The following is a 144179-nucleotide window of genomic DNA, read 5'->3' as shown; positions in this document are numbered from 1 at the left end:
GTCCACCATGTGCAAAGCGTATGTCCGAGCTACAGCAAGATTTCTATTACTTTTCATTAAAGTAGGGGCCCTGCTTCTGCCTTGATAGCTGCCAGACATCCCTTCAACTATACAGTGAAACTCCGGTCCTGCTTGAAGCTGGAGAAACTCTGGAGGTCATTTCTCAGCACCATGTCTGTGATCCTGCACCTGGATTTGAAGCCCAGTCCCCTGGGGACCACATTTGGGGTGTTGGACTTGCAGGAGATGCAGACGGGAGTGGGGGCAGATGTGTTTGGCTTCCTCATTGATCGCACGCATGCGGGTCCTGTTGGGATGGTCAACTTCTCTGCCCTGCGCCTAAGTGTGGCTGCGGGACTTCACGGAGTTCCTGTGCTTAGAGAAGGTTAAGTTCATTTTGAGGGGGGGGGGGAGGCGAGTGATGGGTTCCACAACCAATGGGGTTTGTTTATATTACACTTTAAAGAGATGGTCACAGGGCAGCACGGTGGCGCAGTGGGTTAGCACTGCGGCCTCACGGCACCGAGGTCCCAGGTTCGATCCCGGCTCTGGGTCACTGTCTGTGTGGAGTTTGCACAATCTCCCAGTGTTTGCGTGGGTTTCGCCCCCACACCCAAAGATGTGTAGGTTAGGTTGATTGGCCATGCTAAATTGCCCCTTAATTGGGGGAGAAAAAAAACAAATTGTGTACTCTAAATTTAAAAAATAATAATAAAAAATAAATTGCCCCTTAATTGGAAAAAAAATGAATTGAGTATTCTAAATTTAAAAATAAATAATGAGTTGGTTTCTGTCAGCTGCTGGGGGGGGCATTTGTTTTGAGTTACTGGGGAGGTGTTTGTGGTTTTATTTTGTTGTGTTGTATATTTAAAATGTTAAAAATTGATTTAAAATATTTTAAAAACACATACAATGAAACCAACGTTCTAAACAGCAATTTCCACTTAAAGTTACTGCAGGCCTTAAATTCTCTTCTTCGATGAGGGGTGTATCTAATCCCTCAGGCTCTAAGCATGCTGAGACCATGCAGATCATCCTGGATGTACAAACGGGCTCAGGTGTGTTCCACACACAGGCACATTTTATATTTGTGCTGGCTGACTTGCACTTGGAAAGAAAGAGGGGGGGGGGGGGGGGGGGGGGGGGGGTTGGAAAATCAATGCCTCTTATTTTGTGTCCCACATCAGTTATAATTTCACGTACTCTCTCCAACAGGGTTTACACTCATTCGTTTTTACATTCCTTCATGTAACGAAAGGGCCAGCAAATACGAGAAGGCACTTCATTCAATTGGGATGCAGCAGCATTTTTTTCCTCTGTTATAATGGTGAATGCTTTGTTAAGTATGGATGAGAGTCCTTGACAAGCACTTCAAACTATTTCAAATAATAATAAGTGGCAGTCAACTGATTAAAAAGAACAAAATGCTTCTGGTATTACCTTAATTCATTTTTAAAGGGCTCAGTGACAGTGATTACCAAACAATAAGATTAAATAACTGGTGTACGTTTCTCTTGTGCTGGGTAAATTGTTTTAGTTAGCACAAAGGCTTTTTCCAAGCCTATTGTGTCCATTGGAAACGTTTTGTATGGACTTCATTCTCTGCTGTCATGGAACGATGTTTAATTTTTTCTATTGTGCTCTAGTCTAGGTGATGGATTTTTTGAATACAGTGAATCCTGTTGGATGAAAGGTTGCATTTATTGAGAAATAATGTACTTGACCGACTTCAGAACAGTTTGGAAATTTGTTTAAATATAACCAAATTAACGATTTTATATCGCATTTATTTCACACACATAATGATCAAAAGATAGGTGAAGTTTGCAAAGTTTGGTTTGCTCAGTCTTTGTGCTCAAAAGTGTGGGTGATGTTAGTGCTGGAGGATGAAATACTTGCCCATTTTGGTCACTCATTATCAGCATCAAGCACGCTCAATTCCGACATAACATGGTTACGAGCAAACGTCCCACTCTAGCAGCATTAGAGCACCCCCTACTGCAACATTGTAGCATTCTCACCCCAACCCAACCTTAAGGCTTCTGAGTGGGATTTAAAATTTGGCACCAGAATGGATCCATAGAATCCCTATGGTGCAGAAGGAGGCCATTTGGCTCATCGAGTCTGCACCAACCCTTTGAAAGAGCACCCTACCTATGCTCACTCCCCCGTCCAATCCCTGTAACCGCACGCATTGATCATGGCCAAACACCTGACCCATACATGTTTGGACTGGGGCGGGGGGGTGGGGGGGGGGGGGGGGGGGGGGCACCTTCAGCACCCGGAGCTAACTCATGCAGACAAGGGGAGGACGTGCAGACTCTGCACAGTCACCCGAGGCTGGAATTGAACCTGGGTCCCTGGTACTGTGACGCAGCAGTGCCAACCATTGTGCCACCGGCTGCTCTAAGGGATGGGGCCTGAAAAGGGGTGAGGTCATTAAAGGGTGGGGGAAACTAGGGGCAGGGCCATGAAAGGGGGCCAATGAGGGACGACATGAAAGGGGGCATATGGGTTGGGGGGGGAGGATTTGGTGATGCCATAACAGGGTGTCTCTCACCTGGAAGGGGGGGGGGGGGGGGGGGGGGGGACTGGTGCTGACTTGACTTGAATGGAGACTTTAAAAAAATAAATTCTAGACAACGCAATTAATTTTTTTTTCAATTAAGGGACAATTTAGCGTGGCCAATCCACCTAACCTGCACGTCTTTGTGTTGCGGGAGTGAAACCCACACAGACACGGGGAGAATGTGCAAACTCCACAAGGACAGTGACCCAGAGCCGGGATTGAACCTGGGACCTCGGCGCCGTGAGGCAGCTGTGCTAACCACTGCGCCACCATGCTGCCCTTGAATGGAGACTTTTATGATAGTGCCATGATGCCCCAATATCAGTGATGGGTTGGCAGTGGGTTGGGGTGGTGGTGGGGGGGGGGAGGGGGGGGGGGGCCTGCACTGTCACTTTGAGATCAGGGCGCCATTTAAAAAGAGTGCACTGATCTCTGTGAGACCTGGCTTGCCGGCATCTTTGGTCCCACACCACTTTCTTGGTGGGTTTCACCCAGTCTCCAAAACAATGACTAACTGTGGAAGAATTGCGATGGGAATCGTGCCGGAACAGGTGGTTTTCCCATTTGAAATGATGCATAGATTGGAATTCTCCATCAGTTTTCTGATGGCGGAATCTCTGGTCCCGCCCCGCCCCTCCCTCACCTGCGGGGTTTCCGGGCGGCGTGGGGTGGTCTCAATGGGAATTCCCATCGACAGCCGGGGACGGCAGAGAATCCCGCCGCAGTGAATGGCCCGACGCCTCCTGTCGCCGAGAAACATGTGGCTGGGAGAATCCCACCTTAGACACCTTTTGGGAGAATTCTGCCCAATGCTTTCTTTCAATTTAAGCCAATGTTACACCCATGTGAGCATCCCCCCCCCCCCCCCCCACAACCCCCCCCCCCCCTCCCCCACCCCGCTGAAATGTATGAAGCAAGTATGGTTTCTTTTATTTGAGATTTTTTAAAAATCCAATGCTGAACTGCAAACCAAACCCAGATATTGAATATTAACTGAGAAAAATTGGGCAGATTGGGTTGTGTGGTCAGCATTGTTAAAGTCTGTTTCCCGACCTCAACCCAACCATTTTCAGTTCATTGAGTCTCACTGCCATGCTGGTTTTGAACGTTAACAACTGCTTCTCCAGTGACCAATCACCCAGCAGCTTCCTTGAAGCAAGGACTTAATTTATTCAGGTGGAAAATGCCTTCACATTTACCTTCTGGAACCTGCTTGGGCAGTCTCCATAATTGGGCCTCCTCCCACCAACCCCGAGACTCCTGATCTCTTCGTCCTGAAAGCTGTTGACCTGCTCCCCCCCCCCCCCCCCCCCCCATCGCACACGCCCTCAAAACCCCAATTCTCTCCAGAATACAGCCTCCCTGGGTTGCTTCCCCCCTCTGATTTGATACCCTCCCACCAAGGTCCCACCTCCCTGTTCCTGGGCGCATTTACTGCGACTCTGGCTGTCATCGAATGGTTTCCCACCAGAGTGAAGGTCCAGGTGTCAATCAAACATGGCAGTGTGGCACAGTATCTAGCACTGCTGCCTCATAGCGCCTGGGACCCTGGTTCAATTCCGGCCTTGGTTGACTGGGTGCAGCTTGTGCGTTCTCCCCGTGTCTGCGCGAGTTTCCTCTGGTTGCTCGAGTTTCCTCCCACAGTCTAAAGATTTGCAGGTTAAGTGGATTGGCCACGCTATATTGCCCCTTAGTGTCCATAGATCAGTAGGTTAGGTGGGGTTACGGGGAAAAGATGTGGGAGTGTGCCTAGGTAGGGTACTCTTTCAGGGAGTTGGAGTAGATTTAATGGGCTGAATGGCCTCCTTCTGCACTGTAGAGATTCTATGGGAAACTGTATCTCAGGGTGGGCAACAGATCCACAAAGGTTCAATTACTCCACATTAAAACTCCACCAGTCAGTGGGGAAGGTTGGGGGGGGGGGGGGGGGGGATGTGTGTGCAGAATCTAATGGTGGATTCCACCCCAAACATTCTGATTCACCCACTCTCAGCGGATCAGGTCAGTGAAAATACTGCTCAATGACTCTGGACATTACCTGGTGTCGATGGAGAGAGAAACACCTTTGAGTCCCGATGCAAGGTCGCTGACCTGAAACATCAACTGATTCCCTCTCCACAGATGCTACCTGACCAGCTGAGCATTTCCAGCATTTTCTGTTGTTCTTTAAGAGATCCGGGATTTGCAGTATTTAGTTGTTGTCCAGATGGGCCGAGGTAGGGTGCACTTCAGAGGGTCAGTGCAGACTCGATGGGCCGAATGGCCTCCTTCTGCACCCTCGGGATTCTATGGTTCTAAAATGTCTCGAATGGTTGATCTGCAGCAGAAAGGGAAAGCCAACCCAAGATTTATGTGTAATCTTTTGTTAGAAGGCAAGATTAGCTAAGAAGTAGGGTTTATAAGATTGACAAGGACAAGTCAGGACATGTAGAGACAAATGGGAAATACAGAATTATAAGGAGGCCAAGAATGCAAAAATTGTAATGAATATTTGCTTAGAGTGGCTGCTAATGAGTTCAACACTCTCCTAACATTTAAAAGAGATTAAAAGAGGCAGTTTTACACTTTATGAAGATCAATTCACGTGATGGCTGGATACACAGATATTTGAAAGGCATTACAAAGATAAAAAGCGCTAAAATGAAAAATGCACATGACAGAGGGCAGGTGCAATCTTGATGGGCTGAATGGCCTCCTTCTGCACTGTCAAGATTCTATAGTTCTGTGGACACCCATCAGCTCAAATTCAGAGGTTTCTAAATTTCTGCTTTTAATGTTTGAATTCAAGGCTGTAAGCTGGTGATGAAGAAGATAGAATACTGTTCTCGAAGGTTTGCACTGATCTTCAGAAGTAGGTTTCATTGTCTTGAAAACTCTTGGAAAAGGAGAAATGCAAATGAGTTTAGTGAATTGCTTTTCAAAGTTAGTGAGAATAAATCAGTGATAAGCTGTGATATTCACAAAAATCTTTTACTAGTAATGCTGTTTTTTATCTTTTAATTTAAATTTTATTCTTAAATGTATATTTTGGCATATGAGACATTATAACAAGTGATGTAATGTCACCGTGGTCCCCTTTGAGGGGAAGGACTGACAAGGAGTGATTTAACCTGAGAATCACCACATCTCAGGCAAGGGGCAAGGTCAAGAATAACCTCAGCCAGTACAGGAATTGAACTCTTTGTCTCACTCTGCATCACAAACCAGCTGTCTAGCCAACTGAGCTAAACAACAAAGTGATGAAGTGTGTGGTGAATGTAGGTGAAACTCACACTGAATGGTGGGTAGCTGAGAGATTACAGGCCAGTCGTCTGTTGTCACAAACCACAAAGGCAACTTCAAATTATTTATAGTTATCTGCTTCTCAGATATCTGGTTACAATATATGAATGCAGAACCTCATGGTTTTATTTTCTTCTGATTGTTTTTTGGTATCAGTAGTGGATGCTTATGGTTGATGACTCAGGACCACATTGATTTTGAGGAAGGGCAACCATGCTGACTAACAAATGTTGTTATCACTGCGTGTCTGCTTTACACAATTTCCAATTGATTAATGGGAAAAAATGGGATATTCAAATCTTAGCAATGTGCCATTTTCTAACAATCTAGAAAAAAAAACATTCAGAGCTTTAAACAAGAATGCAATTGACACGGTGATAATGATATAAAAGTCATTGATGGGTGTCTGTGGACTTTAAACCGCAGACTCAAAATTGAAGGCTAGCAACCACTATCTATGATAATCATTGGCACTGGGAACAAGTTAAGACATAATTCCTGTAATTAACACATAGATGGAAAGTTTGACATCATCTGCATCCTACAGGTATTTATTTCTTATACAAAGACATTAGAGTACATTTTCAAATCAGTCACACTGGATAAGTGCATATAAAGTGGTCAAAACCAATTGAAATCATGCTGATTAAACATTCAGCAGGATTTGCATAGCCTTTCCCAGTGTTTGGATAGGCCCACTAGTTTGAACCGAATATTCTGGAAATACTGAGCATTTCAGGCTGTATCTCTGGTCTTGGAATCATTACTGTGCAGAAGGGGGCCAATCTGCACCGTCGCTCCCTCAAGGAACACCCTACCTAGGCCCATGACCCACTCTATCCCTGTAACCCAATAACACCACCTAACCTTATGAACATTCGGGGGGTAATTTATCATGGCTAATCCACCTGACCTGCACATGTTTGGACTGTGGGAGGAAACCAGAGCACCTGGTGGAAACCCACGCACACACAGGGAGATCGTACAAACCCCACACAGACAGTGAACCAAGGGGGAATTGAACCCGGGTCCCTGGTGCTGTGAGGCAGCAGTGCCAACCACTGTGCCATGTTATGACCAGTACCCCGCCCCCCTGGTGAAATTACCCAATTTGTTTTCATTCTGAATTAGATACTCCCAAATTTTTATGCTCCCGGTTGAGGAGGGTTGAACTGGCTCACCTTCTTTATTCAACCACCTCGCTTTATAGCAACAAGGTTAATTTGAAAAGGATTCCTCCCCTCATGCATACCTTTTCCAGTCCAAATGTACGTATATTTTAAAAGTTGTCCAAAGATGCTGAGCTAAACGCTCAGCACGGTAGCATGCTGGGCTTGGGCAGCACGGTAGCATGGTGGTTAGCATAAATGCTTCACAGCTCCAGGGTCCCAGGTTCGGTTCCCGGCTGGGTCACTGTCTGTGTGGAGTCTGCACGTCCTCCCCGTGTGTGCGTGGGTTTCCTCCGGGTGCTCCGGTTTCCTCCCACAGTCCAAAGATGTGCGGGTTAGGTGGATTGGCCATGCTAAATTGCCCGTAGTGTCCTTAAAAAGTAAGGTTAAGGGGGGGGTTGTTGGGTTACGGGTATAGGGTGGATACGTGGAGTTGAGTAGGGTGATCATTGTTCGGCACAACATCGAGGGCCGAAGGGCCTGTTCTGTGCTGTACTGTTCTATGTTCTAAAGCACTCCCCTTCTTTAGCACCACGCCAGCAATTCTTTTTTTATATATAAATTTAGAGTACCCAATTACTTTTTCTTCCCAATTCAGGGGCAATTTAGTGTGGCCAATCCACCTCACTTACACATCTTTAGATTGTGGGGGTGAAACCCACACAGACATGGGGAGAATGTATAAACTCCACACGGACAGTGACCCAGCGAAGGATTCTGAACTTGGGATGTTAGCAATTCTTAACATTGATTTGGAGCTGACTTCCGGTGACGGCGGGCGGGAGGCAGCCGCACACTGGAGGGGTTTTAACGGCCAGTCCCAGGGGCAACGCATGCTGAAAAAGTTGCAAGAAGGCACAGTGAGGAAAAATGTCCAGGTTTGGGAAAAAAACGGCCGTGAAAAAGAGGGTTAATGAAAGTCCGGCGGTGTGGAAAAGTCGGCACGGGAACTGTAAGGAAAGCGGAGGCTGGGACGCCGGGGGAGGGCGCATTGCTCACGGCAGAAGAAATGACCGAGGTGATGGCCGTGGCACTTGAAAAACAGTTCACAAAGCACATGGAAGCGATGAAAAAGAAGATGGGGGCGGTATTGAAAGTGCTGGTGGAGGAGGCGATTGCCCGGTGAGGGTGGCGGTATCAAGCGCAGCGGCGGAGGTGCGGGAGCAAGGTGAGACGCTGAAGGAAGTGGAAGAGGCATTATCACAGCAGGGTGATCAACTCACCTCGATGGGGAAGGAGCTGCAGTGGGTGATAGAGACTAACCAAGGGTCTGCAACCCAAAATGGAAGACCTGGAAAACAGATCCAGGTGGCAGAGTCTGAGGATTGTGAGTCTGCCCGAAGGGGTGGAAATCCCGAGACCAACGGAGTATTTTGCCACAATGTTGGCGGAGCTATTGGGGGAGGGGGAACGATCTCTCTTGATACAAATTGGATCGGGCTCATCGGTCGTGGAGGCCAAGAGTTGTAACTGTCTGTTTCTGTAGGTACAGCGTGAAGAAGAAGGTCCTGTGCTGGGCAACGCAGAAGCGGGTGGTGCAGTGGGCTGGTGCTGGTATACACACATACCAGTGGGCTGGTGCTGGTATACACACAGACCAGGACTTTACGGTGGAGCTGGCGAGGAGGCTGGGCGGCCTTCAGCCAGGTGAAGAACGTACTGTACAACAGCAAGGTGCAGTGTGGCATAGTCATCCAGCTAAATTGATGACCTCCAAATCCAAGGACTTTTATTTTGGGACTGCGGAAGCGGCGGAGGGGTTTGCGAAGGCAGAAGGACTTTGGCAGAATTGAGAAATGGGACTGAGAGCGGGTCTTGTACCGATTTGGCCTCATGTAACTTTATTTTTTCACTGCGTGTTGGTGTATGTACTAAATTAGTTGACGCTGTATATTTGGACAAGGGAAGAGTTGGGACTTTCATTTGCAATGATGGTTCTTTGGGGTTTGGGCGTGTATGCTGGGGTTGTGTGCTAAAAGGGATTTCTTGGTTTTCCTGGGAGCGGACAAGGGGGAAGGAGACCCAGGTGGGGGCCTCCACGCTGGCCGGTTTAAGCCAGCCAGAGAACGGGAGTGAGGTGAGGGACGGGCTGCGGCCATTGGAGCCTGGTAGAACAGATTTCGGTGAGTCTAGCCGGGGTGAAAGGTTGGGGGAAGGAACCAAGGATGGGGGGAGGGGTTTACAAGAGGAAGTGGAGGGGAGGAGTCTGGGAGGGGGGGGTGGGATCTATAATTCATGGGTGTCATTCACGGTACTCTTTCAGGGATTGGATGGCATTGAATATTAGGGGGCGGTTGGGGGGTGGACTATATGTGTCAATGGTGACAATCGGCAATTCCGAATTCCTTTTTTTTTTCCACCTTGGGAGTTTTAGTTTTATTTGATGCTTATATTGTCCGGTGGGTCGTTGTTTGGGGGTGGCGGGAGGATGGGATCGCTGTTGTTAATAAGGGGATTGACATTGTATTCGTTACCATTTACTGTTTGTCGGTGGGGTGTAAATTTTGAAGAAATTGTGAAAATGGAGAATAAAAATATGAAAAAAAACATTCATTTGGAGCCTTGTCCGTGGGTGGCCATTTTCGGGGTGTCGGACTCGCTGGTGAGTTGCAGACCAGGGTGACGGGGGGGGGGGGGGGGGGGGGGGGATGCTCTCTCTTTTGCCTCGCTGTTAGCCCAAAGGTGAGTTCTGCTGGGATGGGGAGTGTCCACTCCGCCCAGTGCCTCGGCCTGGTTGGGTCACCTTATGGACTTTTATACCTGGAAAAGGTCAAGTACACCGTCAGGTGATTGGTGGAGTAATTCTACCTGAGGTGGCAGCCATTTATCTCTCACTTTAAAAAGTTAATTATCATCAGCTGTTGGGGGGGGGGGGGGGGCGGTTATTGCTGGTGTTGGAGGGGATACAGAGGGGAGGCTTGTGTAATGACTTAGGCCAGGCCTTTGAGATTGGCCAATTAGAATACGAGTTCCAAGATTAGTGGCCCAATCAGGGAACCCTTTTCTCTGTATATTACGGAGTGTCAGATCCTCTGCACTCCCAGAGTAGACAGCAAGCTGAATGGTCTTGGTTGTTCAGCTGTTGGGTTTGTAAATAAAAGAAACTCTGCTGACAGAACTTCTGCCTCCCTGGACCTATTACAGTTTGGATGTAGCTTATGTTGTGTATTTGAGAGAATGTGAGAAAAAGGATATTAAAACACAACACACATTAGGCTGGATTAGAAATGAGAAGAGAATCCAAAAATAAAAGTTAAAAAGATATATGAATCAGTTTTTGACTTGTCCTTGAGGAGTAGATGGTGAAATGTTAAGTTGGGTTATTCCGGTAGCGCTGGCTTCAGCAGTTGAGCAGTTGGTTTGGAGATTCTTGGTTCTGCAAGAGTGCCAACCGCCCCAACAGCCCTGGACACACCCATACCCACTATTACAGCCTCGGAGGTGAGAGCTGCCTTCTTGAAAGTGAATCCGCGGAAAGTGATGGGCCCCGATGGAGTCCCTGGGCGAGCACTCAGAGCCTGCGCAGACCATCTGGTGAGTGTATTCACAGATATCTTCACCACCTCACTCCTCCGCTCTGAAGTCCCCATCTCCTTCAAGAAGACCACCATAATATCAGTACCGAAGAAGAACAAGGTAGCCTGCCTCAAGACTATCGACCAGTGGCCCTAACGTCTGTTATCATGAAATGCTTCGAGAGGCTAGTTATGAGACGGATCACTACCAGCCTCCCAGGCGGTCTCGAACCACTGCAGTTTGCCTATCACCGCAACCGGTTCGCAGCAAATGTTATCTCACTGGCTCTGCAATCAACACTCGAACACCTCGACAACAAGGACACCTATGTAAGACTGCTGTTCATAGGCTACAGCTCCACCTTCAACACCATTATCCCAACAAGACTAATAACCAAACTCCGCAATCTTGGACTTTGCCCCTCCCTGTGCAGATGGATCCTTGACTTCCTCATCAACAGACCGCAATCTGTCTGGATAGACACCTCCTCCACATTAGTCCTCAATACCGGGGCCCCGCAAGGATGTGTGCTCAGTCCTCTACTGTACTTCCTGTGTGGCAAGATTGAACTCCAACTCAATCTATAAGTTTGCGGATGATACGACTGTGGTGAACCACATCTCAAACAACGACGAATCAGACAACAGTAGGGAGATAAATCACTTAGTTGCACGGTGTACCGAAAACAACCTCTCTCTAAATGTCTGGAAGACCAAGGAACTGATCATCGACTTCAGGAAGCGTTGCACGACCCACACTCCCGTCTGCATCAATGGCTCCCAAGTGGAGATGGTCGATAGCTTTATGTTCCTGAGGGTCACCATCACCAACAGTCTGTCCTGGTCCACTCACGTTGATGCAACAGTCAAGAAAGCCCAACAAAGCCTCTAATTCCTACGGAAGCTAAATAAATTTGGCATGTCTGCATCGACTCTCACAAACCTCTACAGATGTGCGATAGAGCATCCTATCCGGCTGCATCACAACTTGGTATGGCAACTGCTCGGTTCAAGATTGCAAGAAACTGCAGAGTGTGGTGAAGTCAGTCCAGCTCATCACGCAAGCTTGCCAGCCTCACATTGATTCTGTCTACATCTCCCGCTGTCTCAGGAAAGCAGACAGCATTATCAGAGACCTCTCCCACTCAGACATTGCCTTCTTCCAGGCCCTTCCATCAGGCAGAAGTCTAAAGACTCACACATCCAGACATAGGAACTTCTTCCCCACAGCTACAAGACTCCTCAATGACTCTCCCTCGGACTGATCTGTTCCCTGTAAGAACACTATTCACGACGCCCTGCGCTGCTCTTGCTCATGTGTTTTCTTTATTTGGCCCCTTGTTCCACTCTGTAACCAATAACTGTTTGTCGATTGTGGTAGTATGGCTAGAGAGATCATATTACCGGAGAACCAGGCTGCCATTGGTACGGCAGCCTCGCTGCCCATTGGCCCAGGCAAGTCATGTGCCTCTCTGCCAATTGGTTGTGACTGGTCATGTGACTCCCCGCCGGTTGGCTGAGAGGTTGGTAGCTCCGCCTACAAGGCGGGGTATAAGAGCTTGTGTTGGTTGGCAGTCGGCCTTTCTCTGTACGACCACTGCCTGGCTCACATCTAGCGTATTAAAGCCTGTTGTTTGGAACTTCACTACGACTCGAGTCCAATTGATGGTGCAGCATCGATGTACCATTTGTCAATGTACTCTGTTGTTTATTCTCTTTGTCTACTATGTACGTACTGTGTACTTCCCTCGGTCGCAGAAAAATACTTTTCACTGTACTTCGGTACATGTGACAATAAATCAAATCAAATCAAATGCATGTTAGCTGAAGGAGTTGCCCTGTTTCCTTTTCAACTGTGGCTTTGCTGAATTGTGACTTGCTTCTAGCAATCAGAGACGCCTTTTGTCTGCAACCACAGAGATGCCTAAGTGGGTGTTCTTCAGCAGTGGCCTTCTCAGCACACACCAACACAGTAGAACTAGAACATCAAACTAACTCTCAGGGACCAGGGTGGCAGTTGGATTTTAACCCCTATTCTTGTATATTCCTGGATGGCGGGGGTCAGGGGGGATGGCACTGAAACTGCTTTCTTTGAACTCACATCACATCCACAACCATTGTCTGTGCTGAGGTGTTAACCGGCTTCCAGTGTTTCCTCAACCGCAGGAGATTAGAGTTTAGTTTTATGCATTTTTTCCCTCCGTTTACCTTTCAATCCCTGTTGGAAGAAGCGCGAGACACTCTCCATTTTCCCTAGAGTAATTGGTTAAGGGTAATCTGCATAGGAATTCCAGCAAATGGTTACTTTACAGTCTTGGCTAGTGTTTGCCTGCATGTCCCTTTTTTAAAAACACATCTCATTTACAAGTTTGATATGCCCTAGGTAATTCAGGACTATGATCTGTTGTCATGATAGTAGAGAGAGAAACAGAAGTAAGATTTCAGATCTATAACCTTACATCTCCAGTGTGATTTCCATTTCTCTTTTTTTTAACCTTGTTCACCTTCATTACCTCCCATTTCCCTTCTTGAGTTTGAGCAAGCGTTAATTAAAACTGGCTTTCATGGCCTTTTATGTTTCACTCTCCACAGCTGTTGCCTGGCCTGCTGAGTATTTCCTGCATTTTCTGTTTTTATTTCAATTTTCCAGGATCCACAGTATTTTGCTTTTGTTTTCTCCCAGTAATTTTAAATTTGTTTCTCTAAAATTGAGCTCCTTTTATTTACTTTGGTTGTCCATTCAATTTTCCAGCATTTACACCAGTACAGATCTCCACCACCTGTCCTCTCATATACAATGGCCATTCAGTACTGTTGGATTTCAAAAGTCCAATTGTAAGATAATAGGAAGGGTGACAAAAGTCATGGCTTGTATTCGTCAGATTAATGGAGATGTGATGGAATTATTACATATTTGTAAATCAACGCTTAGAATATGTTATCTCAGAATCCGTTACGTGCAGAGCTTGCTGCATGTAGATCAGACTAAGTCTTGTTTAATGGACCTATGAGCATTGTTTAATAGTGTTTTTCAAGGGGTGGCAAGGTGGCACAGTGGTTAGCACTGCTGCCTCATGGCACCAAGGACCCAGGTTCAGCCACAGGTCACTGCCTGTGTGGAAGTTTACACATTCTCCCTGTGTCTGCTTGGGTCTCATTCCCACAACCCAAAAATGTGCCGGGTAGGTGGATTGCTCATGCTAAATTTCCCCTTAATTGGGTCACTGCCTGTGCGGAGTCTGCATGTTCTCCCCGTGTCTGCGTGCGTTGTCTCTGGGTGCTCCGGTTTCCTCCCACAAGTCCCGAAAGATGTGCTGTTAGGTGACTTGGACATTCTAAATTCTCCCTCCGCGTACCCGAACAGGCGCTGGAATGTGGCGACTAGGGGCTTTTCACAGTAACCTCATTGCAGTGTTTATTACCTCATTACATAGTAAGCCTACTTGTGACAATAAAGATTATTATTATTATTATAAAAATCAAACTGCATTTTAACTCAAGACAATTATTAAAACGCTTATTCATTTTTCTCCTTTGGTTGGTCTATGCCATTGGAGTCCTAATGACAACCTATTACTAGGTCTCACTATTAGCGCCATTCTGCGGTATCCGGTGGGCGGGCCGTACCGCGCCAAAGTGTGGCGTGAACCCCTCCGGCATTGGGCCGCACACAATGTGCAGAATCCTCCACACCTTCAGTGGCTAGGTCGGCGCTGGAGTGGTTGGCGCCACGCCAACCGGTGCCGAAAGGCCTGTGCCAGCCAGCACGAGTTGGCGCATGCGCAGGAGTGCCAGCGTGTTCCCAGAACCGCCGGTGTGTTTCCTGCGCATGCGCAGGGGGTTTCTTCTCCCCGCCGGACATGGCGGAGCTTTACAGAGGCTGGTGCGGAGGGAAAGAGTGCCCCCCACAGCACAGGCCCGCCCGCAGATCGGTGGGCCCCGATCCAGGGCACCGTCGGGGTCCGCCGGGGACCGGATCCCCCCGCGCCCCACCTGAGGACCCCGCTAACCACCCTCAGAGCCAGGTCCTGCCGGTACGGACCTGGTCTAATCCACGCTGGCGGGACTGGCCGAAAACAGGCGGCCGCTCGGCCCATCGGGGACCAGAGAATCGCCGGGGGAGCCTCTGCCAACAGCCCCCAACCGGCGCGATTCCCGCCAAAAAACCAGTGCTGGAGAATTCGGCAGCCGCCGTCGGAGGGGCGGGGCGGGATTCACGCCGCACCCCCGGTGGGTCGGAGAATCCCGCCCCCATATGTGGCAATGGAATTTCTAAAGACAACCAAAGGATTTCTCTCTGATCTTTCTCCATCCAACGGGACAACATCTAAAGCTTGCATGTTAGCTTCACGACTCAGCATGGCTTAGATTGAGAAGTCAAAGTATCAGAAAATCACAGGAATGGTTCCCTATTCCGCCACCACATGAATACTACACATGTACGACAGTACCACCGTACCACCTTTTACTATATTTGCCCACACAATCGCATAAGGTAATAGGCAACCTGCTCCCCAGTTCCCATCTGCAAATTCAACAGTCCATAAAATCCATTGAATCCCTGCAGTGCAGAAAGAGGTCATTCGGCCCATTGGGTCTGCACCGACTCTCCGAAAGAGCACCCTACTGAGGCCCACTCCCCCGCCCTCTTCCCGTAACCCCGTGCATTGGTCACAGCCAATCGACCTAACTTGATCATTTTGAACACGAAGGGGCAATTTAGCATGACCAATCCACCCAACCTGCACATCTTTGGACTGTGGGAGGAAACCCACGCAGATACGGGGAGAACGTGCAAACTCTACACAGTCAGTCACTCAAGGTGGGATTTGAACCTGGGGTCCCTGGCACTACGGGGCAGCAGTGTTAACCAATCCCTATGTGCATATTTAAAGAGGTTCTGATGGGTAACTCCGACAGGTGCTTTTAAGGGGCAAGCAGGTTTACAATGATTCTTTGTATTATTCTTTCACTAGAGTCATCTTAACAGGATCCCTCTCGATCAGCAAATGTCCTGTTTATCCTATGAAGAAATCAGCTTTATCAGTATCTGTAACGATACCCATTAGCAACGTCATGGTCTGAGAATGCCTCAAAAGTCAAATATTAACACAAGTTTACATCAAGTAAGTTCAAAACTGTCCCAGTGAGTTCTTTTGGAATTGGTTTACCATGCTTTAGTCTGGGATACACTGGGGAAATCAAAGGATTGGAGAGTATTTCAGCTTCAAAAACAATGAAAGAAATTGATCATCAGAATCAAAGACATGTAGTCTTGCTATCTATAATGGAACATTAATGCTATTTACTTCATGTGACACTAAAGGCAAATAATACGTAAATAAACAACCGGGATCTTTCATCTAACTGAGCTAGTCAGACCATGTGATCTAATAATGGGTATCCTGATTCACAGAAAGCATAAAATCAGCCCCTTCAAAAGGACTTGGAACGATCAAGAGCAAAGTTATAAACAGGACTTGAGAAATTAGCTAATAATTATTTATTTTTAAAAATAAATTAGGGTGCCCAATTAATTATTTCCAATAAAGGGGCAATATAGCGTAACCAATCCACCTACCCTACACATCTTTGGGTTGTGGGGGCGAAACCCACGCAAACATATGGAGAATGTGCAAACTCCACACGGACAGTGACCCAGAGCCGGGATCGAACCTAGGACATCGGTGCCGCGAGGCAGCAGTGCTAACCACTGCGCCGCCGTGCTGCCCAATTCTAATTGTTCGAATTGAATTGATTTGAATTGAATTGATCGGGTGGCTTGGTGGCACAGCAATTAGCACTGCTGCCTCACCAGGATCCGGGTTCAATTCCAGCCTCGGGTGACTGTGCGGAGGGAGTCTGCACTTTCTCCCCGTGTCTGCGTGGGTTTCCACCGGGTGCTCCAGTTTCTTCACACAGTCCAAAGATATGCACAGTAGGAAGTGTTACAACACGAGGTTAAAGTCCAACAGGTTTGTTTTGAACACTAGCTTTCAGAGCACAGTGCTCTGAAAGCTAGTGTTTGAAACAAACCTGTTGGACTTTAGCCTTGTGTTGTAACACTTCCTACTGTGCATATCTTTGGACTGTGGGAGGAAACTGGAGCACCCGGTGGAAACCCCAGTCCAACGCTGGCATCTCCACATCAAAGATATGCAGGTTAGGTGTATTGGCCATGCTAAATTGCCCTGTAGTGTCAAAAAGTTTAGGTGGGGTTACTGGGTACGGGAATGAAAATGAAATGAAATGAAAATCCCTTATTGTCACAAGTAGGCTTCAATGAAGTTACTGTGAAAAGCCCCTAGTTGCCACATTCCGGCGCCTGTTCAGGGAGGCTGGTACGGGAATCGAACCGTGCTGCTGGCCTGCTTTAAAAGCCAGTGATTTAGCCCAGTGAGCTAAACCAGCCCCTAAACTGGTGGGGTGATAGGGTGGAGTCGAGGGCTTAGGTAGGGTGCTCTTTCAGAAGGTTGGTGCAGTCCCGATGGGCCGAATGGCCACCTTCTACACTGTATGGATTGTATGATTCTATGATTTGACCAGAACCTATCCTAGGTCTGCCATGTTTTGTGATAATTGATGCTGTTGATAAGCATCTTGTTATTCAAAAGCGAAATACTGCAGATGCCGGCAATCTGAAATAAAAACAGGAAGTGCTGGAAATACTCAGCAGGTCAGGCTCGATTTTTGCAATGTCTAGAAAACTCAGCATACCTTTAAAAATGGTGGATCCCCCCCCCCCCCCCCCCCCCCATTTCCAAAAGAGCCAACAGGAGAAAGGAACATGGTTGTCAATCATTCAGGACAGACATTTGAACTCTGTGGGGGCAATTTGAACTTGGTGCTGAGCTCAAAAAGCCCTATTCTGGCTGTCACAAGTGCCTCGACTGGCAGCATGGAAGTCATAAATTGATAGAGTAGATATAAGCAGTCTTGAAGGATGGATAAGATCTATATAAGTGTAATGATCTGCACCTTTCTTAAATTACCCATTCTTTAAACATGAAAAGAACAGGCTTAAGCTGTCAGTGAGAGTTTTAGTAACCCTCTGCTGGACTGCTTTGATTCACAGTCCACCTGGTGTAGGTTAGAAAAAAAATTATCATCTGGTCATACAGTTTCAATAGAAGTCTTTGTTGCCATTTCCCAAGGCTATTATTATGTCATTATGAATGCTCAATGAAGGTTCACCAAAAGTTACAATTATCTCAGCAGGGTGTTCAAGAGCTCAAATAGGCTATTAAAACATTGGCTGCCTTTCATGTGGGATCTGAATAGAAGTTTTTTTTTAAAGACATTAACCACTTGAGATTTAGAAGCTTTGAATGAGTTTCGAAGAGGGAGTTTTTTATACTATCAATTGTGTATGAGTGAGAGCTTTATTAAATTATTCAAGATTATTTTGTCATCTCCATATAGATCCTGAGGTGTGCCCATAGTGCATATTGGGTTAGTGGCTTTGGGCCATGGGAGGATTAGAGGGCCAAGGTGATGGGAGGGTGGAGGGCATGAGGGGTGAGGGCTAAAAGGGTCTAACAGCATCTAAAGCGTCTGGCAGGAAGCCCTAGAGAAGTGAGGCAGACAGTATAACCAGCCTGCCTTCAGTGAGCCATTTGGCTCATTGATCTATTTTGGTGTCGGATTCTTCCAAGGCCCGGGAATGAATACCCGTGACTTGGCGAATTTGCCATGGCGCCATTTAACACTAGTTCACACAAACATGGACCAGGTATAACAGCACCTGGGAGGGGGTCTCCCATGGCACAGAGGTCCCTGGATGATTGGGCTCTGGGCAGGGTGATACCCTGGCGCTCCCGCTAGCACCTGGGCACTCTGGCACTACCTGGGTGTCAGTGTGGTGAATCACAGTAGCGTAATTCACACTGTATTACTATGTCTCTGTAAGCTCGGCACACAAGCAGTTGTGCTGCTCTGCCACTAGGGGGAGATGCACTGGGAGTGTACAGGAGTTTGTACTGGGCTCCACCCTTGGTTCCACCTACGGCTCCTCCCCCCTAACCGGAAGTATAAAGGTTGATGCTGAGAGCCTGCCTGCCAGTTCATCTGGAGTTCATCGTGTCACAGGCAGGCTCTGTTGTAAGACGATTAAAACCACTGTTCACTTCTAACCACGTGCCGCGTGAATTGATGGTCTCATCAGTCAGATTACCGGTGCCAGGGATCAGGCCTGGGCCCAGGGTGCCCTGCCTTTAAGAGGTGGGGTGAGGGGGTGCTGGAGGACCCTCTAAGAGGTAAATTTGGATGGGGGAGGGGTCTGGAGACCGCGATGGAATGTCCGGGGGGGGGGGGGGGGGGGGGGGTGGGTGGTTGAGAGATTTTAAAATGGCGCCCGAACTCTTCCTACACTGACGAGCAGGAAGTGTTGTAAGTGCGACGTTGCCGGAGCTGCAGGCGTCGAGAAAGTTCCCACTCTAGTGCCCAAAACGGACTCGTTTTTTGTGTGTGACATCGCGCACTATATTTGAATTAACCTGGCAAGGGGCAGAAAGGTGGCGCAGTGGATTAGCCCTGCAGCCTAACCGCGCCGAGGACCCAGGTTCAATCCCGGCTCTGGGTCACTGTCCGTGTGGAGTTTGCACATTCTCCCCGTGTCTGCGTGGGTTTCACCCCCACAACCCAAAGATGTGTAGGCTAGGTGGATTGGCCACGCTAAATTGCCCCTTAATTGGATAAAATAAATTGGATAAAATAAATTGGGTACTCTAAATTTTAAAAAAAAATTAACCTGGCATGTAGCATCAGCAAAGAGTGTGTGCTTGTTTCTCTTCATCTGTATCTTGTTTTTGTCTGCTTATTTGTAAATGTCTCTAGCTTTTTGTGCCTTTACAATTCAACTTGAACGTAAACGTGAAGTGGCTTCAATTTATATTGTTTAACAGTTATAATGTAAATCCAGTCTAAACACAGTTTTTATTTTAAAAAATTACAATTAAGGGGCAATATAGCGTGGCCAATCCACCTAGCCTGCACATCTCTGGGTTGTGGGAGTGAGACCCACGCAAACACGGGGAGAATGTGCAAACTCCACACGGACAGTGATGCGGGGCTGGGATTGAACCCAGGGCCGTCGGCGCCGTGAGGCAGCAGTGCTAACCACTGCACCATGTGCCGCTCTCTGATCACCTCCGAATGAATCCAAGCCCTCGGATACAATACAGAATTCACCACCCTACTCAGGTCACAAGCACTACAACGTTTAATGCTTGAACCATTCTAATCTCTCAGATTTATTTTCTAATTTCTTCTGCTGCTGCTGCTCCCCTTGTGGGCTGCATGGTAGCACAAGTGATTAGCACTGTGGCTTCACAGCGCCAGGGTCCCAGGTTCGATTCCCCGCTGGGTCACTGTGCGGAGTCTGCATGTTCTCCCTGTGTCTGTGTGGGTTTTCTCCGGGTGCTCCGGTTTCATCCCACAGTCCAAAGACGTGCAGGTTAGGTGGATTGACCATTAAATTGCCCTTAGTGGCCAAAAAGGTTAGGAGGGGTTATTGGGTTACTGGGATAGGGTGGAAGTGAGGGCTTAAGTGGGTCGGTGCAGACTCGATGGGCCCTGGTGCTGTGAAGGAACACACATACACACACACACACACACACACACACACACCTGAGTGGATCAATGAAGTAGGCAGAATTTAGTATCAATGTCTTGTAAAATCCCTAAGCCAGAACTTCGCACAGGAAATCCAGCAAATTTAATTTTAATTAAATTAATAAATTTTGATTATAAAGTTTCAGTAATGGTAACCAGGTCAACTATCATCAATTGTTGTAAACCCCATTGGATTTACTGATGTTCTTTGCGGAGGGAAATCTTCCATCCTTACCTGATTTGGCTTACATGCAGAAGCTTGGCTGAGCGGTCTGAGGCGCTGGATTTAGGCTCCAGTCTCTCCGGGGAACTGGGTTTGAATCCCACCATTACCAGAGGTCATTTCAGTTTATTGGCGACATAGTAGCACAGGGGTTAGCATTGTTGCTTCACAGCACCAGAGACCTGGGTTCAATTCCCAGCTTGGGTCATTGTCTGTGCGGAGTCTGCATGTTCTCCCTGTGGGTCTGCATGGGTTTCTGCCGGGTGCTCCAATTTCCTTCCACAAATCCCAAAGGACATTCTGAACTCTCCCTATGTACCTGAACAGGCGCTGGAGTCTGGCGATTAGGGGCTTTTCACAGTAACTTTATTGCAGTATTAATGTAAGCCGATTTGTGACACTAATAAAGATTATTATTGTTGAAAAACAGCTTCTTCCCGCTGTTACCAGACTCCTGAATGACCCTCTTATGGACTTAACTGATCTCTCCACGCATCTTTTGTACTGAGTAGCATTACAATATGCTTCACCCGATGTCAATGTCTATGTATTTACATTGTGTATTTATCGTATGCCCTATGTTTTTCATGTCTGGAATGATCTGCCTATATTGTATGCAGAACAATACTTTTCACTGTACCTTGGTACACGTGACAATGAATCTAAATCTAAAATCTAAAAAAAAAATTATCTTGATGGCTTCTCCTGTATAGATCACCAATTTTGCTAAATGTATTTTTCAAACCAAGGCTGAGCTTTTTCTTGCAAGTACCTGTACGTGTCTTCCCCTACTGTGGTAAGGGATGCTCCCATGTCTACTTCCATCTCTATAGGTTCACCATTAACCAAAAGCACCACTGTGCTGAGGGCTACTTTGCCCACTTTCATGTTGTTCAGTGAATAAACACTCAAATCATTTGTAGGGAAATCTTCCACACTGGGTACTTGTGATGTGTTACTGCCTTTAGCACTGAGCAGTCTGGGCTTGCTCATACACTGGTGCCTCAAGTGACCGTTCCTGTGGCATGAATAGTATTCTGCTTCCTTAAATCTGCAAGCTTCTGGGAGTGATTACCCCCACACCGGTAACACTCTGCTTTGATCCTTGGTATTGCATTCACTCTCCCAAATCTTCTAACTCTGGGCAGCACGGTGGAGTAATGGTTAGCACTGCTGCTTCATGGCGCCGAGGTCCCAGGTTCGATCCAGGCCCCAGGTCACTGTCCATGAGGAGTTTGCGCATTCTCCCCGTGTCTGCCTGGGAATCACATCCACATCCCATAAAGATGTACAGGGTAGATGAATTGGCCATGCCAAAGTGCCCCTTAATTGGGGGGAAAAAAGGATTGGGTACTCTGAATTTATTTTTAAAAATTTTCTAACTCTGCTTGCTGTTATATTTGGCTCCCATTTAAAACTAGCATCTTCACATTTGGTGTCACTGCTGACTGCAGCTTTATGTCCTAACTGATGAACCGCACCATTATTTTGCACGCTCTGTAGTTCCTGTATGCCCTTTTCAGCGCTATCTCCAGCACCTTTTTAAAATTGATATCTGTCCGCTTACAGCTTTCTCTGGATAGCATCATTATTCATTCCACAAACTAGGCAATCTCTCAACATATCATTCCGGGTCACTCCAAAGTCATAGTGCTCTGCGGTTTGCCTTTCCTTTGTAATGTAAGTTGCATTATTCTCTCCTGGGGCTCTCCCCCTGCACAATTTAAACTTAAAACACTACAGGATGACTGAGGGCGTTGGATGATAAGGTGCCTTCACCAAATCCGCTATCTCCATCAATGAACGCGTGTTGGCTGCTTTTGGAGACATAAGGGCCGGGATTCTCCCCTACCCGGTGGGGCGGGGGGTCCCGGCGTAGCGGAGTGCCGCCAACTACTCCGGCGTCGGGCCTCCCCAAAGGTGTGGAATTCTCCGCACCTTTGGGGGCTAGGCCTGCGCCGGAGTGGTTGGCGCCTCGCTGATTGGTGCCAAAACTGGCGGCAACGGCCTTTGATGCCTGCCCCCCGGTGTCGGGGCTGGCCGAAAGGCCTCCGCTGGTTCGCGCATGCGCCGATGCGTCAGCTGGAGCTGACGTCACTACTGGCGCATGCGCGGTACGGGGGTTCTCTTCCGCCTCCTCTGTGGTGGAGGCCGTGGCGGCGGCGGAAGAAAAAGAGTGCCCCCACGGCACTGGGCCGCCCGCCGATCGGTGGGCTCCGATCGCAGGCCTGGCCACCATTGGGGCACCCCCTGGGGTCCGATCACCCCGCGGCCCCCCCCCCCCGGGGGCCCGCTCGCGCCGCCGATCCCGCCGCCACCAGAGGTGGTTCAAACCACGGCGGCGGGAGAGGCTTCTCAGCGGCGGGACATCAGCCCATCGCGGGCCGGAGAATCACCGCAGGGGGCTCACTGATCGGCATGGAGGGCACGCCGGTCGGCGAGGCGTGATTCTCGCCCCCGCCAATTCCCGGCGGAGAATTCCGGCCACGGCGGGGGTGGGATTTTCGCCGGGCCCTGGCGATTCTCTGACCCTGCGGGGGGTCGGAGAATTTCGCTCAAGGCTACAGATTAGACTGTAGGCCTTGGACCGACATGTGCTTGTACAGATTGCCTTCTTCTTCCCCTCCACCTTTATTCCATTGAGCACAAATGTAGATGCTCCATATACTGTGTCCAATCCCCAATGAAGGCATGAAAGGGATTGAATCAACCGAATAGAGGCATTTTTCCTGCAGCATACTTCAGTTTTGTAACCTAACTTTGCCTTCAACGGGTCCTGTGCCCATAGTCGTCGGACCATATGTCCTCGACTTTATTCTTGCCGCCAGTGTGATAACCTTGGCTCACCAGCTAGGTATGAAACAACTCACGTTTATTACAACATACTATCGTACAGAATCTTGCAGCTTCATGGCTGCCAGTCAGAACTGATCTGAGGCAAAAGCCTGTGCTTGCTTGGGTGAACCCCACCCAGGTCACGATTGGTTTTCCGAATCATGTGACCCTATTGGGGCCAGACACACTACTGAGCCAAATCAATGGGCTATCTAAAAAATACTAATCTGACCTCGAACCTGATCTTCCAAAATCTACTGTTTTAGACTTACTGAAACTGCGTGTAAAGTTCTACAATGAAGAGGGGCAATAAAATGCCGCGTGGTAGTACAGTAGTTACCATACTGAACATGCCGAGACCTGGCTTAATGATCCAGAGACACGAGTTAAAATCCCATCACTGCAGCTGGAAAATTTTAATTCAATTATTTAAATAAATCTGGAATTAAGAAGCTAGCATTAATGATGACCATGAAACTATAATTGATTCACCTGGTTCACTAACGCCCTTGAGGGAAATCTGCTGTATTTATCTGGTTTGGTCTACCTGAGAATCTAAACCCATGGCAGGGTGGTTAACACCTAAACTGACCTCAAATGCTCCACCAAAGAATAATCGCTATTGATGCACCATCAATTGGACACGAGGCGCAGATGCGATCCAAACACAAGGCTTTAATACACAAGATGTACAGAGGAAATGGCCTACTGCCGGGGACATGCGTTCGGGGCGGTAGAAGTGCGGTTTGCACTCTGCGCAGATGTGGCATTCCCTAGTGACTGTCCTGACCTCCTCGATGGAGTAGGGCAGGTTGCGGGTCTTAATGAAATGGAAAAAGCGGGTGACCCCCGGGTGGCAGAGGTCCGCGTGGAGGGTTCAGAGACGGTCCACTTGTGCGTTGGCACAGGTGCTGTGGGACAGGGCATCGGGAGGCTCATTTAGCTTCCCAGGACGATACAAGATGTCGGAGTTGTACGTGGACAACTCAATCCTCCACCGCAAGATTTTATCGTTCTTTATCTTGCCCCTCTGTGCATTATTGAACATGAAAGCTACTAACCGCTGGTCTGTAAGGAGGGTAAACCTCCTGCCGGCCAGATAGTGCCTCCAATGTCGCACAGCTTCAACTATGGCCTGTGCTTCCTTCTCGACCGAGGAATGTCGGATTTCGGAAGCGTTGAGGGTCCGGGAGAAGAAGGCCACGGGTCTGCCCGCTTGGTTGAGGGTGGCCGCCAGAGCAACATCCGACGCGTCGCTCTCATCCTGAAAGGGGAGGGACTCGTCGATAGCGTGCATCGTGGCCTTTGCAATGTCTGCTTTGATGCGGCTAAAGGCCTGGCGGGCCTCCATTGACAGGGGGAACGTGGTGGACTAGATGAGGGGACGGGCTTTGTCTGCGTAATTGGGGACCCATTGTGCGTAAAATGAAAAGAAGCCCAAACAGCGTTTGAGGGCTTTGAGGGAGTGGGGGAGGGGAAGCTCCATCAGGGGTCGCATGCGTTCGGGGTCAGGGGGCCTAACACTCCGTTACGCACTACGTAGCTGAGGATGGCTAGACGGTCGGTGCTAAACACGCACTAATCCTTATTGTATGTCAGGTTAAGTAGTTTTGCGGTACGGAGGAATTTGCGGACGTTGGCGTCGTGGTCCTGCTGGTCATGGCCGCAGGTGGTGACATTGTCGAGAGAAGGGAAGGTTGCCCGTAAACCGTGTTGGTCAACCATTCGGTCCATCTCCCTTTGGAAGACCGAGACCCCATTCGTGACACCGAAAGGAACCCTTAAAAAGTGGTAGAGTCGCCCATCCGCTTCGAACGCAGTGTACTTTCGGTCACTCATGCGGATGGGGAGCTGATGGTAGGCGGACTTAAGGTCCACTGTGGAAAAAACCTTGTACTGCGCGATCCTGTTAACCAGGTCGGGGATACGGGGGAGAGGATACGCGTCCACCTGCGTAAATCGGTTGATGGTCTGACTGTAGTCTATGACCATCCGATTTTTCTCCCCGGTCTTAACCACCAGCACTTGTGCTCGCCAGGGGCTGTTGCTGGCCTCGATAAACCCCTCCTTCAGACGCCTTTGGACCTCGGACCTGATGAAGGTCCGGTCCTGGGCACTGTACCGTCTGCTCCTGGTGGCGACGGATTTGAAATCGGGATGAGGTTTGCAAACAAGGATGGGGGATCGACCCTGAGGGACGCGAGGCTGCAGACAGTAAGGGGGGGCATAGGGCCGCCGAATTTGAAAGTTAAACTCTGGAGGTTGCATTGGAAATCTAAACCCAGGAGTGCTGCCGCGCAGAGATGGGGAAGGACGAAGAGCTTATAATTTTTAAACACCCTCCCCTGGACCGTGATGTTCGCTATGCAGCACCCTGTGATCTGGACCGAGTGCGAACCGGAGGCCAGAGCGATTCTTTGTTTAACCGGATAAACGGGAAGTGCGCAGCGTCTTACCATGGCGGGATGGATGAAACTTTCCGTGCTCCCGGAGTCCAACAGGCAGCTTGTCTCGTGACCGTTGAGGAAAATCTTCGTGGTCGCCATGGAACGCGTGCGGGGCCGTGACTGATCCAATGTCACTGAGGCGAGTCGTGGCAGGAACTCCGAGTTGTCGTCCGGCAGCGAGTGGTCACTTGCGGGGTCCTCGGTGCTGATGCAAGATGGCGGCACCCATCGGCCGCACATGGTGGGGGGGGTGGGGGGGATGAACTAAATGGCGGCGCCCTGGGTTTGCACATGGAGTCGGTGGCCCAAAATGGCGGCGCGCGGTGATCAATCGTGGCGGTGGGGGGTGGGGGCAGCGAGGTCCGCGGGCCGCACGGGGCACGTGAGGAGCACGGGGAGGGACCAATGGTCGCTGCTTGGGACTGCAGCGACCGCCTTGGACTGGCAAACAGTCGTGTCGTGGCCCTTTTTGCCGCAGCCTTTACAGGGGGTGCTTGGCCTGGCCACAAAAGTAGCAGCGGGGCCCTGTGGGTTTATCGGGGCGCCCTGCGTCGCAGGCCTGGGGGGGGGGGTCAGAGTCTGCGGAGGTGAGGGGTGTCACATTCCATGCCGCCCAGGGGGCCGCCGCGCGGTCAGGAGCGTACGCGCGGGCGTTGCGGTTGGTGATATCGAGAGAGGAGGCGAGGCCCCGTGCCTCAGCGAGGCTTGAGGTTTCCTTCTCCAAGAGTCTCTGGCGGAACTGGGTAGATTGAATACCCGCCACGAAAGTGTCTCGAATTAAAGGTTTGGTGTGCTCGGCCGCAGAAACTTGTGGACAGGCGCAGTTCCTCCCCAGAGCAAGGAGGGTCTGGGAGAATTCATCTAAGGCAGGGGTGGGCAAACTACGGCCCGCATGTGGCCCGCCAAAGGTCTTTATGCAGCCCACCAAGTCATAAAAAAAAAGTAAAAAATTTTTTTTTTAATTAAAAAAATTTTTTTTTTTTAAGGTTAATGGGGGGGGGGGGGGCTGTTGGGTTACTGGTATAGGGTGGCTACGTTGACTTGAGTAGGGTGATCATTGCTCGGCACAACATCGAGGGCCAAAGGGCCTGTTCTGTGCTGTACTGTTCTATGTTCTATATGAGGCGCCCAGAATCATAACCGGGTGAAGTAATTATTTTACTTAATATACTATGCGGCCCTTTAAAATTGTGAATTTCTGAATGTGGCCCTTGCACGGAAAAGTTTGCCCACCCTTGATCTAAGGACTCACCGGGGAATTGCTGTCTCGTGGCCAGCAAGTGCCGTGCGTAGACCTGGTTCACCGGCCGGATGAAATGTCCTTTTAGTAAGTCCATAGCTGCGTCATAGTCTGTCGTGTCCTCTATGAGCGTGTACACGGCGGTGCCCACGCACGAGTGGAGGATATGAAGTTTTTGTTCCCTCTACGGGCGGTTTTTTCGGCTGTTCTTAAATAACTGTTGAAACACAGCAGCCAGTGTTTAAATGCAGCTGTTGCATTTGTTGCGTGCGGGCTGAGTCGAAGGCTCTCCGGCTTGATACGAAGCTCCATCTTTTTAAACTTGTGCATTAAATTGATGCACCATCAATTGGACACGAGGCGAAGATGCGATCCAAACAAAAGGCTTTCATACACAAGATGTGTGCCCGGCAGCAGATGTACAGAAGAAATGGCTGACTGCTGGGGAACACGGGTTCTTATATCCCACCCTGTAGGCGGAGCTACCTACCTCTCAGCCAATCGGCTGAGAGGCACATGACTTACCTGGGCCAATGGGCAGCGAGTCCTCTGCACCAATGGCAGCTCACCTCTGAAGGTACCATAATCCCCCTAGTCATACTACCACAGCTATCACCTTCTCAAGAGTGATAGGAATGGGCAGTAAGCGCTGGCCTTATTGCCAATGCCCACATCCTGTGAATGGATTATTAAAAAAAGCATTGTTAGAGGCAGCACGGCGGCACAAAGATGTGGAGGTTAGGTGAATTGGCCACACTAAATTGCCCCTTAATTGGGAAAAAATAAGTGGGTACTCTAAATTATAATTTTTTTTAAAAAAGCCTCGGAATTGTAATCCTTTTTTTGAAAATAAAGACGTTATTTTTTTTCCAATTAAGGGGCAATTTAGTGTGACCAATCCACCTAACCTGTACATCTTTGGGTTGTTGGGGTGAGACCCACGCAGACACGGGGAGAATGCGCATACTCCACACAGACAGTGACCGGGGGCTGGGACCTCAGCATTCTAATGCAAACAGAAAAAATTCATATGAGTTGGGATATGGTGAAAATTCAGGTATATCTTTGTTGGTTTAAGAAGGTGCTATGGGAGAGTTTCATTTGTCAGTAACCCCCCCCCCCCCCCCCCCCCCCCCCCCCCCCCCCCCGTCCTCCGACCTTCTCCACCCCACTACCAGCCTAAAAATCTGACTAGTTGGCTGAATCCAACCTGATTTTCTTTGCCCTTCACACAGGTAGAAGCAATGGTTTCACCCGCAACTGTATAAAACTGTACTGGGAGCCCCTAATGAAGGAGAGCAAACACCATTATCCGAAGAGCTTTGTGCAATGATTCAATCAGTGTGGAACAAAACAAAATAGTTTTGGAGTTTGCTGGATTCGTCCCACCAATAGTGCCTCACAATTGATTGATCAAAATGGGGCTTTTCACAGTAACTTCATTGCAGTGTTAATGTAAGTCTACTTGTGACAATAAAAATTATTATGATGATGTTTTGTTCGGGTGTCAGTGCATTCTGGTTAATGTAGTTACAATAGGAACAAGATGAAAACTACAATTCCAATAATGCCTCACCCCTGGAGATGGCACATGAGAGAGGCGCACTCACAATTTGTTCATAGCAGCTGACATCTCCACATCAGGAAGACTGAATGCAATGTCTTTAACTTGAAACCCAGGCTGAGACAAAAGAAGCAGGCAGAAATCTCGAACATTAAATAACCAAGTCTGTTGGTTTATTCAGAATGATTTAATTTCTAAGTAAATGTTATTCCACTTATGCAATGGCTTGAATGAAGCATTGTGAAGTAAATTATTGGAGCGATTCGATCAGTCGGTTTTAAGGAACATGCTGTTTTGTGAACAGTGCCGTTGAAAATAAACAGAGATATTTGATTGCTGGGGTTTTCTTTAGCTACTCATTTCTCTTGGCAGTACTATTTGCTACTTATTAATTCATTAACAGTTAATCAATCGGATATTTGTTTAAACAGATAAATGGTCACTTGTGCTAATCGTCGTTTTATAGCCCCATAAATATGACACTTCAGAGCTCTGGAACTGCGAGATATGGGGGCCAGGGCCAGGCTTCCAGGTTTAATGTTTTTGGAGAGATATCACATAAATGCACACACTGTGAATTTCTTGAAAATTAGTTAAATCACAGAGCTAGGTGTTGCCATTGATTCTGGGAGGCGGTTTATGCACCAGCTGAAGTGTTTGTAATGCACATAAATTGGAGGGAAACAGAAATAAATGCTAGCTTTCAAAAGCCTAACAATGAAGAGGAAGACAGAAACCATATCAAAACTGCAAGGCCTGTCTAAGCTTTGCAAACTTGGGAGTCTTGATTTTCTAATTAGACGATTCTGGACTGTCAGCCTTTGCCATTATCTTCAAAATCTTAATAACCAATAAAGGTTAGTTCAAAGGAAATGTGAAAAGGCATTATTTTAAATGGTTCAATTTGTTTTCTTATAGGTTACTAACAGCATCTCTTGGAGACACCCCAGGGCAGTCCTGGAGTGTGGCAACCCTAAGTGGTGCCAGCACTCTGCAAATTAGCCCAGCAATTTGTTTGCATTTGACCTCACTGCCAAGGTCAGCCATTGGAGGAGCGCAGCATTTGTCATGATATGCAGACATGCAGATAATGATATACAGACAGGCAGCTAATGCCACAGAGAACAGGACATGACCAATGAGCAGGCAGGACACTCAGGGGTGGTATCTCACTATAAAAGGCACGAGGCACTCAGACTCTGCCTCTTTCCACTGATGAACATCTACAGAGTGAATCAGGGTGTATGTACAGTATTACACATCCGGCATGTGGCTAAGAGCTAGTCTGGTACAGTCAGACAGAGTAACCACACTTAGGTTAGCAGAGAGTCGCACTCATAGAGAACAGTGCTAACTGTGCTACTGGTTCAATAAATCAGATTGAACTAACGTCAAGGTCTGGAGTAACTTTTGGTCAAAGCTGCATCCAGTTGCAGCCTGTGTTACCCCAGAGTACATAACACAACAGCATTTAACAGGTTTTACTTTGGATTTGTTTATTGCCACGTGTACCAAGGTAGATTTTCCTGCGTGCAGCTCAAGCAGATAATTTAGTACATGAAACAAAAAGAAAATACATAATAGGGCGACACAAGATACACAACGTAAATACCTAGACACCGGCATAGGGTAAAGCATACAGTTGGTAGGGGCTGGTTTAGCTCACTCGGCTAAATCGCTGGCTTTTAAAGCAGACCCAGCAGGCCAGCAGCACGGTTCGATTCCTGTACCAGCCTCCCCGGACAGGCGCCGGAACGTGGCGACTAGGGGCTTTTCACAGTAACTTCATTGAAGCCTACTCGTGACAACAAGCGATTTTCATTTTTCATTTCATTTCATGTGTGCGGAACTTAGCTATAAGTTTTTCAGATTTCCAGCATCCAGCATATTAACCCTGCCCGGTTTCGGGGAGAAAAATACCATTGGGGCAGATTTCCAGATGGACTTAAATCCTTTCCAATCCGGTTTAAGAGGTCGAAGTGGGCTTTCTTCATTCTGCACTCTCCGTGCTTGATGTGCAACAGACGAGGTTAGTTGGTGGGGGAGGAGCGTGGCTGAGCTCGGAAGTGAAGCATTGCCCATTTAAACGTGAGGGCAGCCCCGGAACAAGAGCTTTAACAGAGGGTTGCATTCAGGTTTCTCTGATGTCACAGCGCTCGCATCTGGCGCAGTCTCTCTCTCTCTCTCTGTAACAACTCGGTGTGTGTGTTTTTTTTTGGTGTTGTTTTAAGAGCACATTCCAAATAAACCCATGCGATTTGCCCGGGCGGACCGGACATTTTATTCGACTCCAGAGTGTGCGAGAGAAATGGACCTTCACATCCTGGAGCACCGGCTCCGGGTGACGAGCCTCCGCAAAGCCGGCCTGGAGCGTTACACCCACGGGCTCATCAAGCTGGTCTTCTTGCGGGACAAGAGCAGGTAACGGAGCGCCTGACACCTCCCCCCCCCCCCCCGGCACCGGCGCCCTTGTGCTTTAAAAAATTGGGAATTCAGAGTCTAATCTGAAAAGAGTTTGGATTTTGAGTTGGTTAAAGGCACGATTATCATTTTTTAATGTGTTTTTTTTTGGCGAAACTGGGAAAGCGGCCCCTAAATGTTTCACCTTTTTTTTTGTTCTTTATTTACTCTGTGAAGTCGGTCGTTCCGAAAACTCTTGTTCCCTGCAGCTTTGGCTTTGTGGACTGTAACTTTAAGTTCAGGAAGTACTGCTACTTGAACTTTTAGTAGGAAAACAGAAAGACCCAATAAACCCTAATTGGGGTACTATCACTATTCAATTTAAATATTTTACCTAATTTTACATTAGTCTACAGACCCACTTTGGGCGGGATTAAAGGGTCCTGGATGTGTTCATGAGAAGGATGGGTGCGTCGAGAAATGTTCCTCTCTTGTGCAACGAGTTCTACAACCCCCCCCCCCCCCCCCCCCCTCTACGGTGAAACGTTGAAACCAGAGTCTTGTTATTGGACTCTGCTTCATCCAGTGTTTGTTTTTGCTCTGCCGGGAGGCAAACTCTGGCAGTTCTGCTCACTTCCACAAGGCTAGAGCTCCACTTAGAACATAGAACATAGAACAGTACAGCACAGAACAGGCCCTTCGGCCCTCAATGTTGTGCCGAGCCATGATCACCCTACTCAAACCCACGTATCCACCCTATACCCGTAACCCAACAACCCCCCCCCCCCCCCTTACATTTTATTAGGACACTACGGGCAATTTAGCATGGCCAATCCACCTAACCCGCACATCTTTGGACTGTGGGAGGAAACCGGAGCACCCGGAGGAAACCCACACACACAGGGGGAGGACGTGCAGACTCCACACAGACAGTGACCCAGCCGGGAATCGAACCTGGGACCCTGGAGCTGTGAAGCATTTATGCTAACCACCATGCTACCCTGCTGCCCCATGGCCTGTACACTGGTTGAACGGTCTGGGTTGGGACATTGGTATGGGGGTGTTTATTTCTGTGAAGAGGGTAAGCCTAGCCTGGGGTACTGCTCTTTATCATTGCCTAAAATCTCAAGCCAATTGTCTTGATGCTAAGTGAGGGCCTAACTGTGATCAGCTCCTGTGGGTATGTTTATTCCTGCACATGACAAAATTGAAGGTGGAAAGAACTTGCACCTTCTACACCTACAGGATGTCCAAAAACACATTCAGCAACTTGCCTTTTTAAAAAAAATAAATAAATTAGAGAGTACCCAATTTTTTTTCTTCCAATTAAGGGGCAATATAGCGTGGCCAATCCACTTACCCTGCACATCTTTGGGCTGTGGGGGCGAAACCTACGCAAACACAGGGAGAATGTGCAAACTCCACACGGACAGTGACCCAGAGCCAGGATCGAACCTGGGACCTTGGTGCTGTGAGGCAGCAGTGCTAACCACTGTGTCACCGTGCTGCCCAGCAACTTCTTTGGAATGGCACTTTATTATGCAGGCAAGTGTGGTAACTGTGTGCAGTAAGATTCCACAAACAGCTAAGGAAAAAAAAAATAAAGATAATGGCTAGCCGTCCTTGACTATGTTCTTTCCAATGATGGAAGACCCCCAGATATAGCACTACTACTTTTTTGTGTTTGTGTGGCATTTATAGCACAGAAGCTGCAAATTCCATTCAAAAATATTTCGTGCAAGATAATGGACCTCTTGTAACACTGCAATTTATTAAAAAAAAAATTTTTTTTTTTTTTTTTAAAGAGTACCCAATTATATTTTTTCCAATTAAGGGGCAAGTTTAGCATGCCCAATCCACCTAATCAGTAAATCTTTGGGTTGTGGGAGTGAGACCCACGCAGACATGGGGAGAATGTGCAAAATCCACACCGACAGTGACCGGGCTGTGATCGAACCTGGGACCTCAGTGCTGTTGGCAGCAGTGCTAACCACTAGTGCCATCCTTGACATCGCAGTTTCAATCACGGTTTATCCACCACAGCAAACAATGTCCTTCACTGCTGCCTGAATGAGGTAATAGAACGCCGACTATGATAAACAGCCTGTTAGTCGGATGTAAAGACCAGAATTGCAAAATCACAAAAGCGGTCTCACCGGCATACAGAAATTAGAAAAGATCATTTGGCTGCCTTGTTTACTGAAAAGCGGTCTAAAAATGAGCATGGTTCACCCACATGCCATAATCTGTGCCGACGCTTGTGTCCCACGCTATCTAACTCTCTACATAATGCCTTCTGTTTCTTTCTCCGCCATGTAGATATTCAGCTTCCCCTTAAATGCTTTTATGCTTTTTGCCTTGACTACTTCATGTGGTGGCAAGTTCCACATTCTCACCGCTCACTGGAAAGCGGTATCTTCTCAGTTCCTTTTTTTTTTGTATTGTACTTCAGTAATAAACATATCCCAAGAAATTGGGAGAAGTTGAGCACCATTTTGAAAACTGAAGAAACAGAGGAGAGCCTTTATTTGCTGTTACATCTGAAAGGTAGATGCCACAACAATGTCAAGGATGCTGTTTTTAAGATTTCTTTCAATGGTGGAGGACCCCTGACCTTCAACGTGGCCCCTGCTCTTCAGTGGGTGAACCATGCTCACCAGTAAACTAGAGAAGACCAAATGATATTTTCTAATTTTTGTATGTGCTAGTAAGGGCCCTTTTGCAGGCATTTCTGGTCTTTGCATATGACTAACAGGTTGTTTATCAGTAATGTATTACCTCATTGAGGCTAGGAGTGAGAGACATGCCAGATTCTTGCTGTGGTGGATAAATCGAGATTGAAATTGTGATGTTAAAAGGGGTCCATTATTTCGGAGAACTATTTTGAATGCCATTTGCTCCCTCTCCTGATTCTACCCATTCGGAAAACTACACATACTTTGTCTGCCTGCAACTTGCAGAACCCTGACAATTTCCATCATTCACTTGGAAGGGAGCTGCTCTGCTAATTTCATGGTTGATCTATTGGCAAATTGACTCTTTGTTTGTGGAGTATCGATTACCGTCTCCCCTGCTCCTCGATACCTGTTTGAAAAACTCCAAATTAAGGCTGGCTGGTATTGAAATTGGATCTTTAGGCTTGACTTTTGGGATTGGAGGTTCCAATAGGTTGCAGAAGCAGGGCGGCACGGTGGTACAGTGGTTAGCATTGCTGCCTACGGCGCTGAGGACCCGGGTTCGAATCCTGGCCCTGGGTCACTGTCCGGGAGGAGTTTGCACATTCTCCCCGTGTCTGCCTGGGTTTCACCCCCACAACCCAAAGATGTGCAGGATAGGTGGATTGGCTACGCTAAATTGCCCCTTAATTGGAAAAAATAATTGGGTACTCTAAATTTATTTTAAAAAAAGGTTGCTGAAGCAGCAGGCAAGTAAAATAAATGTTGCACGTCATTGTTTTCCAAAGTTGATTTCATAAAGCCAATCGTTACAAAAATAAATGAGCAATTGTATAGAGTTTCCCAGACTTAGTGCTGAATATACTTTTTACTCTGGCCACTCCCAAAAACACATGGACCAAATAATGTTATGCAACAATAATACTGCAAAGCCCAAAGCTGCCAATACCTCTGTGCAAAATTAACCTTTTTTATGAAAGATTTTAATTCCGAGCATAATCTCGCTCTGTACAAATTATTTTAATATGTTTTTATTTTAATACCGCATCCTCTCATATGCCACATGATCGTACATTTGCACTCCATGGGGTAATTTATGCTTTTGAGGGTCCTGTTTGACCTATTTGTATGAATACACAATGTGTTACACTCATGGCAGCATTATCACTGGCAAGCATAGGATAACCGGTTTTGTCAGAAACCTGTGTAATAAACCGGGAAACTGCTATCAAATGTTACTATTGAACGAGTGTAACTAAATGTGCCGGGGGAAATTTATAAATTGTTCTTGTTCTGTAATGTACAGAGGGGGTGCTGCACTGCCAAAGTTGCCTTGTTTCTGTTGTGATAAACTGAGGTCCCATCTGCCCTTCAAGGTTGTAAATGATCCCATCACCTGATTTATCCCATTGCCCTGTTTGTACAGCCTTGCTGTGTGCAAATTGGCTGCTGCTCTTTTTCTCTACTTTTCAGTAGCACCTACACTTGGAATTCATTGGCTGTAGAGTTCTTTCACTCTTGGTGCGTTATTTAAATTGTTATATGCAAAGCAGTTTTTGGACTCCAGCCCTAAAATGAGGAAACGTTGTTTTCCTGATCTTCCTCCTCTGCTTTCTTTAAAATAATGCATCATCTGCTTCATGTTCTGTCAGGCATTCCACCTATATTAAAGAAAGGTGAGGTAAAAGTTATTTCTTATTGTGCGTCTGTGTACATTGATCCACAACTTGCACTTTTTGTGAGTGCAATGTCAAAAGTCCTATAGGGCCAGTAAAGTGTTTCTATCTGGGTTTTATTAAATATTTTATCTGACCTCTGGTAGCTGATGACCAATTTAGACATGGCAGTAATAAATTTATACGTACAAGTGTGTTGAGAATGTGTTTGAGAATGCACAAACAACAGAGAAAGTGTTAACATAAAGGAGGAAATATTATTGTTTGAGTAGGGAGGGAAGTTAAGAATATTTCAGTCCTTGAGTTGGGTATGACAACATCAGTAGGAACTCTACAGTGACGAACACTATTGCAGAGATATTTGGTGCAGGAAATGTGCGAGGTAATTTAAATTTGTGAATCCAGCTGTAAAAATTCAGCCACTAGCCTGATAGATCATAAACAGAAAATGCTGGAAGCACTCAGCGATGTCTGGCAGAATTTGTAGAGAGCTAAGCAGAGTTTAAGGTATGACCCTTCAGCAGAACACCAACTTGAAACATTAACTGGCTCTCTCGCTCTCTATAGCTCCTGTCAGACCTGCTGAGTGTTTCCAGCATGTTTTAAGAGCAGATTTCCAGCATCTGTGTTATCCTGCTTTTGTGATAGCCAGATGAGAACAGTTTATTCATTAGTTCTAGGTGAGGCCTGCCTTATTGTCAACTAAGGTGCAATTTGCTTTCATTTTGTTCTGTGCATTATATATTGTGACTTTAATCTTTCAAGAACAATGAAGGGAATTTAGCATCATTTACTTCGGTGATTTTAAAAATATCGTTTTTGTCCACACTCGGCTGATCACCCATTCTCTAACTAAAATAGAGACCATCATGCATCGATTTAGAACTGGCCAGATTACCGTGACTATTTTAGGCTGTGAATGTGGTACTTCAGGCAAATGCTGTTGTTCTGTACTGGGCCATATATTTGGACACGGTTAAATGTTGTTGAATGTTTTTGCTTTGTAATCATGGAGAGAAAGATGAGGGGTGATTTAGTGTGGTCAGTTTATTAGCACTTGCAGCAATTTAATCCACATAATGTTTTATAATGCCCTGTGAAACGCTTTGGGATATTATTATATTAGAGGCAATTTATAGGTATTTGTTGTTGGCTCAAAAATACCTGCAATGATGCTGTACTTTTTATATATAAGCTCTAACCCCATAATTCTCCTCCCTTTACCTAGTTCTCGTGCCATTTTCAACACTGGATATGATAGGCTAAGTATTACATCAGTGTGCCACTCTGTACCTTGGGAACAAGCCATACTGTGGCTGGCTGAAATATATTCCAGAGCAACATAACAAGCCTGCCAAGTCACACCTCCAAGCTACAGGAAGTGCTTGCCCACTTGTAATACTTGAAAGTGTTTTTATTGCATATTAATGTAAATTCCTCAGTGCACGGTTCCTACAAATGTAATGGAATAACACTTGCATATTGACAGAGTAATTTTAAGATCAGAATGTAAAAGAATGGTACCTATTGAAACACTGGATTCCACTGTGACTTCAGAATTTGGGTAAAATATTTAGCGATGAGAGATCATTCATCTGCCGAAATTCTATTTGCCACCAGTGGAATGTTGCAGTACTGTTCATCAGCTGTTCCTGGTTAGGCATAGTGCCGTTTCTCTTGTTTGAAAGGGTCATTACCGGCTAACATACATGTCGCAGGTATTGTTCCCGATTTCACGGTCAGCAGTGAAGTAATCTTTATTATTGTCACAAGTAGGCTTACATTAACACTTTAGTGAAGTTACTGTGAAAATCCCCTAGTCGCCACACTCCGGCGCCTGTTCGGGTACACTGAGGGAGAATTCAGAATGTCCAATTCACCTAACAAGCACATCTTTCGGGACTTGTGGGAGGAAACCGGAACACCCAGAGGAAACCCATTTCCCACTGTCCTCCAAAGAAAGCTGCCCACTAGGATCTAGTAATTCCTGTGGTGTGTGGATTTCCTCTTTTCCTGATGCCACTTTGAATCTGGTGCTAAGGCAAGGGGATCACCTGGATCCAACAACAGTGATTGTCGTCACACAGGGTAAGCACGTCTGGCGTGACCTGTGGTCAGAGAACCTGAGTTTATGTTTTGAGTCCATTATGACTCACAGCAGTTCTGATCATTTATATCCGTTAACTCTGTTTTCTCTCCATGGGTGCTGCCAGACCTAAATTCTTCCAGCATTTTCTGTTTTTAATTCAGATTTTAATCTGCAATTAAAAGTGAGTATTGCAGCAAAACTTTGACTTGATCTATAATCATTTTGTTATATTGGGGTTCCACAGTAACTACATGCATTTATATAGTGCCTTTTAATATGGTAAAACATCCCCAGGCACTTCACAAGTATGATCAGAAGCATGTTGACCAAGAGCTAAAGAATGAGATATTAGGACTGTGACTCACATGAAGTGTTTTAATGGGGGACTGAGAGGTTTGGGGAAGCAATTCTCGAGCGAGGGGAAGGAAGAGGAGGATGCATAAGAAGCCAGAGTTGGAGGACAACAGATTCTTGGGAGTTGGCTGCATCAGTAGCTGGGAAACCTGGCTGAGATCGAGAGGTGCAAAACCATGGAAGGATTTGAACATGAGGATGTAACTTTTAAAATCAAAATATTGGGTAGGCCAAGCTTTGTGAGCACGTGAAGTGAATGAACGTCACTTTGCAGTAAAAGGATTTGGGCAATAGAGTTTGGGTGAGCTCACCCTCTTGAAGAAGGAAAGATGGTAGACCAGCAAGGAGAGCATTGGAATGATTGCATTGGAGATGACAATAGCATGCAGGTTGAGGCAGCACAAAATACAGGGGTGTTAGAGTTGAAGTAAATTATGCAATGTTAGATTTGTAATTTTATAAAAAAAGCCTATTTAAATCCAAGGGTTATTTACAAATAACCCTGATAACACAGTTAATACTAAATGCAGTATGCTATTACCTCCTGACTTTTACATTTACCTCCTAAACTAATGACTTCTAAATAGAAATTGACCGTGGCTTTTATAAAGGCAATTTAAGACACATTGTCACAAGAATTTAAACTGGGATCATTTGAAATGGAATCAGACACTTAGCAAGATTGATACGAGTTAACGGTGCAGCACCGATATCAAGGTATTCTTTGCGTTCAATTTTGTGTTGATAATATGAACTCCCTATATTTTTACTGATGTGCTTTTGGTGCAGGTTCCAGGATCATTGCCCTCTTGAGGGATGAGAATGTGTGTTTTAAATGTGTTTTTATTAACTCATGCTGCATAATACCGTTGATTGTTCTTAAACACACAATCTAACAGTACAATGGGAATCATCAAAATTAAAGCACATGGTATTGGGGGTAATGTCTTGACGTGGATAGAGAACTGGTTGGCAGACAGGAAGCAGAGAGTGGGAATAAACGGGTTATTTTCAGAGTGGCAGGCAGTGACTAGTGGGGTACTGCAGGGTTCCGTACTGGGAGCCCAGCTGTTCACAATATACATTAATGATTTGGACAGGGGCAGCACGGTGGCCTAGTGGTTAGCACAACCACCTCACGGCGCTGAGGTCCCAGGTTCGATCCTGGCTCTGGGTCACTGTCCGTGTGGAGTTTGCACATTCTCCCCGTGTCTGCGTTGGTTTCGCCCCCACAACCCAAAAATATGCAGAGTAGGTGGATTGGCCACGCTAAATTGCCCCTTAATTAGAAAATATAATTGGCTAATCTAAATTTATAAAAAAAAAATAAAAAAATGATTTGGACAAAGAAATTTGCCAATGACACTAAACTGAATGGCAGTGTGTGCTATGAGAAGGCAAAGAGGCTGCAGGGTGACTTGGACAGGCTGGCTCGGTGAGCAAATGCAATATAATGTGGGTAAATGTGAGGTTACCCACTTTGGTGGTTAAAAACAGGAAGGCAGATTATTATCTGAATGGTGGCAGTTCAGGAAAAGGGGAAGTGCAACAAGATCTGGTGTCATGGTGGAACAGTCGCTGAATGTCGGCATGCAGGTACAGCAGGCGGTGGGGAAAGCTAATGGCATGCTGACCCTCATAGCGAGAGGATTTGAGTATAGGAGCAGGGATGTCTTGCTGCAGTTATAAAGGGCCTTGGTGAGGCCACAACTTGAGTATTGTGTGAAGTTTTGGTCTCCTAGTTTGAGGAAGGACATTCTTGCTATTGCCAGACTAATTTCCAGGATGACAGGACTGACATATATGAAGAAAGACTGGATTGACTGGGCTTGTACTCGCTGGAGTTTAGAAGAATGGGAGGGGATCTCATAGAAACATATCCACTGTGCTGCCCGAAACACACACAATCCTGATGCGGAAAGAATGTTCCCAATGTTGAGGACGTCCAGAACTAGGGGTCACAACCTTTAAAAATACGGGGTAAACCATTCAGGACTGAGATTAGGCAGAACTTCTTATCTCGGAGAGTTGTGAACTTGTGGAATTCTTCTACCACAGAAAGCTGTTGGGGCCAGTTTGTTGGATATATTCAAGAGGGAGCTGGACGTGGCCCTTGCGGTTAAAGAGATTGAGGGGTATGGAGAGAAAGCCGGAGTGGGATACTGAATTTGCATGATTAGCTATGATCATATTGAATGGTGGTGCAGACTCGAAAGGCTGAATGGCTTACTCCAGCACCTATTTTCTATGTTTCTATATTTATAGAATGACAATGTTCCTGTATTGCAGAAACAAAGCTTTTTTAAAAAAAAATAAAGTTGACTGGGGAAGTTTCCTTCTGCCTAACCCCTCTCGGTGCTGGCTGGGTTCATACAATTCTTGGTAATTAGAATGAACAACTGCTTATTTTTTCCACGCTCCATTCAGCAAAGAGGTGCCCTGAATTATGCATTGCTTGCATTGTATTATGCTAATAACCCTATCTTCTGTTTCTGCAGGTGTAAGTTTTTCAGCCTGACTGAAATGCCTGATGACTACACACTGGTATTAGATGAGGAGGGATTTAAAGGTACAAAGTTATTTTGCTTGGGGGTGAGAAAAGCACCGCTCTCTCTACAATGTTGATCTTTTGTTCACTGCCTCACTTAAAATTCTGCAGCATTCCTGCAGGAGGATATTTTATTACAGGTGGCAATTAAACTCGGCCGAAATGACAATGGATTCAATTTACCGTTGCAATATTTAGTACTAGTTAGTTTACGAGCTTGTTAAACTACCCTAAATACCTCTTTAATTTTCACATTTAGGACATTGATTAAGGTGCTGATCTCCTGTTTTAATTCATTTGTTGACATGGTTTACATGGGTTAACAATTACATTTAAAATACAGGAATGTTAACATGACGGTCAGTCCTAAGAATGAACAAAGTTTTAAATAAGCATTTGTATAGCACCACAGCAACATATAGTCGGTTAGTTACTGTTTTTGAAGTGTAGTTAAACTTCATTTTGTTGACCAATATGACTATTAGTTTCTGACACTAAGGCTCCACTGATAGCACGGTAATGAATGACCAATTAAACTGCTTGAATGTTGATTGAGGATCTTGAGAGAACACCTTGCTCCTATTCAGGGTACTATGAGATTTTATATTCACTGAGATATTTTATATTTACTTGAATAGCTGGAAGAGTTCTTGATTTAATGCCTTGCTAGAAAGATGGCAACTCCAACAAGGAAGCAGTCCACAGCACAGTGCCGCCCTGACGTGCCAGCCAGATGATATGTGTGATTCCTAAAATTGGACTTGGCTACACTAAGCTAAAGTTTCACTTTAAACTCTATAGTGGTAAAGTCGATTTTTTTTTTTTTGAAACCAAATGCATCCATCTTAAAAGTCAGTCTGAAACATAATGTTGCTAAATTATTTTCACATACTGGATCGCTACTTTTGTTTCATAAATTTAGAGCACCCAATTCTTTTTTCCAATTGAGGGGCAATTTAGCGTGGCCAATTCACCTACCCTGCACATCTTTTTGGTTGTGGGGGTGAGAGACCCACACAAACACGGGGAGAATGTGCAAACACCTTACGAACGGTGACCCGGGGCTGGGATCGAACCCGGGTCCTCAGCGCCGTAGGCAGCTGTGCTAACCACTATGCCACCATGCTGCCCCTTCTGGATTGTTACTTGAGGGAAATAAACTTTGCATGGTTATGGGATCAGTGTGAGGGAATGGGACTGATTGGATTGCTCTACAGAGATCTGTTATGGACTGAATGGGCCAAATGGCTTCCTTCTGTGCTGTAATGACTCTGTTTTTGTCTTCGTGAAATCCTGTTTTTCTCTTAAATATTCTAAGACTTGGAAAGGCCACTTAATCATGCTGATTCCCTCCGCAGACTGCATGTCATTTTTGAAATGTATTTAATCTCCCAGGGAAATGTTCTACAGTCTTTCTCCCTGCTCCTTAAAATGAATTGAGGACGAATTCAAGTACCTTTCTACTTTTAAATGTTATGTTATTCATTGGTGGCTTTTTTCTGAGGTGGCAATATTCAAGATCCATCATGTTCCATAAGGGCAATTTCTCTTGTTCTTGGCTAGATATTCGTCCAGTTAATATGCCTTAATCAGTACTTCACCTATTCTTAACTTAGTATTACTGATTATAGGACATAGAACATACAGTGCAGAAGGAGGCCATTCAGCTCATTGAGTCTGCACCGACCCACTTAAGCCCTCACTTCCACCCTATCCCCGTAACCCAATAACCCCTCCTAACCTTTTTGTTTGGACACGAAGGGCAATTTAGCATGACCAATCCACCTAACCTGCACATCTTTGGACTGTGGGAGGAAACCGGAACACCCGGAGAAAACCCACGCAGACACTGGGAGAACGTGCAGACTCTGCACAGGCAGTGACCCAGCCAGAAATCGAACCTGGGACCTGGTGCTGTGAAGCCGCAGTGCTAACCACTGTGCTACCGTACTGCCCGGTTACTTCTGTTCCAATTAAATCATATTGATGAAATTGCATTGCTTATCTCTTTTTATTGTTCTGAACATTCAACTGTTCGTTTCCCAAGTTGCAGAACTGACAGGCTCCAAATAGTCTTTATTGGAATCCTCATTTAAAATAAAAAAGAACTTTGATTTCAATGGTGACAGGTGAGTTATTGTCCATGTGTGCTAACCCAGAAAATGCACTCTTTTACATTGAAAATTAGTTTTGTGTAAAGCATCAAATTGTCTTTTTAAAAAAAAGTATTGATGAGGTGGTACTCTTGACCCCAGTTCTGATTAAATTTCTTTAAACTGAGGCTTCCTGTTTCCCATGCTCCCAGTCAGTACTGTCCTCATTTGGAAGGTTGAGTTGTTTTTAAGTTTTTAAAACTCCTTCACAGGAAGGAGTATTTGGGTAGTGCAGGAAGGTCAGTCAGTTTTTTTTAAAGAAGAGGAAATTTAGCTTCCTTTGCAACCTTGTGTAAGTATATTGTCTGATGTATTACCAAGCAACAAGAAGATGCTGGATTCATCCATTGCTCTCCAACAGAACAGCAGATAGAGCACTGTGACTGGTCTTCCTTCTGCAATATCTACTCTCTTCACTGTTTTTGCTAGGAAAGGAAAAACGCAATGTGGGTTCCTTTACCTGATGGCTAGCTTCAAAATGTGCATGTATGGGCACAAATTGTTTGTGGTCTATTTCTTGATTAAATGGCCTGTTTGCATTCTCTGTCCAGCCTCACTCTTGGATCTGGCTGAGTAAGTTACTGGAGAATTACCAGCTCGAAGGAATCCACTCATCAGTAGGTATTTGCACTTTTATTTTTTTTTTTTTTTTTTTTTTTTCTTTTATAAATTTAGAGTACCCAATTATTTTTTTCCAATTAAGGGGCATTTAGCGTGGCCAATTCACCTAACCTGCACATCTTTGGGTTGTGGGGGCAAAACCCACGCAGACACGGGGAGAATGTGCAAACTCCACACGGACAGTGACCCAGGGCTGGGATTCGAACCCGGGTCCTCAGCGCCGTAGGCAGCAATGCTAACTACTGTGCCACCGTGCTGCCCAGATTTGCACTTTTATTTAAAGAAAAATGTTTGTGCAGCGGAGGAATTGATACAAATTAAATTGCATGAGAGTGCTTGCTGCTAGCAAGGAATATTGAAGAAAAATATTCCCAACAATGATATTTTTCATTCTGGTGATCTGAAGAGTTCACTGAAAGATTTTAAAATGAGAAAATGTAAGTCAACACACTACTTTGTGGTTTAAGTGGTGCTGGCAATCCTTTCCCAGCCAAGGAATAATTTGTATGGAGGAATCCAAGAAGGAGAGGACTGATGGCAACAAAATGGCTGAAAGCATAAATAAGCCAAATGAGCACTTGCCAGTTCTCTTGTGCGCCGATTGTCCCTTTTAAGGCCAACACAACAGAGCAAGGGGGAATCACCCCATGGTGAGAGAAGTTCCGAGCCAAAGACATTTTGGGAGCTAGCTGGTGTACAATTTGTTTTAATGAAAGTGCATCTTTACATCTGGCAACGAGGATAAATTAACTTGACACTGCCTCTGGCCCAACACCTGTGTGTATCCTGTTTTAGTCTGCAAAAAAAAAATGTACTCATCAGAAAGCCTCTCTGGGGTGAATAGATCCATTGGACTCCTCCACGGAGGACAGGACACAATACGTCCAGAGCCTCTGGTATTATTTCCAAGCAGACGAAATAGGGGAGAAGGCGACATGCAAAGCAATTCTCCAAAGTGTTTGCAGAACTCAGACCTATAACCTTATTTGCAATCTTACCGCCACAAAGCAAGCACAACTCCAAACCATTTAGTGAGCTTGTGGATTTAGTGAAGGCTCAATTGTAACCTCAACCATCAGGCCGACTCCAGAGATTCAAATTTAATTCCAATCGATCGTGACTTAAGATTGCTAAACTGAAGCAATGATTGAAGTATTGTGATTTTTGGAGCCACCCTAAAATATAGGATAGGTTCGTATGCGTTATGAACAGTGATGCTATTCAATCCAGATTGCTTGCAGAGGCTGACATTGATATTTAAACAAGCAATGGCAAATGTGCTGGCCATGGCGAGTGTTCACAAAGAGAATCTGCAGTCAGCCGTGCCTCGATCACCGAAGCAGCTGCAAAGCAGGCAACCATTTAAGCCACCAACAAAACGGAAAAAGCTTCAGAAAAGGGGCAATCAATCAGTAATGCTTAAAATGGATTGTTACCGATGGAGGTAACCGCACTCCTGAATCATGTCAGTTTAAGGAGGTTGAGTGTTTTTTATTGTCTCACAAGTTGATAAAAGAGGTGCAGAGCTAAGTCAAGGTCGTCGAGTAGTCGATCAGCCAAGATGTTATAAGTATACAATGGGAAGAGCCGAGCACCAGAGATTCTAGTGATCTAAAAACAGGCAAGATAGATCCTATTACTGTAAAGCTCTGGGTGAATGGGAAGCCTCTTATGATGGAAGTGGACACAGCGGCATCAGCCACTGTGATGGGTGAGCATACATTTCAGTACCTTGGTGTGGGAGTCAAACCATTGAACTTGAAGAGCATTTCTGCCAAGTTGACGACTTATACAGGAGAAGCAATAAAAAGCACCACATTGGTACCTGTAAGCTATGGAAAGCAGATTTGTGTGGATCCCAAGGCGACTCCCCGATTTTCTTTAGGGCAAGGCCAGTACCGTATGCCTTGCAGGAGAAAGTGGATACTCCATTAAACGGGTTGGAAGAATTAAGCATTATCCAGCCATTTCCTTTCTCTGAATGGACAGCACTTTTATAGTCTCTGGACAAGATCTTCCGCATTTGTGGTAATTATAAGTTAACAGTTAATCAGGCCTCTAAGCTGGATAAATATCCAGTCCCGAGAATTGGAAACCTTTTGTATAAAGCTGGTAGGAGGTCAATCCTGCACAAAACTGGATATGAGTCCCGCATACCAGCAAGTCGAATTAAATGATGCTTCCTCGGGATATGTCACAATAAACACACACCCAACGGCCTATTCCATATACGCTTCTGCCTTTTGTTGTGTCTTCGGCATGTGCCATATTCCAAAGAATAATGGAGAGTCTGCTACAGGGGCTACAGTGGGTTTTGACATACCTTAATGATGTCCTTGTAACTGGATTGACAGAGCCCAAACATGTAGCAAACTCAGAAGAGGTGTTGAGGAAGACATTTTACAAAGCTGGAGTACACCTTTCAAGCCACCGAGGTGAGGTGACTTACTGGGGCACCGTGTAGATGCACAAGGATTACACCCTGTGGAAGACGAGGTCAAGGTGATAAAGAAGGCGCCGTCCCCGCAATCAACTGAAGGCAATTTGTATTTGAGGATGATAAACTACTATGAACCTTTTTTTTGTTTTTTTACCAATCTTCTCGATGGTATTGGCCCCCTTGCATATTCCCCAGGAGGGAGCTTTCAACAGAGTAAAACAATTGTTCCATCCTCAAACCTTGTAGTACACTTCAACCCATCTGAAGAACTGATGTTGTTCTGCGACACCTCTCCATATGGTGTTGACGCAGTGTTGTCCCATGTGATGGATGACCCCCTCCCAGGCTGAAAAAGACTACTCCCAAATCAAGAAGGGAAAGACTCAACAATCCGTGGCATCAAGAAATTCCACCAGTACTTTTACCTGTGTTTCTGACCACAGACCGCTCTTGTTCTCTTCAAAGAGGACAAGGCTATCCCGCCCATCACCTTAGCAAAAATTAAACTATGGGCATTCATTCTGTTGCTCTATGAACATTCTTTCAAGCACAGACCTGCAAGACACAGTGAATGTGGATGCTCCTGTCCACTTACCTTTGCATCATGTACACTCCAGTACCACAACGGCATTAAATTATTTAGACACATTGCCAGTCTCAGCAAAGCAGATCGGGAACTGGGCCAATCGAGATCCACCTCTGTTCAAAGTTGTTTTTTTTCCAAAAAAAACAAAAATAAATATTTGAGTACTCAATTCTTTTTCCAATAAAAGGGCAGTTTTAGATTGGTCAATCCACCAACCCTGCACAGTTTTCGGGTTGTGGTGGGGGGGGGGGGGAAAGAGACCCACACAGACACGAGGAGAATGTGTGCAAACTTTTGCACAATGACCCAGGACCGCAATCGAACCCAAGTGCTCTGTGCTGTGAGGCACCAGTGCTAACCACCGTGCCACCCCTCCCAAAATACTTATAGGAGAAATAAAATGTGCCAGTTTCCAAGGAAATGAAACCATTCTTTACCCGCAAGAAATAATTTGGAATTGTCAGGATGGCATCATACTCTGGGGGGGAAAGAGCAGTCAGTCGTTCCTGTACCAGGCAGAGAGATGCTCCTAACTGAATTTCACAGGGCTCATCCTGGCAGCTTTTGAGATGAAGGTGTTTGTCAGGAGTTGTGTGTTCGACTGTATTGATGCTGATATCGAGAAGCTAGACAAACAGCACCATCTGCACCAAAGGTTGCCTGCTACAGCACCACTGCATCCTTTGGAATGGACTCGCCAGCCAACGATACAAATCCATATGGATTAGATTGGTCCATTCCTGGGCACAATATTTTTGTTCGTGATTGATGCACACTCAAAATATATGGACATTTTTTTTTTGAAGTGAAGTAATCTACATCACATGCTACAATTGAAAGATTACGTTAGAACAAAGAACAAAGAAAAGTACAGCACAGGAACAGGCCCTTCGGCCCTCCAAGCCTGTGACGACCATGCTGCCCGCCTAAACTAAAATCATTTGCACTTCCTGGGTCTGTATCCTTCTATTCCCATCCTATTCATATATTTGTCAAGATGCCCCTTAAATGTCACTTGTCCCTGCTTCCACCACCTCCTCCGGCAACGAGTTCCAGGCACCCACTACCCTCTGTGTAATAAAAAAAACAAAACAAAAAAACTTGCCTCGTACATCTCCTCAAAAACTTGCCCCTCGCACCTTAAACCAATGCCCCTTAGTAATTGACCCCTCTACACTGGGAAAAAGCCTCTGACTATCCACTCTGTCTGTGCCCCTCGTAATTTTGTAGACCTCTTATCAGATCGCCCCTCAACCTTCGTCGTTCCAGTGAGAACAAACCGAATTTATTCAACCGCTCCTCGTGGCTAATGCCCTCCATACCAGGCAACATCCTGGTAAATCTCTTCTGCGCCCTCTCTTAAAGCTCCCACATCCTTCTGGTAGTGTGGCGACGTTAAAGCTTTTCAACTCACTCTGAAATCATGGTATTGGACATTGGGACCATATTCGCAATTGCTGAGTTTCAAAACTACTGCTTTCAACCGTATTAAACACATTCGTACTGCGCCTTACCACCGTGCATCAAATGCACCAGCCGAGAGATCCATCAAATCTTCAGGTTTGGCTGTCAGGAGGCACTTTGGAAACAAAAATGTTACGATTCCTCATTGGCTATCGTACCACTCCATATGCTGGAGTTCCACAGCAGAACTGCTAATGAAATGTAGTCTCCGAATGAGATTGAACCTTGGGTTTCCAAATTTGCTAGGCAGGGTAGAAGCCAGCCCAAGTAATCAGAGAGCTGGCCATGATTCCACATAGTACAGCACAATCATTTATTGTAAATTAAACCATATACATGAGAAACCTGGATCTCCAGAATTGCCTGGACACTTTTCATCCAAGTGGACATGGAGCGACTGATAAACATGTGGGCCACTTGAGCAGAGAGACGCTCCAGTAGTCGAATGATGAAATGTTTTGGAACCGATAAGCACTGAAATCCCTGTCATCAATGTAATTGATGTCTTCTTGGAAATAAATAGTAAAGAATCAACTGTGCCAGAAGAGGTACTTGTTATTGCAGTTCCTGTGGAAACATCTCCGACAACCGAATTACGCTGCTCTACAAGGAACAGAAAACCCCCTCAATACGAGATGGATAGTTATAAATAATGTCAATAGTTAATATTTCGCACTCAGTAGTTGTTGAAGATTCTATAAAGGATTTAAAGGGGAGGGATGTGGTGATTGTCTTTTTTTTATAGGGCAACACCGAGTAAAAGGTCTCATGAACTGGGCAACCAATCAAAAGTGTGGAATCACCACATGGTGAGAGAGGCTCCTAGGCAAAGATACTTTTTTGGGAGCTGGCTACAGCTGCAAGGCTGCTGTGCAATTTTTATAAATAATTCATTTTTTTTGGTTTTCATTAATGAAGTCTATGAAAGTGCATCTTTACACCATGGGAAGAGAATATCTTGTCACAGTAAAATCAAGATTCCGAGACGATGAGCACATCTATTTATAAAAAAAAACTTTGTGCTGGTCATTGCTTTTCTGTGCATGCGCTGTTATAAATAAAATATAGGGATGACTTCAATGCCACTGAAATTTGTAAGGTTTCTTACTCTGTTGGTGAAATTTGAACTGTTGGTGTCAACAATTGATTGCCCTGAATTTTACAGTATGTTGCGACCTTCTGAAACAAAAACATACAGCCGAGCAGTAATAGAGGAATTTTCTATAGTTTATTGTCTTGTATCCTGTTGTGAGAATTGCTGGAAAAGAATTTTCAAATATTGAAGCAGTTTTCAAATAGTTGGATTTGGGATTTCTAATAATTTTCTTTTATAAAGTTGTGAGAAATTAAGAGAAGGATATTAGGGAAACTGATGATGTTGACAATGAACAGTCAACTTTTTATTTTGAAGGGTGTGGCTGAGGTCAGGCCATCGCTCAGCCAGTACGTTGACCCAAGAACGGAGATTGTGTGAACGGAGAGGATGCTATCCAGAGTTGATGAATCCAAAAGAATGGATAGGGTTGGGTAATTAATAGAGGGGGTTTTTGTGTGGAAGGAACATAGTGGAAGAGGGCAGAACTCTTGGCTAAATGGCTTACTGCTGTTCTTTGGTAACTTGTCAGAATCTGTTGAGACATCAAAGCAATAATAAATAACATCCCAGTCAGGCCCACATCAAATAGCGACTGGGTTGCTTCAGATTTGCCAGGTTGTTTTCAAAGTGCTTGCAGTAGCTGGGTCTACAAAACCATTTCCTTGACTGCAGTTACTGCAACGATCTCTTGAAGATTGTCTATTCTTCAAAAACTAGAGTCTTCTGATTTTCCAATTTCCCAAAACCACGATACGTCCTGTAAAATGCATGTGTGGAGTCACCTTCTGCAGTTTTTCATGGTCAGAGCAAAGGTTTTAGCGAGTCTTTAGCATTAATCAGGATGGCTCCGATCCTGCTAAGGAATGTCATTAATTGCATCTACCCATAGACTTTTTATGGGAACACAGGTACCCACATTTTATTTCCATAGATTACAGCTTATAAATTGTTGCCTCCAAAATGTGAGGTTGGCTTGCATGTGAATTGCTGGCGTGTGGGTGGTCGCCGTTTTGAAATGTGGAAAAAAAAAATTGCCAGTAATTCACACCGAATTAATGTGACCAAGCTTATCAAATTAGGCACCAAGATGCCTTTAGGCACAAGCCAAGTATTTTAAAACCATCACGGTGACGCAGTGGGTTAGCCCTGCTGTCTCACGGCGCCGAGGTCCCAGGTTCGAACCCGGCTCTGGGTCACTGTCCGTGTGGAGTTTGCATATTCTCCCCGTGTTTGCATGGGTTTTGCCCCCACAACCCAAAGATGTGCAGGGTAGGTGGATTGGCCATGCTGAATTGCCCCTGAATTGGAAAAAATGAATTGGGTACTCTAAATTTAAAAAAAAAAAAAAAAAAAATGCCTTGTCTTTGGCACCTGAGAGTCATTTGGCTATGACTTTGTCATAATCATCATTCCAGTCTGGATCAGATTTGGTGCTTTCATCCCTCCACGACAAATCATCTTCCTCTTCATCCATTGAATTGGATATTTTGCATTATTTTGAATGGTCTGGTGAGTGTTTGTACAGTCCTGTGTTTTGATAATGAAACACACACAACATCAGGTGGGGCGTCATGCATATTTCTACTCCAGGTAAGTTTTTTTTTCTCTGTCAGCCATTCACCTATTCCGTTCGGCATAATAGCTTATTGAGCACACATTCAAAGATTGGTCTGTGGACTTTAGACCCTTGGTATAACTGCAGTGTGGGTGTTACCTCTTCGCAGGAGCCTCTTGTTTCATTGGTTTTATGAGATCTGAACATGTCCTACACTTATCACCTGCGTTTTTTACTTCAGCCGACGGAACGCCTATTTCCACATTATCCACAAATTCCCCTTCATCCATCTAACCATTGTCCATTGTGCACAGAAACCTCCTCCAGGGAACTGTGTTTGACATGGTTTTACATCTGAAAATTACCATCGGCTTTAATTTTGTTCTGTTGGCCGTGCAAGCTGTGAATCTTAGTCTTCTTGTGATGTCCTGTGGTTTTCACTAGAACTGTAGTCGACAGATGTGGTTGTGCTGCTGGGCATATCAAATTGATGGGTGTTTCATCCATGTTGCCAAGTGATTTTAATGGTGTGTTTTTCACTATCTGATAAATTATTGGGGGGAAAAAAACTATGGCCGCGATTCTCCAGGCCCCGTGCTGGGCCGGAGAATCGGCGCAATCGCGCCCCGATGCCGGCGCGCGATTCTCCGAGGTGCGGAGAATTGGCGCTATTTGCGACGGTACGTTTGACACGGCGCCAGCCATGGGCCGCTGGAATCGGCGGGGCAGCCGATTCTCCGGCCCGGATACGGCAGAGCCCCGCCGGCACCATTCACCCCTGGTCCACTGCTGGTGGGAATTCTGTGCGAAGGGTCAGGGGGCGGCTTGTGGGGGCGGGGAAAAGCGCTCCTCACCGAGGGGGGCCTCCGATGGGGTCTGGCCCGCGATTGGGCCCACCGATCAGCGGGCCGGCCCGTTTTGCGCTGTCGTGAAACGTGAAGCCGTTCATGACACCGCAAACACATTGTCCTCCATTTTGGAGAATCGCCCCTATAGTCACTTCAGTCCCTGTGCTGCTTTTTTTTTTGTGGCAATTTAGCATGGTCAATCATCCTACCCTACACACCTTTTTTGGGTTATGGATGTAAGACCCAGGCAAACACTGGAGAATGTGCAAACTCTACACGAACAGTGATTCGGGGGCTGGGTTCGTACCCAGGTCCTCAGCGCCGTGAGACAACAATGCTAACCACTGCACCACTAGTCTGAAATCTTTGCTCAGTGATTGATTTGGCTTTTAAGAGTTTCTGTGATATTGTATTCCTGTGATATTTTTCTTTTTCTGAGGACACATTACGACCCTTTTCCAGATCAGGCCTTGGTTGTCTGCTTCAGGGACTATTTCTCTTTCTGTTCTCGCACCACTTTTTCCACTAACACCAAATTACTTCACTGCAGTAGTTATCTGATGAGTTCGCAAATGTTATGACTTTTGCCTTGAAAGCAGCTTCGTATTTTGATTTTTTTTTGTAGCTGGAGGATCCAATACTTTCTGTCACATGTCATGTGCTTTGTAGGAGTCTTCAACTCCTATGCATCATCTTCACATCACCGCCCATATTGTCTGCTTGATCCCATGTGCTGAGTTATAGTATAAAGTAAAATATTCATTTCCGAGGTGAAAAAAATCGAGGCAGACTAATCGGGCAAGTATACCATTTTGTAGCTGAAAAGCTGGGGTCGGGGGTCAGCTTGCAAGTTGAATACGCAGACGTGATTTTTAGAGCTGAAAAAATTGGGTCACCTACTCGGGTTGACTCGTATGCTACTATCTATAGTATCGCCTGTCAGTGTACCAGCTTAATATTTTTTTTAAAAAAAAAGTAATTTTTATTCAAATTTTCACATTTTCACAAAAAGGAAAACAATAACAGAAAATTCTAAGAACACAAAAAACAGACCCCCCCCCCCCCCCCCCGGCCATAAATACAAAGAGAAACATTAATTACCGCCCGTCATTGGCAAAAACAGATATTCAACCCAACCCAAAACAAAACAAAGAGACAACCCCCCCCCCCGAGTTGCTGCTGCTGCTGACCTTTTGTTTTTAACCGTTCTGCCAGGAGATCTAGGAATGGTTGCCATCTCCTGAAAACCCTTGCACTGACCCTCTTAGGGCAAATTTCACCCTCTCCAATTTAATAAACCCCGCCATATTGTTGATCCAGGCCTCCACGCTCGGGGGCCTTGCATCCTTCCACTGAAGAAATACTCCGCTGGGCTACTAGGACGCAAAGGCCAGAACGCCGGCCTCTTTCGCCTCCTGCACTCCCGCCCCACTGCAACCCCAAATATTGCGAGTCCCCAGCCTGGATTGACCCTGGATCCTCCTACCCCCTCGATACCGTCCTTGCTCCACCCTTCCAAAATCCCCCCCCAGCGCTGGGCATGCCCAGAACATGTGGACATGGTTTGCTGGGCTCCCTGAGCACCTAAAACACCTGTCCTCGGTCCCAAAAAACCGGCTCATCCTTGTCCCGGTCATATGAGCCCTATGTAGTACCTTAAACTGTATGAGGCTAAGCCTCGCACACGAAGAGGAGGAGTTCACCCTTTCTAGGGCATCCGCCCACGTCCCCCCCTCAATCTCCTCACCCAGCTCCTCCTCCCATTTATCTTTCAGCTCCTCCACAGGGGCCTCGTCTACCTCCTACATCACCTGGTACACTTCCGAGATCCTCCCCTCTCCAACCCATACCCCCGAGAGCACCCTGTCCTGGACCCCACGTGGCGGCAGCAGAGGGAACCCCGCCACCTGCCGCCTGACAAACGCCCTTACTTGCATGTACCTAAGTGTTCCCCGGGGGGAGCCTGAACTTCCCAGGCTAGCAAACCTCCCGTCTATGAACAGGTCCCCCAGCCTCCTGACACCTGCCCTGTGCCAACTCCAGGAACCCGCCATCAATTCTCCCCGGAACAAACCGGTGGTTCCCCCGTATTGGGGACCCCATCGAGGCCCCCCCCTCGCCGCCTCCATTGCCCCCAAATCTTGAGGGTAGCTGCCACCACCGGGCTTGTGGTATACCTCGTTCAAGGGACGGCAGCGGCGCTGTTGCAAGTGCTTCCAGGCTCGTACCCACACAGGATGCCATCTCCAGCCTCTTCCATGCCGCCCCCTCCCCTTCCATTACCCACTTGCGCACCATCGCTGCGTTGGCAGCCAAATAATACCCACAGAGGTTGGGCAACGCCAGCTCCCCCATCCCGCTCCAAGAACACCCGTCTTACCCTTGGAGTCCCGTGTGCCCCCACAAACCCCGTAATGCTCCTGTTAACCCGCCTGAAAAAGGCCTTCGGGATAAGGCCTGGAACAGGAACAGAAACCTCGGGAGCACCTTCATCTTGACTGACTGTGCCCTACCCGCCAAAGACAGCGGCAGCATGTCCCACCTCTTAAACTCCTCCTCCATTTGCTCCACCAGCCTTGTGAGGTTTAGCTTATGCAAGGCCCCCCAGCTCCTGGCCACTTGAACCCCCAAGTACCTGAAGCTCCTCTCCGCCCTTTTCAGTGGGAGCCTCCCAATTCCCCCCCCTCCTGGTCCCCCGGGTGTGCCACAAACAGCTCGCTTTTATTTTAATTTATTTTTAACATGCAGATTTATAGCACATACTTGGCTTAATAATACTCGTTGCCAATAATGTGACAAGATGATTACTTTAGTGCAGGGGCAAATCAGTTGCTTTCCCTCTGAAGACGCTGACGATACTTTTCATTCCAGTAGGTGATGAAAATCCACGTTCTCACGAGGTGCATTGTAGCAAACTACTGTGTCCAAAGCTTAAAAGCTCTGAATGACAATTCGGCGCATTGTTCTTGCATTTGGACCCAGAGCACATCTGACTTGTTTTTGCTGGAACCTGATCTGCTGTCTGTTGAGCTGTCTCCTGGAGCTTCTCTTGTCTTGTTTGTTCATTGGCAGGACTGTGGCAGCGTGATGCAGGAAAATAATTGCGCCGGTTGGCGAACGCAGCTCTTTGCGCTTCACTGGGCACAGAACGGGGCACTTCTGCCAGCTTCTCTTAAATCTAGGATAACAAAACTGTCAATTTGGCCTAAATCAGCTGTTAATGATCAAGGCACCTCTCCTCTCTTAATTTTGATCATTCCTTTTTATTTGACCTTTCCCAGAAACATTTTTTAGGTACCGTGGAGTTCAAGAATGTTGAGATTTTATTTTATTTTTCCCGAAGCAATCCTCCCCAGGCCTGTTTTTAGTAAATAGAATTTTCAGCTTGGTTTTGCCACCACTGTATCCGCAAACAGTAACTCTTTTTTTTTTCTCCAGAAGCATTATTTTTAATGCAGCCAATTTTACTTGACATTAAACACTCCTCCTAAAAATAGGATTGCTTTACGCAGTCGCTTTCAAAAGTATTAGCATTTTGGGTTGAAACATTTCACATTTTAATGATGGTGTCTATCTTAGTTAAGTGTTTCAGATCTAAATTGGGATTGGTGCATACTTAATAAAAAGAATCAACTTTTACAAAGACAGTAGATCAGCCAGCCTGCGAAGTTGGCAAAAGTATAAGTCCACATTTGCCCGGAATGTTTTCAAACGTAGAATAATTTGAAATCTTCCCAAAAATAATTTAAAAAAAATAAATTTAGTATACCCAATTATTTTTTTTTCCAATTAAGGGGCAATTTACCGTGGCCAATCCTCCTACTCTGCACATTTTTAAGCTATGGGGTGAAACCCACGCAGACACGGGGGAAACGTCCAAACTCCACACAGTCAGTGACCCAGAGCCGGGATTCGAACCCGGTCCTCGGCCCGTAGGCAGCAATGCTAACCACTGCGCCACCCTGAAAAACTGACCATGTTAACCGGGTACATTTATTCCAGCAGGTTTGTGACCATACTCCACTTCCTGAAATGCCTGTTCGTAGTGGGCCTATTAATATTCTTGATTTTCAAATCTTCATTTTACTTTTAAGCTACCTTTTAAAGCCAGCGGCAGCTTGGTTTATCAAAAAGGTTTAAACTTGATAAAACGCTGGCAGTGATCTCTAAAGATTAATAATAAAAATCATTGTCACAAGTAGGCTTACTTTAACCTGCAATGAGGTTACTGTGAAAAGCCCCTAGTCGCCACGTTCCAGTGTCTGTTTGGACATTTGGCATGCAGTGCTGCAGTTTGGCAACTCTGCCACTGGTTGTTGTAATTAGTGCAGCATCGAGAGGATCTGGGACCTATGAACAGGCAACAGCAGTGTCTCCTTAGCCAATAGTTTGAAGAATCAGTGAGCAGTATAGAATCTGAAGCTGTATCTAATCAATTACAAAATGCAAAGGAACGATGAAATTAAGAGACACCTTTCTTTTTAAAAAAAAAAAGGACTGTAATTAAATTCTGAGAATGGGACTCCACGCTAGTAAAACTTAATTTTCTGGGATGAAGAAGTTGTCGGCAATTGAGATTTCAAAAGTAATAAAGTTACGCATGCTTGAATGGACAAATGCATTGCCATCTTTTTGTAAGTGTAGTGTCTACCTATCACGTAATTACCCCAACTTTGACATTGCATGCATTTCAATTCCACGTCTCTTGGTGAGATATCAATATGGTGAATTTTGTGAAAGAGCTGGGCAACCTGAGGAGCAGCTTCCTGATTTCTGTGTTTCTGGAAGTTGCTGTTTGATTTCTTCTTCAATAAGGGTGAGTTGAATTTTACCTTCCAAATGCAGACACATGCCTTTCTGTTGTAAGTAATGACTACTCTTTAAATCCATGCCAACTGGCTTTGTTCTGGTCATGAGGGGATTTAGAGCAGTGTTTTTCAAACTGTTTTTTTTCCTGGGACCGATTTTGCTCACCGGCTGACCTTTTGTGACCCATACTGGCTGACCTTCGATGCAAATGCGAAAGGGGAGCCTGCTTGGTCCTCATGATCTCACCCCAATCGGGTTCACAGGAGAAGAGGGCAATGTGCATATAAGTGCAGACATCAGCCAGCTCCTTTCTGCTGTCTTCATCTTTATGATAATGGAAAATCCAACCTCTCAAATGTAGATCATTGTGAAGGGCAATAGCAACAAAATGCTTGTTTTGCTCAGCATTGGATACTCCTGGGAGATTCTAGAATGCTGACAGCTTCATGGGCTTTTGGCATGTTTTTAATGTGCTGTCACAGGCTAGGTACAGCAGAGTAGCCTTTTTTTGTTTGACGTAAGCTGTAAGTTAAAACTGACTCTGTGACATTTGAGCCCTATGTAGCACCTTGAACTGTATGAAGCTAAGCCTCGCACAAGAAGAGGAGGAATTCACATTTCCAGGGCATCCGCCCACGTCCCCTCCTAAATCTCCTCACCCAGCTCCTCTTTCCAGTTACCCTTCAGCTCCTCCACCGAGGCCTCATCTACCTCCTGCATTACGTGGTACATGTCCAAAATCCTCCCTCCTCCAACACGCACCCCCGAGAGCACCCTGTCCCGTACCCCACGTGGGGGCAGCAGACGGAACCCCTCCACCTGCCGCCTGGCAAGCGCCCTAACCTGCATGTACCTAAACATGTTCCCCGGGGGGAGCCCAAACTTCCCCTCTAACTCCCCCAGGCTCGTGAACCTCCCATCCACAAACAGGTCCCTCAACCTCCTAATACCTACCCTGTGCCAGGCAAGAAACCCGCCATCGATGCTCCCCGGAACAAACCAGTGGTTCCCCCATATCGGGGACTCTATCGAGCCCCCCACCTCCCCCCATGCCGTTTCCATTGCCCCCAGATTTTGAGGGTAGCCGCCACCACCGGGCTCGTGGTATACCTAGTTGGAGGGAGCGGCAACGGCGCTGTTACCAGCGCCTCCAGGCTCATGTCCACACAGGATGCCATCTCCATCCTCTTCTATGCTGCCCCTTCCGCGTCCATCTCCATCCTCTTCCATGCTGCCCCTTCCCCGTCCATCTCCATCCTCTTCCATGCTGCCCCTTCTCCGTCCATTACCCACTTCCGCACCATCGCTGCGTTGGCAGCCCAATAGTACCCACAGAGGTTGGGCAGCGCCAGCCCCCCCCCCCCCCCCCCCCCCCCCCCCCCCCCCCCCCCCCCCCCCCCCCCCCCCCCCGCTCCAAAAACACCCTTCTCACTCTCGGGGTCCCGTGTGCCCATTCAAATCCTGTAATACTCTTGTTGACCCTCCTAAAAAAGGCCTTCGGGTTAAGGATATGGAGGCACTGGAACAGGAACAAAAACCTCGGGAGCACCGTCACCTTGACTGACTGCACCCTGCCCGCCAGCGACAGCGGCAACATGTCCCATCTTTTAAACTCCTCCTCCATTTGCTCCACCAGCCTAGTGAGGTTAAGTTTGTGTAGGGCCCCCAGCTCCTAGCCACCTGGACTCCCAGGTACCTAAAGCTCCTCCCTGCCCTTTTCAGTGGGAGCCTAACAATCCCCTCCTCCTGATCCCCCGGGTGCACGACGAACAACTCACTCTTACCCAGGCTGAGCTTGTACCCTGAAAAACCCCCAAATTCCCTAAGAATCTTCATCACCTCCGGCATCCCCCCCACTGGGTCCGCCACATATAGCAACAAGTCATCTGCGTAAAGTGACACTCGGTGCTCCTCCCCACCCCGCACCAGACCCCTCCACTTCCTCGACTCCCTCAACACCATGGCCAGGGGCTCAATTGCCAACGCAAAGAGCAAGGGGGACAGGGGACACCCCTGTCTCGTCCCCGGTACAACCGAAAGTACTCCGATCTCCTCTTATTCATGGCTACGCTCGCCATCGGGGCCTCATAAAGCAGCCTCGCCCAACTGACAAACCCCTCCCCGAACCCAAACCTTTCCAGCACCTCCCACAGGTACCCCCACTCAACCCTATCAAAGGCCTTCTCCGCGTCTAATGCTACCACTATCTCTGCCTTCCCTTCTACCGCCGGCATCATTATAACATTCAGAAGCCTACGTATATTGATGTTCAGCTGCCTTCCCTTCAGAAACCCCGTCTGGTCCTCATGAATGACCCCGGCACACAGTCCTCTATCCTTGTGGCCAAGATCTTCGCCAACAGCTTGGCATCCACATTTAACAGCGTGATCGGCCTTTATGATCCACACTGCAGGGGGTCCTTGTCCCGTTTAAGGATCAAGGAAATCAGTGCCCGTGACATAGTCGTGGGCAAAGCCCCCCCCCCCGCCTCATTAAAGGTCCTAACCAACAGGGGGCCCAGCAGGCCTGCGTACATTTTATAAAATTCGACTGGGAACCCAACCGGCCCCGGCTGCCAATCCCAGTAACCAGCTCCTCCAGCTCAATCGGCGCCCTCAGCCCCTCCATCTGCCCCTCCTTCACCTTTGGAATTCTCAGCCTGTCCAAAAAGCGCCCCATCCCCCCCCCACCGGGAGGTCGGACCGGTACAATTCCCCATAAAAACTCCTGAAGACCCCATTAATGTCCACCCCCCTTTGCACCACATTTCCTCCCCTATCCTTCACTCCACCAATCTCCCTGGCCGCATCCCGCTTACGGAGCTGATGCGCCAACATCCTACTCGCCTTCTCCCCATATTCGTACACCGCTCCCTGTGCCTTCCTCCACCAAGCTTCCGCCTTTCTGGTGGTCAGTAAGTCGAACTTGGCCTGAAGATTACGCCGCTTCCTCAGCAATCCCTCCTCCGGAGCCTCTGCGTATCTTCTGTCCACCCTCACCATCTCCCCCACCAACCTCTCCCTCTCTCTTTGCTCTCTCCTCTCCCTATTGGCTCGGATGGAAATCAACTCCCCTCTAATCACCGCCTTCAATGCCTCCCAAACCGTCCCCACTCGGACCTCCCCATTATCATTGGCTTCTAAGTACCTCTTGATACAACCCCGAACCCGCCTGCCCACCTCCTCACCCACCAGCAGCCCCACCTCCAGGCGCCAGAGCGGGCGCTGGTCCCTCTCCTTCCCCCAACTCAAGGTCCACCCAGTGCGGGGCATGATCCGAAATGACTATGGCCACACAAGGAATTTTTGACCCACCACTTCGCTTTCAAATTCTGAAACTCTTCCTCTCATTTGGCAGTACTTGCATATAACGCACACGGGATTTGCATTGGCAGAATTGACAAAACCATACCTCAAGAAATCCTCTTTATATTGCTTTATTCCTGAGTCAAGATTCTTCTTTTGTAGGCTGTTCACTAGAGGCCCTGGAGCTTTGTGCAGAGCTAACACTGGCACTGCTTTTCTCCATCAGATTCAGTTGTAAGATCCTGATAGTGGGTACACTGCCTATTTGTGTTTCTGACCATCTATTACTTGTAAGAAAATGATTCCTCTTGCCTTGTTTGCCAGCAGCTAGAAGTGAAAGAAACTCTCCTCTCTGATTTAGTGCCAAAAACACGTGCGTACGCGCAGAGCATGTGACCTGCTCACTGCTGCCACTTCTGGCTGGATGACTGCACATGGCCTCCTTTGATTTTCATTTAAAAGACGGCAGGGGCCGTCATTCGCAATAAAAATTCCGGTAGCGGCTGTTGGGTACTTCTCCGACATGGGATCACCATGGGAACACCTCTGCCGATCGCTCCGTTATCCTTCCGACGCTCCCATGCAGGTCTAAACCCGCGCACTTGAAAACCCCTGATTTAGAGGATGCCGATAGCATTGTATTTTAAAATATAATTTCCCAATTTCTTTCCAATTAAGGGGCCATTTAGTGTGGCCAATCAACCTACCTTCCACATCCTTTGGGTTGTAGGGGTGAGACCCACACAGATACAGGGAGAATGTGCAAACTCCACAATGTGTTATGTGAATGATTCCAGGTCAAGTACACGAGCAGTCAATGGGTAAATAATTGTTTGGTCCCAGCTGTTAATATTGTTGAATGATTTATTGGAGAAATTTGAACCGTGGTTTATTGTCGAGCAAGATTCTGATTCTTTTAAATTGCCAGTTAGAGTTATACATTGATAAATGAGAAATCGAATTTCTTGGCACAGTTTCTTTATTAGTCATTTATAAACTTGGTGGGAGTCCAGTGAGCTACAGGGGAATCTGAAGCAAATAAATATTGTGTTGCAACTATGCCACTGGATGAAGTCCAGATACAATGATTAGTCCATCGTTTGTTTTGCTGAATTACAGATAAAAGAGTTCACATTCCCATAGCTGTTGCTTCAGCACTGTTTGTTTCTAGGCATGTTCCTTATGGACATGCATGTTGGCTTAAAGAAGCATCAATATTCAAACTTCCCTAAAATGCTGACACTTCAACAATAACCCAAAGTATGAACTGTATTGACAAGTAGCCACATGGGTTAGTTAATTTACCTGTAGATTATATACACCATTCCTTGCTCTGTGTTTTTAAAATAAATTTAGAGTACCCAATTCATTTTTTCCAATTAAGGGGCAATTTAGCGTTACCAATCCACCTACCCTGCACATCTTTGGGTTGTGGGGGTGAAACCCACGCAGACATGGGGAGAATGTGCAAACACCACATGGACAGTGACCCAGGGCCGGGATCGAACCTGGGACCTTGGTGCCGTGAGGCAGCAATGCTGCCCACTGCGCCACCATGCTGTCCTCTCCTTCCTCCATGTTGGTGAAAACATATTGAAGCCTGAAGACAGAAATCTAAATCTTAAAGGCAAAAATATAGTGGTTCACTTCTTGGGGCAAGCTCCCCTGGAAAGTGTTAACCTTTTTTACATAATAGTGTTGCATCCTGGTTACTACAACTACAGCTTGTCCTTTATAGCACCTTAACCTTGCGGTCTAGTGTGCTTCCCAGAGTTGTAATCGATCAACAATTGTCACCAAACCCAAGAGGGAGAGATTGGGGGTTGTGCCCAACAGTTTGAGAAACTGTCTTCAAGGTGGAGAGCTTCAGGGAGGGTATTCTGGCTTAGACAGCTGGCGGCACAATCGCTGGTGTTGGGGCAAAAGGATTTGGGGATGCCACGATAATCCAGAAATTCCTGTTCCTCTTGTCAATGAAGTGAACTGACTGGGATTGCTGACACGAGTGATGCTTAGCAGAGAGGATTCACCGACGGGCCTGTTAGTGTCAGGGTTCAGGTAGGAACAAAGATTTGGGAAAGACTGAAGTGACCATGATGATTGAGAGCTTGTTCTTCACTGATTTCTCCAAGTGTTGATGAGAAGCACCATTTCCCTCGATTGAAAATGGATTGGGAAATTATGGGCTGTACATCCGTATCTTGCACCCTTCCCTCAATTGACAGATTAATTCTATCCGGACTTCAACTTGCAGCCAACCATTCTAATACTTCCCGTTTTATCAACCTTTAGCTCGTTTAATTTCTCTACCAGTACATTTCTTATGACATTGCATGAAGGGACATGCTACAAAGACCAAAGTATCTACGCCTCCAGGCATGGATTCCCTTTTAATCCCTAATCAGTGCTAACCTTCCACTTAACTACCCCTTTTGGATTCTCTCTTTTGTTAGCTGCCAGTCTTTTCTCATATCAGCTTATCATCTTTCTACTTCAGTTTCCCCTTTTTATGAGCTTTCTATACTCAGCCTAGTTCTCGTTTTGTTACGAACATCTGTCATACACCTTTTCCTGCTTCATCCTATTTGCGATCTCATTATCCAGGGAGCTCTGGGTTTGGTGTTCAGAAATATACCTTATCCGTACTTGAACCATTCCCTCTGTAAAGCCGGCTTATCACAGTTTAGCCTCCAATCTTTTATTCCAATTAAACTGAGACAGGTCTGTCCTTGACTGACTTTTACTGTACGATGTTCAATGTCCGTCTCCACAGCTAAGTTAAGCTTGCGATGTTATGATCCCAAATATTCCCCGACTGACATTTGGAGCGCTAGTTTGCCTCATTCCCCACTGCCAGGCCCAACACTGCCTCCCTCCCTCATTTGACTGGAAATGTTCTGGTCAAAAACCCACATTTTAGAAACACTACCCCACCGCTGCCTTTTACACTATAATTAGCCCAGTTTATATTGGGATAATTGAAGTCCCACATTATAACTACTCAATAGTTGTAGGGAAATTACGGAGGTGTAACTAGTTTGCTCCTCTCAAATCTTACCCTTTCGTTGGTGGCCTTCAGCAAATACCTCGTCATGCAATGGTACATCATATTATCTAACTCTAACTTTCTAACTCTAACCAAATAGGCCTTGAACTTTCCAGGATGTGGAACACTTTCCAATGTTTTCCTTTTATTCAATGCTGCCATATGTTTGCTGAACACCTTGTACCGTGAGTATTTATTGCCCTGTCCTGCCCACTATAGGGTCAGGACTCCCATTACTGCCATGTCATCATATTCCCAAGTGGCTATTTGTGCCTGCAGCTAACCGACCATGTTTATCACTCTAAGTATGCTTGCGTGCCTTTATATTGTAAAACTAATTGAAACATTTTTTTAAAGTACCCAATTCATTTTTTTCCCAATAAGAGGGGATTTTTCGTAGCCAATCCACCTACCCTACACATCTTTGGGTTGGAGGGGCGAAACCCACGCAAACATGGGGACAATGTGCAAACTCCACACGGACAGTGACCCAGAGCCGGGATCGAACCTTGACCTTGGTGCGTGAGACAGCAGTGTTAACCACTGCGACACCGTGCTGCCCTTCTGTAGAACTACTTTAGGACACATGCATTCTCTCTTAGTCTGCCCTCTCATACTACTTTACTATTTCTTAGTCCAGTGTTCTATGTCTCTGTCCTAATCCTTTGATCACTTTCAGTGTAACATTATTCCCCCCATAGTTGGTTTAAATCCTCCCCAACACCTCTTGCACATGTCGTTGTCCAGGGCAAGAAAGTGCCCTGAGTTACCACATGACCTATTAGGATAAACCATTCTTTCATGGGGTGTGGATGTCACTGGCAAGACCAGCGTTTGTTGCACATCCCTAATTGCCTTTTAACTGAAAGGCTTGCTGGGGCATTTCCGAATAAATCACATTTAACTATAGATTTGGAGTCGCATGGAGGCCAGACCAGGCAAGGATGGCAGATTTCCTTCCCGTTGTCCTTTTTCATGCTAATGTACCCCAGATGAGGATTGCCTCTCATTTTGAATGCAGAGCAGAAGTTTAAAACTAAATGATCAGAATTAAGTAGATTTTGAGAAGATCAGCTCCATAAAAATGTTTTCCTTCATCTGGCAAGGTAAGCAATCATGTTTGTGATTTTACTTTTAACCTTGTGAATAAGCCACCTTTCTTTGACCTATAACATTACAGACTCTGCAAAACTGCAGTGAAGTTGTTAACTGAGTACTATTGCTTCTTAACGGCCTTCTGATGAAGGCAAGGTTAATTGGCTGTGGCAGTCTTTGGTTTTATTGTTGCGTTTTAGTTAAAGGTACAGGACCTTTTGAAATTGCTGGTTATTGATTTTGTTTTGTAGAACCGTATCTGAATACGTGGAACTGGAACAACCTGTGTTTATAAACAAAAAAAAACAAAAGTGTAATGTTGGCCAATAAATCCTATGTTGCAGCTAAATTATTTATTTCTAAATTCAAGGATTATTTTTTATTCTTTCATAAAATGTCGGGATCTCTGGCAAGGCCAGAATTTATTGCCCATCTCCAATTGCCCTTGGTGATGAGCTGCAGTCTGTGTGGTGTGGTTACTCTTTTCTAGTGCTGTCCAGTAGGGAGTCCCAGGACTTTAACCCAGCAATGATGAGGAAAGATGATCAATTTCCAAGACTGGACAATACAGAACTTGGGGGAACTTGCAGGTGGTGTTAATTCCATACGCCTGCTGTCCTTGTCCTTTTTAGGGGCTAAGAATTAGTATTTCGGCATTTATTTTCACCCTTTGCTGAAGTACCCGATGGTAAACAAAGACACAAAATATTATCTGGCTACAAACTTCATACAAAAAGTATGGTTTCTATGATTCAAACTTTTCATGCTTGATGTAAAGCTGTAGCAGGAATTGGGAGCTTTATTGACATCCATTGCTTGGAGAAGGTTTGGTGTCATAAAATAAGGCATTAGCTTTTCTCAGACTCCTAAATCAGTACACTCAAGTTCGATTTTTCATTTTTTTCAAAGTAGGAGCATTAACTTGACTGTTCTCTTCATACGGGTTTTCCTGTGTCATCATAACTGATACTTAAAAAAAAGAAAAATTGTTGGTCCCCTACTAACCCTGCTCATCTAGAAGTTTAGCCTTTAAAGGAAAGTTTGATAACTAATTACTCATAAGACCGAGCCTGTTCCTAATTTTCAAATTTCCCCCATATTAAAAACACGATATCTTAATGTCAAGAGATGCCATTGGAGGATGATTGACAATGATGTATACCGTAGGTCATTCGGTTTGCAGTTTCACAGTAAAACATACTGATTTATTAAACGTCCTGAAATCCTCTGCAGTGAAAAGGAATTTAAACTATTCGGTAGCCTGGGGCAATGGCCTTGGTTATAAACAATGTTCCCAGTCATTCATTTTCTTTTGGTGGATTTTGTGGGACTGCCTGTTTGTTTGTTTGTTTGTTTGTCTATTTATTTATTTATTTTTTAAGCCTTTTCAGTTTTTAAGTTCTTGAAGTTGGAAGTAAGCTCTAGAACAGTGAGTGGGCAACCTAGGCTAGTGAGTGGGCTGCATGAGTAGCCCTCCTTCATCTCAGTTGGCTGCTTAAGTAGGGTTTGTTCACTAACCACGACCCCATGAATAAGATTCAATACACTTAATACATGTTAAATATTTCGTGAGTTACAGAAAATGTGTAATCATTTATCTGATAGAATTATCATTAACTTCAAATGGTAAAAACAAAATAAATATTTAGACTTTTTGGTCACTGAGGTAGTTCATGGCTCTTACAGTCAACGTTGTGAGCAATCAGCATGCACCTCACTGCCCTTGCTGTACGTGCATATTGTTTCAGTCATTCCACTCGGAAAATAACTAGGCAGACAGAATGTGGCAACCCTGTGGAGTGGGCAATGGTCAACAAAATGTCGCATGGACCACACTCTGAACTCAGATGGGCGGCATGTTGCCCACCACTGTTCTAGAATGGTGGAATTTGAAGGAACCAGACTTGTGTTTTGTAATGGTGGTAGTCAATTGCAACAGTATAAGTTTTCACGATTCCGTCTCACTTTATTGGTACCGGGATGTTATTAAGCAACAGTCTTTGTTATAGCATATCCTTTTATGTTTTGTATAAAAGTTTTCACTTGCCACTAGGGTGGGTGAGTAGGCCTAGGTAGGATGCTCTTTCAGAGGGTCTGTGCAGACTCCCATGAACCGAATGGCTTCCTGCTGCACTTCAGAAATTCTCTGGTTCTACATTGATCACTGTTGCAGTGGCCAAGTGTGGTATTGAGTTGCAAATATAATACCTCTCCCCATTTTGATTTATTTTTCTTCTGTTTTTTCTTGATGTTTGCACATTGTTTCTACATGACTGAACGAACGAGGTCGAGAATATTGCAATGTGTGAACTTGCGTGCTATTATTTTGTTGAAGTATTCTGGGCATACTAATGCATTAAGATGGCTTGACATTTGTACGGTTGCCTGAATAACATTGCTAATTGAACATGCTCTTCAGAATTAATAGAAATTTAAGCTGTGCTATTTTGACATTCCTCATTCTGCGTCGACAGCAGCTGACCATAGTACGTTATCGCTCTTTCAGCCTTCATGATGTTACATAAACGATTTGTGGTTGGGTTTCACTTTTTTATGTCATTACTTTGTTTCTAAACAGTCTTTTGGCAAATCCTTGCATGAAGGGAAATCTACACCAGTGAGCAGCGCACAATACTGGCTTCTGTTACTGAGAAACTGCGTTTTGTGGGAAAATTGTAAAAAGATTTTCTTTTTTTTTTAAACAAAGTTGACAGATTTCACCTAGTTTCTATGCATTCCATTACTGAGTTTGGTGGGGGTTACTAACATTTACGCTGGCCCTGTGGTAAAAAGTAAATGGGCCACTGCAGAAAAGTTGTGTTTCGGACAAGAGAATTGTGACTTGAAATAGTTGAGAGGCATTCATTAAATCTGAACTTTCTGGGCATCTTTTTAGGTAGCATATTCCTGCAAGAATTTCTTTGGTTGGATTCTGTGTGTTCATAACACATTGTTGTTAAGTCCATGTGCATATTTGAACTTTGATTTTTCGCTGTTGATTTGTGTGTTTGGAATGGGGAGGAGGAGTTGGACTTGAATTTCTGATATAATTTAAATGGCTTTTTGCTCCAGCTTAAGGTGGAAGAAATGGGAATTCCCTTGTTTTAAAGGCAGATAGTTTTCCTTAAAGTTAGCTTTGATGCATGAGTTGAATACATCAATAGTTGCCCTTGTGCCATGCTTCATAGATTTGATTCTATCCTTTAGTCAGAGGAGAAAATGTGGATTCTCTAGCAATTAAAACATTCATATTAGATGCAGGTTCCTTGAAAGCAAACCAATTTAGAAAACACTGCTGTTTATTGCTGGGGACTGATGTATCTCTATTTTGAATAGTTACCAAGCTACTGTAATGTTTCCAGCTTTTAACACTGTAGCAGAATGTCACTGGCTCTGCCTCCTCAACTGGCTGTCAAGATGTGCTGATTTGAACGGTTACTGTTGGTGCTGTGGGAGATGAAGTGTATGTCTTGTATTAAATTTTTGTGATTAATGCAGTCACAGCAAGCAGCAGCAGTGTGATTGTGAGCCAGCCTGGTTTCATCCTGCAATGAGTGTGTGCTTCATATAGGGGTGGCCACGGGGAGTGAGACACCTGAGATCATGGCCCTCTGTTAGAAATTACATGCCTTTTTTTGACACCGGTGGCGCAGTGGTTGGCTCTGGTGTCTCACCACACCAGGATCTCGGGTGACTTGACTGTGGAGTTTACACTTTCTCTCCCCGTGTCTGCATGGGTTTCCTCCAGGTGCTCTGGTTTCCTCCCACGGTCCAAAGATGTGCAGGTTAGGTGGATTGGCTGTGCTAAATTGCCCCTTAGTGTCCAAAGGTTAGGTGACGTTACGGAGATAGGGTGGGGCAGCGGGCTTAGGTAGGGTGCTCTTGGGGTCGGTGCACACTCGATGGGCTAGATTCAAAAATTGTCCCTTCCTTGCTGTTTCCAAACTCTTGAATTACCCTCTTAGGGTCTGAACTAATATTTCCAAAGATGTTTGGGTTAAGTGGATTGGCCATGCTAAATTGCCCCTTAGTGTCCACAAGATTAGGTGGGGTTACGGGGATAGGGTGGAGGCGTGGGCTTGGGTAGGGTGCTCTTGCCAAGAGCCAGTGCATACTCGATGGGCCAATTAGCTTCCTGCACTGTAAAATTCTATGATCTTACGATTCTACGCATCTCTTCTGCAATTGTAGCACCATAAACCGTATACTTCACCCGCAATCTATGTTTATGCATTTTCATTCTGCATCCTCATGTTCTCACATGTTTTCATGTATGGAGTGAGCTGCCTGGACTGTACGCAGAACAATACTTTTCACTGTACCTTGGTACATGTGACAAATCTAAATGACCTGCACTGGAAGGATTCTATGATTCTTCTATGATCTATTGCATCTTGGAACTGGCAGGAAATTAAAGTAGGTTGTTTTGTCAAGAAGTGTTTAGTATGAAAATAAGGTAGTTACAGAGACTTAAACTGCAAGTTCTTTGAGCTTCAGGCTGACCAAATATTTACGATCTATTCTAGGCACTTCTCTAATTGGCATAAAACGTATTACTTTAAAATGCAGCACTTCTGAAAGGCAAAAAATATAAAATGTGAATGTTTCTAAGTTGAGTGCAGAAACAATGATGTTAGAAGGTGTTTAAGTTTGATGCTTTGCATGACCATGTGTGGAGTCATGATGTGGAGATGCCGGCATTGGACTGGGGTGAGCACAGTAAGAAGTCTTACAACACCAGGAAGAACACTTCCTCACCTGAAGAAGGAGCAGTGCTCCGAAAGCTAGTGTTTGAAAACAAACCTGTTGGACTTTAATCTGGTGTTGTAAGACTTCTTACCATGCATGGAGTGTTATTCATGAGCAAACTGTGAGCAATTTTTAAGTTGAAGGGGGAGAAGATTAATTGCATTTGTTTGTACCCAACTGTGCCCCCCCCCCCCCCGGGGCAAAGCCAGTTATCACGTTGGGGAAAGTGGTAAGGACCCTGAAAAGAATGTCTTTAGTGTTCTGTTAATTTAGATGTTGATAGGCTTGGTGCTGCAGGTATAACACGGCTGTTTTAAACATTATAATCCTTCTTGTGAAAATTGGGGTCCTGTGAAGCATTTGGATACATTCTAGGAGAGAATTAATTGGAGTGAGCAATCTTGTGTAATTGGTTTTATGGGTGAGAGAAAAAAGGCCCAGCAAAGGCAAGTTTGTCATTGTATTTGTGGGGATGGAGGAACATGAGTATTCCTTCAGGCTGCATGACAATAATCTAGGTGAATGCATCCCGTCCTTGTGATTGTGATCATGCCATCTTTGTTTTTTTTTCTCTTTTGTTCATGCTCGCACTCTCCCTCTAACTCTGCCACCCACTCTTTCCTCACTGACCACCCCCCCCCCCCCCCCCCCCCCCCCCCCCCCCCCCCAATCACCCCGAACGCTTGGCTTGCTGACAGCTGAGATGATCCACTTGGGCATCCTGCAACTTTCTTTTCCCATGCACCTTGAGGTCGAGGACTCAAAAGTCATGTCGACCTCGTTGCACCTCTTGGTTGGACAACTGGCATGATACACCTGCCTGTAACTCGGTTTCATCGGACAGATCCCTGATTGAAATAATGTATGGACCCTGCCTTTCCACATTGGCAGCAGTGTGACCAAGTGTCCCATTAGATGTCAACCAGAGCTCAGTGGTCACACTCTCATCTGTGGTTTGAAGTCCCATTCCAGAGATTTCAAAGCATAACCTCTGGATGCTGCCGTACTGAAGGGAATAATGCTTTGCTGACCATTCTTCCTTTTTGAGTCATTAAAACAAAGTCCACGTCTGCCGTCTCAAGTTAACATGGTAGAATGCCAGACACTATTTGAAGAAAAGCAAGGCAATCTTGGCTTTATCCCTCAAACTGAGAATCTAAAAATAGATTAACTTTCCACTTATTTTATTGCTTTTAGTACCTGGCTGTGCACAAATTGGCTGCCATGTTTCCTGTCACAACAGTGACCACACTACAAAAGTTTGTCCGTAGCTAGAAAGCACATTAGGACATCCTGTGCTCATGAAAGGTGCTGTATAAATAAAGGGACTGGATTCTCCAGCAATGCCCGCCCGACGACTGGAGAATCCTGCCTGAGGTAAAATGGACTTTTCCATTGTCCGCGTCTCGCCCATGGCCATCTTGCGGCGGGCGGGGTGGAAGAATCCAGCTCAATATTTTTTCCACTTCGGCTGATACTTTCACATCCCACCTAAAGTCTGGTGCCCAGAATGGGACGTAACACAGTGTTAGCCTTGATCTTTGTACTTGGACTTGCACTGGAACCGTGACTCAGAAACGAGAGTGCCGCCAACAGGGTCACGGCTCCATATAGAATATACATGCAATACATAAGGCAACCCAAGCCTTTCTCTTCTAGACATATACTTCTTGTATATCTTTGTTTGAGGACGGTAAGAAGTCTTACAACACCAGGTTAAATTCTAACATGTTTGTTTCAAACACTAGCTTTCGGAGCACTGCTCCTTCCTCTGGTGAATGAGGAGCAGTGCTCCGAAAGCTAGTGTTTCAAACAAACATGTTGGACTTTAACCTGGTGTTGTAAGACTACTTACTGTGCTTACCCCAGTCCAACGCTGGCATCGCCACATCTTAGTATGAAGAGCGAGTGTAAGCAAAGGAAAATCGGGAGAGCTGTCCCTACGGCAAAGCCAGGATTTACCAGACGAATGAAAGATGTGGTGTTCAAGGTCCTCTGATGCAAGATTGCAATGTAATGGAGAGTTGATCTGTATGGAAGTAAAATTAGATAGCTATATCGTATTCCATGCTGTATATTTGTCTGTTCTATTGGAACCTGCATGGTGCAGTAAATCCTGGTTATTAGATCATTACATCGTAAATCCTATTGATTGTAAAGATAAAAGCCATTTTATTACAGCAATGCATTCTGTGTAAATCGGTAGGTTATCTGCTGCTTATCACTTGGGTTACAAAATAAGAGAGAGCCTGGCCTGCATCATCTTTATTGCTCCTATATAATGTTTTGTACTTTGTGGCTAGCATGCCGAGGACCTGGGTCACTGTCCGTGTGGAGTTTGCACATTCTCCCCGTGACTGTGTGGGTCTCGCCTCCACAACCCAAAGATGTGCAGGGTAGTTGGATTGCCATGCTAATTTGCCCCTTATTTGGGAAAACAAATTTTGCGGTTGTACATTTACTCTTCGTGTTTTTCAACTCTCTTTGTCATGTAGATTTTCTGCAAATTTTTCAAATTTGTTGTTGAAATTCAGAGCTATTACAAACCGTGCATATTCAAACCTTTTGTCCTCCCCATCTCCATCCAATATTTTTGTGCCAGTCCAGATCCGGTTGTTTCAATAAACAAGTCTTTGTTGGGGTGTGGGTGAATGGGGGGATTGTTTGGGGTGTGGGTGAATGGGGGGACTGTTTGGGGTGTAGGTGAATGGGGGGATTGTTTGTTGGGGTGTGGGTGAATGGGGGGATTGTTTGTTGGGGTGTGGGTGAATGGGGGGATTGTTTGTTGGGGTGTGGGTGAATGGGGGGACTGTTTGGGGTGTGGGTGAATGGGGGACTGTTTGGGGTGTGGGTGAATGGGGGGACTGTTTGGGGTGTAGGTGAATGGGGGGATTGTTTGTTGGGGTGTGGGTGAATGGGGGGATTGTTTGTTGGGGTGTGGGTGAATGGGGGGATTGTTTGGGGTGTGGGTGAATGGGGGGATTGTTTGGGGTGTGGGTGAATGGGGGGACTGTTTGTTGGGGTGTGGGTGAATGGGGGGACTGTTTGGGGTGTGGGTGAATGGGGGGACTGTTTGGGGTGTGGGTGAATGGGGGGACTGTTTGTTGGGGTGTGGGTGAATGGGGGGGACTGTTTGTTGGGGTGTGGGTGAATGGGGGGGACTGTTTGTTGGGGTGTGGGTGAATGGGGGGGGACTGTTGGGGTGTGGGTGAATGGGGGGGACTGTTTGTTGGGGTGTGGGTGAATGGGGGGATTGTTTGGGTGTGGGTGAATGGAGGGACTGTTTGTTGGGGTGTGGGTGAATGGGGGGATTGTTGGGGTGTGGGTGAATGGGGGGGACTGTTTGTTGGGGTGTGGGTGAATGGGGGGATTGTTTGTTGGGGTGTGGGTGAATGGGGGGACTGTTTGTTGGGGTGTGGGTGAATGGGGGGACTGTTTGTTGGGGTGTGGGTGAATGGGGGGACTGTTTGGGGTGTGGGTGAATGGGGGGATTGTTTGTTGGGGTGGGTGAATGGGGGGACTGTTTGTTGGGGTGTGGGTGAATGGGGGGACTGTTTGTTGGGGTGTGGGTGAATGGGGGGACTGTTTGTTGGGGTGTGGGTGAATGGGGGGATTGTTTGTTGGGGTGTGGGTGAATGGGGGGACTGTTTGTTGGGGTGTGGGTGAATGGGGGGATTGTTTGTTGGGGTGTGGGTGAATGGGGGGACTGTTTGTTGGGGTGTGGGTGAATGGGGGGACTGTTTGTTGGGGTGTGGGTGAATGGGGGGGGCTGTTTGTTGGGGTGTGGGTGAATGGGGGGACTGTTTGTTGGGGTGTCGGTGAATGGGGGACTGTTTGGGGTGTCGGTGAATGGGGGGATTGTTTAACTGCAGTAGAAAGATCTTCTTCGGAGCTTATTTGAATGTGAATGTTTCCTTGTTTGTTTAATACTTGACTGCCTTTTGTGGTCTCTTTCACATTGGCTAGTAAATTGGCAGCTTTACTGTTAGGGACTTTTGCCACCCTGGAACTGAGCTGTAACTTGTTAAACTCCTTTCACTTGTGATACTGGCGTGAGGAAACCTTCATCCTCTTGGGATGAGCGGCATTTGAATCTGGTGCTGGATACGAGAAGATATATTCTACCCCCAGCAACACCCACTCACTTCCTTGGTGTTCTATTTAATTTTTTGTAGCCAACTCTCCGTATAATTCCACCCCCCAACCCTCCTTTCCAACCCTCCTACAATTATTTATACTTAATTCTGTATTTACGGTTCAAATGTTAAATATTTGTAACATCCATTTCAAGACAAAATTTTGCAGTTAATCAAATTGTTGCATGAACCAATCCCTCCACTACAGATGAACAGTGGCAGCCGTGTGTACCATCTGCAAGATGCACTGCAGTAACTCGCCAAGGTTCCTTCGGCAGCACCTTCCAAATCCATGGCCACTACCATCCAGAAGGCCAAGAGCAGCAGATACCTGGGAACTCCAACACCTGGAGGTTCCGCTCCAAGTCACTCAACACCCTGCCTTAGAAATATATCGCCGTTCCATCACTGTTGTTGAGTCAAAGTTCTGGAATTCCCTCCCTAACAGCACATTGGGTGTACCTACACCTCGGGACTGCAGGCGGTTCAAGAAGACAGCTCACCACCACCTTCTGATGGGCAATAAATGCTGGCCTACTCAGTGATGCCCGCATCCTGTAAATGAATTTTAACAAACTCTGCTGGGGAGGGAGTCCAGATTTTTGATCCTGTGGTAGTGAAGGAACGGTGATGTTTCCAAGCCTGGATGGTGTGTGGCTTGGAGGGGAACATGGGTGGTGTTCCCATGTGTCTGCTGCCCTTGCCCTTCTCGGTGGTAGAGGTCGCAGGTTTGGAAGGTCCTATCAAAGGAAGTTTGGTGAGTTGCTGCAGCAGACCTTGTACAGGGTATAATGATAGGTGCAATTTTAAGGGGCAGCCATGCTGGAAAACATGTCTGCTCCTTTGTGTTGGAGTGACCTGTACTCTGTGAATAAAGACTCCAGACTTGATCACTTTGACAGATTTTAGTGAACACACAAGTAACACATGCAAACAATACAACAACAAGTTAATACAGCTACATGTTACCTGGAGATGGGGGACGATGGCTAGGAGTATCACCAGTTGAGGTGGTTCCTAAATGCTGAGTTTACCTAACCCAGGTTTTAATTACATCTTCTGGATAGGCACCTCCTTGTTTCTGTTGATTTGTCTGTAACAGTTCCTCAATGACTCGGCAGGTGCCACATGACTACTTTTGGCACAGACCAATGGGATCTAAGGGCCCCAACTCTTAACTGTTCCTTTCGAGGTTTGTGTTCCTTACGTTGTTCAGCTGAGCTCGCTCGTTTTCTCAGTAATTTTATATTCTCTCTAGGCCACAATTGTTGCATTATTATAATCTTGTTGCATTATTATAATCTTGCTCTAACTTAAATTGGATCTCTCTCTCTCTCTTTCTCTCGCTCGTTTGTGTTCGTTCTAAATTCAGTTTACATTGCGCTGTGCGTGAAGTCACTTCATTTGCCCAAACCTTTGTATGGGTAAGTTTCTGTTCGCTAGATGCCTGAACAGCATGGCTGTGTGGAGAGGGAAAGCCACTGTATATCTCCTTAACCCGTCACATTGAAGAATTGCTCATGGGGTGGTCTGAACAAGTGTCAGAATAGTGAATTCAATGTTAAATTGGGTACGAAAAGCAAAATGAAAGGAGGGAAAGAAAGATTGAGACTCCATACTTGTAAAAACAATTTTCAAAGCCAGGTTTCTTTTAGTGCTGGGTAGTTTGGCAGTAACAAATACTTTACATCTAAAAGGGTACTTATCCTGGAATGGACAAACCTTAACTTAGTGATAACATTCCAACTCAGGGCGGCAGTGTGGCGCAGTGGTTAGCACTGCTGCCTCATGGCGCTGAGGACCCAGGTTCAATCCCGGCCCCGGTTCATTGTCCATGTGGAGTTTGCACATTCTCCCAATGTTTGCGTGGGTCTCGCCCCCAGAACCCCCTCCACCCAAAGATGTACAGGGTAGGTGGATTGGCCACCCTTAATTGGAAAAAAAATAATTGGGTACTCTAAATTAAAAAATAAAATAAAATTCCAAGACAAACATTATCTAAGACAGCAACATCTTGCTACTCCAAAATAATCTGGGAGTCAAGTAAACGGTTTTGGGCATCTTCTGGAAGGACACCATCTGCTGGATTTCTACACTTTATTGTACATATCTTGCTTGATTTGCAGCTGGAAAATGATGAGGCTCACTATTGCTTTCACAGTATAATCTGGCTCATGTTTAACCATAGATTGTCATATCTGCTTCTACTTCCGTTTGCTTATTCTTTATCATCCATTTCTAACTGGTTTGCTGCAGTCAAGAACGTCTCTCCTTTCTACACTGTCATGAAAAAACACTGAATGCCTAGCTGAATTCAGAAAATGGATTCCCTATGCTAACAATCTGGTCAGACTTGCCCCAGGCCATTTAACCTGTCCCAATACATTATACTTCCCTCTCCCAATACATTATACTTCCCTCTCTCTCTCATAGCCGCAGTTGGACTGGATTTTCATTTGGCTCCAGAGGTGGACAGACCCACAATTTCCTATTGTCAGTCAGCGTGCTGGTCTCCCACCATTGTCTTGTTTCCAGTCAGTTTCGATCCAGGCAGAATTTGGAGGTGGTGGTGAAGGTGGGCGGGGTGGCGGTTGATTGCTACCAACCTGTAAATGGTGGCTCAGCTAATTGGACCAAAAAAAGGGCTCATCAAGGCCACTTGAGGGGCAGCACGGTGGTGCAGTGCTTAGCACTGTTGCCTCACGGTGCTGAGGTCCCAGGTTCGATCCCGGCTCTGGGTCACTGTCCGTGTGGAGTTTGCACATTCTCCCCGTGTCTGCGTGGGTTTCGCACCCACAACCCACAGATGTGCAGGGTAGGTGGATTGGCCACGCTAAATTGCCCCTTAATTGGACAAAATGAATTGGGTATTCGAAATTAAAAAAAAAATGAAGATCAAGGCCACTGTGCACATCAAATTCAATTTTTTAGTCAACATGTAAGCCTTCCCTTCTGAGGTCAGAACATGGCGAAGGATGGAGGCATCCTTCCAGTGGCAGATCAAGGGCCATCCTGTGGGAATGTCCAAGCCACCGCCTACACGTGCCGTGGCGGACAGATCACCGTTGCGGCTGCTGGCTGAACAGCGTAGAGGTTTCCCCTCCATGACATTGGCCGGCAGCTGTGGTCTCTTCAATGTTAAACATTTGTTGGGCATCTTTATTCACCCACCTCTCATGGCAGTGTTGCTGATTTGTGTTGGAGGGGCTCCTATTGTCCTTCAGATGTGGGAGTCCACCTACCATTGTTAATTGGACTTAATTGACCATCTCTTTGAATCTGGGTCCTGGTGCTGCCCAATGTGGGTTCCTGACCTCCTTTTACTCCCACTGGCGGGATCGAGACCCACAAATGAAAACGGAGGATAGAGAGGCTGGTAACTGCCTGAAATTGGGTCATGTTGTTGTTACTGATGTTCACGTCGGTGCAGGAGTTGAGCATGCTTAGAATGTTGATTTCTAATGCAGCAAATGCCTGACGTCAGGCTGCCATATTTGACAAAAGCATTAATTTGGCAGGAACATCCCTCCTTGTGGCTGGCACTGCCATGTTGACGAGGCAGACGCTTTACAACAGGCTACTGTTCAGTCCATTTGAGCAAGAAAAGGGGATGGGCAGAGAACCCATCTTCTTGTGGGGTGGATGGGTATTGCAGCAATGGTTTTGTTTTAAATTGCAAGCTCACTAATACTCTTTTTTTAAATTTGTTTGGAGAACATGTGGAAGTGCAGCCATATGCAGAAAAAATATATTGTGTAGCCGTTGTATCTCACTGGACTTTGAGATTTAAAAAAAAAAGTATTTTTGTTGTGAAGTTTTTCATTTTAGCAAATAAAGCAACAAAACTCCAGGAACGATACAGCTTCACCAAAAAGAGTCTCGGTATAGAAATATAGCAACTTTAGAAACCAGGAGGAGGCCATTTGGTCCTTCAAGCGAGCCTGCTGCGCCATTCATTATGATCGTGGTTGATCATCCAACTCAATAGCCTAATCCCACTTTTCCCCCCCATATCCTTTGATCCCTATCACCCTAAGTGCTATATCTAACTGCTTTTTGAAAAGATGCAATGTTTTGGCCTCAACTACTTCCTGTGGTAACAAATTCCACAGGCTCACCACTCTCTGGGTGAAGACATTTCTCCTAATCTCTGTCCTGAATGGTCTACCTTGTATCTTCAGACTGTGACCCCTGGATCTGGACACATCCACCATCGGGGACATCGTTCCTACATCTTCCCCGTCTAGTCCTGTCAAGAGTTTTTTTCGTTTCTGAGATTCCCCCCCCCCATTCATCTGAACTCCAGCAAATACAATCCTTTATTAAAATAAATTTAGAGTACCCAATTAATTTATTCCAATTAAGGAGCAATTTTGCATGGCCAATCCACCTACCCTACACATCTTTGGGTTGTGGGGGCAAAACCCACGCAAACATGGGGAACAGCTGGTGGGGATATTGCAGATGTTTTCAACCTTTTTCTTTACAACAATCTGAGGGCTCTATCTGCTTCAAAAAGTCTACAATCGTCCCTGTACCAAAGATAAGCCAAGCAGCGTGCCTTAATGACTATCATTCAGTGGCTCTGATGTCCGTCATTATGAAGTGCTTCAAAAGGTTATTCATGGCATGAATCAACTCCAGCCTTGCGGATTGCCTTGATCCACTACAGTTCACCTACCGCTACAACAGATCCATGGCAGATGCCATCTCCATGGCCTTGCACTCAACACTGGAACACCTAGATAACAAAGACACCTATGTCGGACTCCTATTTATCGACTACAGCTCAGCCTTCAACACCATGATTCCTATGAAACTCTTCTCCAAACTCCGTGGCCTGGATCTCGGCTCCTCCCTCTGCGACTGGATCCTGAACTCCCTAATCCACAGGCCACAATCAGTAAGGATAGGCAACAACGCCACTTCCACCATCATCCTCCACACAGGTGCCCCAGAAGGTTGTGTCCTCAGCCTCCTACTATACTCCTTATATACCTCTGAAGGTATGGCCAAATTCCCCACCAACTTCATTTTCAAATTTTTAAAATAATTTTTATTGAAAAATTTTGAATTTATACAACAATAACGCACCATAGTAAAATACCAAAAATAACAATAATAAACATTCGCCCCACCCCCATGCACAACACAGCATTTTAACAACAACGCAAATTAACACAATATAAAGTTACAGAATAGACACTACAATAAGGAACCCCCCCCCCGGGTTGCTGCTGCCATTGACCAAGATACCTATCTTTGAGCCAGGAAGTCCAGAAAAGGCTGCCATCGTTTATAGAACCCTTGTATTGATCCTCTCAGGGCAAATTTGACCCTTTCCAGTTTTATAAATCCCGCCATGTCACTGATCCAGGTCTCCACATTGGGGGCCTTGCATCCTTCCACTGCAGCAGAATCCTTCGACGGGCTACTAGGGACGCAAAGGCCAGGACACCGGCCTCTTTTGCCTCCTGCACTCCTGGCTCTACCGCAACTCCAAAAATCGCGAGTCCCCACCCTGGTTTGACCCTGGATCCAACCACCCTCGACACCGTCCCCGCCGCCCCCTTCCAGAATTCTTCCAGTGCTGGGCATGCCCAGAACATATGGGCGTGGTTCGCTGGACTCCCCGAACATCTGGTGCACCTGTCCTCACCCCCGAAGAACCTACTCATCCTAGTCCCGGACATGTGGGCCCGGTGCAGCACCTTAAATTGGATGAGACTAAGCCTCGCACATGAGGAGGAAGAGTTGACTCTCTCCAAGGCATCCGCCCAAGTTCCGTCCTCTATCTGCTCCCCGAGTTACTCCTCCCATTTAGCCTTCAGCTCCTCCACTGACAACTCCTCCACCTCCTGCATTACCTTATAGATGTCAGACACCTTCCCCTCTCCGACCCACACCCCCGAAAGCACTCTGTCCATCGTCCCCTGCGAGGGCAGCAAAGGGAATCCCTCTACCTGTCGCCTAGCAAACGCCTTCACCTCCAAGTATCTGAACATGTTCCCTTGGGGAAGGCCAAATTTATCTTCCAGTTCCCCCCAGGCCCGCAAACCTCCCGCCAATAAACAGGTCCCTCAATTTGCTGATGCCCGCCCTTTGCCACCCCCTAAATCCCCCATCCTTGTTCCCCGGGATGAACCGATGGTTGCCACCCAGTGGAGCCTCCATCGAGCCCCCTGTTCCCCCCTATGCCGCCTCCACTGTCTCCAGATTCTTAGGGTCGCCGCCACCACCGGGCTCATGGTAAACCTCTTAGGGGAGAGCGGCAACGGCGCCGTTACCATGGCACCCAGGCTCGTACCTCTACATGACGCCATCTCCATTCTTTTCCACGCCTACCCTCCCCCCTCCATCACCCATTTACGCACCATTGACACATTGGCCGCCCAATAGTACCCCAGAAGGTTGGGCAGCGCCAGCCCGCCTCTATCCCTCCCTCGCTCCAGGAACACCCTCTTCACTCTCGGAGTCCCATGCGCCCACACAAAGCTCAGAATACTGCTAGTCACTCTCCTAAAGAAGGCCCTGGGGATAAAGATGGGCAGGCACTGAAAAAGGAACAAGAACCTCGGAAGCACCGTCATTTTGACGGACTGTACCCTCCCCGCCAACGATAATGGCAGCATGTCCCACCTCTTGAACTCCTCCTCCATCTGATCTACAAGTCTGGTGAAATTATGCTTGTGAAGAGTCCCCCAGTCCCTGGCCACCTGCACCCCCAGGCGCCTAAGCGGGAGCCTACCAATTCCTTCCTCCTGATCTCCAGGGTGCACCACAAACACCTCACTCTTGCCTAAATTTAATTTATAACCTGAAAAGGTCCCAGACTCAGCTAGCAACTCCATCACCCCCAGCATCCCTCCCACCGGGTCCGCCACATACAGCAAACAACAAGGGGACAGGGGGCAACCCTGCCTGGTCCCTCGGTAAAGCCGGAAGTACTCCGACCTCCCTCTATTCGTGGCCACGCACGCCATCGGGGCCTCATATAGCAGCCTTACCCATCTAATGAACCCTTCACCAAATCCAAACCTCCCCAACACCTCCCATAAGTACCCCCACTCCACTCTATTGAAGGCCTTCTCTGCATCCAGCGCCACCACTATCTCTGCCTCCCCCTCAATCGCCGGCATCATGATGACATTCAACAATCTCCGCACATTCATGTTCAGCTGCCTTCCCTTCACAAAACCTGTCTGGTCCTCGTGCACAACCCCTGGCACACAGTCCTCTATCCTGGTGGCCAGGATTTTTGCCAGCACCTTCGCATCCACGTTGAGGAGAGATATGGGCCTGTATGAACCACACTGCTGGGGGTCCTTGTCCCTCTTTAAAATTAACGAGATCAGCGTCCGCGACATCATCGGGGGCAAAGTCCCCCCTTCCCACGCTTCATTGAGTGTCCGCACCAGCAAGGGGCCCACTAGGTCCACAAACTTTTTATAAAATTCCACCGGGAACCCATCCGGCCCCGGTGCCTTCCCTGACTGCATCTGCCCGATCCCCTTAACTAGCTCCTCCAGCTCATTCGGCGCACCCAACCCCTCCACCTTCTCCTCCACCTTCTCCTCCTGCACCTTCGGGAAAGAAAGCCCGTCAAGGAACCTCTCCATTCCCCTCCTCTCCCCCGTTGGCTCCGACCGGTACAGTTCCCCGTAAAAGTCCTTGAAGACCTCATTCACCTCTACCCCCTTCCGCACCACATTCCCACTCTTGTGTCTCACTCCAGCAATCTCCTTAGCCGCATCCCGCTTACGGAGCTGATGAGCCAGCATCCTACTCGCCTTTTCACCATGTTCGTACACTGCCCCTTGTGCCTTCCTCCACTGTGCCTCCGCCTTTCTAGTGGCCAGCAAATCAAATTTAGCCTGCAGGCTGTGCCTCTCCCCCAACAGTCCCTCCTCTGGTGCCTCTGCATACCTCCTGTCCACCTCCAGCATCTTTCCCACCAGTCTATCCCTCTCACTCCTCTTGCTCCTCTCCCTGTGTGCCCGGATGGATATCAGCTCCCCACGAATCACTGCCTTCAGGGCTTCCCAGACCATCCCCACCTGAACCTCCCCCGTATCATTCACCTCGAGGTACCCCTCAATACTTGCCCGGACCCTCCTACACACCACCTCCTCCGCCAACAACCCCACATCCAACCGCCACAACGGGCGCTGGTCCCGCACCTCCTCCATCTCCAACTCTATCCAATGCGGAGCGTGGTCGGAGATTGCAATGGCCGAATACTCGGCCTCCTCCACTCTCGGAATCAGTCAACTACTCACCACGAAGAAATCTATCCGAGAGTAGACCCTATGTACGTGGGAGAAGAAAGAGTACTCGCGTGCCCTCTGCCTCACAAACCTCCATGGATCCACCCCAACCATCTGGTCCATAAACCCTCTCAGTACCTTGGCCGCCATCGGCCTCCTACCCGTCCTAGAGCTGGACCGATCCAGTGAAGGATCCAACACCGTATTAAAGTCTCTCTCTTCTCTCTCTCTCTCCCCCCCCCCCCCCCGATCAGACCTCCTGCCTCCAGATCCGGGACCCGTTCCAACATACGCCTCATAAAGCCCGCATCGTCCCAATTTGGGGCATACACACTAGCCAGTACCACCTTCTCTCCTTGTAGCCTGCCCCTAACCATAACATACCTACCCCCCTCATCCGCCACCACCTCCGATGCCTCAAATAACACATTTTTCCCCACCAGAATCGCCACTTCCCGGTTCTTCACATCCAACCCAGAGTGGAAAACCTGCCCCACCCATCCCTTCCTCAGGCGGACCTGGTCCGTCACCTTCAGGTGGGTCTCCTGAAGCATTGCCACATCTGCCTTTAGCCCCTTCAGATGAGCCAGTACCCTCGACCGCTTCACTGGCCTATTCAACCCTCTCCATTCCAGGTGACCAACCGGATCAGAGGGCGTCCCGCCCCCCCCTCCCATGTCGACTAGCCGTAGCCCGTCGACTGCCCGCCCCAGGCCAGCACCCCCTGCCCGACCCAGTTCCCACGTCGACAACACCTCACCTCTGTCCCCCCAGCCCCCACCAGCTCCTTCCTGACCCTACCAGCAGCAACCCGGTATTCCCCTTCCCCCCCCCCCCCCCCCCCCCAAGGCTAGGAACCCTCCTATCCGCGAACCATCCTCCATTGCTTCATTTTCAAATTTGACACCACCATAGTGGGTCGGATCTCAAACAATGATGAGACACAGTACAGGAAAGAGATGGAGAATCTGGTGAACTGGTGCAATGACCATAATCTCTCCCTCGATGTCAACAAAACTAAGAAGATTGTCATTGACTTCAGGAAGCGTAGTGTAGAACATGCCCCCTGTCTACATCAATGGGAACAAAGTAGAAAGGGTCGAGAGCTTCAAAGTTTTAGGTGTCCAGATCACCAACAACCTGGCCTGGTTCCTCCGTGCTGTCACTATAGTTAAGAAAGCCCACCAAGGGCTCTACTTTCTCAGAAGACTACGGAAAATTGGCATGTCAGCCAAGACTCACCAACTTTTACAGATGCACCATAGAAAGCTTTCTCTCTGGTTGTATCACAGCTTGGTATGGATCCTGCTCTGCCCAAGACTGCAGGAATCTACTAAAGGTCATGAATGTAGTCCAATCCATCACACAAACCAGCTTCCCATCCATTGACTGTCTATAATTCCCGCTGCCTTGGAAAGGCAGCCAGCATAATTAAGGACCCCACGCACCCCGGACATGTTCTCTTCCACCTTCTTCCGTCAGGGAAACGATACAAATGTTTGAGGTCACGTACAAACTGACTCGAGAACAGCTTATTCCCTGCTGCCATCAGACTTTTGAATGGACCTACCTCATATTAAGTTGATTTTTTCTCTACACCCAAGCTATGACTGTAACATTACGTTCTGCAGTCTCTCCTTCCTTCCTGTTGTCTGTATAGCATGCAAGAAACAATACTCATCACGGTGCCAATAAGAATGGGGCAGCACGGTAGCATTGTGGATAGCACAATTGCTTCACAGCTCCAGGGTCCCAGGTTCGATTCCGGCTTGGGTCACTGTCTGTGCGGAGTCTGCACATCCTCCCCGTGTCTGCGTGGGTTTCCTCCGGGTGCTCCGGTTTCCTCCCACAGTCCAAAGACGTGCAGGTTAGGTGGATTGGCCATGATAAATTGCCCTTAGTGTCCAAAATTGCCCGTGGTGTTGGGTGGGGTTACTGGGTTATGGGGATAGGGTGGAGGTGTGGACCTTGGGTAGGGTGCTCTTTCCAAGAGCTGGTGCAGACTCGATGGGCCGAATGGCCTCCTTCTGTACTGTAAATTCTATAATAAAAAAATAAATCAAATCAAAAATCAATGTGCAGTCTCCACAGGAACAGTGACCCAGAGCCGGGATCGAACCTGGTACCTCGGTGCCGTGAGGCAGCAGTGCGCCACCGTGCTACCCTAGCGAATACAATCCTAACTGATTCAATCTCTCCTCGTACGTCAGTCCTGCCATCCCAGGGGTCAGTTTGGTAAACCTTCACTGCACACCCTCTAGAGCAAGAACATCCTTCCTTGGATCAGGAGACCAAAACTGCACACAGTATTCCAGATGTAGCCTCACCAAGGCCCTGTATAACTGCAGGAAAACATCCCTGTTCCTGTACTCCAATCCACTCTCCATGAAGGCCAACATACAATTTTCTTTATCTGCATGCTTACCTCCAGTGACTGGTGTATCAGGACACCCAAGTCTTGTTGCAATTCCCCTCTCCTAATTTGTGGCCATTCAGATAATAGTCTGCCTTCCTGTTTTTGCAACCAAAGTGGATAACCTCTCATTTATCCAAATTATACTGCATCTGCCATTCAGTTGCCCACTTGCTCAACTTGTCCAAATTGTACTGAACAAGAAAATTACAGCACAGGAACAGGCCCTTCGGCCCTCCCAGCCTGCGCCAATCCAGATCCTTTATCTAAAAATGTTGTCTATTTTCCAAGGATCTACTTCCCTCTGTTCCCCGCCCGTTCATATATCTGTCTAGATGCATCTTAAATGATGCTATCGTGCCCGCCTCTACCACCTCCGCTGGCAAAGCGTTCCAGGCACCCACCACTCTCTGCGTAAAAAAACTTTCCACGCACATCTCCCTTAAACTTTCTCCCCCTCACCTTGAAATCGTGACCCCTTGTAATTGACACCCCCACTCTTGGAAAAAGCTTGTTGCTATCCACCCTGTCCATACCTCTCATAATTTTGTAGACCTCAATCAGGTCTCCCATCAACCTCCGTCTTTCCCACGAAAACAATCCTAATCTACTCGACCTTTCTTCATAACTAGCACCCTCCATACCAGGCAACATCTTGGTGAACCTCCTCTGCACCCTCTCTAAAGCATCCACATCCTTCTGGTAATGTGGCGACCAGAACTGCACGCAGTATTCCAAATGTGGCCGAACCAAAGTCCTATACAACTTTAACATGACCTGCTGACTCTTGAACTCAATACCCTGTCCAATGAAGGCAAGCATGCTGTATGCCTTCTTGACCACTCTATTGACCTGCGTTGCCACCTTCAGGGTACAATGGACCTGAACTCCCAGATCTCTCTTCCATTGACCGTATAGTCCGCTCTTGAATTAGATCTTCCAAAATGCATCACCTTGCATTTGCCTGGATTGAACTCTATCTGCCATTTCTCTGCCCAACTTTCCAATCTATCTATATTTTGCTGTATTCTCTGACAGTCCTCCTTGCTATCTGCAACTCCACCAATTTTAGTATCATCTGCAAACTTGCTCATCAGACCACCTATACCTTCATCCAGATCATTTATGTATATCACAAACAACAGTGGTCCAAACACGGATCACTGTGGAACACCACTAGTCACCTTTCTCTATTTTGAGACACTCCCTTCCACCACTACTCTCTGTCTCCTGTTGCCCAGCCAGTTCTTTATCCATCTAGCTAGTACACCCTGAACCTCATACGACTTCACTTTTTCCATCAACCTGCCAAGGGAAACATTATCAAACGCCTTACTGAAGTCCATGTATATGACATCTACAGCCCCTCCCTCATCAATTAACTTTGTCACTTCCTCAAAGAATTCTATTAGGTTTGTAAGACATGACCTTCCCTGAACAAAACCATGCTGCCTATCACTGATAAGTCTATTTTCTTCCAAATGTGAATAGATCCTATCCCTCCGTATCTTCTCCAACAGTTTGCCTACCACTGACGTCAAGCTCGCAGGTCTATAATTCCCTGCTACCCTTCTTAAACAAAGGGACAACATTCGCAATTCTCCAGTCCTCCGGGACCTCGCCCGTGCTCAAGGATGTTGCAAAGATATCTGTCAAAGCCCCAGATGCTTTGTCCCTCGCTTCCCTCAGTAACCTGGGATAGATCCCATCGGACCTGGGGACTTGTCCATCTTAATGCCTTTTAGAATACCCAAAACTTCCCCCTTCCATATGCCGACTTGACCTAGAGTATTTAAACAACCATCCCTAGCCGCAACATCCGTCTTGTCCCTCTCCTTGGTGAATACCGATGCGAAGTACTCATTAAGAATCTCACGCATTTCCTCTGACTCCATGCATAAATTCCCTCTTTTGTCTTTGAGTGGGTCAATCCTTCCTCTAGTTACCCTCTTGCTCCTTATATACGAATAAAAAGCTTTGGGATTTTCCTTAACCCTGTTAGCCAAAGATATTTCATGACCTCTTTTAGCCCTCTTTATTGCGCGTTTGAGATTTGTCCTACTTTCCCAATTTTCCTCCAAAGCTTCATTCGTTTTAAGTCGCCTTGATCTTATGTATGCTTCCTTTTTCATCTTAGCTTGTCTCACAATCCCACCCGTCATCTATGGTTCCCTAATCTTGCCATTTCTATCCCTCATTTTCACAGGGACATGTCTGTCCTGCACTCTAATCAACCTTTCCTTAAAAGACTCCCACATTTCAAATGTGGACTTACCCTTAAACAGCTGCTCCCAATCCACATTCCCTAGCTCCTGCCGAATTTTGTTATACTTGGCCTTTCCCCAATTTAGCACTCTTCCTTTAGGACCACTCTCGTCTTTGTCCATGAGTATTCTAAAAATTACAGAATTGTGATCGCTGAAACTTGAACCACCTGGCTGGGATCATTCCCCAATACCAGGTCCAGTATGGCCCCTTCCCGAGTTGGACTATTTACATACTGCTCTAAAAAAACTCTCCTGGATGCTCCGTCCAAATTCTGCTCCATCTACGTCTCCAACACTATATGATTCCCATTCAATGTTGGGGAAGTTAAAATCTCCCATCACGACCACCCTATTGCTCCTACATTTTTCTATAATCTGTCTCCATATTTGTACCTCTACTTCACGCTCGCTTTTGGGAGGCCTGTAGTAAAGTCCCAACAATGTTACTGCACCCTTTCTATTTCTTAGCTCTACCCATATTGCCTCAGTGCTCAAATCCTCCATCGTGCCCTCTTTAATCACAGCTGTGATATCATCTCTGACCAGTAATGCAACTCCTCCACCCATTTTACCTCCCTCTCTATCCCTCCTGCAGCATCTATACCCTGGGATATTTAGTTGCCAGTCTTGCCCTTCCCTCAACCAGGTCTCAGTAATACAAATAACATCATATTCCCAGGTACTAATCCAAGTCCTAAGTTCATCTGCCTTACCTGCTGCACTTCTCACCTTAAAACAAATGCACCTCAGACCACCTTTCCCTTTGCGTTCATCATCTCTTCCCCTTCATCACATTGAGTTTATTATCTTGTACCTTACTGGCTTTAGTTGCTGCCTCTTTACTCAGAACTCTGATCTAATTTTTATTACTGACCCAGTCATTCTGTGCACCACTAGATGGCAATATATGCCATATGCCAATGAATTATTAAGAGGCAATTTATTAAAACTGGCTTTGTAAAAGTTGCTGCTGGTTATGTTTGTGAACCACTTTTGATGTTTGAAGCAAATAATACACCAAAACACCAATCTTCATGCATTGACTATTTGAACATGATGTCATGGGATGTGTGTGCCTTGCGCCCCCCTCAGCTATCCTCTCGATGATCCAGACAATAAGACTTTGATTTCTTTTGACATATTATTTAATCTTGTTTTTTTTCCCCCCCTCTCCCTTCTCCCCACCAACCAGCCGAACATTCTGGCATCCATCTTTTTGAAACAATTTTAAAATTGCATTTCTCAATTGCTTTTTTTTTTTAACTCCTCCACCATCTCAATCATTTTGTCCAATTCACACAGTGGTTCTTGAGATGTGGGTGTCTATTATTTATTGTCAACAAATTAAAACATTTTATGGATTTAGTTTCACAACCTTGCAGCGTGGGATTTGGACTTGCAGCGTCTGTTTCTCTAGTGTTTCTCTAGCACTTCATCGACTAGAGAACATAGCTGTACAGACTTAATACAAAAGCTTCCAGGGCACTACAGAGACATGAGAAAAGTGGATACTCTATTCAAGAAAAAAAAGTGGGGTGGGGTTAACCAATAGTTTGACTAAAGGTGTACGTTTTAATGAGGATGTTGGAGTGGTTTATAAAGGAAATTCCTGAGCATGGGACCTCTGTAGCCAAAGGCATGCTGACTGGAGGGAGAAGAACACCAAAATGAGCTGTGGCTTAGATGGTTAAAGTGCCTGTCTAGTAAACCGGAGATCTTGAGTTCAAATCTCAGCAGTGCCTTCTAGTCTTTAGGCCAAAGCGAGTAGCCTGTTATAAAATGCTCCCAATTTAATGGTGAATGCAGAACACGTTGGCAAAAGTGCTGTGCCACCAACCTTGCAGTTTGTTTTCCCTTGTTTAGGGGCTGGTTTAGCACACTGGGCTAAATTGGCTGGCTTTTAAAGCAGACCAAGGCAGGCCAGCAGCACGGTTCAATTCCCATAGAACAGGCGCCGGAATGTGGCAACTAGGGGCTTTTCGCAGTAACTTAATTGAAGCCTACTCGTGACAATAAGCGATTTTCATTTCATTTCATTCATGAGGGGGCATAAGATCAGAGAAAAGGTTTGCAAGGTAAGATTTCGTTTAGAAGAAGGGGGGAGTGTTCAAAGACATAGATTTAAACACACTTCCTATGTGCCTCTGTGTTACATATTCAGTATTAAGATAACTTGCGTGTGTACTTTGCTGTGCCCAGTTTATCAACCTTTGGCATTACAATTCCAAATTTGTGATTTTATTTTCATATAATATAAACATGGCATATTTGTAAAGCTTCTAGGGAGACGGACACCTTTTTTTTCTTTTACTTTTTAAAAAAACAACATGGGATATGGGCGGCGTTGTTCCTTCACAAGATGGACTTCAGAAAGTCAGTTGCCTTTTTCTGTGCAGACAGACACATGCAGGTTTGAACATCTCTCTGGAAAGTTACTTGAAATGCCGATAGTCTTCCCGGATGCTGATTGGCTTTTCCTCAATATTTCACTAGACGAGATTTAAAAGGCCTTCTATTGGGACTTATCTTGCAAATTTTGCCTGTGGTTCTTTTCTTTTCCTACCTTGGGTTGGTATCAAATCTTTGGAAAGAAAAGTGTTTATGGTTGGAACGACCAATTTTTCCTCCATATTACATTCTGAGTGCGAGGTCGAGCTGGTCCGTTGTTAGAAGCCTAAATATCTTTTCTTTTCCCCCCCCCCCCACACTCTCTCTTGGTTTCAGAATTGCCTCAAACAGACTATCTACAAGTGGCAGAAGCAACATGGCTGGCACTGAATGTCGTGTCCAATGGTCATTCTTCAACCTGTTCTCAGACAATTGGAGTGACAAAGATAGCAAAATCGGTGATTGCTCCCCTAGCCCAACATAATGTATCAGTATTCATGTTGTCGACCTACCAGACTGACTTCATACTGGTGAGTACACTATCTATTTCTCTCTCGGTTGTTTTTTTGTAGCGGGGTTGATAGCGTAGAGGTAAGGCCCAGGCTAATAGAACAGATCAAATCTCACCATTAATAAAATCTGCAGCTGAGAAATTAGTCTCGGTAATAGTGACCATGCATCTATGTCGTTTATCTGGTAGACAGGAGTCCATTTGGGGAAGAAGATCTGCCATCCTTACCTGGTCTGACCTACATGTGACTCCAGACTCTCAAATGCCCTCCTGAAATGGATTGGGAAGCCCAACTGCTACAAAGACTGCAAAATGTAATTAAACCAGACCGATCACCTGGCACTGACCTGGGCATTGGAAATGATGACGGCAAACTCAGTTCCGTCAACCCTGCAGCATCCTCCCTAACATCTGGCAGTGTGCCAATATTGGGAGGTCTGCCCCACAGACGAGGTTGCATAACAGCCTGAGATAGTCATACTCTTACTAATCCCCATCCCTGGGTATGTCCTGTCCCACCGGCACAGTAGTATTACAGTCGGGTGGGAGTTGCCCAGGGAGTCTCAACATTGATTCCAAAGGCTCAAGTCTCATGGCATCAGGTCAAACATGGGCAAGGAAAGCGCCTTCCACATACCATCTATGGCATCCCCCACCTCAGCTGATGAACTGGTACTCCCATGTTGAATGCCAATTGGAGGATACACCGAGCGTGGAAAGGACACAGAACGTACTCTGGTTGGACCCCAAAGTCTTATTACCAAAAGTGTCTCGGTAGCACCACTACTGACCGATCTGGTTAAACTGTAATCGCTTCTAGATTGGATCTACAGCAGGGGTGGTGAGGGAACCAAGAACCTACCTATTTGACCTAGTCCTCACAAATCTATCTGCCATAGATCATATCAGGATTGGTAGAAGTGATCACTGCACAGTCCTTGTTGTTAGGAAAACAAAGGTAGTTTTAAGAGATTATATTTGTATTGGTAAACATTAGAAACATGGGAGGGTTTTAAATAACACAATATTTCTGTGTCTGGAAGGGTAAAACCTATAGTTCGATATCTTTTATGTTTAGGGGTTGGCTAAGTTAAGAGAGGCTACAGCCTGAAGAATTAATAAAATGCATACGCATGTGGGTGTTACTCGGCAACTGAGGCGGAGTTTATGTTTTAGCTGAAAGTCTGGGCAGTTGGAGACTGGACACTGAGGCGTGAGCCTCTCTCTGCGAAGCTGGAGAAGTCCGGACAAGGGAGTTGCAAAAGAGGCATGATTCTTAACCTAAGGAACAGAGCGCCACGGTGGCGGAGTGATTAGCACTGCTGTCTCATGGCGCCGAGGGTCCGGGTTTGATCCCAGGCCACTGTCTGTGTGGAGTTTGCACATTCTCCCCGTGTTTGCGTGGGTCTCAACCCCATAACCTAAAGATGTGCAGGATGGGTGGATTGGCCACGCTAAATTGCCCCTTAATTGGGGGGGGGGGGGGGGGGGGGAGATAATTGGGTACTCTTATTTTTTTTAAAAGGTTTCCCAAGGAACACAATACAATCCAGATTATCAGGCAATTGGGACACAAAGATCATTTTGGATACCTGAAGTTAAGAGAACAGAGACCAAGGTATTGTTCAGAAGAATTCAAGGAAGAGTAAACAAAATATTCTGTGTGAGAGACAGTTGCAGTAACTAGATTTGAAGTTGGACAACAGACTTCAAAGATAAGAACAAAGAACAATACAGCACAGGAACCGGCCCTTTGGTCTTCCAACTGTGCTGATCATGTGTCCTATATAGACCAAACCCCTGCATCCTTCTGTACCCCATCTGTTCATGTGCCTATCCAGATAAGTCTTAAAGGTCACTAACATATCTGCCTCAACCACCTCACTTGGCAGTGCAACCAGGTCACCACCACCCTCTGTGGGAGAAAAAGAAACAAAAAAAAAACCCACACATCTCCGCTGAACCTATCCACCCCCCCCCCCCCCCCCCCCCCCCCCCCTCACCTTGAACTTGTGTCCCCTTGTAATTTTCAATTCTGCACTGGGGAAAAGCCTCCCAACTGTTCACCCTATCTATACCCCTAATAATTCTATAAACTTCTATCTAGTCGCCCCTCAGCCTCCATCTCTCTAGGGAGAACAATTCCAGTTTATTCAATCTCTCCTCATAGCTAATACCCTCCATAACAGGCAACAACCTGGTAAACCTTTTCTGTATTTCTCCAAAGCCTCCACGCCCTTCTGGTAGTGCGGTGACCAGAATTGGAAACAGTATTCCAAATGTGGCCTAATCAACATTCTATATAACTGGTAACATAATTCTCGAGCTTTTATACTCGCTACCCCGTCCTATGAAGGCAAGCATGCCATATGCTTTCTTTACCACCATTTCCACCTGTGCTGCCACTTTTAAGGATTTGTGGACCTGCACGCCCAGATCTCTGTGTTTCTATGCTCCTGATGGTTCTGCCATTTATTTTGTAGCTCCCACTTGCATCACCTCGCATTTGTCTGGGTTAAATTCTCTGTCATTTCTCTGAACCAAATTTGCAGCCTATCTATATCCTGTTGTATTCTCTGACAATCTTCATCACTATCCGCAACTCCTGCTATCTTAGTATCATCCGCAAACTTGCTAATCAGACCCACTACGTTTTCTTCGAAGTCATTTATATATATTACAAAGAGGCGAGGTCCCAATACTGATCCCTGCGGAACACTACTAGTTACAGACATCCATTCGTAAAAGCACCCTTCCACTGCTACCCTCTATCTTTTATGGCCAAGACATTTCTGAATCCATCCAGCTAGTTCACCCCTGACTCCATGTGATTTAATCTTTTGCACCAGCCTGCCATGAGGGATCTTATCAAATGCTTTACTAAAGCTCATGTAGACAACATCCACAGCCCTTCCCTCATCAATCAGTTTTGTCATCTCCTCAAAAAACCCAATTACATTAGTGAGACATGACCTCCCTCATACAAAGCCATGCTGTCTGTCGCTAATAAGACCATTCACTTCCAGAGGTGCATAGATCCTATTTCTGAGAATCTTTTCAACAATTTTACTATCACTGACATCAAGCTCACTGGCCTATAATTACCCGGGTTATCCTTGCAACCCATCTTAAACAATGGTACAACATTGGCTATCCTCTAATCCTCTGGGATCTCGCCTGTGGCCAAAGAGGACACACCGATTTCTTTGAGGCTCAGCGATTTCATCTCTTGTCTCTCTCTCAATCTGTTATCTGGCCCTGGGGATTTGTCCACCTAATGTTTTTTAATACACCTAACATTTCCTCCCTCGTAATAACGACCTGTTCTAAAGTGTTTACACATCCCTCTGAGACACTACCAATCGACGTGTCCCTCCTTTGTGAATACTGATACAAAATACTCATTAAGGATTTTGCACACTTCCTTTGGTTCTCATCATTTCCCTCCTTTGTCCTTGAGTGGACCAACTCTTTCTCTAGCTACCCTCTTGTTCCTAATATACGTAGGAAATGCCTTGGGATTCTCCTTAATCCTGTCTGCCAAGGACATTTCGTGACCCCTTTTTGCCCTCCTATCTCCCTGCTTGAGCTCTTTTCTACTTTCCTTGTATTCCTCAAGTGCTTCATCTGTTTTTAGTTTCCTCTTCCTCATGTATGCTTCTTTTTTCTTTTTGACTGGACTCACAATTTCCCTGGTCATCCATGGTTCCTGAATCTTGCCTTTCCTGTCTTTTTTCTTTTTACCGGCGCATGCCTGTCCTGCATTCTCATCAACTGCTCTTTAAAAAACTCCCACATGCCAAATGTGGATTTACCCTCAAACAGCCTCCCAAATCCTGCCTAATCTGGTTGTAGTTAGCCTTCTCCCAATTTAACACCTTGACCCGAGGACAACACTCGTCCTTTTCCATGAGTATCAGAAAGCTTGCGGAATTGAGGCCACTGTTTGCCACATGTTCTCCCACTACAACGTTGATGATCTGGCTGGGCTCGTTCCCTAGTACTAGGCCCAGTATAGCCCCCTCTCCAGTTGGACGATCCAGATAGATGAAACGTTTGATGTCATTCTAATACAGTCTCGGAATAGTGAGTCAAGGCAATTGGAAACAGTTTGCACTGCAGCTAAGACAAATAAATCCTAGAGGGGTTGTTGCAGAATCCTGGACTGGATTAGCTGTTAAAAATGGAGCGGAAGCACTGTTTAAAAGTGTCATTTGGAAAACATGGATGGGATTTTGGAATGCAAACCGCTAAGGGCAAGCATTAATGGAATGAAATGAAAATCGCTTGTTGTCACAAGTAGGCTTCAAATGAAGTTACTGTGAAAAGCCCCTATTCGTCACATTCCGGCGCCTGTTCGGGGAGGCTGGTACGGGAGAGATTATTATGAGAAAAGTATGTTTTTGGGAGTGGAGTTTGGAAACTCTCCATCTGGGGGATTCTTGAGGAGAAATCCACAGACACTAACTTAGGTTCAGAGTGGAGTGTGTATATTTGACCACCATCATCTGTGCTTCAAAGGGCCTTTTTTGTTTTAAGGAGCCCAATGTAGCTTAAGATGCACTTTGTAATCCATCTTTAATCCTTAAATCTGTGTGTATTTGTTAAGCTAAGGGGGGAGTAAAGGTCTTTTGAGCCAGGGTTTCATTCTGGGATCTTCCTTTGCAGTTATAACATCAACTGGGATTGTAATATCGCGGAGACAAAGTCCTATCTTCATATTTGAAGACACCCTCCATCGTGTTATGAGGAATTACCACAGCTAAATGGGATAGATTTTGAACAGATAATTTTTTTAATAAACATTTTATTGAGGTATTTTTTCGGTATTATAACAACAACACAATAAACATTGTACATGAAACTATAAACATAGTGCAAAAGCCATCTCCCTCCCTTACAGGTCCTACCTTTTATTAACCCCCTACTCAAAGCTAAACTAACCACCTCGCCCTCCTTCTGCTGACGACTAATTTTCCGCAAAGAAGTCGATGAACAGTTGCCACTCTGGGCGAACCCTAACAGTGACCCTCTCAAGGCGGCGAACTTGATTTTCTCCAAACAGAAAGCCAGCCATGTCCGATAGCCAGATCTCCGACTTCGGGGACTTTGTGTCCCTCCAAGCTAATAGTATCCGTCTCTGGGCTCCCCGGGAGGCAAAGGCCAGAACATCTGCCTCTTTCTCCTCCTGGATTCCTGGGTCTTCCGACACCCCGAAAATTATTTTGAACAGATCGAACATGTTCAGTGCCATTGTCACTGGGTCAATACCCTGGAACTCTTCCATGCCACATGGACTGCAGCATTTCAAGAGGGCACCTCGCCAGCAGTCTTCTCTAGGGCAATTGGAGATTAGCAATAAATGCTGGCCTAGCCAGCGGACACCCACACCTTCTGAATGAATAAATTGAAAAGAGTAAAGGAATGGTACTGAATATCATTGCAGTCTCACACAAATGTGTGTTTTGGAAAGTTCCATTTATTTACAGTGCAAAGAAATAAAATAGCTCTGCAACATCTCTTGATTGGCATCATGGTGAGACACTACAATATTATTTAACTTTTTTTTTCTTAAGTTTAGAATGCCCAATTATTTTTTTACAATTAAGGGGCAATTTATTGAGGCCAATCCACCTTGCCTGCACATCTTTGGGTTGTGGGGGCGAAACCCACACAAACACTGGTAAAATGTGCAAACTTCACACGGACAGTGACCCAGAGCCGGGATCGAACCTGGGACCACCGTGCTGCCCACAGTGTTATTTAACTTAGCGGGTTGCCAAGTAATCTTCCTTGAAACAATGAGCACGATCTAATGGAAAGTGCCATTTGTGGCGGGTTTTGCTTGGAGTTTCTCGCCAGCTCTGTCGGCGAGTTTCTCACTGCAATCTAACCGCCCTTGGGCACTCTTTTTTGCACCCTTGGGAGTTTCTACTCGGTCACGCCCACACTTAGAATTATTTTAATCACCGGGGAGCTGAAATTATTTTCATCACTGGGGAGTTGAACTTGCTGGTCAGACTGGCTCCTGTTGAGATCCGGCCACCATTTTGAAAGGATGCCCTGATCTCAGAGCTTGTGGATACTCTTCCCCCCCCCCCCCCCCCCCCCATCCCCCTCCTTCCTCCAAGTCAGGACCCCCCTGCTATGGGGTCACTGGGGGGCTTTCCCATGCCCCTTTTTGGACCCTGCACCCCCACCCCACCACCCTCCTTTCATGGGCATTGCTCTCCTGGGCCCTGGCCTTGGCCGTACCACCCATGGGCACCCTGACAGTATTCCTACTGGCTGCAGTGCCACCTGGGCAATGTGCCTGGGTTCCAGGTGGAGGGCGAGGGACCACCCTGCCCTGCCATTGACCACCCCAAGGGGCCTCCAATGGCCCGGCTGACACCCTGGGTGCCATTCTGTTTGGTCCATGTTTGTGTGGGCCAGTACTCAACGGAGGCTGTTGGGGAGGCCGTAAACATCCCAGGTGAGGTGGGTTTAAAATCTACTTTGGCTCTTGGGTGATTGCACTCCCTCTCGCTATCCGGGTAGACCTCGCAGGGTGTACTGGCTGCCTGGAAGGCCAGAAGGCCTCATGACATCTATAGGCCAGGTCGTTTTCCCATTTGGGCACGACGTAGCCAGGTAGATGTTGCCCAGGTCGCGTCCACGTTCGGGTGGGCACGGCCAGGGTAGTTCGCGCCCAGGTCACATTCCCGTTCGGGTGTACGGTTGCCAGGGTACAGGGTACATCGTGCTCGGGTCACTTTCCTGTTTGGGTGCAGGCGGCCAGGGTAGATCACGCCCAGGTCATGTTCCCGTTTGGGTGCAGGCGGCCAGGGTAGATCGCGGCCAGGGTAGATCACGCCCAGGTCACGTTCCCGTTTGGGTGCAGGCGGCCAGGGTAGATCGCGGCCAGGGTAGATCACGCCCAGGTCATGTTCCCGTTTGGGTGCAGGCGGCCAGGGTAGATCGCGGCCAGGGTAGATCACGCCCAGGTCACGTTCCCGTTTGGGTGCAGGCGGCCAGGGTAGATCGCGGCCAGGGTAGATCACGCCCAGGTCATGTTCCCGTTTGGGTGCAGGCGGCCAGGGTAGATCACGCCCAGGTCACGTTCCCGTTTGGGTGCAGGCGGCCAGGGTAGATCGCGCCCAGGTTGCGTTGTTCGGGCAGGCACTGGCAGGGTAGATTGTGCCCAGGTCGTGTTCTCATTCGGGCATGACGTAGCCAAGGTAGATCGTGCCCAATGGCAGAAGGGTAATTTCTAGCATCAGAGTTGTTGTGAAGAAACTAGAGCTCTTTAGCCTGGAAAGGACTTCAATGGGACACTTAAATAGCACGGATGAGGTTAATCTGAAATCCTACTTTAGAAACCAGGAGTATGGGTGAAAACTCTTGGAGAAGAATCATTTAAGACAAATGCCAGAGAAGACAACTACTTACAAAGAATAGTCAGAACTTGGGAGGAACTTCTTGGTAGAGTAATGTAGGCAAAGACTCATTCAGAAATCAGTTTGTGATCTGATGGCTGGATGTAGGCCTTTTACAGAATGGTTAAATTAAGATGGGATTAATAGATTCTCTGATCTGGACCTATTTTATGATCTTGTATGATGCCCTTTCAGTAATTGTAGCAAGGTTTCTGGTTATGCATTTCAATTATCTAATTGGTCACCATGACATGAACCTCAGTAATTCAGGGAAGGTGCAGTCTTGGGCATACTTTTAGATCTTCTGGATATGGGCGACGTGGATTTCGATAAATATGAAATTATTGTCTCATGAACTAGGTTGCAAACTGCATTGGGAGTTGAGACTGTACAAGCTACTGTCCATTTAATCAGTGCTCCCAGCATTCTGTCATAACCTAAAGTGTTTAATAAAAAAAAAAATATCCTTTTTGGTTTTTTAAAAATTTAGAGTACCCTTTTCCAATTAAGGGGCAATTTAGCGTGGCCAATCCACTTACCCTGCACATCTTTGGGTTGTGGGGGTGAAACCCATGCAAACACGGGGAGAATGTGCAAACTCCACACGGACAGTGACCCAGAGCCGGGATCAAACCTAGGACATCGGTGCCGTGAGGCAGCAGTGCTAACCCACTGCGCCACCATGATGCCCTCCTTTTTTTTTCTTCAAGAGTGACCTAAATATCTGCTGTAGCACAAATTAACAGTGGACAAGCTAATAACAGTACTATAAACCTAAGTGTTGGTTGCACTGTGACTCGTACTGCAGATTTTAAGTTGGGTACTTTTACATATGCAGTATATTCATTCTCTCTTGGCAGAAAATCAAAGAGAAATTGAACAGAATTCAAGTTAGTGATCAGGCCCAGAGTGATGAAATTGGCTTGATAATTTTGCTTTGATATAATTCCAAAAGGACACAGATTTTATACTCCACTACACTGCATATCGCAGCACTGAGGAAACACAACCTTCCTTGCTCACTGTGTTTATGCTCTGGAATTTGTCACAATTTCACTTTTCACATCCAATGTTGGCACCAAGCATTTTTTGGGTATGTTCATAGATAAAAGTGTGGAACAGATACAGAGCAAAGAACCAGTCCACTGCTCTACAATGTGTATTGACCTCCAACTTTTGCACCAAGTGATTATTGTTAAGGTGTGCATAAGTAAGACGGACTTGCTGTAAAACACTGATTTTATGCTGTAGGTGAACACAGTAAGGTCTCGGATGTGACTGTGCAAATATATTTTGTCTTTTTTATTTTTTTTTATTTTTTATTTCTTTAAATTTATTTTCTCTATAAATTTAGAGTACCCAATTATTTTTTCCAATTAAGGGGCAATTTAGCGTGGCCAATCCACCTAACCTGCACATCTTTGGGTTGTGGGGGCGAAACCCACGCAGACACGGGGAGAATGTGCAAACTCCACACGGACAGTGACCCAGGGCCGGGATTCGAACCCGGGTCCTCAGCGCCGTAGGCAGCAATGCTAACCACTGTGCCACCATGCTGCCCCCTCTCCAACACTTACTTAATGAGTTTGAACTATTGTCCTCTGTTTGAACATGTAATGTTCTCTTTAATTTAAACATGTAATGTTCTCTTTAATTTATGTGCCTAGGTACGGGAGAGTGATTTACCAGCGGTCATTCACACCCTGTCTGAAGAATTTAGTATCTACAAGGAGGTGAATGGGGAATCGGTTCCAGTGGATAGTAACAATGTTACAAACGGCTTTATTAAACCCAAAACTGGTAAGGTAAAATTGCCAGATTTAGAATGTTCATAATTGTCATATTTTTCACATGACTAGAACAGATATCTCAAAGTTTGATGTAGTTAAAAGAAAATGTGATGGATGAAAGTAGGGTGGATAAAGAGGAACCAGTAGATGTAGTCTCTTTGGATTTCCAAATCGTATTGGTTTAGGTGCCACATAAAAATGTTTCTGCACAATCATAGTGTTGTGGATAATATATTAGCTTGGCTAACAAACAAGAAAGAGTTGCGATAAATAGGTCATTTTCAGTTTGGTAAACTGTAACTAGTGGGGTGCCGTGGGGATCATGCTGGGCTTCTAACCATGTACATTCTATATTAATGACTTGGAATGAAAGGACCAAGTATATCATAGCCAAATTTGCTGATACAAAGGTACTGTAGGAGACAAAGTTGTGAGGAGGATGCAAAGGGGTAAATGGGCCAAACTTTGGCAGATGAAGTATAATGTGGAAAATGTGTGGTTGCCAACTTTGCCAGGAAGAATGCAGAAAAGAGAATGTTACTTAAGTTGAGCGAGTCTGCAGAATGCAGTGGTACATTTTCATTTCTCATTTCATTTCAGTAGGATCTGTTTGTCCTCCTACATAAAGCACACAAAAAAAATATATAGGTACAGCAAATAATCAGGAAGGCCAATGAAATGTCAGTCGTCATTACGAAGAGGTTTGGGGGATCTGTTGGAATTCTTGACTCTTGAGAAGGTTAGGTTTGAACTGAGGGGAACAATGGAGGGGTTCTACAATTCGTGGGCATTATTTATTATGCACTTTCAAGAACTGGATAACATCCAACATTAGTTGGGGGGGGTGGGTCGGAGGGCTGGGGGGGGGGGGGGAAGGGGGGCGATGGGTGTTAATGGGGGCTATGGGGGATTCTTGATTCCTTTTTATCAGTTGTTTATGTGAATATGCGGGCTAATGTTTGGGGTGTGGTGGGAGGATGGGATCGTTGTTATTGATATGGGAATTGAAATATTTGTTGCTGATTATTGTTTATTGTTGGATGTAATTTTGGGAGAAAATGCGATAAAGGAGGAGAATAAAGAAATAAAAAAATAATAATAATTGCAAAGAGGTTTGAGAAGGGAAGTCTTGCTGCAACTGTCTGGACATTGGTGAGACTTTGCTTAGAATGTACAGTTGTGGTCTCTTTACAAGGAGGGGAAAACTTGCATTGGATGTAGTGGCAGAATGTTCAGAAAGTTGATTCCTGGACTGAGGGCTTTGTCTTGAGGAAATGTAGAGCAGGTTCGGCCTACAATCATTTCAGTTTGAGAGGTGATCTTATTGAAACACAAGATTCTGAGGGGGCTTTACAGGGTGGATGCTGAGATGGGCGTGATTCTCCCAAAACATTTCTACATTCATGTGTGGTGGTTTTTTCAGGGAGTTTCTCGCCAGCTTTGCGAGCGAGTTCCCCACCACTATTCAATGACACTTAGTCACTTTTTTGGGTTCTGGGAAGTTTCTTATCGTCTTAGCCCACACTTGAGTTATTTTTTACACTGGGGAGCTGAACTCCGAGATCAGGTCGCCATTTCGAAAGAGTGCCCCGATCTCTTAAATGAACTTGTGGGTCCCCCACACCCCCCACCCATGGCATGTTACCCCCCACATGCACGGACACTACCCCACACACCCCAAGTGAGGACACTCTGCTGTGGGGTCCCTGGGGGTCCCCCTCCCTTCTCTGACCCCACCCTTCATCCTCCAATCTCCCGGAGGCCCCTACTTATCTGCCTTGCACTTCCACCACTCTTTCATGGGCATGGCCCCCCTTGCCCCGACCCTTGGCCGTGCCAATCTGGCACTTGGGCACCCTTGCAGTGGCACCCAGACACTGCTCCTGTTAGCTTGGCAGTGCCATCCGAACACCATGCAGTGCCAAGATGCCAGCTGGGCAGTGCGAAGGTGCCCACATTCCAGAGGGAGGGTCAGGGGGCCACCCTGTACTTCCCCATACCACCCAGAGGTCTCTGATGGCCCAGGAGACCCTCCCACCAGCAACGGGTGCCGTTCATCCTGGTCCACGTTTGTGTGGACCAGCACAAGGTCAGCGCCCACATCCTTGGGGAGGCCGAAGGATTTAGGGAGGCCGGTGGATCCAGCGCAGGTCGGTCGTATGTAGACTTAAGACCTACATCTGTGAGCATCATTCGGTCCCGTCCATTTGGGGCGGATTTCCGACTCCAACGTCCCGCGGGACTCGGGAGAATCTCGTGAGTCATGGAGGCTGTTGCGAGGCTCGCTGCAAGGCTTTCCCGAGATTCTCCTGCCGTGCCGCGCTCTCCCATGCGCCCATTATTTCTCCTTTCAAACTGGGGTAACAGTGATGAGGAGGAATTTCTTCCTTCAGAGGGTCATTGAGAGCAGTGGAGGCTGGGTCATTGAATATATTCAAAGCTGAGTGAGGAGAGAGGAGAAATTGTGATCTAAAAGAGAATTGAGGTTTTCGGGGGCTGGTAGGAAAGTGGAGTTAATGCCACAATCTGAACGACCATGCTCGGAACTGGCTTACTCCTCCTATTTCATATGTTTATATACATTCATTCAACAAAGCTGACTTAACTTGCAACTGGCAACTGAATTTCAATATAGGTTATGTTTGATGTGGTTTGTTTTTATGGGTAGGTTAAGGGACCACATGCTGCTTGAATAATAGGAGTCCGAATAGGTTAGAGAAGCAAAGGAATCTTTATTTTTGCCATTGCATTTTTGATTCGGGGATGGTTAATGGACATATGTCTTTATGGCAGCCTGCATCTTTAATTCAAACAGAAGGAAGCAGTGACCTGTGCCTTTAATTCCAACAGCAGAGTCCGAGGGCTGCGGTGTTTTAGACTAGTGATTGCAGACTGTCTGGTGTCAGTGATGACTCGGTTGGATTGATTTGGCTGGTGGCCAATGAATGGCCCCAAAAGACTGTACTCTGCCTGGTAACAGGTGGCGATTGGATATTATACCACTGGAATGTTTACAGAGTCACGAGGTTCCGCTTTGGATTCACTTTTGATTCTGCAGCCTGGATGAAGGGACCTAACTAACTCTCTCCAAGAAGGTCTAACTAAACCTCTTCAGAAGGTGGGGGCTGACATTCTCTCTCTCCACCAAGTCTGGGTGTCGTTCTCTTGTGACTGAAAAGGCCTGAAGTCAAACCACGAGCTGAAAGCAGAGTTTAATGTGAAATAAAGTGTCGCTACAGAAAGATATAGGCATAAAGGAAAACCTTGAACTGAAGACTCAGCTTTATAAGAAATAAAGTGTCTCCAGAAAGCCTGGTGCCAGTAAGTACTGTATTTTCTGACCTGTGGGGTCCCTGAATAAATGACTCTGCAAGTCAGACCATTACCAGCTCTAAAGCAGACACTCTGATCAACCAGCATGCAGTGAGGAAAGCATGCGAAAGAACCACCGTTTGTAGCAAAGACCCTTACGTTTTGACTTTTCTCCTTATTTTACCTCTTTCTATACCCCCACCCCCTGTGTTTTGTGTGTGTGTGTAGAGTTTGTGACAGTTAAAAGGGGATGGTAGGTATTAGTTGTCATCTAGTTGCAGTTACTGCGTATTTCATGATAGTTCTTGGTATAAATAAACAAATTGTGTTTCATATACATTAATGATCTGGAAGAAGGTACTGTTGCTACGTTTGCAGATGATACAAAGATCTGTAGAGGGACAGTTTGTATTGAGGAAGCAAGTGGGCTGCAGAAGGATTTGGACAAGCTAGGAGAGTGGGCAATGAAGTGACAAATGAAATACGATGTGGAAAAGTGTGAGGTTATGCAATTTGGAAGGAGGAATTTAGGCATAGACTATTTTCCAAATGGGGAAATGCTTCGGAAAGCAGAAGCACAAAGGGACTTGGGAGTCCTTGTTCACGATTCTCTTAAGGTTAATGTGCAGGTTCAGTCGGCAGTTAAGAAGGCAAATGCAATGTTAGCATTCATGTCAGAGCTAGAATACAAGACCAGGGATGTACTTCTGAGGCTTTATAAGGCTCTGGTCAGACCCCATTTGGAGTATTGAGCAGTTTTGGGCCTCATATCTAAGGAAGGATGTGCTGGCCTTGGAAAGGGCCCAGAGGAGGTTCACAAGATTGATTCCTGGAATGAAGAACTTGTCGTATGAGGAACGTTTGAGGACTTTGGGTTTGTACCCGTTGGAGTTTAGAAGGATGAGAGGGAATCTTTATTGAAACATGCAAGATACTGCGAGGCATGAATAGAGTGGACGTGGAGAGGATGTTTCCACTTGTAGGAAAAACTAAAGAGACGATCCTTTAAAACAGAGATGATGAGGAATTTTTTCAGCCAGAGGGTGGTGAATCTGTGGATCACTTTGTCGCAGAACGCTGTGGAGGCCAATTCACTGAGTGTCTTTAAGACAGAGATAGATAGGTTCTTTGATTAATATGTAGCCATGCTGGCCACGCAAAATGGACACTGAGCCAAACTAAAATGGAAGACAGAAGGAAAAGCCTGTTTAGTGAGAACAGACAGCCTGCTCTCAACTAATTAGCATTTTGCAAGCAGCAAAACAGTTTCTGGCCAGGTGCAAGATCTCCAAGCCAAAGGTGTTAATGGCAAAGCGCTTAGCATTCTGATGAGGCAGCCCAGATCCAGGCACAAACAATGGCAACATTTCCATCTCAATGTAACACTTAATTGGTTGTGCAGACAGGATGGCACCAGAGTAACGAATATCGAAACCACCCCCCAACATCGAGGGAAGCCCCCGCATTGGAGGATTTCGAAGGTAACCGTTTGGAAACGCTCCAATCGGTACCGAAAGGTAGAGCCCGCCTAGAAGGGGGCAAGGACATTAGAGAGGGGTATAAAGGTAAATTCCCCACAGTGCCCGGTCTGTTAAACCCGTGCTCCGGCTCTGACTGACATCTTGCATCCTGACTCCAGCCGTTCAGCAACAGCCGCCGAAACCGTAAGTTCAACGCTCGCTACGTGATCCAAGCCCACTAGACCCCCAGTACCAGAACGCTTGCTGAAGGCTGCAGTACAAGACCAGGACGAAGGCCTCGTTCTCTGACCTTGCCTGTTCCTGTTAGATAAGTATTCTGTTTGCTTAAGTTTAGTTATAGCTTAGTCTCTTAGTGTGTGCATGAGTATTTATTATAACTGTATAATAAATATTGATCGTTTGAACCTTACTAATCGGTGTATCGTCTTTATTACTTTGAACTTGACCTTGGAATACTTGTGACGGTGTCTATACGGCACCTGGCGACTCCAGAGCTGAATAAATACATAGAACAGAGCCTAGTAGTGTTAAGCACACGTCGAATACGGAGGCGTGTTAATACACTCCAATAAACGCGTTTTACAACCACAGTAAAACGTGCAACATTTAGTGGCGACTCCCTGGCGGGACACGGTTGTAAGTGGAAACCCCACACTGTCCAGGACCCTGAAATTTGAATTAGAACTCCAAATTGCAGAGAAAGAAAGAGATCACAAGTATTCAAGGTGTTCAAAATAATAAGCGTAATTCGGAAGTGTGTTTAGTGCATGCGTACTAACAGGGCTGTAAGGTAAAACTGAAAGCATTTTGTTGCGACAAACTTTCGGCAGTTTTGTGAACGGAACATAGCATAAGCCGTACCCGTTTCTTGAAACACAACCCCAGCAACCCCCTGTTCCAAATTATACAAAGAGAGTCAGAGGAAATGGCCATGCAGGCAATGGAACGTCTGATGGATCCAGAAAGGTTTGTGGTCGCAGCGACCAGCAGCAGTAGCAGAGTAGGCCAGTGTCCCACGTGGGAGCTGGAACTCCGCAAATATTTACAAGGAAAGGGATGGCCCCTTTGGAAAGAGTTTTGTGCAAATGAGGAGACAGGTCCCGGGAGTATAGGTCATACTTGGTGGGAGAACCTCTCTCAAATACACAAAAAGAACCTAGGTAAAGCACGCAAGCCGATGGCGATTGTGTCCTGTTTGGCACAGTTGCGAGGCGCAGAGGAGGTCATCAGGACGCTCCGGACAGATTTAGAAGAGAGGAATAGGATGAGTAAGGTCTATGTCAGGGACATTGAGAAGGAGAACCTGGATCTGAAAGGGAAGTTGGCAGAGAAGGATAGAGAGGTGGATGATGCCAAAAGGGCTCATCAGTCTTGTCTAGCTCATCTGAGCAGTTCCCAGACCCAGTATGAGAAAGCCTATCAGGACGTGCAACGTGCCGTTCTGATAAGACAGGAATCAGAAAAGCAGGTGGAGGCATTGCAGAGGCAATGTTCTGATCTCAAAGCAGCTTTGAGAGCACTCCATGCTGCAACGACCGAACAAAGACAAAGCACAGTTGACCACGCGAAATGCAGGAAACAGATTGCGGAATTGCAATCTCTGCTTTCGGTGCAGAATGGCTTCCAAAGCACCTTTGGAGCACAGTTAGACGGGGAAAATGCCCCAGATTGGCAGGAATTGAGTGATTCAGCGCAGCGTTATGTTCAGGGAACATGTGCGCCAGCAGCTCAGCAGAAACGACAGGCACCCCAACCACCCACAGCTCAGACCATAACCGCACCCATGAATCCCGTAACCACGCAGAGAAAAGCCGAATCAGAAGGCGCCCCAGACATAACCTACACCACCCCTTTAACAGTAACCCAGCTAAGGGACGCGTGTGAAAAGATCACTCCGTTCCTCCCCACCGCAGACCCCCACCAGTTTTTCGCTAAAGTAAAGCAGCAGGCTACCATGTACGGCCTGGATGAGAGAGAGCAGGTTAAGCTCACCGTGCTGAGCTTAGACCAGAGTGTAGTAGCAGCCCTCCCCGACCCACAAAACGTGGCAGGAGGCAGCCTAGAGGAGATGCACACCGCCATTTTAGATGCCATAGGGTACAATAGAGGTGACCCAGTAGAAGGATTAAACAAATGCCGACAGAAAAGATCCGAACACCCCACAGCATTCGCCGGAAGGCTGTGGATTCATTTCAGCGCAGTTTTTGGACAATTAGATAGAGCGCATTTAACCCGCGAAAACATGGTTAAGTGGACGCGCACAATCATCTCCCACGCAACAGAGGCAGGACAGAGCGCTTGCAACAGCTATGACCCCTCAGAAGAGGCCCATAACGAAAAATCACAGGGTGTGACTTAGCCAGTCATTTAATGGGTCAATTGGGTTTTGAAAGACAGATGCACTAACAGGTAAAGATCTTAAACTGTGTATTGACAGATACTGTGCTTGATCCCAAAGGTTTCAAAGGACGAGACAGGGATCGAAGCAAGGATTGTCAATACCGGAGGAAGAAGGAAGAGAAAGAAGAAGAACAGCAAAATGATGGAAACCCACCTATTGTTTCTAAATGTTATGTGTATATGTGTGGAAACAAGACACGTTTCCCCCACAACCCCCACCGTAAATGTTTCAATTACAGCAAACCCCCAGTGCTCAGCTCTGATCAGCGAGGTTCAGACCTGGTGCACTAAATTCATGACGTGGTACTCCATGTCCTATATAATCGAATCACTGTTGGTGATCGCGATCCTCATCATACTAGTACAGACCCTCAGGTTGAGGAAATGGAAGAGGAGAGCCTCTCGTTCCAGCACCTCACCCATCTATAGAGTTCAATCCCCCATCTTCGGATTCCACCAAACCCCTCAACCCCTCACTGATTACAACACTCTGTAAATAAAAAGTTCAGCCATGTATTATATTGTTCCATACTCGACTGCCGAGTTGGGAAGTGTGATGTTGTGGTGTGAATGGTTAAGGTTTTAGAGTGATGAAATGTTAAGTTAAGGTTAAGGTTAATAGTGATAGGTAGAGGTTCCCAGTTGTAGTAATGCATGTCCCTTTGACATAGGGCCAAGTAGAAATGTTAGTTAAAAATTTTTTCTCTTCTTCCCATAGTTTAAGATAGAGTAGAACAGGAACTGGCAAGAGGTCAGAACACAAGGAAGGCAACGTACATAGGTGATCCTTCACAATAGTATGATTGTGAGGATCACAAGGAGGGAATGTAGCCATGCTGGCCACGCAAAATGGACACTGAGCCAAACTAAAATGGAAGACAGAAGGAAAAGCCTGTTTAGTGAGAACAGACAGCCTGCTCTCAACTAATTAGCATTTTGCAAGCAGCAAAACAGTTTCTGGCCAGGTGCAAGATCTCCAAGCCAAAGGTGTTAATGGCAAAGCGCTTAGCATTCTGATGAGGCAGCCCAGATCCAGGCACAAACAATGGCAACATTTCCATCTCAATGTAACACTTAATTGGTTGTGCAGACAGGATGGCACCAGAGTAACGAATATCGAAACCACCCCCCAACATCGAGGGAAGCCCCCGCATTGGAGGATTTCGAAGGTAACCGTTTGGAAACGCTCCAATCGGTACCGAAAGGTAGAGCCCGCCTAGAAGGGGGCAAGGACATTAGAGAGGGGTATAAAGGTAAATTCCCCACAGAGCCCGGTCTGTTAAACCCGTGCTCCGGCTCTGACTGACATCTTGCATCCTGACTCCAGCCGTTGAGCACCAGCCGCCGAAACCGTAAGTTCAACGCTCGCTACGCGATCCAAGCCCACTAGACCCCCAGTACCAGAACGCTTGCTGAAGGCTGCAGTACAAGACCAGGACGAAGGCCTCGTTCTCTGACCTTGCCTGTTCCTGTTAGATAAGTATTCTGTTTGCTTAAGTTTAGTTGTAGCTTAGTCTCTTAGTGTGTGCATGAGTATTTATTATAACTGTATAATAAATATTGATCGTTTGAACCTTACTAATCGGTGTATCGTCTTTATTACTTTGAACTTGACCTTGGAATACTTGTGACGGTGTCTATACGGCACCTGGCGACTCCAGAGCTGAATAAATACATAGAACAGAGCCTAGTAGTGTTAAGCACACGTCGAATACGGAGGCGTGTTAATACACTCCAATAAACGCGTTTTACAACCACAGTAAAACGTGCAACAAATAAGGGGATCAGGGGTTATGGGGAGAAGGCAGGAGAATGGGGATGAGAAAATATCAGCCATGGTTGAATGGCGGAGCAGATTCGATCGGCCAAGTGGCCTAATTCTGCTCCTATGTCTTATGGTCGTATTATGGTCTTGATTCACAAACCTGGTGACTGTAATTATTGGGCAGCCAAGAGCCAAAGAATTCAAAAGTTTTAATAAGAATTATTGGTTAATTCACTTGTTTTGTGACTCTGGGATACATGGGACTGGGATTGACCGTGCGCTTGTCCAAGGTGGCGTAACAGGAGACGTTGCCAAAGGTGGGAAAAAAGGGTTGCTAGAATGATAGTAAAACTGAGGTAGGCTCAACAGGTGGTACTTTTTTGTATAAAAAGGAGAGATTTGTGGGATTATCTGATAGAGGACTGTTATGATAATGAAAGGACATGATGGTATAGATGTATACAGAAATCTTTTTTAAAATTTTATTTAAAATACCTAAGGTCCTTGGTTGAACCCAACATGCATCTAATTAGTTTCTTTCTGGAGTTCAGCTTTCATTTTGATACTTCTTCCTTCTGGGCTTGAGACCGTTTTCTCTCCATCTTGGAGTTCACAGCAAAGAATGTGCCGGGCACTCGCTGTTTTCAGGACAATAAAGCAGTTCTATCACTTCAGCAAGCAAGCTAGATAGAAAGAGAGAACATTCCTTTTGTTTACAAGGTCTTAACATTTCTGCTCCGTTCTCAGAAGGATCACGCTGGAATCCATTGCTGACCGTTGTCAGGCAGAACACTGTCCCTGGCCAACCCACCAGTTGCCAGTTAACCAATCGACCCAACTTCCTCCAAACCTGGTTCTAAAATACACTTGGTGCTGTGCACCCTTGGAACACAGGTGTCCTGACAAGCAGGCTGCTTTAATCTTTTTTGTTTTATAAATTTAAAGTACACAGTTATCTTTTTCCAATTAAGGGGCAATTTAGCGTGGCCAATCCACCTTCCCTGCACATCCTTTAGGTTGTGGGGGCAAAACCCACCCAAACACAGGGAGAATGTGCAAACTCCACATGGACAGTGACCCAGAGCCGGGATTGAACCTGGGACCTTGGTGCCGTGAGGCAGCAGCATTAACCACTGTGCCACCGTGCTGCCCTAGGCTGCTTTAATCTTGACTTCTGCTCAAAGGCACATTCTGCTGTGGGCCCAAGGACCAAAGGATGTGGGTGTTGCAGTCTGTGCCAGCATTTATTATCCATCCCTAATTGTCCTTGTGGGGGCAGTTAAGATTCCAGAACATTGCTGTGGGTCTGGAGTCACATGTAGGCCAGACCAGGTAAGGACGGCAGATTTCCTTCCCTCAAAGGACATTAGTGAACTAGATGGGTTTTTATGACAATCGACAATAGTGTCATGATCATAATTAGAATTTTAATTCCACATTTTAAAAATTGAATTCAAATTTCACCATCGGCAGTGGCGGGATTCGAACCCAGAATGCCAGAGCATTATCCTGGCTTTCTGGTTTACCAGTCCAGTGACAATACCACTATGCCACCGCCTCCCATTACATTCTCCCCATATCTGCATGGATCTCACCCCCACAACCTAAAAATGTGGCATGTAGATGAATTGGCCATGCTAAATGTTGTGTTGTGTTTGTGAAATCTTGTTTGTTCAATGTGCTTTGTGACGCTCAGTAATGACATTAAAACTAAAGCTGAAACCATTTTAGGCTTGTTTTCTGAGATGTGTGCAGAAATATACTCAGAATTCCTACTTTCCTTGGTAACGGTGTCTGGATGATCGATAGAAATTTGATTGGAACCAGACTTGTGGAGCTGGACCGAACTGGTGTGAGTTTGACAATTTGGCCCTTTGGTGGGGCCACTGTGATGGACAAGATAAGGATTGATACATTTTTCAGTTTTAGAAGTTGATTTTGTTTTAAAACCAAGTAGCCCTTTGCTTTCTGTTTAGACTGCATCAGATAAAAAGTTTGGACCGATAGTCCTTGCACTGATTCTTCGTCCTTGGAAAGTGTGTTTGCCCATATTAAATATAGAATTGATGGTAAAAATATAGTGTGTGTAGATTTGTGGGCTGTTTCATCTCTACTGAAGGCATTGGTATAAGCGACCGTTTTATTTAATTTCTGGACTGTTTGTATTTGACGCATGGCCAGCTAAACAAAATATTTTTGTTTCATACAATTGGGCTTGATTCTAAACTTGGTGTACTCCCTCAGGGACATCTGCAATACAATTTGAACTAAATGGTCATTGAAATCCACTACAAACTGAATGTTATTCGGAGAGAAAATAACCTGTTTATAAAATTTTTTTAAAGAGTTGATTGAACAAGTGTCCAAATCTCTTTTTAAAAAAAAAAATAATAATAAAATTAACCCTTGCTTCATTGGAAGAGAAAGAGCTTAAATAGGCATTTTTAATGATGATGACCAATGTAGACAAAAAGGATTCATGATTTAGTCTTGGCAGCAAGCTCTTAAACCAGAATCTCTTCACTGTTACAGCTGCCAGCCCCACAGTCCATCCAGTGTTAAGCCCCAAGAACCAATTCTGTGTAATGAGCTTGGACCCAGATACTCTTCCCACTATTGCCACCATTCTCATGGATGTAATGTTCTACTCTGCAAGGTATGGATCTCTTGATAAGTCTTTGGTGCTTATTTATTGCTACTGTAATACAGAGAGGTCACTGTACTTGATTCTTAAATTTGATGGGTTAAGTAGTGGCCTGTTGTAATTTCTAAGATTCTATTTTATCTGAAACTTCTGTCAAGTAAATATGGCTTTTGCTCAATCTTCTGCTAACGTTTTACATTACTCACAAGATTTCACCACGTGACCTGGAATAATTCATGTGGGAGTCTTCAGTTACATTATAGTCCTTTTTCTTCCTGACAATTGCCTGACATGCAAACATATGAATTAGGTATAGGCTACTTGGCCCCTCCAGCCTGCTTTACTATTCAATAAGTTCATGGCTGATCTGATTGTAACCTCAACCCCACATTCCCATCTACCCTCCATAACCTTTCACCCCCTTGCTTATCAAGATCTATCTATCTCTGCCATAAAATATTCCAAGATTCTGCTCCCACTGCCTTTTGAGGAAGAGGTCTCTCCACCCTCAGAAAAAAATTCTCCTCATCTGTATTAAAATGGGTGACCTGTTATATTTATTTTTATTTAAAATTTTTCTAATTAAGAGACAATTTAGCGTGGCCAGCCCACCTACCCCGCACATCTTTGGGTTGTGGGGGTGACACCCAACGCAGACACTGCGCGGGACCCGGGGCTGGGATCAAACCTGGGTCCTCGGCGCCGTGAGGCAGCAGTGTTAACTACTCTGCCTCTATTCCACCCCGACTCCTTAGTTTTAAACAGTGACTCCTAGTCTAGATTCTCTCTCTCTCTCTCTCTCTCTCTCTCTCTCTCTCTCTCTCTCTCTCTCTCTCTCTCTCTCTCTCTCTCTCTCTCTCTCTCTCTCTCTCTCTCTCTCTCTCTCTCTCTCTCTCTCTCTCGGAAATATCCTCTCCACATCCATCATGTCAAGACAGAATCTTGTGTGTTTCAATCAAGTCACCTCTTACTGTTCTAAACTCCAGTGGATACAAGCCTAGCCTCTCCAACCTTTTCCTTATAAAACAGCCTATAATACATTCCAGGTTTTAGTGAGCAAACCTTCTTTGAACTGCTTCCAATGCATTTATGTCCGTCCTTAAATTAGGAGATCAAAACTGTCTTGAGTACACCAGATATGGTCTTGCCAATGCTCTGTATAACTGACTCACCTGATGAAGGAGCTGCGCTCCGAAAGCTAATGATTCGAAACAAACCTGTTGGACTTTAACCTGGTGTTGGAAGACTTCCTACTGTGCCCACCCCAGTCCAATGCTGGCATCTCCACATCATGGCTATATAACTGAAGCATAAGCTTTCTACTTTTGTATTCTGTTCCCCTCACAATAAACAATAACACTCTGTTAACTTTCATAATTACATGCTGTACCTGTATACTAACCTTTCACGGTTCATGCACTAGTATACACAGATCCCTCTACATCTCTGCAATCCCTCACCATTTAGATAGCATGATTTTTTTTCTTCTTTCCACCAAAATAGACAATTTCACATTTTTCCTAACCATCTTTTATCATCAGCAAATCAAGCCACCGTACCCATGGTCCCTTTATCCAAGCCATTTATATACATTGTATACAATTGAGGGCTCAGCATTGCTCCCTGTGGCACATCACTCATTTTACCCTGCCAACCAGAAAATTACCCATTTATGCCTACTCTTTCTTTAGCTATCCAGTCTTCTATTTATGCCATCTCCCTACATCATGAGCTTTTACTTTCATCAATATCCTTTGATTGTAGAGCACATCAAATTCCTTCTGGAAAGCTAAGTACAGTACATCCACTGGTTCCCCTTTATCTATAGCACGTGTTTCTTAAAAGAACTCTAATAAATTGGTAACATGATTTTACTTTCACAAAACCTGATTGCCATGAATTTATCCAAGTGCTCTGTTATAACCTCTTTAATAATGGCTTCCAGCATGTTTCCTGTGATAGATTTTAAGCATCTAGGCCTTGGTTTCCTTCTTCTAGTCTCCATCCCTTTTTGATCAAAGGAATTACATGTGCTATTTTCCAATTTAATGGATCCCTCTCTGAACTATCCACTATCTCACTAGCCACTTTTAAGAGCCTAGGCTGATGTCCATCAGGTCCTGTCAGCCTACATATCAAAAAGTTTGTTTAGTGCCACTTCTTTGGTAATGAATTCCTCCTCCTTTCATCCCTAATTTACAGCTATTTCTGGGATGTTACTCACATTTTCTGTAGTGAAGGTTGATACAATAAACCTGTCCAATTCATTTGCCAGCTCCTTATTTTCCATTATTCATTCCCCAGACTCGCTTTCTATGGGTCCAGTGCTCACTTTGTTAATATTTCTTTTTAAAATGCCGATATAAACTCTTACTGTCTTTTTATATTCCAACTAGCTTTCCCTCATACACTCATTCTCCCTCCTTACTAATTATTTAGTCATCCCTTCCTGTTTGTTTTTTACCTTGTCCTATATTCTGACCTGTCAAATGTCCATGAGCAATTATATACTTTTTCTTTAAATTTGATGCTATCATTAACATTTTTAACCACGGATGGTAGATCTTCTCCTTGGAATTTATCTATTCTGAAATACCACTTAAATGTCTGCCTGCCATTTCTATTAATCTATCCCTTAATCTAATTAGCCAGTTCAGTTTGCTCTTGCAACTGCCCTTAGTCTTGGACACACTCTTCTCTCCCTCAAACAAAGTTAAATTCAATCAATATGATCACTGCTGCCTATGAATGGCTTCACTATGAGGTCATTAATCTCGCTGTACAATACCAGGTCTAGTATAGCCCCTCCCCTAAAGTGACTTCTTGTATTGATCATTTCTCATCTCTACCGAAACCGCTTCTACGTCCTGATTTTGCTGAGCTTGGGCCATCCCCTCCATAGCCAGATGAATGCAATGCTGAGAGAATAGTTGTGAAACCATATCCATGTTTGATTGTATAGAATGTAAAAGATTCAAATTAATTTAATCATTGCTCAGAAGGAATGGCTGTGCGAGGTTTATTTGTCCTTCTGTTACAGTTTGAAAGCTCGCTCCGCTGATCAGGATCTTGGCTACATACGTTTCTTTTCCTTTTCCTTGATTGATGGTTACATTTCAATTGTCGTGGACACACAGACGCAGAAGAGGTTGGTTTATTTTTAAATTTTAATTTTTAAATTTAAAAAAAAGAGAACTTTGGAGATTTTCTGAAGTGTTTTGAACACTTTTGTCCTCTTGTGTTATTTGTACAGTTTTTCCAAACCATGCAAAGGATTAGCCAAGTAGAGGGAGCATTGAAATTTGGGTTAACTTTATTCTGTTTTGTAAGTATGGCAGCAAACGATTACTCAGATTGTGCTCATTCAAATACCCATAGATGCTGCTGGTTTTCTGTCGCTCACTTTCTCTTTGTATCCATTGAATCATATACCACCGAAGGAGACCATTTGGCTAATCTTGCTTGTGCTGGCTCTTTTGAAAGAGTTGTCAAATTATTCTCATTCCCTACTACTTTGACCACATCCCTGAAAAATTTACATTTTTAAGGACAAAATCCATTTCCCTTTGGATGTCCTCAGTTGCCATCTTAAAGCCTACAAGATTATGGTCACTATTGTCTACATTTACTACTATTACCTGCCCAGGCTAATCCCCATTAATGAACCCCCCCCCCCCCCCCAACATTGTTGCACATCTTGCACGTTGGGGTGGAAAGTAACCTTGTGGATTGTTGTCAGAACTTGTTTCCTTATTCCATTTTCCCATCGCTTCTGACCAGTTGTTATTGTAGCTGAATTCTCCCATGATTATTCAGCTTTAATACTACTAATTTCCTGTTACATTTTATATCACTTCCTCCCTTCCACTACTAGGTGGTGTGTAGACCGCCCTAATTTGTGTGATTGATCCTCTATTGTCCTTTTAGCTCTAACCACATGGATTCTATTTCTGATACATTTTTGTACCGTCTTTCTGTTTTTCTCCAAGTGCAGTTACTTCCTCTCCCTTTTCTCCTCTGTCTTTCCTGAATACATTATACCCTGAAATTAATGTTTAATTTCCAGTCCTGGTTTTTCTGCAGTCATGTCTCAGTATCCCCTACCACGATTGGTTTCTCACGACTTATTGCTTTCAGTTGACATGCTTAATTACGGACACTGTGCCTTGCTGTTCAGAGGTTTAACTCCATTTTTAATAGCAGTTCTCCATATGTTGTATTTTGCACCACATGTTTAACACTCCTGCTTTAGTTCTATTTCTCGTCTGGCTTTCTAAGTCATCACATTAATTTTCCTATGCTCGCCTGTTTTTTGTTTATATTTGGGATAATTTAATTTCATTTCCTGTACACCTCCCACCTCTCCTCCTGCCACCCCCCCCAAAATCTTGCTAGTTTATAGATACAATAAAACTTGTTCATTTAAATTTGCTCTGCGGTTGACCCCTTAAAGCTGCTCATTGCTGTTGGTTGCACATCCAAAAGGGGAGTCCTGTTGGATCGTGGGTTGGATTGATAATGCTAGCAGCATTTATTTGGGGCTGAATGGCCTTTCCGCATCACCACTTGTGCCGAGTGTTGGGATGGACGATTGTCAAGAGGACAGCAAACCAGGGTCAAGTAATGCCGCTGTAAGGCTGCATGAGAATTCTATACTTGGCTTGATTTAGCTTTGGAAATGACGTATCTGTTTTTATGCTGATCGTTCTCTTGGGTGATTCATGTGGTTGTGTCCACATGTGCCAGGATGGCCTTCCCAAGGGCAAATGTGCCCTTTGCCATTCCATGTTTTCACCTGACCCATCTGTTTCCTCTTAACAGATTCCCCAGCAACCTGCTGCTCACAAGTGCTTCGAGTGAGCTCTGGAGGATGGTGCGGATAGGCGGACAGCCCCTGGGATTTGGTAACTATGAATGTGTCTCTATCTTATCAACAGCTAGATAGGAAATGGAAAAGCTGAGATTTAATGGGCTAATGATCCTGGTTTTAATTTCTCTACGATGTGCCACTGATGTACGTGCAGGTTGATTTTGATGGTTTCAGTCAGTTTGGGCTAATGGTGACTTTTTATTATTTGGCCAAAGATGTATGGAATGCAAATGTATTTTTGAAACGAGCATCATGTCCTATTTATATCCTGGCTCAATGGACTGGAGATGGCAGCTGCTACCAGGGTTTACGCAATCAACTTTGGGAAGTCCCTGCTCTCAAGCTTTGCTCACAGGCAGATCTATAAGATGTCTGAGCAGAAGTAGGCCATTGACTCACCAAGTCTGCTCTGACATTTAGTGAGGTCATGACTGATTTGCTATGATAATCCTCAACTCCACTTTCCCGCTTTGTCACCATAACCCTTGTAAAAGTAAAGTCGCCATAGTCCCAGATGACCATAGGCTGCTTTCCCCTTTTGAGGGGAAGAATTGACTGGAGTGATTTAATCTGAGGATCACCACACATCCCCCTTGATTCCCTTACTGATTTAAGCCTTCGGCATACTTTTTAAAATTCTTTTTTAAAAATAAATTTAGAGTACCCAATTATTATTTACAATTAAGGGGCAATTTAGCATGGTCAATCCACCTAGCCTGCACATCTTTTGGGTTGTGGGGGCGAAACCCACGCAGACACTGGGAGAATGTGCAAACTCCACACGGACAGTGACCCAGGGCCGGGATTCGAACCCGGGTCCTCAGCACCGTAGGCAACAATGCTAACCACTGTGCCACCGTGCTGCCCCTGGCCTTCGACATACTTAACGAAGAATTTTTAAATCCCACTTGCTTCCATGGCATGATTTGAACCCATGTCCCCAGAGCAATAGCCTGGGCCTGTAGAGTATTGTTCTGCCACCATCTGCCCATCTTGTTTCCTTTGGTGACGCTGTTTCACTGAGTTAAGATGTAAGGAAAGATGTTTCACTTTAATGTTGGCTTCCAGAGGTAAATTATCCTTTCACCGATGTGACCCCGATGAATGTTCACAGACTAAATAACCTTTAAAATATTGGAGGTTTTTCTGCAGATTCAGTTTATATTCTATGTGGTGATGATCTCTACGTTGCAATTTCACGTTGCAGCCATGTGAAACTCCGGCGATGTTGGGGGATATTTTTTTAAATACGCGTACATGGGAATGTCGGCAAGCCAGTGTTAGTCACATAATTCGATGAGGTACGACAAAACCTCTGTCTTGGCACATGGCTTGCACAGTGAGGACGAGGGGCTGAGCTCATGCCCTCCCAATACTGTTACTGCTGCAGAGACTGGCACACTGCAGAACACCCTCCCTAACAGCACTGTGGGTGTACCTACAACACACGGACTGCAACTGTTCAAGAAGGTAGCTCGCCATCACCGTCTTCTTGAGGGCAATTAAGGATGGGCAATAAAAGCTGGTCTGGCTCGCGCCGTGCGGATCCTATTAATAAATTAATAAATAGGAATGTTTCAATCCTCAGTAGTGCCACCCTTTTTCTTTTAAAGTGCACTCTATTTGTTTTAGAACTGAATTTAAAAGTTAAGAAATAAACTATGGAGCCGAAGCAAACTGTACAGAATTATTTTTTGATGAGCAGTAACCAAAATGAAAAGCAGCTCGAACATCGCAATATCTCAGCCTTTTAAGCGACCCTGGATTTGTGTAGGGCAGATGATGGAACCTGGTTTAGGCTGCTTCCAAAAATAAAGCGATATTTTAAAACTAATAAAAGTGTACGACTTTGGCTAAATTCTGGAACTCCCTGCCTAACAGCACTGTGGGTGTACCTGCACCAGATGGACAGTAGCGGTTCAAGAAGGAAGCTCACCAGAACCTTCTCAAGGGCATCTAGGGATGGGCAATGAATGCTGGTCTAGCCAGCGAAGCCCTCATCCTGCAAAACAAGTTTTAAAAAAAAAAATGCGTCTCGCTCTGACTGGAATAATGGAGTTTTAATGGTTCAGAAGAAGGCCATTTGGTCCATTGCATCCATACTTGCTCTTTTGTAGAGCAATTCAGTCAGTCCCATTTACCTACTCTTTTAAAAAAAAAACTTAAAATATAAATTTAGAGTACCCAATTATTTCTGTCCCAATTAGGAAATTTAGCATGGCCAATCCACCTACCCTGCACATCTTTGGGTTGTGGGGTGAGACACACGCAGGCACGGGGAAAATGTGATAACTCCACACGGGCTGTGACCCGGGGCTGGGACTGAACCCAGGTCCTCGGCACTGTGAGGCAGCAATGCTAACCACTGTGCCATCCCTGTCTACTCTATCTCTCGGCCTGCATATTTAGTTCACTTAAGTTTTCTTTTGATATCGCTAATCATCTCTGCTTCCACCACCACTCTCTTGTAGGCCGCATGTTCCAGGTCATTACCACTTTCTGCATAAGTTTCTTCCTCTGATCCCACATCACCTACCACCCCTGCCAAATATCTCTCGCCCAAAAGTGTACAAGACCATGAGGGGCATGGACAGAGCGGCTAGGGAGCTGTTGTTCCCCTTAGTTGAAGGGTCAGTCATTAGGTGACACAGGTTCAAGGTGAGGAGCAGGAGGTTTAGGGGGAATGTGAGGAAAATCCTTTTCACCCAGAGGGTGGTGACGGTCTGGAATGCACTGTCTGGGATGGTAGCAGAGGCCTCGCATCCTTTTTAAGAAGTACCTGGAAGAGCACTTAGAACGTCACAACATTCAAGGCTATGGGCCAAGTGTTGGCAAGTGGGATTAGGTGGGTAGGCCAGGTGTTTTTCATGTATTGGTGCAGACTCCATGGGCCATAGGGCCTCTTCTGCACTGTATTATTCTGTGAAAACTCCAAATCCGTGTCCCCATACAATGGGCTTAACATGGAACAAACCAGCCACTGTTGAGGTAGAGTTAATAAATAGTGAGTGTTGTAACTATTGCCTATAATGCAGTGACATATACAGGAGCCACTTCACTGGCAACTTTGCATAACAATTCAAGATATAATTGGATAAAATATTATGAAAACTATTGCATTACCGGATTAGTAAACTTGTGTTTGGACATACTGCAATAAACCATTTTACGCTGTTCTAAGGAATCAAGTCTAGAGATGAAGTGAATACAGAAGACAAAGGAGAATATTTCCAAAATAGGCTGAGGGACTATGCAGACAAAACTGGTAACTACAGCAATGGGTGACCAAATGTTTGCAGGCACTCATGAGCACCTTTTTGGCATCTGTTGGACCTGTGCATGTTCTTTGTGGATTTCCTTTTAATGTGTAATGTTAGTTGTGCTGAACGTTACAGCACCTGTAGCTCAATAGAAGAACAAAGAAAATTACAGCACAGGAACAGGCCCTTCGGCCAACCCCAGCCTGCACCGATCCAGATCCTTTATCTAAACCTGTTGCCTATTTTCCAAGGATTTACTTCCCTCTGTTCCCCGCCCGTTCATATATCTGTCTAGATTCATCTTAAATGATGCTATCATGCCCTCCTCTACCACCTCCGCTGGCAAAGCGTTCCAGGCACCCACCACCCTCTGCGTTTAAAGAAAACTTTCCACGCACATCTCCCTTAAAAAGCACTACACTGGCATTCTAGAAGAGTAGAGGAATCCAGCAAAGCTGCAGCTGCTGGAATCAGCTCACGTTTGCCCTCTTGCTGCAGAGTGCAAAATAGCAGGTTTGGCAAATCTGTTTTTGTTTTCAGCGGCATGTAGGTGGGAGCCTTTGAATTCCAAACCTTCATTAAAAAAACTAATGGGCGTCACAGTGGCGCAGTAGATGGCACTGCTGGCCCACAGTGCTGAGGACCCGAGTTCAATTCTGGCCCTGGGTCACTGTGCACATGGAGTTTGTACATCTCCCTGTGTCTGCATGGGTCTTACCTCCAAAACACACACATGTGCAGGGGAGGTGGATTGGCCACACTAAATTGCCCCTTAATTGGAAAAGAAAAGGAATTGGTACTCTAAATTCATATTTAAAAAATGCAATGTTGTCTTTTCTTAAGCAACACTAAAATTAAGAGGAGCAAAGTAATTGGTTGGATTTTCAATATTGTCACTTGGCTTGACCGGTTTTCATGTTCCTATATCAATGTCTCCAAGGCTTCCAATGGTTCAGAGGAAGTGGAGGAAATCCGGGCTAGCAGCAAATAGGGCCATAATACAAAAACAAGCATAAAAATGTTAAAAAGGCAAATCTAAGACACTATCTGAATGCACGGAGCATTCGTAATAAGGTAGACTAAGTAACAGCGCAAATGAATATAAGCAAGTACGATGTGATTTTTATTAGGGAAACATGACTGCAAGATGACAAAGGCTGGGAATTGAATATCTAGGGGTACTCAATATTTAGAATGGACAGGCAAAAAGGGAAAGGTGGTGGGGTGGGTTAGGGTTATCCATTCGGGTGTAAATCAGTGCAATAGGGAGAGGATATTGGCTCAGAAGATCTAGGTGTACAATCAGTCTACGTGGAGCTAAGAAACAACAAGGGGCGGAAAACATTGGTGGGAGTTGTCCATAGTAATGGTAAGGTAGGGGATGGCATTAAACAGGAAATTAGAGATGCAAGTAACAGTAATATTGGATCATCTTGATCTATATATAAGCTGGACAAACCAAATTAGTAGTAATACTGTGCCAATTGAATTCCTGGCGTGTGTACGAGATTTTTTTTTTTATTAAGACCAGTGCATTGACGAAAACAATATGGAACAGGCTAGCCTAGATTTGGTATTGTGCAATGAGAAGGGGTTAATTAATCTTTTGTGCAAGATGCTTTAGGGAACAGTGGTCATAACAATATAGAATTTTTTGTTAGGATGGAAAGTGAAGAGGTTCGATCTAAAAAGACATGATGGTGGAGAGGCAATGGCTAATATTTAAGGAAAGAATATACATTGCAACAATCCTACATTCCTTTCTGATGCAAAACACACAAGAAAAATGCCCAACCATGGCTAACAAAAAATTAAGTGATAGAGTTAGAGATCCAAAGAGGGGTCTTCTAAAGTTGGTAATGCCTGAAACTGACCATCTCCTGCAAGAGAGAATCTAACCACTGCCCCTTGACATTCAATGACATTACCATCGCTGAATCCACCACAATCAACATCCTCGAGGTTAGATCAGAAACTGAATTGGACGAGCCATATTAATACTGTGGCTATCAGGCAGATCAAAAGCAAGGAATCCTACGGCGAGTAACTCACCTCTTAACCCCCCCCCCCAGTCTGTCTACCATCTACAAGGCACAAGTCAGGAGTGCAATGGAATACTCTCCACTTGGCTGGATGAGCGCAGCTCCAACAACACGAGAAACTCAACACCATTCAGGACGAAGCAACCTACTTCATTGCTCCCCCTTCCACAAACATTCAAACCCTCCACGACCTAAAAATAGTGGCAGCCATGTGTACCATCTACAAGATGCACTGCGGTAACTCACCAAGGTTCCTTAGACAGCACCTTCGAAACCCACGACCACTACTATCTAGAAGGTCACGAGCAGAAGATACTTGGGAACCCCACCACCTGGAGGTTCCCCTCTAAGTCACTCGCCACCCTGGAAATATATCGCCTTCCTTCACTGTCACTGGGGCAACATCTTAGAACTCCCTCCCTAACAGCACAGTGGATGCACCTACACTTCAACGACTGCAGCGGCTCAAGAAGGGAACTTATCACTACCTTCTGAAGGGGAACTAGGGATGGGCAATAAAGTCTGGTCTAACCAGTGACGCCCACATTCCGTAAATGAATTTAAAAAAAAGATAAAGTAGCAAGCCTGAGGAATGGGAGCAGTTTAGAATTCACCAAAGGAGGACAAAAAGATTGAATAGAGTATGAGAGTAAACCTGCAAGTATGTAAAAAGAAAAGGATTAGTGAAGACAAATGCGGGTCCCTCATAGTCCAAAAACAGGAGAATTTATAATGGGGACCATGGGAATATCAGAGCAATTATACAGCTACTTTCATTCTCCCGTCACGGAGGAAGACACCAATAACTTTACGGAAATACTAGGGAACCAAGGGTCTAAAGAGAAGGTGGAATTGATGGAAATCTTAAAAAAAAAAAAAAAAAGTTCTGGAGAAATCAGTGGGACTGAAAGCCGATAAATCCCCAGGGCCTGATCTCCAGAGTACCGAAGGAGGTGGCCATGGAAATAGTGGATGCATTAATTTGTCATCTTCCAAAGTTCTGTAGCTTCTGCTACAGTCCCGCAAATTGGAGGGTAGCAAAGGTATCCCATGATTTAACAAAAGAGGGAGAAAGATGGGTAATACAGACCAGTTGACTTAACATCAGTAGCAGGGAAAATGCTGGAGTCTGTTATAAAGTATGGTATATAAGCACTTGGACAAATTCAACATGGATTTATGACATATAAATCACGTTTGACAAACCTACTGGAGTTTTTTGAGCACTTAACTAGCAGAATAGTTAAGGGAGAATCGGTAGATGTGGTGAATTTGGGGGGGGGGATGTGATTCTCCCACCTGGCGTGCGTGTGTGGGTGGGGGGGGGGGGGGGGGGGGGGGGGATACCGCCCGATATACTTGCCAAAGAAGGAATGCAGCAAATGTTCCCCAGACTGATTTGTGAGATGGCAGGATTGTCGTACGAGGAGAGATTGGGTTAAATCCTGTATTCACTGGATTTTAGAATAAGAGGGGTTCTCATTGAAATGTATAAAATTCTGACGGGGTTAGACAGACTGGGTGCAGGGATGTTATGGCTGGGGAGGGGGGGATCGAGGACAAGGGGTCGCAGTCTCAGGATTCTGGGTCAGCAATTTGGGGCTGAGGCGAGGAAAAGCCTCATTACTCCAAGGGTGGTCAACCCGTGGAATTCTCAACCACAGAACGCTGTGGAGACCAAAATATTGAAGCAAGTAGATTTCTAGGCGTAAGGGGAATGGGGAGAACGGGGGAGTATGACGTTGAGGATAGCCATGATCGTATTGACTAGCAGGCTCGAAGGGCCAAATGACCTATTCTTGTCATTTTCCGTGTTTCTATGTTTCTAGGTGTGAGTGTTATACAGCGACTTTGTTTTTCATCCCGACAAATTTTAATTGGACAAAATTATTTTTTGTTTTCTTGGTAGTTTAGTGAATCATACTTCAATTTGGAGATGGATATGAGAAATTCAGTGTGGAGTTTTGAAATGGGGAAAATCCTCCAACAAAGTCAACTAGTTTCAGTGGTACCCCTCAGCTATGGGTCATAATGTTGTGGGATCAAGCCCTACTCTAGGACTTGAGACATTATTGAAAGTGTCGTCTTTCAGTGATGTTGAAGGAAGCATTCTCCCTCAAACAGCAAGGTGGAAGTGGGGGGGGGGGGGGGGGGGGGGGGGGAAGAGGGATGATGAAGTGCGCATAGTTCTCCTAGTATTTTGGACAATATTTACTCCTTTACTTAACACTATTAAACTTATCATTCATCTCTGCTGTTTGTGGACCGTTGCTGTGTATATCCATGTGATAACAGTTTCTGTGGCTATAACACGCATGGCATGTCCTGCAAATCTGAAAGATATTGTATAATTGCCAGTTTTATAGTACCTCCTACTGCTTGCATTTATATTGCTTCTTTAGCAAAGAAAATGAGCCAAAACCAAAATTCTTCAGAGGAGCAGAAGGAAAAAGTGGACTTGCCAAAGGGGTAGATTTTCTAAAGTGCCTTAAAGGAGTAGAGTGAAATAGAGGTGGAGGGCTTTAAGGGGGGCAGCAGCTAAAGATAGTTGGTCTTTTTTTTTTTAAAGCAAAACTTCACTTGGCCAACTCTAGATTCTCTATTAACAACATGTGTAGAATGTATTGAATAACTCTCGTGGAGTTCTCTGATGTCCAAAGGCTGCAGAGAGGTTGAAGACATGGGAAAGGGATAATGCTCCTTGGTCAGAGTCATGGAAGATGTCATTTGTTACTTTCCTTGGTCTGTATTGGCTCAGTGATGGGGTGGAAGCCTGATTGGGGGAGGGAGCAGGAAAGGAGGCTCGTGGGGGGGGGGGGGGAAAGCAGGAAAGGAGGCTGGGGGGGAGGGGTAGAGCAGGAAAGGAGGCTGGGGGGGGGGTGGAGAGTGAAAACAGGGAAGGAGGCTGGGGTGGGAGGGGGAAAATGGGAAGGAGGCAGGGGGTTGGAGGGTGATAACCGGAAAAGAGGCTGGAGGTGAGGGACGAAAACGGGGCAGGAGGCTGGGGGGGGGGGGATGGGAAAGGCTGGCCGGGGGGGGGGGGGGGGGGGGGGAGAATGGGAAAGGCTGGCGGGGGGGGGGAAATGGGAAAGGCTGGCGGGGGGGGGGGAAATGGGAAAGGCTGGCGGGAGGGGGGAATGTGAAAGGCTGGCGGGGTGGAGGGGGGGAAATGGGAAAGGCTGGCGGGGTGGAGGGGAGAGTGGGAAATCGGGGAAGGAGGCTGGGAGGGAAAAACAGGGAAGGAAGTAGGCGGGGGGGGAGGTGCAAAACAGGGAAGGAGGAATGGGGGAAATCCGGGAAGGAGGCGAGGGCGTAGGGCAGGGAACTGGAAAGGAGCCTCCGGGAGTGGCGAGCCGAGCAGGAAAGGCGGCCCGGGGAAGCAATGGTCAAGGGAGCTGGACCTTGTGGTGTACAATGTGAATTCCAAGAAAATGAGGGCCGATGTGACAGAAAGCAGAGATACACGCAGGTACGGGTTGGGATACAGGTTCGGGTTGGGTTGGGTTAGGTTAAAGTTGAGTGTGGGGTGGTGGGTGTAGTTGGTGGAGGAGAGTGAGGCCCAATAATGCTTGATGTGGTTGAGCTGATATGGTGATGAGTCGTCAAATCTCAAATTTGTTCAATGCCAGGAAACCTCAAAAGTCCTGGTTTTCATTTGTTTGTTTAATATTCTGGTCTGTTTTAATGTTGATATTCAAATTCTGTATTCACTTAAGAAGAAAATAGTGTGATATGGGGAGATGCAATTGAAGCATTGCATCCCTGAGAGAATGACTGACTAATAGTTGCAGTCAACAAGTGGCTGTTGTTTTTCTCATATAGGGGCTGGATTGGTTCTTGTCCATTTAATTTGGCTGAGAAATTAAAATGGATAGCCTTGCTAACAAACATTCAGAGGATTGTGATTCTTTGCCTTTTTATATGCACTAATAGTAGTAAGCGCTGCCTAGTAATGGCATTACAGTCACATTTGCTTAAAAAGGTTTACATGCCAAGCACTTGGACAGCTGAGTGAGTAAATGTTCCTTTATTTTTGTGAAATTTCTATCTCGATGATCACTGAGGGCTGTGTTCAGCTATTTGATGCTTCATTTTGGCCCATTGGCTATCCTTCACTTTTTTGAATAGGGAATGAATCCCAAATCTAATCTGTGCTGCTGTTGGGGTTGAGATCTATACCTGTAAAATCAAAACCCTGTTAATTGTCTGATTAGTGGTTTATTCAATTCAAATATCAAGGGTGACTCCAGTGGAGTTTGCACTTTCTCCCCATATCTGTGTGGGCTTCCTCCTACAGTCCCAAAAGATCTGCAGGTTAGATGGAGTGGCCATGATAAATTGCCTCTTTAGTGCCCAAAAAAGGCTCGGTAGGGCTATGGGGATAGGGTGGGGGCCTAGGTAGGGTGCTCTTTTGGAGCGTCGGTGCAGACCCGATGGGCCGATTGGCCTCCTGCACTGTAGTGATTCTAGTCTATGACTATCTGACCGTCACTTATTGACATGTGGCGGTGCTGTGCATCATTTGAGTTGAGATCACCGGCCATTTCCAGGGTTTAGTTCGATGGGGGTGCCACTGAATGTTAGTATAATACGGTGAGTATAATTATTGTTGTCAATGCGATGTGGCATACTGATGTCAGTTCTTTGATATAACCACGTTTCTATATCTGCAAATGCTGATGCTTTTTAATCTGTCTCTTCAGATGAATGTGGGATTGTTGCACAGATCTCCGAGCCTCTCGCGAATGCTGACATTTCCGCTTACTACATCAGCACCTTTAATTTTGACCATGCACTGGTAAAAGTCTTTCTTTCCTGCATATGGTTATACATTGCGTGTTGTATCTGATACCAATTTGCTTAAAAACAATAGACATGATGGGATATCAATGGATAGAGGAAGATGGACGATGCTTTGGTGAAGAATTTATTTAGTATCCGAGTTGTGGAGTTTCTTTCACTGATTTTTCTCTCCAGTGGGCTGTGTGCTTGTTGCTGGCAGTGCTAAAGGAACCTTTGCCTGAGGGACGCTTGACACCGTCTCTCTTTCAGAAAACTAAAAACACAAGTTCCAGCCATTGGATGATGTGGGAAGGGGTTATTGTGGGAGGATGATTATGTGACCAGCTGCTGAAAGAATGTATTCACACAAACTAGTGGAAAACAATCTTACTGGGGTGTGGGGGAAGAGGCTGAGCAGAACTCCCAACTATTCAATATATCCTCCCCTACTCTCCTCCCATCATATAATTTGTAATTTGTTTTTAATATTTGCAATAAGTAAAGTAAAGTCACCGTAGTCCCAGGTGCTTTTCCCCTTTTTGAGGGGATTTATCCTGAGGATCACCACACCTCAGGTGAGGGGCAAGATTGAGAAGGCGGGGCCTTCATGAAAAACCTTAGCTGGTATGGGAATTGAACCCACGCTTCTGGCCTTGCTCCGCATCACGAGCCAGCTCTCCAGCCAAGTGAGCTAAACCACTTTCGCTAACCCCTATACAAGGTTCAGGGCAAAGCTGTCGGAGGATTTGTGAGAAAAAGGGCGGGGGAGTAGCTCTGGTGAGCGAAGGTTCCAGCTTTGGCGTACCGGATGTTGGCACTGAGAAATACATTGCAAGGGAGACAGCCTTGAGGAGTTGCAGCAACAATACCTGAGTGTCTGAACATACATTGAAACATAGAAAATAGGAGCTGGAGGAGGCCATTTGGCCCTTTGTGCCTGCTACGCCATTCATTGCAATCATGCCTGATCGTCAAGTTCAATACCCTGATCCTGCCTTCCCTCCATATATCTTGATAATGGGGGCTGGTTTAGCTCAGTGGGCTAGACAGCTGGTTTGTGATGCAGAACAAGGCCACCAGCGCGGGTTCATTCCCGTACCAGCTGAGAATTCGGAATTCTCCCTCTGTGTACCCAAACAGGTGTGGGCATGTGGCGACTTGGGGCTTTTCACAGTGAACTAATTGCAGTGTTAATGTAAGCTGACTTGTGACTATAAAGGTTATTATTATTATTATCCCTTTAGCTCCAAGAGCTAAATCAAACTGCTTCTTGAAAATATAAAATGTTTTTGCCTCAACTACGTTCTGTGGTAGCGAATTCCACAGGCTGACCATTCTTTGGGTGAAGAAATTTCTCCTATGGAGGAAAACCATATATTTTCGATTAGTTTTTAAAAAAATGAATACCCCTACATTGGTGAGCCAGGTGGGTCAACAGGTGAGGAACAATCACAATGTGGGGTTTGGCATGGGGATACATATCTTCATAACAGCATTGAAAATGTGTTATTTTTGTTTAGTCCGATTTGTCAACACTATTTTCTTCTTTCTCTCTCTCTCTCTCTCTTTCCCCCCCCCCCCCCCCCCCCCCAGGTGCCTGAAGAAGATATTGACAGTGTTATCACTATGCTGCAGAAACGCCAGAACGGTGAAAGATAGCAAAGGCCACCTGGCCTTGTGTCACCTGACTTTATATTTACAATGACTTCATCCATCAAGTTGACGTGTAAACTTTGAAAACCAGGGAATACCGTCTCCCAGAAGCCTATGCTGTCAGCATAAGACAGACATTTAGACTATTGGTTTTCTACAATATTCAGTAGTTAAACAGTTTACTTAGAATAAGGTTAGCTAATTTTCTTCAGGAAATTGGGTTAAATCCTGTTTACTACAATGATTGAACTCCTGTGCACAGCCATGAAAATTTGCATTACTGTTTTGCACTTAACACCCTTCAATGTGTGGATGGCCTGATTCTCGAAGACGTGCAAAAGTGTCCCGTTTGCTGCTTCAGGGTAAACTGGATGTAGTGTGTGAAATAGCTTTAAAACACCACGTAACGCAGGTAAGCTGGGTCATGAACCTTAAACGTTTGAGTCGTTACGAGCCTCCTACCCATGGGCTTCTTGAATCTATGCCCGAAGAAAAATGTAGAAGGTTGGGGTTGAGGGAGAGTGGTTGTGGGGAGGTTTATAGCATTATTCAACCCTCTCTGATACGTTGTTGGAATTCATTTCTGGATGAAATTTTAGCCCGATTGGTATGGCTGTATTGAATTATATTATTCAATTTTTCATGAATGTCTTATTTAATTCTACTTGGTTTCTAAGTATTTTAATATACTTACAATTATAATCCTCCACAGTCTGTACTTAAGTGGTGCTGCTCCTCTTCCACTACAATGAGCTTCCTTTATCTTGGGAGGCTACAACAGATGAGATTGCGGAGTGTGGGATAAGAAAGCTGTCATCTCGCAGTTTTTATTCATGAAACATATGACGGGTGCTTTCATCGCACGGCAACCAGTGTGTGCTGAACATAAAGTTAATTGTTTTATTGTTGGGAACTGACGTCCTGTAGCTGTGAAGTTGATTGCTGGACAGACGCCTGGTTGCTGACTGTAAACTTGCTTTTTGAGATTAAGTGTTATTAAAATAATTAATTTACAAAACAAAGTGTGAGTGTGGAGTTTGCACGTTCTCCCCGTGTCTGCGTAGGTTTCCTCCCGGGTGCTCCGGTTTCCTCCCACAGTCCAATGATATGCAGGTTGGGTGGATTAGCCAAGATAAATTGCCCCTCGTGTGTCCAAAAGGTTACGTGTGGTTACGGGGATAGGGTGGAAGCATGGGCTTAAGTAGGGTGCTCTTTCTAAGGTCCGCTGCAGACTTGATGGGCTGAATGGCCTCCTTCTACACTGTAAATTCTTTGATTAAAAAAAGTGTGCGCGCGCGCGCGCGCATGCTTTTAAGAGACAACCAGATCCGAAAATGGCAAAATACAACACTACAAGAAAGCAGGAGCTGAGTGTGTTGGGTAGTTTCAATGTTGGCCGCTCCTTGATTCAATCCTCTGTTCTTTTTCCTTTCCACCTTTTTTGCCCTACCCTTTTCTCCCCTTCTCCTACTCCCATCCTTTCCTCCTGTTTACTGGTGTCCCTTCCCCCGCCCAGCTCACTTTGAGTGGCTTCATGTATGAGTTTTCTTTCGTAGTTGGCAGGCTATTCGAGAAAAGCAATCATGGATGACATTAATTTCACTTGCCAATAGCCATGCCCCCTTGCCGTGATCAGCTAACTGCTTTATTCTAGTTTATGATCCCAGGACCACCCTGGTTTTGATCTTGTAGAATGCTTTAAAGTTTGCACATTAGAATGTCACAGGAGGAGATTTGCGTATTTGTTGGACAACTTTGAAGTATAATGTGCCCCCCCCCCCCCCCCCCCCCCCCCCCCTGCACATCAACATTATCTATTGTGACATTGTTTTCATGGTAAATGTAAGCGCAACATTGCCTCCCCTTTCGGCAGGACGCTGCTTAGTTGTCGCTCAGCTGGCAGCAGTGTCAGTGGGCAGTTGGGAGCAGATCATCATTGTTTTCCTGTGTTGGATGATGATTGTCTGCTGAAGAGTAATGAGCACAAGCAAGGTAAGCTGCCGTATTCATCGAAGACTGATCAATAAGACTGAGAAGATGGTAAAAGAGGGGGGGGTGTGGCATTGTTAATCAAGGAAAGTATTACGGCGGTAGAAAGGACGCTTGAGGACTCGTCTACTGAGGCAGTATGGGCCGAGGTGAGGAACAGTAGAGGAGAGGTCACCCTGTTGGGAGTTGTCTATAGACCTCCGAATAGTTCCAGAGATGTAGAGGAAAGGATTGCAAAGATGATTCTTGACAGGAGCGAGAGTAACAGGGTAGTTGTTATGGGGGACTTTAACTTTCCAAATATTGACTGGAAATACTATAGTTCGAGTACTATAGATGGGTCAGTTTTTGTGCAGTGTGTGCAGGAGGGTTTTCTGACACAGTATGTAGACAGGCCAACAAGGGGCGAGGCCACATTGGATTTGGTACTGGGTAATGAACCCGGCCAGGTGTTAGATTTAGATGTAGGTGAGCACTTTGGTGATAGTGATCACAATTCGGTTATGTTTACTTTAGCTATGGGCAGGGATAGGTATATACCGCAAGGCAAGAATTATAGCTGGGGGAAAGGCAATTATGATGCTATTCGGCAAGATTTAGGATGTATAGGATGGGGAAGGAAACTGCAGGGGATGGGTACAATCGAAATGTGGAGCTTTTTCAAGGAACAGCTACTGCGTGTCCTTGATAAGTATGTACCTGTCAGGCAGGGAGGAAGTTGTCGAGCAAGGGAACCGTGGTTTACTAAGGAAGTTGAAGCACTTGTCAAGAGAAAGAAGAAGGCTTATGTTAGGATGAGACATGAAGGCTCAGTTAGGGCACTTGAGAGTTACAAGTTAGCCAGGAAGGACCTAAAGGGAGAGTTAAGAAGAGCGAGGAGAGGACACGAAAAGTCGTTGGCGGATAGGATCAAGGAAAACCCTAAGGCTTTCTATAGGTATATCAGGAACAAAAGAATGACTAGAGTAAGATTAGGGCCAATCAAGGATAGTAGTGGAAAGTTGTGTGTGGAATCAGAGGAGATAGGGGAAGCATTAAATGGATATTTTTCGTCAGTGTTTACACTGGAGAAAGACAATGTTGTCGAGGAGAACACTCGGGTTCAGTTGACCAGGCTAGATGGAATTCAGGTTCAAAAGGAGGAGGTGTTAGCAATTTTAGAAAATGTCAAAATAGATAAGTCCCCTGGGCCAGATGGGATTTATCCTAGGATTCTCTGGGAATCCAGGGAGGAGATTGCAGAGCCTTTGTCCTTGATCTTTATGTCGTCTTTGTCGACAGGAATAGTGCCGGAAGACTGGAGGATAGCAAATGTTGTCCCCTTGTTCAAGAAGGGGAGTAGAGACAACCCTGGTAATTATAGACCTGTGAGCCTTACTTCGGTTGTGGGTAAAATGTTGGAAAAGGTTATAAGAAATAGGGTTTATAATCATCTTGAAAAGAACAAGTTGATTAGCGATACTCAACACGGTTTTGTGAAGGGTAGGTCATGTCTCACAAACCTTATTGAGTTTTTTGAGAAGGTGACCAAACAGGTGGATCAGGGTAAAGCTGTTGATGTGGTGTATATGGATTTCAGTAAGGCGTTTGATAAGGTTCCCCACGGTAGGCTATTGCAGAAAATAAGGAAGTATGGAATTGAAGGTGATTTAGCGGTTTGGATCAGTAATTGGCTAGCTGAAAGAAGACAGAGGTTGGTGGTTGATGGCAAATGTTCATCCTGGAGTTCAGTTACTAGTGGTGTACCGCAAGGATCTGTTTTGGGGCCACTGCTGTTTGTCATTTTTATAAATGACCTGGAAGAGGGTGTAGAAGGATGGGTTAGTAAATTTGCAGATGACACGAAGGTCGGTGGAGTTGTGGATAGTGCTGAAGGATGTTATAGGATACAGAGGGACATAGATAAGCTGCAGAGCTGGGCTGAGAGGTGGCAGATGGAGTTTAATGCGGAAAAGTGTGAGGTGGTTCACTTTGGAAGGAGTAACAGGAATGCAGAGTACTGGGCTAATGGCAAGATTCTTGGTAGTGTAGATGAACAGAGAGATCTCGGCATCCAGGTACATAAATCCCTGAAAGTTGCCACCCAGGTTAATAGGGCTGTTAAGAAGGCATATGGTGTGCTAGCCTTTATAAGCAGGGGGATTGAGTTTCGGAACCACAAGGTCATGCTGCAGCTGTACATAACTCTGGTGCGGCCACACCTGGAGTACTGCGTGCAGTTCTGGTCACCACATTATAGGAAGGATGTGGATGCTTTGGAAAGGGTTCAGAGGAGATTTACTAGGATGTTGCCTGGTATGGAGGAAAGGTCTTACGAGGAAAGGCTCAGGGACTTGAGGTTGTTTTTGTTAGAGAGGAGAAGGCTGAGAGGTGACTTAATAGAGACATATAAGATAGTCAGAGGGTTAGATAGGGTGGACAGTGAGAGTCTTTTTCCTCGGATGGTGATGACCAACACGAGGGGACATAGCTTTAAATTGAGGGGTGATAGATATAGGACAGATGTCAGAGGCAGTTTCTTTACTCAGAGAGTAGTAGGGGTGTGGAATGCCCTGCCTGCAATAGTAGTAGACTCGCCAACTTTAAGGGCATTTAAGTGGTCACTGGATAGACATATGGATGAAAATGGAATAGTGTAGGTCAGATAGGCTTCAGATGGTTTCACAGGTCGGCGCAACATCGAGGGCCGAAGGGCCCGTACTGCGCTGTAGTGTTCTATGTTCTATGTTCTATGTTCTAATAATATTATATTATTGTTATATTAATCCTAACGGATGATGACTCACTCGCACTCAGACTATGGAGGATGCACCTGCATCTGCGTGTACATGACTGAGGACCCCCTTTGCGGCCAAACTGGGAAGGGGTGGGGGTTAGAGGTCACAGCGGAAAGGTAAATCTGCAAAATCAATCAGTAATTACTGTTGCCTAGATTTCAAATAAGAGACCATTTACTTTGGATCTCACCTCAACTGAACCACTGTGTTCAGTGATTGTGATATTATACATATTGAACTGTAGATTTATATCACTTCCAGATGGAATTGAAGCATAAAACAATGAACTTTCAGCTTTAAAAGTAATCCGTTTATGGTCAACAAGTGATTAAGTTAGCAATTAGGTTAACATCACGGGCTGTATTTAAAAAGGAAATGGGCGATAATTGGGAGAGAGTTGAGTTGGAATGAAGCTCTGTTTCTAAGAAGTAAAGACTTTGTTTTCTTATGCCAATAGCCATTGGAGCTTTACAATTAAACATGTTCTGGTATTGTGACTGTTCTACATCATTAGGCTGGTCAACATTCAAGCTTGCTCATTATTTTCCCCCCACTGCACAATTAATTGGATACAGCTGTCAGTAAATTCCCAAGGGGAAATATTAACACTCTGCGTACAGGTGATTACACCTTGCATACAGGTATTAAAACACAACATACAGCGTCAACATCTCCCATATAGTCATTAACACACTACATGCAGGTGTGAGGACCCTACATACAATGGTGTACCCCACTGAATATATGAAATTGTATATAATGTATAAAATTCTAACAGGACTGGACAGGGTAGATGCAGGAAGGATGTTCCTGATGGTGGGTGTGTATAGAACCAGGGGTCACAGTATGAGGATACGGGGGTCACAGTATGAGGATACGGGGGTCACAGTATGAGGATATGGGGTCACAGTATGAGGATATGGGGGTCACAGTATGAGGATACTGGATAATCCAGTGTTTTTCAAACTTTTTTTGCCCAGAACCCATTTTTGCCAACCGGCCAACCTTTGCAACCCACACCTGCCGACCTTCATGATCCACCCTTTTCCCTTGCCTTTAGTGTGACGTGAGCCTGCTTGTTCCTCACGATCTCACTTGCTTTGTTATTCAATGTTATATTTCTTATGATGATTTCAGCAAATGATTTAAGATCTCACTGCATCCGATTTAAAAAAAAAAAAAAAATCAAGAGGTTTGTCCTTGAACTCACCATGCTTAGTCTTCAAACGTTTTTGAAGGTTTAAACTCATTTGCCAGTGCTTCCCTGCATATAACACACATGGAGCGGGATTCTGAGACTAAGTGTTAACGCCAATGGAGAAACGATGGACTTCTGCGACAGAAAATCGGGCGCCGCACCTGGAACGATTCTGCTTCCATTGAGAGATGAGCACCGGGGCCGCGTGGAATGCAATCGCTTCCAATGAAAAACGTTGTGGGACTTGCTGGGTCCGTGATCGGCACTTTTGAGGTTGACGAGCTGCAGCCGCACATACACATTACACTCCCGACACAAATTTATGCCAACCAAAAAGGTGGCACTCATTTTGATTTGATTTATTATTACAAATACTAAAGTACAGGGGAAAGTATTTTTCTGCGGCCGAGGGAATGTACACCACAATTGTGCATTATGTACACCATAAAAGCACAAGTCAGGAACACAACCCATCAGAGGTGCTGAATCGCGGAGATCCTGGAGAGTACCAGGTCGGGCCTGCTAATGATACACAAATGGTGCCTACTGTACGTGCGGAGTGAAATGCAGTGATGCATTTTCGAGGTAACGGAGAATCGCGATTTGGCGTCAAATTGGTGCCTGCCGCGATTTTGGCATCTGAAGCTATTCTCCGCCCAACCGCATTTCCGGATTTTGGTGCCGGCTAACGACGAATCCCGCTCATAAACTTTGAATCCTGATTTGCAGTGGCACAATTAATAAACACACACCTCAAGTAATCATCCTTGTGCTGCTGTGCTCCTGTTTTCAGCTTCTTCATGAGTTGCTCGCCAGAGGCCCTGGAGTTCACACCAGCACTGCTGGCAGCTGCAAAATGGAGGAGTCTCTCTCGCACCCAAAACGCGTGACCCAGCTTTCGGGGCACGCGACCTGCTTTCTGCCACTCTCCAGGCAGATAGACTCCAGCGATTTAATAATAAATAAAAAAAAAAAAAATCTGCTCCCGGGTCAGTGCGCTGACGTCAAGAGGAGGTGTTCTCACCCGTGGGCTCCGGGCCTGCGCACTGCTGAGGGGGCACGAATGTGCAGAATGACTGGCATTCTGAAAGCCAATGGTGGTTGGCATTTTCAGGAATGCCGCAACACGTAGCCCCGCGACCCTCCTGACACCCACCCACGGGTCACAACCCTGGGTTTGAAAATGAGTGGGGTAGACCATTTTGGACAGATGAGGAGAAACCTCTTCACCCTGAGAGTGGTCGGCCTGCGGAATTTGTTACCACAGGAAATAGTTGAGGCCAGAACATTGTATGTTTTCAGGAAGCGCTTATAGCGAAGGGGATCAAAGAATAAAGTGGGGAAGTTCGATTAGGTATTGAGTTGGATGATAATGAATGGTGGAACAGGCAAGAAGGGCCAAATGGCCTCTTCCTGCTCCTAGTTTCTATGTTTCTAATTAAACTGGAGAGCCTGGACTGTCGCAGGCTGCTTGTTTTCTCCGAGATTTTAGTGCACCCGCTTCGAAACTCACTGCAGACTTCAACAAACTTGTTCTAAAATATAAACTGCTTTGTATTTGATTTACTTCAGAGAGCATACCTTAATCTCCTCGAGGAAAAACAGCTTGGAAAAGAACGTCCTGTTAAACCAACATTATTCCATTCTTTGAAAAGGTAACAAAGAATACATGGTTAAAGGATGGTCACGACTGGGAGTTAAATATCCAAGGGTATCAAACTATTCGGAAGGACAGAGTGGATGGTAAGGGAGTTGGTGTTGCTCTGTTATTTAAGGATGACATCTGGGCAATAGTAAGGGATGACATCGGTGCTATGGAGGATAAGGTTGAATCCATTTGGGTGGAAATCAGGAATAGTAAGGCGAAAAAGTCACTGATAGGATTAGTCTATCGGCCACCAAATAGTAACGTTATGGTGGGGTAGGCAATAAACAAAGAAATAACTGATGCATGTAGAAATGGTACAGCAGTTATCATGGGGGATTTTAATTTACATGTCGATTGGTTTAACCAGGTCGGTCAAGGTAACCTTGAGGAGGAGTTTATAGAATGTATCCGCGATAGTTTCCTAGAACAGTATGTAATGGAACCTACGAGGGAACAAGCGGTCCTAGATCTTGTCCTGTGTAATGAGACAGGATTGATTCATGATCTCATAGTTAGGGATCCTCTCGGAAGGAGCGATCACAATATGGTGGAATTTAAAATACAGACGGAGGGTGAGAAAGTAAGATCAAATACTAGTGTTTTGTGTTTAAACAAAGGAGATTACAATGGGATGAGCGAACTTAAGAACTAGCTAAGGTAGACTGGGAGCAAAGACTTTATGGTGGAACAGTTGAGGAACAGTGGAGAACCTTTCAAGTGATTTTTCACAGTGCTCAGCAAAGGTTTATACCAACAAAAAGGAAGGGCGGTAGAAAGAGGGAAAATCGACCGTGGATAGCTAAGGAAATAAGGGAGAGTATCAAATTGAAGGAAAAAGCATATAAAGTGGCAAAGATTGGTGGGAGACTAGAGGACTGGGAAATCTTTAGGGGGCAACAGAAAGCTACTAAAAAATCTATAAAGAAGAGTAAAATAGAGTATGAGAGCAAACTTGCTCAGAATATAAAAACAGACAGTAAAAGTTTTTACAAATATATAAAACAAAAAAGAGTGGCTAAGGTAAATATCGGTCCTTTAGAGGATGAGAAGGGAGTTTTAATAATGGGAGATGAGGAAATGGCTGAGGAACTGAACAGGTTTTTTGGGTCGGTCTTCACAGTGGAAGACACAAATAACGTGCCAGCGACTGACAGAAATGAGGCTATGACAGACGAGGACCTTGAGAGGGTTGTTATCATTAAGGAGGTAGTGATGGGCAGCTAATGGGGCTAAAGGTAGACCAGTCTCCTGGCCCTGATGGAATGCATCCCAGAGTGCTAAAAGAGATGGCGAGGGAAATTGCAGATGCACTAATGATGATTAACCAAAATTCACTAGACTCTGGGGTGGTCCCGGTGGATTGGAAATTAGCAAACGTGACACCACTGTTTAAAAAAGGAGGTAGGCAGAGAGCAGGAAATTATAGGCCAGTGAGCTTAACTTCGGTAGTAGGGAAGATGCTGGAATCTATCATTAAGGAAGAAATAGCGAGGCATCTGGATAGAAATTGTCCCATTGGGCAGACGCAGCATGGGTTCATAAAGGACAGGTCGTGCCTAACTAATTTGGTGGAATTTGTTGAGGACATTACCAGTACAGTAGATAACGGGGAGCCAATGGATGTGGTATATCTGGATTTCCAGAAAGCCTTTGACAAGGTGCCACACAAAAGGTTGCTGCATCAGATAAAGATGCATGGCATTAAGGGTAAAGTAGTAGCATGGATAGAGGATTGGTTAATTAATAGAAAGCAAAGAGTGGGGATTAATGGGTGTTTCTCTGGTTGGCAATCAGTAGCTAGTGGTGTCCCTCAGGGATCCGTGTTGGGCCCAAATTGTTCACAATTTACATAGATGATTTGGAATTGGGGACCAAGGGCAATGTGTCCAAGTTTGCAGATGACACTAAGATGAGTGGTAAAGCGAAAAGTTCAGAGGATACTGGAAGTCTCCAGAGGGATTTGGATAGGTTAAGTGAATGGGCTAGGGTCTGGCAGATGGAATACAATGTTGTCAAATGTGAGGTTATCCATTTTTGTAGGAATAACAGCAAACGGGATTATTATTTAAACAATAAAATATTAAAGCATGCCGCTGTGCAGAGAGACCTGGGTGTGCTAGTGCATGAGTCACAGAAAGTTGGTTTACAGGTGATTAAGAAGGCAAATGGAATTTTGTCCTTCATTGCTAGAGGGATGGAGTTTAAGACTAGGGAGGGATGGAGTTTAAGACTAGGGAGGTTATGTTGCAATTGTATAAGGTGTTAGTGAGGCCACACCTAGAGTATTGTGTTCAGTTTTGGTCTCCTTACTTGAGAAAGGACATACTGGCACTGGAGGGTGTGCAGAGGAGATTCACTAGGTTAATCCCAGAGCTGAAGGGGTTGGATTATGAGGAGAGGTTGAGTAGACTGGGACTGTACTCGTTGGAATTTAGAAGGATGAGGGGGGATCTTGTAGAAACATTAAAAATTATGAAGGGAATAGATAGGATAGATGTGGGCAGGTTGTTTCCACTGGCGGGTGACAGCAGAACTAGGGGACATAGTCTCAAAATAAGGGGAAGTAGATTTAGGACTGAGTTTAGGAGGAACTTCTTCACCCAAAGGGTTGTGAATCTATGGAATTTTTTGCCAGTGAAGCAGTTGAGGCTCCTTTATTAAATGTTTTTAAGGTAAAGATAGATAGTTTTTTGAAGAATAAAGGGATTAAGGGTTATGGTGTTCGGGCCGGAAAGTGGAGCTGAGTCCACAAAAGATCAGCCATGATCTCATTGAATGGCGGAGCAGGCTCGAGGGGCCAGATGGCCTACTCCTGCTCCTAGTTCTTATGTTCTAATAGATGAGAGCGATGCAGTGCATACCATAACAGTATGTTGACTTTTCTGATGATTTTAAATTGCTGCACAAGAGAATCTTAATAAAGGTCAAAGGCTTTGTGGTAGCAGAATGGATTAAAATCTGATTACAGAAAGCGGGGTAGGAGGAGGTACGTTTTTGTCACAGATTGGGTGAAGCGGTGTCCCACAGGGATCCATGCTGGGGCCACTGTCATTCACCATACCCATAATTTGGATTTAGGAACTGAAAGCATGGTGAATTTACAGGTGATATCAAATTGCGGGATATAGCTTTGCAGAGTGGATGAATAAACGAGAAATAAATGGAAGTGGTTTGTGTTGCTGGTTCCTTGGAATGTCAGAAACAAAATTGGGTAGAGGGATTCATGAGATTGGAGAATACAGACCGACAAAAACCTTAAGAGTTGCTTAAGTCGTAAAGAGTGCAGACAAAATGCTGGGATCCATTTCTAGAAGAATAGAGCACAATAAAAGGGAAAGTAAGGTTAAATTTAATATCTAATATGAAGAGCACAATTAGTGCCTGCGCATCTCTGATTTCCATATGACAGAAATGATGTTGCAACACTGAAGAAAATACTGGGAAGGTTTTCAAGAATGTTACCAGAATTGAGAGAATGCAACCTACAGGAAAGACTGCGCAGGTCGGGGAGTCTTTCTTTGACTAAGAGCAAGCATGATGAAGGTTTTCAAAATTATGAAGGGGGTCTGTCAGGGTAGGTGTGTGGGGGTCAGATCTTTCTACTTGTGGGTGCATCACGTGGAACTATGTGGCATAAATGAAAGATGTCATTACCTGATCAAATAAAGAATTTGGGATTTTCTGTAGACAGAATGGTCAGAATGTGGAGCTTTGCTTCCACAATGTAATGGTTGAAGTAGATTGCAATGATTCATACACAAGGGAGAAGGAAATGGAGGGATGTGGCAGCAGAGTTGGAAGGGGTGTGTGAAATGAAAGGAGACTTATGTAGACTGAGCTCCACCAGCAAAGGCCTACTTCTGTGATGCAGGTTCTGTGTAATTCTTCTGCAAAATACATTTTTGACGCAGGCATAGTTTTTGTATTGACTTTAGTGTGCCTTTATTGGGGTTAATTGAGTTCTGAAGCAGCAAGCTTGGTCTGCTTCATGTACAGGAAATGGACATCTTAATGTGCCTGCACTAATGTTGGGAGAGAGCATTTTCTGAAATATTTTTTACTTACTAAGGATTGTAGTTTTGTCTTTTCATACTTTGCTGATCTGTTATCAATCTCCACCTCCAGTAGTTTCCAAGATCTTCAGATATAGCAATGGACCTGTAACCCTCCTTTCAGCTCATTCCCAGCCTCTGGTGTTTGTTGGAGTATATTAATAATAATAATCTTTATTAAGTAGGTGTACATTAACACTTCAATTAAGTTACTGCGACAATCCCTTAGTCACCACATTCCGGTGCCGGTTCAGGTACACAAAGGGAGAATTCAGAATGTCCAATTCACCTAACAAGCACGTCTTTCGGAACTTGTGGGAGGAAACCGGAGCACCCGGAGGAAACCCACGCAGACACTGGGAGAACGTGCAGATTCCACGCAGACAGTGACTCGAGCTGGTAATCTAACCTGGGACCCTGGCGTTGTGAAGCAACAGTGCTAAGGACTGTGCTACCGTGCCGCCATATTAAGTGCTTGCCTGCAGAAAATGATGCAGCAGGTAGCTACTTGGTGGACTTAATGGGCTAATTCCAAATGCAGGTGAGCCAACTCCACTGTAAATTTATTTTATCAGGCAGTATTGATGCACGTTACAGCCTGGACAAAATCTACCCTTCTTAGAATTTAATAGCGTTTCAGTAATGATTTGGGTAACCTCTGGCAGGATCAGCTGGATTATGATGTGCTGAGAACTCTCTTATGAAATGGGAATGGCCACATTTTGAGGTTTGTTTCCTGGTCTGGATTTTTACCGTTCTGGAATTTGTGCCTGGACACAGGGTGCAATAAATTGGGATGCATCTTCAGCAATGCTCATATGATCATGAGAAGCAGGAGTTTGGCTGTCCGGCCTGTTGAGCCCGATCCACCTTTCAATGAGTTTGTGACTGACCCAATTGTGACCATAACTCCACTTTCCTCTCTGCTCTCTGGAATCCTTAACTAAAAATCTGTCAAACTCTGCCTTGAATATATTTAATGGCCACGTCGCCAACGTTTTCTGTGGAAGAAAATACTCACTACCCTCTGCAGGAAGAAATGTCCACTAGTCCTGGACTCTCCCATGAGGGCAATCATCTGAGGAATCAAGGCAAGTATAATGCTGGAATGTGTAACCAAAATTATTGCGTGCCTTACATCGCAGCGTAATAGATGTTTAAGATAAGTTGTTAACCTATTTGTCTGGGAATATACACATTCCTACTGAAAGATAAATTCCTTTTACTAATGAGAAGATCCAACTTTAAGTTTCTAAATTTAAAAAAAAATTTCAATTTCTTCACGTCATTGGGGGTTGAGAACAGCTGTGCCAAATGTCCTGTAAAGCTTCCATTTTGTTGTAGTTCTACTTGGACAAGTGTTTTAGCTAAGGAGTCCCGTTCTCTAGACAAAAGGCAATTTTTAACCTCTAAATCTGGGAAATTAGCATTTTGTTTGACTTATTCAATTTATTTTCTGTTTACACTTGCACTCCAGGCTTCATTGTGTTCTATGAAGCTAGCAAGATATACTTACTGAGACATTGCTATCACAAATCGATGCTGCTGTAGCTTGAGTTTTTTGTCATTAAAGTTTTTACAAGGAGGCGGAGTTTCTCATTGATCCAGGGATGACTTGTGTCCAATATTATGTTAATTTTGAGTAGTGTTTTCCAATCCCAGAGTTTGTAGCCAAACTCTTTTGCACATTGCCAAGTCTGAAGCCCACCACAAACCAGCAGTTGAGAATGTCTTTTAAACAAAAAAAGTTCTTGAAAAATATTTTAATATGTTTGAGTGGTTACTCGTCACATCTTTCTTTAATGTGGTGACACGGTGGTTAGCACTGCTGCTTCACAGCGCCAGGGACCCGGGTTCAGTTCCGGCCGTGGGTCACTGTCTGTGTGGAGTTTGCACTTTCTCTCTGTGTCTGCGTGGGTTTCCTCCGGGTGCTTCGGTTTCCTCCCACAGTCCAAAGGTTTGCAAGTTAGGTGGATTGGCCATGATAAATTGCCCCAATGTGCAAGTTAGGTGGGGCCTCTGGGATATGGCGGCGGTGTGGGCCTAGGTAGGGTGTTCTTTCAGAGGGTCAGTGCAGACTCGATGGGCCAAATGGCCTCCTTCAGCGCTGTAGGGATGCTATGGTTGTGATGCAGCTGAAAGTGGGTTTCTCACAAAATATAAGCCTTTTTAATCAGTATCTAGTCCAACACCTGAGTAACCTGATGTTAGTTTATTTTAATAAGAAAACTGTACAGAATCCTGTCAGTAATGTTAATGTACAGTAGTTTCTTAAGCAATTTGAAAAACCTTTGAATATAATATCCTTTAAAAACAATACTGTGCTGCACTGCCCTAAAGAACCATCTGAAATTTAAGAGCATCCTCTCCAGCTCTCAAACCGGCATGATTAGTGGAACGCACTCCAACGGTTAATTTGATCAAGTTTAAGTGGGAGGGCCGTTCCAGCAGAGTGCTTTTGAAGCTAAGATTCTGCAAAAGATGAGAAAAACTCGATTTGTGCTAATTGTTATTTGTGCTTGAAATTCTGCAGTTTGTTTTGCAAAGTTTAGGCTGACTTTGGATAAATTGCACTGGGAGTGGAAATTCCAGACCATAATTCCTGATCTAAATCGACTTTTGTGCATGGGTCACATTCTGTTCTTGTTCACAGGGTCCCTCTGGTGGTGGAGATTGGGAACATAAAGCATGAAGAAATTAAGTAGAATTGCAAAGCCAAAGTGCCCAGGGATGATGTATGGATGTGAAGCTATTAAAATATTTTTTTAACAGACTTAGACTGATGCAGTAGGTTGTGACCATTTAAATGTGCATCCTATTTATTCGTAGGCTCTACCATCGGTTCTACTATCTCAGGTGGATTTGATGGTGCCGTGGGATCATTTGTGTTAGCACACTGGACTAAATCGCTGGCTTTTAAAGCAGACCAAGGCAGGTCAGCAGCACGGTTCAATTCCCGTACCATCCTCCCTGAACAGGCACTGGAATGTGGCGAGGGGCATTTCACAGTAATTTCATTGAAGCCTACTTGTGACAATAAGCGATTTTCATTTAATTTAATTTAATTTCACCTGAGATGGCACAAACTATGATGAGAGCTAGTGGATATCAGTGTACATTCATGGCAGCAGAGGTAACATAGAGGATGAAAGCGTTGAGAGCCTTTATGTGCAGTAACGAACAGCGTTTTCAATCTTGTCATTCGCCTTGAGCAACGTTTCAGTAACCACTCAACCCGAGCTTCAAGAACAATATCTGAACTTGCTCCAGATCACCCAGTGGCTGTCAGGTTTGGTTCCATAGTGCTGCTGGTGTTGGCAGTACAAACGTCTGGTGACCCAGAAATGTTTCTTCCGTTCCTCCACCAGGTGTGGGAGGTAATCATGTGTCACAATCCCTGCTCCTGGGCCCAGGTGAATTTTCAACCATGTCTGATCTAAGCATTGATTTCAGTAACTTCAGATGTTAGCAATATCCTCATTTGCAAACTTGTTTTAATTTCACAATTCTCTTTGAAAGAAAGCTTGCCTCTCAGATCCCCAGATGTCCTAAAATACTTCACAACCAAGGAAGTATTTTTGAAATGTAGTCACTTAATGCAGCAGCCAATTTGCATAAAGTTGCACAAACAGCAACAAGATTGTCACTAACAGTATTTGTTTTCCTCCTGACTGTGAGCGATGTGTTTTGTTTGCGAGTGCTTGTATTTTCTTGCCCTCAGTAATCGTCCCAATTTAAATAATTCCAGACACAAGCTTTTTTGTGAGTTTTAAAATAAAGGTTAGTTGTTTCCCTACACTTGCCCCAGTGGCTTAAATGCAACGTCTCACCCGCTCGACTCGCATGCACTATCGCTCGCTCAAAAATTAATTTTGGGCAAAGAAAGAAAAATATGGTTACAGTTTATAATTGTCTCAGCCTCTCTTTCATGGCAGGCCTCTAGTTTCTAAGATGAGTTTATGCTTTTAGTTAAGTGAAGGTCTTGCAAGCAGAGGATTCTCAGTAAGCTCTGAGGTACCTTGTCGTTGAATTGCCAGGAGGTTGGCTTTCAGGTGAACTTGAAGTTGGAATAGGCTGTGGGGAGAGTCTGCACACTTTCAAAGCCGTTGCAATTTATTACCTTGGTTGCTTAGTTAGCATGCAGCCAGTTCAGTGGCTCTGTTGATGAACTCGGATGGAACTCTGTCTCTGCAAGCAGCCTTTTCTGTTTTAAAAGCAGACCGAAAAACATGTCCCTGTCCATTATGTTATCTGTATGTCCCAAAAAGGCAGCCTGTTGATTTACACCTTGTGTGTTGTTTGACACTTGAAATTTAGTCTTGTCTCGTTTCGATAAGGCACCATCATAATACAATAGAAAGGTTGATGGGATCATCTTCATATGGGTAGCACAAGTGTCTAGCACAGTGGCTTTACAGCGCTAGGGTCCCAGGTTTGATTCCCCGCTGGGTCACTGTCTGTGCGGAGTCTGCACGTTACCCCGTATCTACGTGGGTTTCCTCCAGGTGCTCCGGTTTCCTCCCACAGTCCAAAGACATGCAGGTTAGGCGGATTGGCCATGCTAAATTGCCCTTAGTGACCAAAAAGGTTAGGAGGGGTTACAGGGATAGGATGGAAGTGAGGGCCTAAGTGGGTCGGAGCAGACTCGATGGGCTGAATGGCCTCCTTCTGCACTCTGTTCTATGTTCTATATTTGTCTAGCACACATTTAAACTTGATGTTTTATTTTTCCACGGTGAAATGGAAAGCCGGGTTAGCTGGAATGCTATAATTCTTTGTGTTGACGGTCCATCCTTAAACAATGGGGTGTGTGAATTTCCCAGTTGCCTGATTTTCCATATTTAATTAGGTATTTGGTTGAATCTCAGGAGTGTCTGGCACAGAATCCTAAAGGTCACATGATTTGCAGTGGCCATTTTAAAATTGTAAAATATTATCTGAAAGTTCACAATATACTGGAGCATGGCGAAATAAATGATCAGATCACTGATTCTCTGGAATGGTATTGGCTGAATTAAGAATGTTATTTTGGGTTCCGGTAATATCCTCTATTGTTTGCATATGTTCTCAAATCTACCTTACTAGGCAGCCATTGGCCTTGGATTAATAAGGGGCTGGTTTAGCACAGTGGGCTAAACAGCTGGCTTGTAATGCAGAACAATGCCAGCAGCTCGGGTTCAATTCCTGTACCAGCCTCCCCGAACAGATGCCGGAATGTGGCTACTAGGGACTTTTCACAGTAACTTCAATGAAGCCTACTTGTGACAATAAGTGATGATTATTATTATTATTATTATTATTACTCAACTGAAAACTGGTGGGTGGGATCTTTACCGTTTTATGCACCCCAAATGTGTGGATGATCCATCTCAGTCTCCTCCGGAGATCCCCGGCATCACAGATGTCCGTCTTCAGCCAATACGATTCACTCTACATGATATCAAGAAATGGCGGAAGGCTATGGCCCTGACAATCTCTCGACAATAGTACTGAAGACTTGTGCTCCAGAATTTGCTGCACCCCTCACCAAGTTGTTCTAGTACAGCTACAACACTGGCATCAGGCAATGTGGAAAATTGCCAAAGTGTGTCCTGTACACAAGAAGCAGGACAAGTCCCAGGTTCGACCCCAGCTCTGGGTCACTGTCTGTGTGGAGTTTGCCCATTCTTCCCATGTCTGTGTGGGTTTCGCCCTCACAACCCAAAGATTTGCAGGGTAGGTGGATTAGCCACGCTAAAATTGCCTCTTTTAAAAAAAAAAAAAAGAAAAAAAGTAACTATTTCCTGTGGTAACAAATTCCACAGGCACACCACTCTCTGGCCGAAGAAATTTCTCCTTCTCTCTGTCCTAAATGGTCTACCCAGTATCCTCAGACTGCGACCTCTGTTTCTGTACACTCCCACCATCAGGAAAATCTTTCCTGTTCTCCCCTGTCAACTCCCGTTAGAATATTATAGGCTTGTATGGGATCCCCCCCTCATTCTTCTGAACTCCAGCGAATACAATCCTAACTGATTTAATCTCTCATACATCAGTCTCACCATCTCCGGAATCAGTTTGGTAAACCTTTGCTGCGCTCCCTCTGTAACTAGAACATCCTTCCTCAGATAAGGTGACCAAAACTGCACACAATACTCCAGGTATGGCCTCACCAAGGCCCTGTATAATCGCAGCAAGGTATCCCTGCACCTGTACGCTAATCCGCTCACAGTGAAGGTTAGCATACCATAGCATACCATGGGCAGCATGGTAGAACAGTGGTTAGCACTGTGGCATCACAACTCCAGGGTCCCAGTTTCGATTCTCTGCTTGGGTCACTGTCTGTACGGAGTCTGCACTTTCTCCCCGTGTCTGCGTGGGTTTCCTCCCACAAGTCCCGAAAGACGTGCTGTTAGGTGAATTGGACATTCTAAATTCTCCCTCTATGTACCCGAACGGGCGCCAGAATGTGGCGACTAGGGGCTTTTCACAGTAACTTCATTGCAGTGTTACTGTAAGCCTACTTGTGACAATAAAGATTATTACTAAAAATCCAACTTACTGCCCTATCAGTCTATTCTCCATCATCAGCAAAATGATGGAAGGAGCCATCAAGAGTGCTATCAAGTGGTACTTACTCAGCAATAACCTTCTCATGGACGCCCAGTTTGGATTTCACCAAGGTCACTCCGCTCCTGACCTGATGACATCCTTGGTTCAAAAATGGACCAAAGAGCTGAATGAGAGGTGAGGTGAGAGTGACTGCCCTCGACATCAAGGCAGCATTTGACTGAGTGTGGCATCAAGGAGCCCTAGCTAAACTGGTGTAAATGGGAATCGGGGGGAGGTGGGTGTGGGGGTGGGGGTAAGACTTTGCTGGTTGCTATCATACCTGGCACAAAAGAAGATGGTTGTGGTGGTTGGAGGTCAATCAACTCAGCTCCAGGATATCGCTGCAGGAGTTCCTCAGGCCAGTGGCGTGCAGAGGGGGGGGGGCCGACGGTGCGCTGGCCCCGGGCATCCATTGGATGGGGGCAGCAGCGTGCCGAGAATGGAGCGCGCCTGCGCACCGCGGTCGGCCGGAGCGCGCCTGCGCACCACGGTCGCCGCTGGTGAAGAGGCGGCTTTGCACTGGGCGGCTGGAGCGGGAACAGAAAGGGCGCGAATTCTCC

At 45.6% G+C, this 144179-nt stretch overlaps 1 protein-coding gene across 2 annotated transcripts; it reads left to right on the top strand.

Moving 5' to 3' along the window:
• Positions 1-30519: 30519 nt before the first annotated feature.
• LOC119956860 (cytosolic arginine sensor for mTORC1 subunit 2-like) lies at positions 30520-126386 on the top strand. 2 transcript variants are annotated; one of them, XM_038784423.1, is made up of 10 exons: positions 30520-30877; positions 40149-40219; positions 87773-87966; positions 97033-97165; positions 108646-108769; positions 111798-111905; positions 113579-113661; positions 116809-116892; positions 123633-123727; positions 125305-126386. In XM_038784423.1, exons 1-10 carry the CDS (start codon positions 30708-30710, stop codon positions 125368-125370), a joined length of 1128 nt encoding a protein of 375 aa, XP_038640351.1. In that variant the 5' UTR covers positions 30520-30707; the 3' UTR covers positions 125371-126386. The 2 variants fall into 2 exon arrangements, with proteins under 2 accessions (XP_038640351.1, XP_038640425.1); XM_038784497.1 differs by lacking the exon at positions 116809-116892 and having other exon boundaries at positions 30525-30877.
• Positions 126387-144179: the final 17793 nt, after the last annotated feature.

This window comes from Scyliorhinus canicula, chromosome 1 (assembly GCF_902713615.1).
Source record: "Scyliorhinus canicula chromosome 1, sScyCan1.1, whole genome shotgun sequence".
In the NCBI taxonomy this organism is placed as follows: Eukaryota; Metazoa; Chordata; class Chondrichthyes; order Carcharhiniformes; family Scyliorhinidae; genus Scyliorhinus; species Scyliorhinus canicula.
Note: the sequence above shows the minus strand (reverse complement) of the source record. Positions and strands in the feature narration are given on the sequence as shown.

Coding starts and splice junctions, on each gene's coding strand:
- LOC119956860 (XM_038784423.1), top strand. CDS start 30,708: ATGCGATTTGCCCGGGCGGACCGGACATTTTATTCGACTCCAGAGTGT. Junction 97,166..108,645: donor CTTTATTAAACCCAAAACTG/GTAAGGTAAAAT, acceptor TCACTGTTACAG/CTGCCAGCCCCACAGTCCAT. Junction 123,728..125,304: donor TTAATTTTGACCATGCACTG/GTAAAAGTCTTT, acceptor CCCCCCCCCCAG/GTGCCTGAAGAAGATATTGA.